Consider the following 143,130-nt stretch of genomic DNA (forward strand, 5'->3'; position numbering starts at 1 on the left):
GCAAAGGGCCCATTATGTCCATTGCAATGCGCTCAAAATGAGTGGAACTAATGGGCAGTGGGACCAAAGGGGCGGGGTGCACTCGACCCGGCGCTACTCGCTGGCAGTCTGGGCATGTGGCTACATATCTCGACACATCAGTATGAAGATCGAGCCAATATCTGTTCCCTTGTCTTCTCGGTTCCGAGGTGCCCTGCAAAAGGGATATCATGAGCCAGCCTCATGACCACGGTCTGACAAGATGGGGGAACCAATAATTGTGTTACAGGCTGTCCTGTGCCCGCGGCTAAGTTTACCCTATACAGTAATCGCCCCTTGATACTGAAATGTGGATATACTAGTGCCCCAGCACCATCAACATCCTTACCTTCAATGGGCCGGACCTGCCCCCAAGCTTGCACTAGTGACGGGTCATTATGTTGGCCCCACACTATGTCCGCGCTTGAGTACCACAGGTCCGGTACATTGAGAGGGGCTGGAATAGCCTCTGCCCTAGTCGGCCCAGTAACCTAGCTTTCCCGGTCACGCTGCGTTCCGACTCCCTTTGACTGGCGTTTGTTACCATTGCAGCACTTTCCCACCAGACCCCAGCCTTGTCTCAAAGACGCTCCCTCCCATTTCGCGGTCCGTCTGTCTTTATTTGTTTTTCTAGGATGGAAAAGAGGGGAAAACATTTCAGGATGAAAAGGGAACACATCACCAATTCGTTCCCTTTTTTTTTTCTGCCACGTTTACATGTGTGGCTGAGACTGCCATTATTTGCATCAGTTGTTTGAAGTTTGGCCAGTCTCGGCACAGAATAACTGGGTGTGGCAACCTTTTTGCCACCCCGACTATGAGGTGACGTTTTATCGGTCCTACCGATAAATATACTTTTAGTGTGGGGTATGTCGCCGTGTCTCCATGGATACAGGAGACGGCCACCTGACCTTGTGGCCTCCACGATACACCGCCCAAGAGAGCTGTCCTAATCAAGGTTTGCTCACACCCTGTGTCCACTAACGCGTGGGTTTTCACATTTCCCAAAACAACGTCAGTCAGACAGGGCCCCTCCCGACCTTTTTCCCCGTGCTTACCAGTTCCAGATGCCCACGTGCATGCAGCCACATCACACTCCATGGCAGAGGGGCATGACCTGGCCCAGTGTCCCGGCTGGTTGCATCTGAAACAGAGAGGGGGGACAGAGGGCGCATAGGTTACATATCTGTTCCGCTGCTGATAGGGCAAAGGGGCAGGGGCAACACCTCTACCCCAGCTGGGGGCCAACCTCGGTCTCCATGGGGGGGAGACAAGGGGGCCCAATGGGGTCGGCGGTCTGGGAGGTCTGGGTGCTGGGAACAAGGGTGATGGTGGTGGTGTTGGAGGAGAGGGAGGGAGGGGTTGGTGACTGTGAAGGGCAGGGACTGACAAGATCCCGACCCGGGCCGATGTCAAGAAGTCCTCAAAGTTTTCGGCCAGTTCGATTGCCTCCTCAAGAGTGTCGGGGTTGTGGCGCTGTATCCACGCCTGGGTTTCGGTGCCGACCACATGGCAGAATTGTTCTACCATAATGTCGGGGGTCAGCCAATGGACCATGTGGTAGCACAACCGCTCTGCGACCACCCTGGGGCGTGTCTCCGGGGCTCTCCGGAATTCCCGGAACAGCGTCTCCGCTGTAATGTTGAGGCGGCGGAGGATAGCCTGCTTGACCAGGTCATAATTGGTGGCGTACTGGTCTCTCAGGGCTTGGTAAGCTGCCTGAGCCTCCCCAGTCAGGCAGGGTCCCACCTGGCTCGCCCAGAACCCCCTCGGCCATCCCGCCGCAGTGGCCAGTCGCTCAAATGCCACCAAGAATGCCTTTGGGTCATCCTCCACTGTCATTTTCATCGCCCGAGCCTTCAGGGGCGACATTGGTGATTTTATGGTAGGGGTTGTTACTGCCATGGCTAGCCCTACCCGTTCAATGAGCGTCATGTAGCGCTCCTCCCTCCTTCTCTCCTCTGCGTCGCGTCTGCTCTCCAGCGCCTGCAGCAGCTCTGCCAGTGCGTTGCGATCCATGATCCCGGATCTGACACCACGTGTGGCAAAGTGGTTGGTAAGGGGAACAGGTGTAGCGGTGATGCGATGCAGGAGTGACAGGCAGACAACGGTAATTTAGTGAATAAGTGTTTATTGTGCCGTTTCCAGGTCCGGCGACCGTCAAATAATAAAGCCCCGGCAGTACACAACAATGTGTGAAGCGCGGGGAGCGTGAATAACACAACACAGTCCTGAACAGAAAACAAAGGCACGGCCCCAGTCCTGGGTGAATCCAAACGTGCAGGTGCTCTGTGCAGTGATGCTCTGGACAGTGCTTTCGTGGCGACAGCTCCGGAGGTGTGCTTTAATTGTCTAGTGGTACGATAAAGACAGACAATTACAGACAGACAGAAATAACACACAACACGTAACAAACACTTATTTCTCTTATATTCTCTGAGAGCTCCTCTCTCAGTCCTTCTCTCCTAGCGTTAACCCAAACGAAGGAAAAGATCAGCGTTACCCTGGCTCCTATATGTAATCCTGCATGATATCTAGGTAAACGTTTGCAGCTGCCTTATTACTTGCAGCTGCCTCTCGTTTACCTTTCAAATCAATACGGTCTTACAACAGAGTCTCGCTTCCATCCAGGCTGACCCACTTCCCTGTCCCGGAAACAAACTGTCAGGCCAGCCCTTCCAGATAGTTCTCCTCGCGTTCTTTAGCGCCCCCACAGGTCGGGAGGAAGATTTATCACCAGAACTCATATTTCTGTCACACAAACAAACAAAGAAATGTATATTTGACCATGGCTACTGTTTTGCTTAAAATTACACATGTATTTAGCTACCAAAACATAATTTATTTCCAACGCTTTTTTCCTTACATTAACAGGCTTATAAATATAAATGCATTTACTGTTAGTCACGTTGCTAGGTGCAGATTGCATTTGGTATGACTTGGATTGAAATCCAAAACATCACTTTAAAAAAAAATCTATTTAAATCCATTAATAGTAAAATAATGTTCAGTTTAAATAAGCTTTATGCACATAAGTAGTATTACAGAATATTCATTGCGTGGTTAAATTATATTATGCAGTGTTTGTATGAATGCAATGTTCACATCGTTAATTGGAGAAAGAAACTTATTTCCCATGACATTATAAGTATGAATGTAGCGACTGACTATTTCTATGTTGGACCTATAAGTTTAAATGGTTGAAGTGAAGCCCACGTGTATCGACCTAATTAGGTTGTGTAATGATTTTTAATTGTAACAGCTATTGTGTGACTACAGTTAAGGTTCTTACTTAAGCATAACAAACTCCCTCTTTTATTTCAGCTACATGTCACTGTGTTGAAGGCAGGAGAGCTGCCTACATTAAAACTCTAGTCACAATGTTGTCAGTTGTATCGTTGTCCTTTTTGTAAACTGTCTATATATAAGCCAAGGGACCAATATAACATAAGACGAGGTCCATGAAACAACTGGAACTACATTAATATTAATTACAAATAACTCATTCGACATTATTACAATTCAAACTGGTGTTGTAAACTCGAAGGTGTTCATTAGGAAGTACGTTCGGGAGTACCGTGCCCAGTTCCACACTATGGAGTGCAGATATTGCAGGATATGTGGGAAATGGACAGCGGAGAGTTTTGAGGGGTTTCTATAGTGAAGAGGATCACCCTGACTTCTGTCCAGAGGCTTGTGCCCTGTTTTCATGTAAAATAGTGTCCCCGTGAAATACTGTCCTAGGATTACGATTAGAGTTAGGGGCATGGTGGATAGACTGGTGGTGTGACGTCACAATACATTCCCATAAATCAGTGTGAGCTTATGACACTATTTCACACAGACACTATTTTTCATGACCCTGGGAGACAGTCCATCTTAAAAATGTCTGCCTTTCTATTTTCGATGAGAGGGTGTTTTTTTTTTATTATTATTATTTTGAAATGTATATAAAATGTTTAAGAAAGTTTTCCACTTTAAATTACCTTGTTTAATTTCACTGTTTGTTTATAGAATGTTTTAAACTGTTACAGATTTGTGCTCAACAACCTGACCTTCCAGTCCTTATCAACAAATGATGTGATGTGATAGGTGTTACAGAAACGTGGTTATCTGAGAGTGATGGGGACGAATATAATATTTGTGGGTATACACTGTATAGGAAAGACAGGCAGGACAGAAGAGGAGGAGGGGTAGCGCTATACATAAGAAACAGTCTTGAAGCCCAGGGGTTAAACCTGGACAAAGAAAATAAAACCGAATCAATATGGGTCAGAATAACAGACAAAAATTCAAAAGGCATAATAATAGGAGCATGCTATAGACCGCCAGATTCAGACGGTGAGCACAATAATCTGTTATACAATGACATTAGAAATGTGTGTAGCAAAGGAGAAGCCATACTAATGGGGGATTTCAACTTCCCCCAAATAAAATGGGAAAACCCGGTGGGTAGCGCGAAGGATGAAATAGAAATGGTGGAAATGACAAATGACTGCTTCCTAACACAATTTGTGAAGGCACCAACTAGAGGGGAGGCATGCCTTGATTTAGTCTTTTCAAATAACGAAGATAGAATAACTAAAACAGAGGTCAGAGAACCATTGGCAAACTCAGACCACAACATGGTCTCATTTGAAGTGTTTTTTAAATCCCCAAAAGTAAAGACTAAAGCTAAGGTTTACAATTTTAGAAAAGCAAACTATGAAGGTATGAAACAGAGACTAACAGAAGTAGATTGGAGTAAAATAGAGAAAACACCCACAGAAGAAGGATGGTTGTTCTTCAAAAATGTAGTACTAGAGGCGCAAAACAATTATATCCCTAAAGTAGACAAATCTAAATGTAAAACTAAATTGCCAAAATGGTTTAATAGATCAATTAAAAAAAATATTCAGCGAAAAAAAGGCACTTTACAGAGCATTAAAAAGGGACCAAAAAGAAAGTACGCAGAAAGAGAACACAGAACTGCAAACGCAAGTCAAAAAGGAAGTTAGAAAGGCCAAGAGAGAAATAGAAATAAACATTGCTAAGGGAGCTAAAACCAATTCCAAAATGTTTTTCCAATATTACAACAGCAAGAGAACATTCAAAGAGGAGATTAAATGTTTAAGAGATACAAATGGCAAAATCGTAGAGGAAGAAAAAAAAATAGCAAATATGTTAAATGATTACTTTTCACAAGTTTTTACAAAGGAGGATACTGACAACATGCCCCACATGTCATCCAGTTCCTATCCAGTTTTAAATAACTTTAGCATAACTGAGGCAGAAGTGTTAAAGGGACTAGGAGCTCTTAAAATAAACAAATCCCCTGGGCCGGATGAGATCCTCCCAGTAGTACTCAAAGAAATGAAAGAAGTAATTTACAAACCGCTAACCAAGATCATGCAGCAGTCTCTTGACACAGGGGTGGTACCGACAGACTGGAAAATTGCAAACGTAATACCGATCCACAAAAAGGGAAACAAAACTGAACCAGGTAACTACAGACCAGTAAGCCTGACTTCTATTATATGCAAACTTATGGAAACTATAATAAGATCCAAAATGGAAAATTACCTATATGGTAACAGGGTACTGGGAGACAGTCAACATGGTTTTAGGAAAGGGAGATCGTGTCTAACTAACCTGCTTGATTTTTTTGAGGATGCAACATCGATAATGGATAATTGCAAAGCATATGACATGGTTTATTTTTTTAGATTTCCAGAAAGCTTTTGACAAAGTCCCACATAAAAGATTAATTCTCAAACTGAACGCAGTAGGGATTCAAGGAAACACATGTACATGGATTAGGGAGTGGTTAACATGTAGAAAACAGAAAGTACTGATTAGAGAAAAAACCTCAGAATGGAGTGTGGTAACCAGTGGTGTACCACAGGGATCAGTATTAGGTCCTCTGCTATTCCTAATCTACATTAATGATTTAGATTCTGGTATAGTAAGCAAACTTGTTAAATTTGCAGACGACACAAAAGTAGGAGGAGTGGCAAACACTGTTGCAGCAGCAAAGGTCATTCAAAATGATCTAGACAAGATTCAGAACTGGGCAGACACATGGCAAATGACATTTAATAGAGAAAAGTGTAAGGTACTGCACGCAGGAAATAAAAATGTACATTATAAATATCATATGGGAGATATTGAAATTGAAGAAGGAATCTATGAAAAAGACCTAGGAGTTTTTGTTGACTCAGAAAATGTCTTCATCTAGACAATGTGGGGAAGCTATAAAAAAGGCTAACAAGATGCTCGGATACATTGTGAAAAGTGTTGAATTTAAATCAAGGGAAGTAATGTTAAAACTGTACAATGCACTAGTAAGACCTCATCTTGAATATTGTGTTCAGTTCTGGTCACCTCGCTATAAAAAAGATATTGCTGCTCTAGAAAGAGTGCAAAGAAGAGCGACCAGAATTATTCCGGGCTTAAAAGGCATGTCATATGCAGACAGGCTAAAAGAATTGAATCTGTTCAGTCTTGAACAAAGAAGACTACGTGGCGACCTAATTCAAGCATTCAAAATTCTAAAAGGTATTGACAGTGTCGACCCAAGGGACTTTTTCAGCCTGAAAAAAGAAACAAGGACCAGGGGTCACAAATGGAGTTTAGAAAAAGGGGCATTCAGAACAGAAAATAGGAGACACTTTTTTACACAGAGAATTGTGAGGGTCTGGAATCAACTCCCCAGTAATGTTGTTGAAGCTGACACCCTGGGATCCTTCAAGAAGCTGCTTGATGAGATTTTGGGATCAATAAGCTACTAACAACCAAACGAGCAAGATGGGCCGAATGGCCTCCTCTCGTTTGTAAACTTTCTTATGTTCTTATGTTCTTAACTCAAATACTGTTAAGTAATTAAGTAGCTTGCCATTACTCAAAGGAATCAATTGCAAGATCTGCTTCTGGGGAGCCCCTGATCTGGGGCATTGATGGAAGAGTCCTCAGGATCCTGTTCCTCAAAGGATCAATACAGTTTTATAATATTTTCTGCACCCACATATACCTGGGGTCTACTACTTCAATCCTCATTGGCCGAGTCATCTCATTTAATCTTTTTGTTTTTTTGTTTTGTTTTTCTACTAATGATTTAGTTGAGAAAATTTTATTATGGAAATAATTAATTTATTCTACTAAGCCTTCAGGAGTTGAAAATATAAAACTATCTGCAAGGATTGCATATTTCTGGCACTGTGTGTATACCACTTTGTCACAAAGACGGCCAAGTGGGCGGTGTCAGAACCAGGAAGGAATGAAATATACAAAGACGATGATGTGAAATGAAATGATGATGGCGCTTGCTTGCGCCGGTTTATTGTAAAATAAAAAAGTTGAACAAACAGAAAACAACAGGACACTGCACTCTGTGCCAAAATAAAAGAGACAAACAAAACGGACTAAACAAAACAAACAATGGACTAACAAACAAACACGGTGAGCTTATATTTAACGATAACTACTATTCTTATTATTACTTCTACCTCCGTCTCCTATCCCGTTCTCCGCTCACCGAACACCAACCGCCAGTATGTGACAACGTGCATCTATATATACTGTTGTGCTGGGATTCAATTACGAATTATTCACTTGAATCCCAGCACGTGAGTTAATAAAGTGCAATTCCCCATGCTCACATATTATTACATTTTACTTGCACGTGAAGTGTTGTGCAATCCTCGTGCCTAAATACAAATATACATTTTAAACACTCTTGTTACACAGACCCGTTTATATCCCGTGTACCAATGTCTATACACCAACATTTAAACACACCACACGCAACACATAACAGATAATATACACAGGGGTGGGCACTTTGTCACACACTTACATAGAAATATTCCTAATTTTATAATTTTGTTCAGTTACCGGGCAAAGTTCTTACTGGGGCATGTTCAGAAAGTGCTGATATTAAAAAAAAAAAGCATAAATACATACTGTGTTCTACATACTACCAAATAATCAAACCTTACCAGAGCAAGATCATGTACTAATGTCATCTTTATATATAGCACTATGAACATGCCCCAGTAAGAACTAGCCAGGGTCTCCCATAACAAAATGACTTAAAGAATTTTTTTAAAGTAAACAAGTTAAATATGATTTACTGACTCAACTAAATGTACAAATACCAAAAGTTCCAGTTCTTATTCTGTACCTGTAACTTTAGATTTGATAAAAATGACACTCCTTGGAAAATAATTAAGGGAGAAAAATGTTTATTCAACATTACATGTTAATTCGAAATTAGCCTACAAAAATATATTTGCGTTTGGGTGAATGAGAATAATACAGCATAAAAAAAAGTGTGAGTTTGAAATTATTAGTTTAATTATTTATTTGTTTTACTGTTTACTTCCTTGTTTATGAAATGATCGTGTGCACACACGACTACAGGGCTGGAGCTACCTGACTGGAGCCGCCGATCTGCAAAGACACTCTGTTGCCACAAAGTACCAAACGTTATTTGCATGATACATTAAGCACTAGTGGGATTATTTTGAGATATGAGCATACGTCAGAGGTTCAATGCATTTTGTCCCTGTGATTATTTACGTTATTATTATGTATTTTAAAATGCGAACTTTATGTATTATAAATGAGAAGTACTTTCAAAACATCAGAAATCAAAAAATAATGCAAAATTCAGCATGACACCATACTTAATACTTTTAGAGGTGTTGTGAGTTAGAATTTACATGCAGAACAGCTGAAGATTACTTCCTGAATGAACAACCCCAAAGTCTGTGCGCAGTGAAGCATAGAAATATTTTGGTTTTGAGGTGGCCGGTGATGGAACAGTAAAATAGTATAACAAGACCTAGTTTTTCTCCATGAATATTATGAAGCAAAGCACAACTAAGTTGAAGTAAGTTATTGCTTTTCATATGTAAATATCTGTTAATGTCTATATTGTATATATGTTTGATATTGCAATTGTGTTATATTTTTCTGTATGATATCGATACACAATTTTCATATTGTAACAGAAGGCTACTGGTTTCAGTTCCTTACCATGTTGCTGGAGAAGGATGCCTCCTATGCCATAGCTACTGGCATCTGCACTTACTATTGTTGGTTTGTTTGGATTAAAGAACTCTAGAACAGGTGCAGAAGATATCTTTAACTCTGTTGAAAGCTTTATCTTTAGGTGGACCCCATAACCATGCTATATCAGACCTGAGCAGCTCATTTACAGGGTGCAAAACGATGGAGAGGTTTGGTAAGTCTCCATAGTTCTGTCCCATTTTGTGGTGGATCTAAACTTATAATGGCTGCAATCCTCTCTGGAATAGGTGTGATGCCTTCTTTGCTGATCACCTGTTCCAGAAACTCCAGCTTAGGTTAGCACAGTTTACACTTCTTTGTTAAGCCTCAGCCCTGAAGCTCGAATGGTCTCCATGACTTTATGCAGTCTCCTGTCATGCTCCTGTGTTGTGCTTCCAAACACAAGGATGTCATCCATGTAGACAACTGTGCCTTCCTGGTCATATATATATATATATATATAGTCAACCTTCTTTATACAGCTAGGTAAGGGCCATGGGCAAAAACGGGCAATAAGCGAGGGAAAAAAAAAAACATACACAACCTTCAGGGGACAGTATAACACGGGACAACTGTGTGTGTGTGTGTGTGTGTGTGTGTGTGTGTGTCTATATATATATATATAGATAGATAGATAGATATATATTGGATCACTTAAGTGTAAACAGTATGTAATAGGTATTCAGGCACAACAGACCAGTTCCAAATCAGGACTGAACTTACTGCCCCTTAATGGCTTAACAACTGGTTATGTTTTCACGCTGTTCTCGAAATGCAGTTTCCATATGCTGGCTTTCATTCAGTTGTTTTTTTTTTTCTTTCCCAAGATTGTCTCACTCGTTTTCAAATATCCCATGAGCCTCTAGTTATAATCACCCTTATATAACCAATATTTATAACCAATATTTGAGGTCTCAAGTCATGACTAATTAAACACAATACCCCTAAGTATACATACATAAAACAATGACATTAATTAAGATTAATTGTTATATTCAATTAAATTGCCCTAACAAGTTATTAACCTTTAACCATGTTTTTGATCACACTGAATAACACTTGATTTATACTTTTTTTTTTTACACAGAGAATTCTCCCTGCATGAACTAAAACTACCCAGTGACAGAGATCCCTTTGTCACAAAGAGACAGTACCTACAGTATAAGAAATCTGTTTTTGTTTTAAACAGCAACCTGACTCAGTGTAACTTTTGACCTATATTATCCCAGTCATGACTTGACCTGAATATTCAGTTTGGAATAACAATGTCACACAATAAGAGATATCATGTGAGTTACCCCTTTACCATCAAACTAAAGACCTACCTTCTGCCCATTTGGGAAGCATGACCTTTGATATTATAGTTCCATATGATATGACCAGATTGTCAGATGATTGCTATGACAAGTTTCCATTAAGATAAGAACACAGTAGATTAAAAGATTCTTAATATATCATGGGAAAGTAAGGAAGGCTGTCATTTATTAGCATGAGATAAAGAAAAAAGGGAAGGGAGCTGAACATATTCAAAGAGCCAGTATCTTTTAATTTCTGCATTACTTACTGGAAACGCTTTGACTTACAATATATTCACTGGAAACATTTATGATGATAACTCCACTCTGAGGGTTGAATTTATTTATTTAGTTATTCACTTTTTATACAGTATATCCCTCTGAGCTAAAACATCAGATTCCTCAGGGAGCTCTCTTGACAATAATAAAAGGGTTATAATAAAATATAGACACGGCAACTGAACAGAGGCTTTCAAGGAGCCCTCAAATGAGATTAAAAACAGAATTGGAACTTAGTTAAAACAACAATAAAACCAGCCTATTTATAGTTACAAAGCATGAACACTGCTGAGGTATTGTATTCAGTAAAATCACTGAGATCTTCCATGCAGAATTATCTAGACACACAGTGCTATTGGAATGAATGGGGAAACACTAGTGTGAGTAAATGAATGTGAATAAGGGATCCCCAGTGGAAAAGAGCTAAACTCACTCGCTGATTTGAGTCCCAGTTGCCGATCTTGGCTGAGAAACTACATGGACTAGGTACAGTAATGAAAACACAATGTGGTTGTTTAGCTTCGTCACACCATAGCAACCCCTATTGTCAGATGCAGGCTAGTCAGAATGAACTGTGTCCTTTTTATTGGTAAGAACCTTTAAAAGTGTAAATGTTTGTCAAATATTTTGACTAGTTTATTAATAAAATGGTGTGGTCGATCATAGCTAGCCAGTGATTTGGCGTGTCTTACACTGACTTGTGCAAACCTGTTTGTTTCCAGCGTGAAGGAGCCTTTTACAAACTGAAAACCCATAAATAGTTTTAAATTATGTAATCAAAACATTCTGAGATAGAGGTTTACAATTTGCTGCCTTAGTTGTTCATTTACAATCATTTATATGGTGGACAGAAGGCACTAAAGAGATTTATTTTCTAAAGAAAACAGTAACTGCTTTTTTATGAGTACCTTTTTACTGATGTTTTGTATAAAAGCCACAACCTACCCTTGGATTAAATTTTATTTATGACACAGTTAGATTATTATGAAGTACTGTGTCAGGTAACATAAACTATGATAACTGTGTGCAATAATTCAGTGCCAGTACTGTATATGGAAAAACACATCTTTACTACAGTTGTTGTTTGCTTTAGCATTTGGTATGTTTTTTCACCTCCACATTATAAACTGAAAAGAGCGATCTTATTAAATGCATACTTTAAAAATGACCCAAAAGTAGCTACTGTGATCTACAGCACCCTTTTCATAAAGGCTTACAGTGCCATGCTGTCATAGGGCCAAACAAACACAAACTGAATAAAATGTGAACATTTCAGACTTAAATAAGTTATATAACTAAAACTAAAAAGCTGACAAAACAGTAGCAAGTACATTTTCCATTTAAAACCAAGACACTGCTGCAGTACACATGTATCAAAGCATTTGACTGTACTTTGTACCAACAATTTGTCCTTATTTCATAAAAAAAAGGGAAAAAATGAATTTTGGAGCACTATACTTTATATTTTAACATCTCAGTTAGACAGCTGATTACAGCATAGCGTTTATTTAAATAGTAAGTACCATATCATGTAATTTGTGTACCTTCCATGCCCCTTTGTATATTTGTACAATTATTCTGCCTGGTTCTGAGTTTGGTTGCTTCAGTACTTCACTGTAAAGTTTTTACTCAGTAACAGCATTATTTGGCATTATTCAAGCCTATAGAATCCTAGTTGAGGTATGTTCTTATGGTGAACCTAACCAAATTTATTTGTAAACAGACTTTAGTGTGGGAGGTGCATCTGGATTTGATTTATTTTCACATCTGCCTAAGCAAATTATTATGGTTCCTTTGCAAGTTAACTTGAGTTTGTTAACCTGGATATCTCCCATTTCTCCCAGACGCAATGCTGACATAACTCATAGTTACATTCTTGGTCTGTGTGTAACTGTAATGAATTGGTATCCCTGCCCACTGAATTGAATGGAAAGGCAAGGGCTGTATGTGAACCACAAACAATACGGTAGTCGAGAAGCAAATGTGTGTCTTATGTGGAAGTCAGTATTATTAGCTCATCAGCCACTAGGAGGAGATTCGTTATATAACATGTAGCTATGGTTTTCCCAACTGCAAGTGTCATTCTGCAGTTCCTTTTAGTGGAAACAAACCATTGTAGTTTATTTAAAGACATATCAACCCATGTATTTGTTTAGATGTGTTTTGTTGTTCTATAATTGGAAATTATAAAACAAAATGACACATTCATAATTGTCAATAGTACTGCAAGTGTACATGACAGCACTCTTTTCCAAGCTCTCCCCCTCCCCCATACTTCCTAATTTGGTTGTATTTGCAGGTACAATGCTTTTCAAGTACAATTAATTTCTCATTGCCGAAACATAACTGGGTAATCCTTACAGTGTGAGTCAATTTACTTTGGATGATTCACTGCAAATTAACCAAACTGCACTTCAATACACACCAAATGTGGATAAAAACACATGAAATGGTGTGTTGTTTAATCTCAGTACAATACTGGTGTCTATTTTTAACTTAACTAATTGTTTTTTTTTCATGAATAAAAATAAATAGATAATGCTATAATAGATAGCAGCATAGGTCAGATTCTGATTTAACTTCTGATACGATTTTACTAAAAGTAAGGCTGTTTATTTTACCTTTTACTTCTTTCTGGTGCCACTGAGATTAGAATAGACTCTGAGGCTGTGTTCTCCAATTGTTTCTAAACCTGTTCTTGTAAGGCTAGGCTATCCCCTAATAAAAACAGACAGAAGTTGGCAGCCTTGAAAATGATTTGTGAATTCATATAATGAAACTATAATGCCTGCATGGTCTGATGTTTCATTTATCATAAACACATTATTTAATCTACTGTGAGGGGTGTTGCTATAGAACTTCAACATATACATATTTACCAAACAGTTTATTTTAAAACTAAAGAACAGGATCACTATGAAGGCCTCAATTATCTTTTCACTGGATAAGGAGTTTTAGGAAAATACATTACATACATTTGCATTTTGATTAATCACACAAATGTACTACATTATTCAGTTTGTTACATGTATTGTTTTTGATTGCTAAAATAATACATTGGTGGTTAAACAGTTTACCTTACACCTATTAAGAAAGAACTGACTATTTAGGGTGAATGTTGATTATCTCATTTGGAATGCAAAGACTCTCAGATTTTAAATATTTAATTTAAAATTACCTAAAAATAATGCCAGACATTTATTTATAATGTTAGCTGCTAAATATCACAAACTTTATCTTGGTTAAATAGATAATCTTCCTGCATACAACATGAAATAATTTCCAAGCACACCTCAGATTCATTAGTACATTCACCAAAAACTTACAAAGCATGATATCCTATTATTAATTAAAAATGATCCTGGAATCATCTGATCTGAACATGCATTGGACATAATGTGAACACACTATCATCAGATTATTGTTTGTAAAAATATTAAACTAATTCAAAAGCAAAAATAAATATATTTCAATAAAATGTTTCTGCATTCTGTCTAATGAACATTTAGTTTGCTTTGAGATTAATTACAGAGCAACAGCATGCTCTAGCTGCCTTGAAAATGTGCCACCTCGCCTTTTAAAAACCCGCAAAAAACAGTCAATGTTTGCGTTTTGTTAGGTTTTCTGGCTGCAAAAACATGTAACATCTATGATTAGGTTTTTTTTTTTTTTTATCTCTTGGTTTGTTCCAGCTGTAGATGCTACATTGATAACTTTCAAGGACATTGGATTTTATTTTATTAAAGTGGGCAGTGTGTCTCTTATTCCAAACAGTCTTTTTTTAGAACTGTTTATTTTACTTGTAGTAAGTTAGAAAGAATGCTTCTATTGTAGGATATGGTTTTATTGGAAACTTGACAAAATACCCATACGAACTTGCAAACGTTAAAATTGCATCATGTGTCAGTATCCCACTATCTCAACAAAAGGAATGCCCCTTTAGAAGTTGCCCAGCACCCATGTATCCTAGTCCAAGCTGGTACTCTTGTTAAAGCTGGTAGCGATGTTTTTTAACTGGTCATGCTGCTTTAAGAACATTAGGCGGCGTACTGTTGATATGTTTAACGGTGAGAATTGTGGTAAGTGCGAACATTGTAGCACTATTATTGCATAAATACGGAGTAAATGGATATGCTATTAAAATATTCCGCTAGATTCTGAAGAGGGGATTTATCTGTTCATAGATATTTAGTCAACAATGGATCTGAGCAGAGATCATTGGTAGTTGTAATGTACTCTCGTGACACCATCTTTGCAATGGGCAACAGACTTGTTAGTCAGGGACTGCATGAACAAACGGCTCAGGGTTTAAAAAACTATACCAAACTGCATAGACCCTAATATATATATATATATATATATATATATATATATATATATATATATATATATCATATTGCACTTTAGCAATTTCACCTTTTGTAAATAAGATATATAATTCACTTTTTTTTGTTATGTTCTTTTGCCAAGAACGGTTTTACCAACATTTAATAAATCTTATACATATTCTGCTTTGTAATGGTGATTTCCCGCATTCATTACGTTAAACTATTCAAAATGTTTATTCACAAGCATGCAAATACATGTCCTTGTTTTAGAAACGTTGAAAGAAAAAAATAAATACTTGAGTTACAAACAAATGTTCGAATACTACATTTTTAAAACCTCTTATAATTTACCAAATATGAGAACTATGTGCACACCGTAGTACCCGCGTGATGAATTATTAACAAAGAGAAAAATGTTGTCTGTTGTTGAAGCTGACACCCTGGGATCCTTCAAGAAGCTGCTTGATGAGATTTTGGGATCAATAAGCTACTAACAACCAAACGAGCAAGATGGGCCGAATGGCCTCCTCTCGTTTGTAAACTTTCTTATGTTCTTATGAAAACCGTTTTATTTGTAATACTGAATAATACACGTTTTTTTTTTTTGTTTTTGTTTTTTATTTAAAGGATTAACTAACTAACAACAGCAGCACAAAGTAATCCACCAACTGCCAGATCATGTTACCCCCATAATATCGGCTGTAAATCAATCGTGCTGTTAATGTCCACAAACACCAGGGCTCATAATCGTTCACCGATCCTAACACTGTGATGGAATGATCACTCCACCAATTAAATAGCTGTAGTGATGTACCGTCAAAGGCGGGATCAACGTAATCAACGTGTTCATTGAACTTTGTCCTACTGACCTCACTAGTATGGCTGCTGTTTTTTACTTGTTAAGGCGGTGGCATTTGCAGAAATCAATTAGGTAAGTTAAACCGTGAATGTTTCTCTACAGTTATTTTTGTATGCATCTGGAAGCATTTCTGTCTGTAAATATAAAGTATAAGGTAAGAAGCCCTGATAGACTGTGGGTGTGTAGAGGTCGAGCTGTCAGTTTGTTTCACTATACGGCGAAACATGTTTTTTTTTTTTTTTTTTTTTTTTTTAAAGTACTTTAAACATTTTTTAATTTTAGGGAAGAAGTGCTTGCTGATTTATTAGTTTCCAAGAGCTGCAAAGTTTGTTTTGTAAACGCAAGGAGAGGATGTAATTTAACATGGTCCTATTTTTTTTTTTTTTTTTTTTTTTGTATATTGTCTCGTTACTTAAAAAAAAAAAAAAAAAAAAAAAAACACCCAGTAATCACAGTAAATAGTACAGTTAATACTTATTTATAATACAGACTTTAAGCTTACACAATACAGCGAATGCAACTGGGGGGAAGTTCAATGACATTCGCTGTATCACTTCAGACCATATCAATTGAGTGAGTATAAGACCTTGCAAAAAACAGGAGTCACATCAACCTCATGCCAGCCCGCAGGAAGAGGGCTCTTTCCGTGAATTTAGTCCAAATAAACGTTCTGAATGTACCACTGTATAACAAAAGACTCGTAGTTGATAGATGATCCAGTTTCCAGTTAAATTGTCATAAACGTGCTTTCAGCATTGTCAAGCAGAAAAGACACTGTACAATAATCCTAAACAAAAATAAAGGACTAAAATAAAGTAGCGGAGCTTGGCCATTCTGTTTAACTGGGGTTGGGTTGATAGCATACAGAACTGCCTCCTCTAAGAGTTACTTGCTTTATTAGAATAGGTCATGGTGTCGTTGTGTGGGAGTAGTGTATTTAACTGTATACAAACGGTTTGACAGTTTCATTCAGTGTCTGCTCTAACAAATCATAAATGTAAAAGTTTACAATATTTACCTTTTTTTTTTCACTTTGATTCTGGAAAAGTCTACACCCCCTTGAGCTTGTTTCACATTTTGTTGTGTTAGTGCCTCAGAGTTTCATGCATTTAAATGAGGATTTTTAACACTTATCTACACACAATACTCCACACTTTTAAAGGGGGGGGGGGGGAGTTTTTGAGAAAAGATTATATATTAAAAGTACAAAACTGAAAGATCATAATTGGATAAGTCTCCACCCGCTGAGTTAATACTTGGTGGAAGCACCTTTGGCAGCAATTACAGCTGTGAGTCTGTTGGGATAGGTCTCTACCAACTTTGCACACCTAGATTTAGCAATATTTGACCATTCTTCTTTACAAAACTGTTCAAGCTCTGTCAAGTTCCATAGAGCGTTGATGGACAGCAATCTTCAAGTAATTACACAAGTTTGATTGGATTTAGGTCGGGGCTCTGAGTGGGCCACTCAAGGACATTTACGTTTTTGTTCCTTCGCTACTCCGGTGTAGCTTTGGCTGTATGCTTTGGGTCATTGTCATGCTGAAAGGTGAACTTCTGTCCCAGTTTCAGCTTTCTTGAAGAGGGCAGCAGGTTGTCCTCAAGGACTTTTCTGTACTTTGCTCCATTCATTTTCCCTTCTATCCCGTCAAGTGCCCCAGTCCCTGCCGATGAGAAACATCCCCATAACATGATGCTGCCACCACTATGCTTCACAGTGGATGGTGTTCTTTGGATGATGCGCTGTGTTGGTTTTGCACCAAACATAACGCTTGGCATTTAGGCCAAAAAGTTCCATTTTAGTTTCATCAGACCACAACATTGTTTGCCACATGGCTACAGAATCTCCTGAGTGTTTTTGTACACTTCAGATGGGATTCAAGGTGGGCTTTCTTGGGTAAAGTACAGGCGAGATTTGTGGAGTGCTTGGGATATTGTTGTCACATGCACACTTTGACCAGTCTTGGCCATAAAAGCCTGTAGCTCTTGCAAAGTTGCCATTGGCCTCTTGGTAGCCTCTCTGATCAGTCTCCTTCTTGCTCTGTCATCCAGTTTGGAGGGACAGTCTCATCTAGGCAGGGTCTTGGTGGTGCCAGACACCTTCCGCTTCTTAATAATCATCTTGACCGTGCTCCAAGGGATATTCAAGGCCTTTTGACTTTTTTTTTTTTTACACCCATCCCCTAATCTGTGCCTTTCAACAACTTTGTCCTGGAGTTCTTTTTAAAGTGCCTTGGTGCTCATGGTTGAGTCTTTGCTTTGAAATGCACTACCTAACAAAGAGAAGCTACAGGAACTGCTGAATTTATCCTGAAATCATGTGAATCACTACAATTTAACAGCGGTGGAGGCCACTTAACTTGGTGTATGATTTTGAATGCGATTGGTTACACCTGAGCTAATTTAGGATTGCAATTACAAGGGGGTGGACACTTACCCAACCAAGCTATTTCAGTTTTTATTTTTAATTAATTTTCTACAAATTTGTAGGATATTTGTTTTCACTTGGAAGTTGTCAAGTAGGATATGTAGGTAAATGAAAAAAAAAAAAAAAAAAAAAAAACTATTAATGCATTTTAATTCCAGGATATAAGGCAACAAAAGGTGAACATTTTGAAAGTGGGTATAGACTTTCTATAGACACTGTATATTAATGTTATATTTTAAACATACGTTGGCAGTGTGTAGCAGTTTATTAGAATAAATTACAGTGGACTACTGTTTTCTTTTCTTGTTTGTTTGTTTCCGCTGGCTGGTGAAGAAAATGCATTTAACAGCTTTGAATTGGGACAAAACATTAAGATAGGGAAAGTGTTGTCAGTCAGAATAAAGAAGATTCTTATTCTTGTTCTGCTGGTGGTTTAAGGGGACCTCACGACCTCTTCTTTTTTTTCTGCCTTCCCATTTCTTTTGACCACCAGCTGCCACTGATATGGGTGTGTATACACTGTAGAGACACTGACAGTCTGTTTGTTATACTTAAATTTGTACATACATCAAGATAACCATTTGTAGGATTGAGATGCAACTCAATCTGTTGTCTGTGGCCTGAGTATTGACAGCGGTAATCAGGTCCACCATAATACCACATAATACGGTACAGTCCATTGCGTCTGCACTCAGGTACTCAAAAGAATAATGAAAACCAAAGGCGAAAGAAAAAAGGGAAAATAAAACAATAATGAAACTACAAACCAAAAGTGCTGCTTACACAGTGCCCCCACTGCCGCTATGCCAGTCAGCTTGGGTCTCGGTCCTATGCTTCGATGTGCAATGTACACTGGGGTGGCCATGGTTCCCCTGTCACTACACATGTCCTCTTGGGTACGTAATCCTATATTTTAATAGGCGGTTTATTTCAGGCTGGTTGTCTTTCTCAGCCGTGCTTGCTTGCTTGCTTGCTTTGGGTCACTTGTTCTCTGCCAGCGTGTCTGTGCATTCTCAATCGCGGCCACCCAAATGCACAACCAAGCGCAGTTCTTATGGGCTGAGTAATCCCCCAAGGCCCGCCTCTCAGCCACTCGGAGAGAGAGAAAGCCCACACACCCTCTTCCCCACCTCTCCGTGTCATCGCCATGATAGACAGGCATATCTTAAGAGGATGCCGCCCTCGTCCTGCAGTACCACGCATGCGCCAGACAGTCTGTACAAATCTCCCTGTTACAGGGGGTATATGGAGACATCTGTTTATCTGTCTGAATGTAAAGCATTTTTACATGTGCATACAGTTTACTTTGTATGTTACTCGATAGCTTTAATTGATCTGTGCTGGGTTATGCTTGTTTAATAGTTTGTTTGCATTACATCAATGGCTTATATAGGGGCATGCATTCACTTCATCAGAATCATTGTAGTTTCATGACTTTTTACAATAGGCTGGTTAGAATAACTCCTAAAAATATAGGCTTAACTTTACTTTTAACAGTGTACAGTATATGCAGCATTCCCATCCCCGTATATTGTCACAGTACATGGTGTTTTTAAAGTATTGATATTTAAGATATGTGATCACTTTAAATAACTTGTTGATCTTAAAAACATGGTCAAATGTCAAAGTTTATAGTTAATTTTTTGAAAGTTTATTATACATATTAACAGCATAAAAAAAAAAAAATTAATACATTTTGACCTCCAAATGTTACCAATACTATTTCCTATAAGAGCATTTGTTTCCCAAAAATATTTTTTGCCTGAAAGCGTCATACACTCCATTTATCATGTTAAGCATATTTTAACTTTGCATCTTTGTGAAACATCCAGTCTGACTTGTTTTAAAAAGATGAAACCTGCAGAGCCCTAGGACAATTAGGATCTGGGATATAACCATGTGGGGAAAAAAACCCCAAAAAACTACCAATTATATGGCAAAACATGCATTGCAGAATTGCACATAAATATAGTAACATATCAGAAGTTATAAAAAGTACTGCAGCTTTTCTATATAGGAATCTGTGCTTTTAGTCCCCTCTTATTTTCAGTGCTGCTTTTCCTCCCCTCAGACTGGTGCAAAGTTTGCGTTTGCCAGTGTTTCAGCTGCACACAACTGGAGCTGCAATGGGAGCAACACAGGAGGATTTCAATCAAGCAAAGGACCAATTAAAGACGTTAAAAAATGATCCTGGGAATCAAGCCAAACTACAGATCTACGCACTTTTTAAACAGGTAATGCTTTTTGTCTATGATGTGGTTTCTGTTTCAGGTTTCGTTAAAATATGTTTTCTGTGATACACTGTATTTACAGCGGAGAAATTAACTAGCATATGAACTAGGAGAACTGTTTGTTTAATAGTTGTGAAACTCACTATGACCTATCTTTAGCACAAGTTACTGGGTGAATCATTATGTGAGTTTATATAGAGGCTGTCTGTCTGTCTGATTTGTGTTTTATCTTGAACACATTTTTCCCATATATAAATAATCTATTATTATCTCTGCTGGGGATGAAATCCCCTGCGAAGGGAATGTACTGTAGTTGAGTCACACTTCACGTATGTATCTGGACAACCGCTTATCAAATCATAATGTAACTTTGTGTTACCTTTATTTTAGCACAACTAAAATTAAGTAAAGAGTATCAGATTCTGGATATAGGCCTATATAGAGCTGTCTGTCTGTCCTTTTATTCTTTAAGATCTTGAAATCCTGCTGATGTATGTCAGGATATCCAAACATGAGAAGATAATGCTTCTCCCAGCACTAGAGCTTTAAGACAATGCTTCTCCCAGCACTAAAGCTTACAGTTTGTGTTCATCATGCCTGGATTAACTTTTAAACTAACAAGGACACTTTGTAAATATGAATTCTGCAGTAATATATAAACAAATGTCATCAAGCCAGAAAAGGCTCAATTAAATGTAAAAAATAAATCCATGCTGCTCTGTAACACGAACAAAAAACAGCCTGCAGTTTGTTTTTGTCTCTTTACTGGTAGGCCCTGCTTGAATAATCCAGCTCAATAGTGAAGTTATTTTTTTATTAGAAGGAATTACACAATGGGCTGTAAAGGGGTTAATGAGCCTGTGGGGGACCATTCCCAGAGTTAAACTTTGTACCATGTCAGCAGCTTCAGGCCATGTGACATCACTGCCTGCCAAGAGCTCTTAACCTTATTTTTTAGGCTACATACGTAACTATCAAGAGCTGTCCATGACTTGCTGAACAAGTGCTTTTTATGCCTGCTAATGGGAGAACATTTCAAAAGTGGGTCTCACTGTTTCAGGGTTTTTTTTTTTTTCTGCGAAAGCCTACATTATTTTTTAGACACAAGTGTCCTTGAGAATGTAATCATTTTTGTTCCCATGCCTGTTTTGCTTTACTAATTCTAACACTATAAAAGGCTTATTTGCTTTTCAGTTATTTTACTGTAAGTATGAACGATTCATGAAATGTCCGATAATGATTCAGGTGTTAGCATAGTACAAACCTCAGAGCAATTGAGAGCCTAGTCATTGTTCTGAAACAAAGCTTTGATAAAAAAAATAAAATAAATGCCAAGGTCAATGGGAAATTGTGAATGCAGAACATGCAAGCCAAGTATGCCTTGGTTGAGAGATGTTATTTTGCGGGTATCTGTAATCCTTTTATAAGAACCTTATCTACTGCTGCTTTGTCGGCTGCTCAGTGACCTTTGTTCATGTATTTCAACAGGCTACACAGGGACCCTGTAATGCTCCAAAGCCAGGCATGCTCGACTTTGTTAACAAAGCTAAATGGGATGCCTGGAAATCCCTCGGTAGCTTGTCTCTGGTAAGTGAAGACAAACCCCAAATGGCCTGGCCATTTCCTACAGTACAATAGATGTAAAAAATAAATAAATAAATAATAACAATAATAAAATACTGGTTCTTAGAGTAAGTAGCAGGCTTTCATAACATTTAGAATTATACATCCCCACGTGTTGCTACAACTGTTTAAATAATGTACCTGTGATTTTTCTTTTCATTGTTAACATCCTGACAACTTTTTACACTTTGAGTTTTAAACTCTGTTTCAAAGCTCTTTTCAAAATGACCGCTCTAGTGCACTGGAGTTTGAGATCTGCTCTCTAAATCAGTGCAGGAAGAGCGATTGTTAAAATTAAAAAGACATAAGTTCCCTGACTTTTCTGCTCCGCACCACATCATGGATCATTCTTGCTGTGTTACCTGTTTGACAATGTGGGCAATAGTCCTTGCACAACCCATGCACTAGAGCGGCCATTTACTGCATATAAGCTGCAGGTTAAGTATAGTTAACAAAAGGCCTGCATGCACAAATTATATAGCCTATTTTTGATATTTAAAAAAAAAAAAAAAAAGGTACCGATAATGCACTAGTACCAATAAAGAAATGATAATATTGTATTTCTTATTGATCGCCTTTCTGTAACAATATAAAGCATCCTGACTCCAAACACAGAAATTGTATTTGTTATAATCTACCTTCCAAAAATGTGGTTGACAGAAAGGTAAATTGGTAAGTTTGCATGAGGTGGACTAAGAGGGCGCGGAAAAATCATGGATCGAGAATTCAGTCGGTTATTTACCAGTCACAAACATGCATTGCCAGTGAGTGGATTCAACTGTAGTTAGTTTGTTTGTTTTGTTTTATTTTAAATTTGAATGAAAACTTCGACCTATTGGTCACGTGTTTCTGTCAATTTCCAGGTCAAGTCCTTTAACCTTGTCTATCAAATACAAATTTAAGTTTACTGCATCACACATTTTTTTTTAAATTGTCTATGCAAGATCTGCATTGTAAATATTTAACAACTGTGCCTATTACAGGAGGATGCCAGGCAGCAATATGTGGACCTTGTAGCATCTTTGGTGTCAGCAGAGGCACCCCCCGAGGCTGCAGCGGCTTCTTCGGGTAGCAAGCCAGCTTTTGAGACGCTTGAACTAATTTCAGAGAACAACATTACCACCATTCGATTAAACAGACCCGACAAGAAGAACGCAATCACTGTTGCGGTAAGACAATGGAGTGGTGTCAGATCTCAATAGTAACCCTTTAAATGCATTAATAATACTGGAGACTTTTATATTAGAGTAAGTGTCTTTCAAATTACAGTTACTGTTTTTATGATGTTTTCAATAATTCTGATTTGTTCTTATTGCAGTTGTTTTAAAAAAATATATATATTTTTTTTTTAAAATTTTTTTATTTTTAGGAACTGCTTAGACATACGTAACCAAAGCCAGAGCTCTTTTTAGAAGCAAGAGCTGGTTCCAGCTAACGATCGCCTAGTTTGGATAAACTTTCCCAATGTATTGCTGGCAATATACTGCTAAGCACCAGAAGACACTGGTGCTTCCTAATATAAATACATTTCGGTTGATCTAGCTGATGTAACATATGACAGATGTCTATGACAGGCAGCTAGAGTTGAAGAACAGTGCATGGACTGAGGTTAAAATAAAGAATAAAAAAAAAAAAAACACTTAACAATACAGTCTGTAATACAGTAGCTATCGTTTTGTAGTTATTTCACACTTACTGAGGCCATATGGGTTATTTGGTTACCCTCATTGGTGTATTCTGTATTTGTGCTGCAGTTTTAATGATTCCCAAATATCTAGGAGAACCACTTCTCTGTTTGTGATGAAACTTAGTTATCATATTTTTTTTTTTTTGGTCACAATTTAAGGAGTATCAGAATCTGGGCATATAAGATAAATGTCAGTCTGTCTATGTACATAGTCAAATATTGTCATATCTACATCTATATGTTTTTGTTATTTTAATGCTGGACTAATGTTAAAAACATGTATTATCATTGAAGTTAGGTAATTAACTAAATGGTACATACAGACAGGTAAACAACAAAGACAAAGTAATGTCTGACTTGTTAACTGTATTGTATTTGCTTAGTTAGACTAACAATTTGGTTGCAGTTGTTTTAACAAGATAAACACCTGACAATGTATATTAAAGTTATTTTGAAGTCCAACTAGCTTGATGCTTGATGTGTCAAAAAAAACCACTGTGGTATCAGGAGAGTCTTCATTTGATTTTCTTTTCATCAATATAGATGTACAATGAGATTATTCAAGCGCTTGAACAAGCTGCAAAGGATGACTCTGTAATAACCGTGCTGACAGGTACCCTTCTGCTTCAGAATAAATATTTTTGCAGCTATTCATGTCTTGTGCCTGTGTTCAAACAGCCAACTTTGGAGAGATTCAGCATCGAATAACCTTTTGTAATCATTGCTGCTGCTTGATTCTTCTTTTTTTATTTTAATAGCTTTGTAAGATAAGTAATTATTCAAATGCAGCTGTAAAATATAAGTAGGGCTTGAACTTTTCTGTTTTTAATTTCCAGATCTCTACCTCCCCCTTTTTAAATGTTTGAATTAGTTGTTAAGCTGTCTCTGCATCCTAACAAACATTGCTAAAATCAAGGAGGTTTGAAATGATGGATTGGCTATCGGTGTACACTCCGAAATGAGTATTTTATGCTGAAAAGAAAATCTGTTGGGATAACTGTTAAACAAGTGAAAATAACAAAAACACAATTATTAACTCGCTGAGTGCAAGCATTAAATGCAATTAGGATCAGCAATAAGCAATTATCGTAATTTGTCACATCTGTTTGAAATAAAAATGAAACGGAACAGTCCGGCTCTGTCAATGTATAAAGGAAAGTGACGTTTTGTACTTGGCATCTTTTTCTGAGTTTAATTAGGAACAGAACAGGCTCAAAATAAGATGTCGTGATCAAAAATAAAACTGGAAAACTTCAAGCCCTAAATATAGGTTTAAACATACTTTCTTTGCCATACATTTATACATGTTACATAAGCAGAATATTGAACATATGATCATCAGAGGGCTGTGGTTATTTCACACACGAGGAATAACTACAGTGCTCTATGAACGTTTAAGGCATATCATCTACCTGTCCAAAAATACCTGGTATGTACAAAAGCAACCAACTAAGCATAAAGGTTCAAACATCCATTTATTATATGTTGTGCCACTTGAAAAACAACAAGATTTTTTCCACTCTTGATTGCCTGCCTCTCCTAAAATATCCTTGGGTATTAATGTGATTTTGTATATGATATTAGTGTTTAGAGCTGTCTATAAAACAACTGGGAAACCCCTGGCAGTACCCTTAGATTTCCCCAAAAGTGTGTTCCTGATCAGATTTCAATGTTTGGTGGGATGGTTAGTCTTAACTGGATTGTATTTAATAAATTTCTTTTTAAAACTTTAAAACAAAGTTTTTGAGTGCACCAGCATTTTGCTATATATGAATCTGGAGGGGGATATTTAAGTAAGATGTATGTGATCAGGTGGTGAAACTACCAATTTGCATGCAAGACTCAATTATTGACAGCTTTGTTATCATGCATGCTGTTCAATGGTTACCTCCAAGGAGCATGTTAACCTTTTTTTATTTTGCCTTTAGGCAACGGTGATTATTACTGCAGTGGGAACGACCTGAATAACTTCACAAATATTCCAGCTCAAGGTTTGGAACAGATGGCAAAGGATTCAGGAGAACTACTCAAGTAAGAATCGGAGGAAAGCAATGGCTATACTTCAGACCCTCAGACCACTTTCACTGTTCAGCCAGCAAGGCGGCACATTATTCTCCTAATGATTAAATGCCAAACCCCTCATTTTAGTAACGGAAAGGAATGTATTAGAGTAGAACAAACAGATTGCCTTTGTATAATCTTTATTTGATAATTGATTTAGTACTTGTTGATGAACACCTGTCACAATTCCAAATTTTTAGGCAACCACCCCAAGCAAATGTAAGTAAACAAAATTATTTTATATCTAATTACTTTTACAAAAGAGAATTGGAAAGAGATTGCGATTAAAAGGTGAAAGCTCAGTTAAGGTCAGCGGAGCCGGCAAAGAATTAAAAAAAAAAAAAAAAAGTCTGACTGTTGTGAGTAGCTATCTATAATCCTTAAGAGGTCAATATGCGTGTGATCACTGTGTCATCTCCATCGCTAAACAGTTACTTCAGAGCAATGGAAATGAAAGTGTGATAATCCAGAGATGCTGTTTACACTTGGTTGGTGAAAGTTGCTTAAATTACATTAACACTCCTAAAATGCACCAAAGTAAAGCGGGGTGTAATATACAAAATGAAGATACGATTCAACACCTAGAAAACATGAAAAGGCAAACTGAAAAGGTTCTAAGTAGATACCTTAAGGGGAGAGGGGGGAAGGGGGGGGTATTTTATTAAAGTATCAAAGCACTGTACAGTAGATGGCAGAAAAAAATAACAAACCACAATACATTTGTATAGCATGCCACACATAAAACTGCCAACCACTTAAATAAGTGTACACAATACAAAAGCAGCAATTTTAAAGTTACACTAAAGCCCACTAAGATAAGAAAGCCATTTTATAGAAGTGCGTTTTTAGTCTTTACTTGGAAACTGACGGTCCCAGATTCCCTGACAAACGAAGGCAGAGCATTCCATAATTTAGAAGCTCTACAAGAAAAAGCCCTACCGTGTTGCTTTTGTTGACCCTTGGAATAACCAGCAGCCACGCATCCTGTGATCTCAGAGTGTGGTTTGGAAGGTATGGGGTCAGTAACTCCTGCAAATAACTAAGTGCTAATCCATTCAGGACCTAGTAAGTTAATAACAAAATCTTAAAATCAATTTTGTACTGCACAGGGAGCCAGTATAAAAAGGACAAAACGGGTAATATGATCACTTTTCCTGGTTTTAGTCAGAATTAACAGCGGTATTCTGAACAAGCAGCAAGCGGGACACCACACGTTTTTGGGATACCAGAAAAAAGTGCATTACAATAATCAACTGTAGATGAAACAAAGGTATGCATTAGTCTCTTGGCATCAGATATGGAAATAATTGGTCTAAGTTTGGCTATATTTCTCAAATGGTAAAAAGATACTTTACTAAGTTCCCTATTCTAGTCTCAAATGATAGATCAGGATCAAAGATAACCCCCAAACTGAGGCAGATTTCCCCAAATTTCTAGTTTGTTAGGGTTAGGAGTGGGCTTTAAACCACATGGGCTGTTGTAGCTTCAGCTTCAGAATCTTTTATATATATATATATATATATATATATATATATATATATACACACACAGTATTGGTATCTCAAACTGGGCCATGTTCTTGCTAAACGTTGCTTAGAGATGTGTGTAGAGGATAAGTACTTGAGACCTTAGTAGCTCCTCTGCGATTTGAGATGTTTTCATGCTCTACTGGGCAATGTGGTCTGAGGGTTTTCATGTCCAGCTTTGCTACTGTATTACTGTGTGACTTCATGGTAAGCTGTTTGACAGTTGGCTGATATGTGACAGGTTCCACAAAATCTTTGTTTTTTGTATATAGGCTATTAAAAAAAAAAAAAAACAACAACAAAACAAACACACACACAGTGCCAATACTAACATATTTGCACCAATAATAATAGGACATGCAATACCATTTTTTTCTGCAGGGACTTTGTGAATGCTTTCATTGATTACCCTAAGCCACTGATTTCACTGGTTAATGGCCCAGCTGTTGGGATATCAGTCACTGTGTTGGGATTGTTTGACGTTGTCTACGCCACAGACAGGGTAAGTCTTGTGTCTCACAGCTTGGAGAAAGTGGGACTGTAGAACCTTAAAAGGAATGCAACGACAGTTTGGATACAGAGTAATGCATTCTTGGCAGAAAGGTGATTTTCCTACCTTTTCTAATCCGGTCATTACTTTGTGTTGCTGGAAACTGCAGTACTGCCTACAAGGCTGATGTTTTGACCAACATTTGTTCTTCATTTGGGATTGTTTTATTAAAATAAAATGAACCGATTAGAACCCATGGTGCTCTTTACTAAGACACTGGGCAAAGAGTACAAATAAAGAAAAGATTTAGAAGATTAGTTGGAAAGATTTAGTTGAGGAAATACTGAAATGGGACACGAGTCGAGTTACTTAATGAAAGCAAACCTTTAATCGCTGCAGTCGCTTTCAAAAGTAGCCCCAGCAGCTGCATTGTAAACAAGCAAGCGAGTTCAAGAAGACTCTGAATAGATGTAAATAAGGGATACAAAGTGCAGCTTACATGTAAATGGGCTATGATTAATTTAGTGTTTCTGCTAGTGCTGTTTAATATTTTTGAAACCCATTTATATAAATTTGAGTTTGACCTGATGCAGATAGACTTGCACTTGTTTATAAATACAAGTTGTAATATACTCCCCTCTGTGGCTATTCATTCTACTTCATAAAGATTGTCAAACATATTTCTGATGTGTGAAATGAATTGCATTCGAACCATCAATCTCAGACCTGTTGCAGTCAGACTAAGAAGAAGCAGTACCACTTTCGCTAGTTCAACTAATTTCCTCTATTGTGAACAGACTGGTAGGCAGAGCTCAGCTAGCAACCTAGCATGTTTGGCATGGCAACAAGAAAACATTGTAAACTGTTTTGTTCAGTTTAGTTTTTTTGAAATTTGAATTTGAAACAGTGCTGGATGATTTAGTAGGTGTATGCCTTGAGAGATTCACATTTTATAAAGTGTATTTTTTAGTTAGGTGGGGGAGGGTGTATCAACAGTGTTTTTTTAAATACTCTGATTGGTGAGTAGCAAACAACAATCCTTAAGGTAGAGGTTCCTAAACGTTTTTCCTTTGCAACCTCTTTTGAGACTTCATGTACGTGACCCCAGGAAGGAACCACAAAACATGGCGACCAGTGCATTAACCCTTTGAGGTGCGGACCAGTTCCGACATTACAATTTTCCCTTAACGGTACAATGTCGGACCCTGTCCCACATCAGAAAGACTTCAAGCACGGGTCTCTAGTCTTTTTTTTCTCAAGAAAAAAAGCTGAGAAAACCTTTCAATGGCTGAGTGAAACCGATAGGAGCCAAGAGAAGATGAAAAAAAGGGCAGATCTGAGCAATACACATAGCCCCTCCACTGAGATAAAGCGGACAATAAACAAACACGATAGCTGCTTCTGCATCCAGCGCTCCAAGAATCCGAGATTCGCAGAGCTTTTTGAGATGCTATAGTAATAAAATAATGACCTGGCTCACTTATCGAAGAGATTGGCGGTGAGTGATCAGGAGAGGATTTATCAGTATGCACGACTGTGAAGAGGTATGTGATAAATATAGAGAACAAGGGATGGGGCGGGGCTGGAGATGCAGTACTGAGGGTCCTGTCGATATACAGTGCCATTTACACCTGTTTTACTGTGAAAAAATAAATAAATAAACTCCGTGTGAAATAAACGGCGTGTGTGAAAATAAATTGGACCTGACAAACCTCGCAGGCATTGAATAAATGGACCCCAAAGGGTTAATACGTTATTTAATGTACTCGACAAGTCTAATGTGACACGCGGGCTTGCGACACAGCTTCTCAGAATCCAGCAGTGTTAAAACCGCACATCTAGTTTCTGACGTTACATCCACGGTGGTTTGATACAGAGACTTGATGCGCACAAGTGTGGCGAGTCCAGCATCACACAAATAAGTGCTGGCAATCAGTTTTAAGGTACGTGTTGAGAGACAGAATATTCACTGTTGACAGTGAACCAGAACTCTAGGAGAGAAAGTCGGACATATGTTTCTTGCAAGTGTCAATCACAGGAAATTTTAGTCAGCTGTTAGATTTCAGCTGTTGGCAAATCCATGGCATTGTGGTTTTGCACCCAATCTTATTTTGTCATGTCTAAGTTGGGGGTGGGGTGGGAAATGAGACAAGACGCAAACTGTGTCTCCAGTTGGCTGAGATGCTCAGCCACGACCTATGTGGGAGGCTGAATAATTTCATTGTCAGCCATGAAAACAAAGTTGTGGGAAGGATTCATGGTTTGATTTCAATACATATTGTTCCAGAAAGCAATTTTTTTCATGAATGCTGTGATTCGATCACAGCTGAAAGATGTCGGTGTTCTTTCCTTGCAAACCTGCATTCAGTTCTTTCAGTTTGGCAAATATCTGTGGCATGTGCAAGAAGGAACGTTTTATTTTGATCAAAGACGATTTTTTTTTTTTCAGTCCATCGCATAGGCAAGCAGCTGTTCTCAGTTAAAAAAAATCATTGTAGTACCCTTCCTTTTTGAGAGTCAACGAGCTTCAGTGTGGAACAACAACACGTTGTGATCGGACCCCATGTCTTCATACAGTTTTGCAAACAGACGCGCGTGAAGAGGGTGAGGCTTGAAGTCGTAGTTGCTTTCAGTGGATCATCCAAAATTGAGAATTGCACTCTCTCATACGTATGGCACAAAAGCTAAGAATTGTGCATCACGCCCTTCAGTGCTCAAATCAACTTGAAGTGCAAAAGCATCCTTGTTTTTCGGACGTTCCACCAGCATGTTTTCTTGATTTGTTGTTATCACCTCGATCCTTTGCTTCAGTGTTGTTGGAGAGAGGTATTGCTGTTTGTTTGCCTCAGTTTCTTCACATGTTGTTTTCACCATAACAACTGCAGCGGGCAAAATGATTTTGGTTTCCCCAATTATTCCTTGTGAAGGGTTTTCAAGTGTCGCTGCAGTTTATTTGGCTGCGTGTTTCGCTAGATAACACCTTGTGACATTGGGCGTTTTGGCTTTTTTTCATTTTTCACAAATGCACTGGTGAAGCCATACTCAAGGAAAGCCTCATTGTATTTGCGAGCAAGTTTCTTGCCCTCTTCTTGTTTTCTATTCATATTCAAATCCGTAGACTTACTGTTGGAAGTTGATGCTGTTCATTTAAAAAAAAAAAAAAATATCCATGGCAATCTTCTATCACAATTAGCAAATCAAAGAGAGGGTGGAATGGGGCGTCTTTCAATGATGTGCTTTTGAGACTAGCGAGTGGGAGGGCCGTATTTGGTAAGGGAGTGTCACACCAGACCAGTCAGACCAGAAGCAGGAAACAAGCAACAGAGAGGTGGAGTTTGGTGGAGCTGAGCGAATGCTTTCGCTCAGCATTTAATAAATAAACAGAACAGAAAATAAAAAGGTTGTAACAAACAAATACAGGACACTGCACTCGTCGCCAAAACAAAAAGACAAACAACGAACTATACAGACAAAACACGGTGAGCAGATTGAACTACTTATTACTTTTACAATGATTACCCCGTCTCCTATCCCGTTCTCCACTCACCGAACACACAGCCCAGAGTAGGTGAAAACATGCAGCTTTTATGTAGCTGTACCGAGACTCAATTGGTAATCGTTCAATTGGAGTCGCGGTACAACTGCACGTTAAATAAAGTGCAATTCCCCGTGCTCACATATTACTTTTTACTTGCACGTGAAGTGCTGTACAATCCCGTGCCTAAATACAATTATACATTTTTAAAAACACGTGAAACACAGACCCGTTTATATCTTGTGTACCAATGCATATACACCACCATTTAACAACCGGAGGCTTCAAGGGGCCCACAGGTCGTAAGGCTGTTGGCAGCAATGCTGACAGCGGGGTGGCATACTCCTGCCACTCTTCTGCTGCTGGTGGCAATGCCGGCAGCTTCCCAGCTGACAGCGGAAATGCCATCAGCAGAGACATTAATAGTCCCCAGTCTGGCTCCTCCAGCCGGGGTAGTCCTGGCAGCGGAAAAGGTTGCTTAGGGGGTGGTCTCCTGACCTCCCCCCTTCTTCGTAGCCGGCAGCTCCCCTTGGTGGGGCTCTGACCACAGTACTTCCTGCTGCGATGCGGCACAACAGGCAGCACCGGGCGAAACGAGACAGGCATCCTTGGGCGAAGCGAGGCAGGGAGTCAGGACAAGCTGGAGTGTGGGTGTTGGCCCTCTTCTCGGCCACTGCGGCCGGGCGGCTTTTCCCCGTGCTTCCCTCAGCAGCCTATGCAAAGGCTGCTGAGGACCTCCAGCATCTAGTCCTGGTCCCTCTGGTGAAGGGAGAGGCAGCTCCTGCTCCTCTCCCCCTGATGATGATGGAGGCAGAGGCAGCTCCAGCTCCTCTCCTCGTGATGGTGGGGGAAGTGATACCAGCAGGCATTCATCCTCTGCTGGTGGGGGAAGTGATACCAGCAGGCATTCATCCTCTGCTGGTGGGGGAAGTGATACCAGCAGGCATTCACCCTCTGCTGGTGGACAGGGACCCAGCAGGCATTCACCCTCTGCTGGTGGGGGAGTGCACCAGCAGCTCATGCACCCTCTGCTGGTGGACGATGGAGGTGGCAGGCATGTAATCCTCTGCTGGTGGCGGAGGCAGAGGCAGCTCCTGCTGCTCTGTTCCTGGCGATGGAGGTGGCGGAGACGTGTAATCTCTTGCCGTTGAAGGTGGCGGAGACAGGCAGCTCCTGCTGCTCTGCTTCTGCCGATGGAGGTGGCAGAGGTGTGTAGTCTCCTGGCGGTGGAGGTGGGAGCGGCGGGTAGTCTACCCTTATTACAGGGGACTGGTGCGGCTCTCCCTCATTTGCAGAGGACTGGTGCGGCTCTCCCTCACTTGCAGGGGATGACAGCAGAGGGGTCTCTCCCTCTGGCGCTGGAGACGGCACCAACGGCTCCTCTCCCTCTGGCTGTGGAAGCAAAACCAGCAGGCATTCTTCCTCTGCTGGTGGAGACTTGGGTGGTGGACGCTCTGCCTTCCTCCTCCTTTCACCTTCTCTGCCTCCTTCTCCCCTTCCTCTCCTGGGCCAGTTCCTCCTCTCCCTCTTGGTAGGGGCAGCGGAAGGGACAGTTGGCGAACAGATGGTCCTGGTCGCAGAGGAGGCACCCCGGCTATGGCTTGTTAAATCGCCATGGATGTCTGGCCATTAGGCGGCACTCCTCCCTGTCCTTCACCTCTTTATCCTCCTTCCATCACATTTTATTTATTTATTTTGTAATCATTTTTTTTCTTTTTCCCTCAAAAACTGTGGTTCCTGCTCTGGTCTGACACTTGGAGGCGCTGTTATCACACTTCTCACACCACGTGTCACAAAGACGGCCGGAATGGGTGACGTCAGACCAGAAGCAGGAAACAAGCAACAGAGAGGTGGCGTTTGGTGGAGCTGAGCGAATGCTTTCGCTCAGCATTTAATAAATAAACAGAACAGAAAATAAAAAGGTTGTAACAAACAAATACAGGACACTGCACTCGTCGCCAAAACAAAAAGACAAACAACGAACTATACAGACAAAACACGGTGAGCAGATTGAACTACTTATTACTTTTACAATTATTACCCCGTCTCCTATCCCGTTCTCCACTCACCGAACACACAGCCCAGAGTGGGTGAAAACATGCAGCTTTTATGTAGCTGTACCGAGACTCAATTGGTAATCGTTCAATTGGAGTCGCGGTACAACTGCACGTTAAATAAAGTGCAATTCCCCGTGCTCACATATTACTTTTTACTTGCACGTGAAGTGCTGTACAATCCCGTGACTAAATACAATTATACATTTTTAAAAACACGTGAAACACAGACCCGTTTATATCTTGTGTACCAATGCCTATACACCAACATTTAACACACCACCCGCAACATATACAGAAAATACACACAGGGGTGGGCACTTTGTCACAGGGAGTTACGTGATTGGCAGAGATCAGTACAGCATATGCAGACTTGTTTGCAGGATGGGTTATCACACTGCGCTGAGAGGCTGCTGCACCTTTTCAGCAGGAGAGATACCTAGGTGGCTTCTCGTGACCCAGTCTGTTGATGGGGCGTCCCCACTTGGTAACCACTGCCTTAAGGGCTAAATATGCATGTGATCACCGTGTCTGCTCCATTGCTGAAAAATGACATTCGAGTAATGGAAAGGAAAGTGTGATGATAATCCAGAGCTTGCGTTAACCCTTTGCAAGTGAGTTGCTTAAAATCTGTTTAATGCTGAAATTGCATTAACGCGCCTAAAATACATGAAAGTAAAGGGGGATATTACGCAAAATAAAGGTAAGCTTTTAAAAACATGAGGGGGCGGGGGCTTTAATATGTAAACCACTTAGGCTGCTTTAGCTTCAGAGTCTTTTCAAATTGATGTAGCCATGTATACAAAGTATTATATTGGTATCGCAACTTTTACCATGTTCTTGCTAAAAAAAATATATTGGTACTGTTCCCCACTGACCAAAGCACACGTCTCCTAATCCTTATAGCATGTTGTACAAGTGAAGTTCTTACAATGTCGCCACACTCCAACACAAATTGGTAATAATGTGTTTGTGTGAATGTGTGTCATTTTAAATATGAAAAGTCCAATTGTCTAATGAGACAACACCTTTCGTGGAAAACACATTTACGAAATGAAATTGAATGGTAGGTCTAGCATTAAAACTGTAATGTGTCTGTTGCCTTTTTTTTATGTTGTCTTGTAATGTATTTGATCATTTATAGAGGCTTGAGTCAAAAGTCAAAACAAACTAATGCGTCTTCTCCACACCCCATTACAGGCAACATTTCACACACCATTTAGTCAGCTTGGACAGAGTCCAGAAGGATGCTCCTCTTACATCTTTCCTAAGATAATGGGTACAGCAAAGGTAAGATAAGAGGTTTTCATGTGCTTCAATTTATAAATCGATGCAACGCTTATAAGCTTACTTAATAATCAATTCTATATTGTAAATATAAACAGTGATGGATCGTATTACTGCCACCATAAGTGTTTTGGCTTATTGAGTATTCTTAGCATGGCCAACACTCAGAAAGGACAAATTGCTGTACTGGTTATGTTCCTTAAAACACAAGCACTGTATTTAGAGGTGAAGTATTTACATTCTGTTGACATTCCTGTTTTTTTCTTTACATTTTACATGATATTACTGTGATAGACCTGGAAAAAAAATGAAAGTCACCCCCTGCAAATCTAGTCCTAATCTCAAAACACGTTTTCACATGACATGTTGTCTATATTTACAACATGAAACCAATCTGTAAATTCAATCAAACTTCCTTCCAGTGTCAAATTCAGGCTTTTCTTATAAAGGTCAATTTTTACCAGCAATAATTTCTTTTGTCTCCTTGCCAAAGTTTCTCATGTATCGTCCATTAATTATTTACCATAAATCACCTGATAGCAAGAAGTCTGAAAGTGCTTTTATCATTTTCACTCCATAAATAAATAATTTAACCCTACGAGTTAAGAAGGTGCAAAAGCAATGTAACTGTGCACTAGCGAGCAAATGTTAGATCTGCTTTCAGGACTGAATGCAACCATTCACTTTACATTTCACACAACTATGGGCACGATTTACAAACCATTCTAGTTGCTGTTAGTACCGTTTCTGACTTTGAGTAAGTAGTGGGATTAGAAAAGTAGAAAAATATAGCATTCTACGTCCCCACGTTTTCCTACAACTGTTTAATGTACCAGTATTTGTCATTTTTATTGTTAACATCCTGACAACTTTTTACACTTAAACTTTAGTCTGTTTCATGACTCCTTTCGAAACGTCCTGTTCTGCTCTTTAATAACCCACTAAGGTCAGTCTGTGTGCTTGAACTCGTGCTATTTACATGTTTTCTGACTGTTTTTATGAAGGCAATTGAGGCCTCACTATGTTAATTATGTTATCTATGCAATTCAAGGAAGCGTAAAACACTTGTTAGCAGCTTCTCAATGGAGTAGGGCTGTGTTCGAAGGTTCGCTCGCTAGCCAGGAACTCAAAGGTAGTTTTAAACCTTCGAAGGTTCGTCAAATTGCAGTCACACACTGTATAGATTTTTTTGTTGTGTTTTATCTGCAGATAAACGTAATTCCACTGTAGCAGCACATAATTTTAATGGAAGTGCCTGAAAGCCAGACCAAGGCAATACTAAACCGGACAGGGCACCAAGAATGCGAAACGTCTTAAACTTTAATACATGACTACTATAGTCTTTTATATAAAACATAATTACCATTATACAAGTCTTTTTAGTGCCCTGTCTGGGCAGTTTTGTTCTGGAAGCATTTGAATTTATTAAAATATGAAAATTCATATAATTATTTTTAATAGAGTAATAGTTTTATGGTATAGTTTAAGTCGGTTTGCATTAATACCCCATCCAAGCAGATTTGTCTTGATCCAGTTTTCACCCATTCGCTGTTTTAATATACAGTTAGTATGACTACAAATGTTTAATTGTAGTATGAAATTGTGTAACACCTCCCGGTACGGAAGCATACAAAACAGCACACATGCCTTCAGCTTCAAAATATCAGAATGTAGAGCGACTGCCAGTTCAGTGAGATGAGGCACAGAACAAATTATAGGATACTTTTAGGATCTTTTTACTTAAAAACAGATAAAATAACACAAACAAGGTTGCCAAGAAAATCACCCAAATACATTTTAAAAGACATTGGTTTATTGTAAAAATCCTAAAATAGCAACACATTGTTTACAAGGTACTTGTTTTAGACCATCATTCCATTCACCAGTAAATAGGTAGCGAGATATTGAATGGTTAGACAAGGTTCACATTAAAATGGGAATTATTTACTTTGTAAATGTAACAATGCTGCTACCCAACAAATAGAGGGGATATACGTTTTTACAGAACACAGTAAAATAGCAATAATAAAAACAAAATGCCGCTGTCTAAAAACACACACACACACAATGTCAGTACAGAGGAGGAAACAGAGAGAGATATATAGCCTATTCTGTTTCACTTCCTAAATTACAGCCGGTTACAGACAGCCTAAAAACACTTGTGTTCGTTATTCAAAACTAGAATACAATCAGCCCAATACTTAGTATGCTCCATTTACTGGTCTGTTTCACTGTCTCTTACTCATCATTACAAGCTCCAAATGCTGCGTTCCCACTCCTGCAAACAGACACAAACCCCAAGATGGCCATCCTGTTTGTAAAAACATAGGCTGTTTATATCCAGGTACGTAAATTGATCAATAATTCAATTAGTTGGTGCCCAATAAGGCAGATAAAGGGAAACCAGTGGAGAAGCCAACATAACATGATACAAATCAATTATAAAGTGTCAGACAACATAAAGCTTGCACTAATCAAATCAATAAATACAATTAGAAAAAAAAATACAAATTTATTCACTTTAACTAATTCAGGGATTATTTGAATGCCGATATCCCAAATGTACATTTTCTCTTTGCCTCAACACAAGGAAATACAACCTTGCTAAACTAATGATTAGCTTGTATGCCATTCATGAGTTACAGAGGAAGCAAGGATTAAAGTTTGGAGGAGTGATAATAACACACCACCAGTCTTCTTTTCAGTTTTATCACTGGTATGTGAATCAAGCCCTGTGTGCTTAATTATTAGGCATAAAGTGTTGGTGACTACATGCATCTAGTTGTCAAGTAAAAGGCATGTGAAATTCTCTCCTTTCAGTAGCTGGCTCTTCACCTATTTCAACTAATTGGAATTTCAAGTGTCTTCCTCAACCCCTCTGAGAATCTTCTTAATATTTAATTTAATGAGCTGCTGATAATGCCAGCAAATCCTGACAGTAAGCCATACTGTCAAGTAGTTACACTAATGGCTTGTGTCTTTAGATGCCTTCTGGATAAATATATACAATAAAATAAATGTGCAATAATGCATTTATACAGTGTTTCCGGTCATTACTTCCTTCTGACATGGAGGAATCTTTTTATGTCATGATGTATTTAACTGAATTTCAGTGAAGCTGTCACTGTTTGACTTGTTAAAAGGTGTCTTGGTCAAACGTTAATCAGCAGTTCTTGTATTTTGCTAGAATTGTTATAAAGCGAGGGAGGGAAAGTTGTTCTGTCATTTTATATCTCAAAGTGCTGGACACCATGTAGGCTGTAAAGAAGGATGTTTTTCGTGTTTTTCTTTATACTTCACCATTACTCTATTTTAATTGAATAGGCAAAGTGGATCAAGGCTCTTTGTTAAGCAGAAAATGCTATTTCTGGATTTGTGCTTTTTGAAGGGGGGAGGGGTTTAGTAAAAAAAAAAAAAAAAAAGGTAGCAAAAAATAAATCTGCACCACTGTGGATGTGTGACAAACTTGTCTCCCGTAGGCGAATGAAATGCTTCTGTTTAACAAGAAGCTGACAGCTCACGAAGCCTGCGACTTGGGGCTGGTCACCGAAGTTTTCCCTGATGGCACTTTTCAAAAGGAAGTGTGGACTCGGCTGAAAACGTATGCTCAGCTTCCCAAGAATGTAAGTGCTAGCACCTTTTAAGGAAGCCTTGAAGAACTTACAAGTTGTTTTCTCTTGGTATTAAAACAGATATGGTCTAATTTCATTTAAACGTGTTGTCAAAATCTATCCATCAGTATGATAGGAGACCATTTCCAACCAGACGCAAGGGTGGTTGAGTTTAAAAATAAATAAATAAACTCTTGCTCTGACTAGGTACCATAATACTACTTCAGGGAATTGGATCTTTTGTAACTTCGGTTCTCTGCTTAACATTTAAAAGTCTTAATTATGGCACAGAATTTCATCTTGTCGCTATTTACAAGTTCATCTTCTACTTTATATATTTCAGTCTCTGGCTTTCTCAAAACAACTGGTCCGAGGGATGGACAAGGAGAAGCTCCATGAGGTCAATAATCAAGAGTGTGAGAGGCTGGTGGAGAGGTGGCTCTCTGATGAATGCATGAATGCAATTATGAGCTTCTTCCAAAAGAAGTCAAAATTGTAATCTAATAAAGGCAGTTTCCTAATCGGATACCATCCAAGTGACACTTGTTGCACTACATTCAGTATTAGAAAATACAGTACATATTTTACGTGTTGCATTTTAATGGAGCTACTAACAAAGTAGGTGTTGGACTAAGTACTCTTAGTGTTTATTCTTTTACAGTGGATCAGATAATTGATTGTAATAATTTGCATTTATTTCTATCCAGTTTCATACCAGAAAGAGCATGAGCATTAATCAGATATTTCCTGGATAATGTCTGTTGAATTTAAATTGAAGTTATTTACTCAGGATAGCCTTTTTTTTAAATTGACGAGAAGACTTCTGTTGCAGGCCTTTTTATATTTCTCTATAAATTCTTACAAAGTTTCACCATACAATTCTAACATTCATGTACAAAATATTGACATGGCCTATGCAGCACACAATGCAATTGTCATGTCTATCAACTAAAAAAAAATCCAGGCAAAACATATCAAAAGCTGTCTAACAATATTGTTAATTGAAAAAGTGTGCCACTGATTTAATTGAGTCTTGGTGGGTTTACAATGTACAGCTGCATATATGAGCAGCTTTGTAACAACTGAACCATATGTGTACCATCTTGTAGAAAAGCATTTTTTTAAACCTCTAAATAATGAATCAGTTGCCTTATTGTGCCGCTCAAAGAATAAACCAAGAAATCTCATATTTCTTTAAAATAAATCCACAAAACTGCAATGGCTAATGTTTTTCTTTCTTTGGATACCAGTTTGCACTTGTAAAGGTAGTAACTTTGCCATGTTTGATTTATTAAAAAGACTTGTGGATTGCATCTGAGGAAGATGTAGGATCGCTGTTTTCCTTTCATTCAGGACCGATGGGACTGTGCATTTAAAGGATCTGTACTTCTTTCCAAGTCAGATTCCCATCCATGCTTATTTTCATCACATTAGGAGCTTTGTAAGTGTGGTTGTATGCAATTGCTGTTGCCGCTAGCTGACAATTGTGAAAGAGCATATCATGTATAACAAACTATTGCATCTGTATTACAGTATTCTTGAACAACTGTCTTTTGTATATAACAAAATACAAGTCGGTGATTTATTTGCATTGCAATTTTTTGACCAGGAGGTACAGGTGTGATGGAAGTTTTATAATTCAAACTCCATAAGACAGAGACTCAGTAGGACAAGCAAATTTGACCAAACAAGTGTAATGGTTTGCAAACCCGAGAACACTCTCTACACACGCAGGTGTTAGGAAACCGAGCAATGTTCTACTGACACAGAACAAACTAAGTACTTATACTATTTCTTCTTTAATGCGGAAATGTATCTTAGCCAATCGTACTCTCCAGCCTAGCATAACTCTGCTAGCAACATTAAAGTGGCCTATCAGATTATACTATAACAACACATATGACTAATATTATTACTACTTACAATTAACTTATTATGGCTTTAGCGAGCATGTTTTATTCCTCCTGGCACCATGACAATCTCTGTCTTGTCACGTAGGCTTCCTTGCAGTTACTTTAAAACATGACTATATATAGGCATTTTCAATCTACCTTAAACCCTCTTCACTTAGCAATAACATGATATGTGGTGAAGGCTGAAAGGAAGAGAAACATCTAGACTAGAAGTTTATTTACTAAATAAACTTCAAACTTCTTATTACATTGGTATTATCCCTTTTTAAGTCACACAGGCTAAACAAACACATGAACAAACAGCTGAGAGGTTAGTACAGAAATTGCATGAGATGTAATTTTCCCACCACACAGGCCATTTACACAAATCTGTGTTACACATGTCATATTAACGGAAAGTATAAGAACAAAACTAGATTCCTAGTAGCTGATTGAGTACTTAAACTGTTGTAAGTAGAGTTGTAATGTTAACCCTGTCAAACGCTATCATTGAAAACTTAATCGCAAAAACAAGAAAAGCTTTGAAAACAACAACTCTAACACTAATTATACTGAGCACCAATTGATTCAGAGAAAGTAATGGTACATCAGCGTAGATGTAAGCATAGCAAAGGTTATGTTTTGTATTCAGTTAGGTATGCTATTACCAGGTGATGCATGAGTTTGTAATTAACCACGTTATGATTAGACTGATATCAAACCCTTTGTTAATGTAATATACTTGCACTGCCCGAGAAGCTGTGGGGCAACTGTACTGATAGGTATTTATTTGAATTGAAATACATGTGCCACTGCAAGCCTTTGAGTCATTCCTGAGTGACTGCACCAAGGTATGTTTGACAGTCAGCTGATAGAAAAAACTAAGTTGGTAGAATGGTACACAATGGCAGCCGTCACATTCAGAATGGTGACCTAAGATGCAGACTCAATGTTTACTTTAGGTAGCGACATCCATGTCTGATAGGGTTTAATAAGAGAATTGATCCACCCGCTGTAAACCCCCTTTGTTGTTACACTGACAGACTTAATGAAGTTAAAATGCACAGTTGAAAAAAGAGGGAATACCACCATTGAGACCGACTAAATGCTGTGGTTATGACTGATTGTATTATTTATTATACAACTTTTAAAATGGTTTAATCCGTCTTATTTCACAAGGAAAGGTTCAATTTCAGTAATAAATACGTGTATTCTTACAAAACTAAAATAATGTCAGGGCCCTATTCACAAAAATATAGGGGGTTATAAATGATCCTTGGCTGAAAAGTTCTTTGAAAAATGAGGATAATCAAATAAACCCTCTCTAAACACTTGGAAAAGGTGTCATGATGGATTACATCAGACAACACCACCACCAGTACATGGATTCTTCAAAAATGTTCTAAGATGGTTAACATAAAAGTATCTGCCTTCAACCTGGAGGTCAGTTTTGAAGTTGTTTTTAGTTTTATAAATAGTATCATCAGTAAATGTTAACATGATACTGAAATGCAAATTTTAAAAACACTGGGAGGAATCTATTACAATACATTCATTCTAAATATGTGCAAGTGTTTCTCAGGATTATTCAAAGGAACTTTACACTTGATAGACTTCAGGTATATGATTAACTGGGTGTTAGGGTTTGCAGACTTTTTCAATTCTCCCTGGACAATGTTTGAGAAGCTGGTGGTCTATGTGAATAGTACAATATTTAATGAAATCTGAGAAAGATCTACTGTTTATTCCTAAAGTTGTGTTTTTCAGTGCTTTTCAAAACGGAATAACTTCCATTAGAAGAACAGTTGGGTGCCTGATCGAAACATAATAAATAATGGAAAAAGGGAAAAGATTACAAGGCCTTTCTTAATACAGCAAAGAAAGGACACATTGCAACACTGTTCTTCATTCAACTGGTATGACTGAGTTTTTTATACTGCACTGCAGTGGGTCTTGTCAACAGTTTCATCTGGATACAAGTAAGTCCTGTTTTTTTTTTTTTTTTTTTTTTTTTTTTTTTTTCTCAAACTCAATGAGTCACATCATTATCAGTGCTGTGAGCTGTTCTTTTCAATTTTGTTCCTGGGCGGATTTTTGAGGGGTACGTACTACTGACACTAATGGTACGCTAATAATAGAGCACATGTGTCATAGTAAGTCTATTGGGAGATTACAGTATGTGAAAGTAATTCTAGTGGTGTCAGCTTTTTTTTTATTTGAAAATGACTTTATATTTTATATATTTTTTTTACACTGGATGTAGCACAACTGTAATGGCAGCCACAGCCACCAAACAAATGAGTCTTTAAATTGTGTAGCTTGTTGCTACCTTTTTTAACAAATGTAAACGAACAAGGTTATATTATGTTTTTATTTATTGTTTTATTAATAGCCCTATGAAATTGTTGAATATTGTGGGATTAAATACCTCAGAACACTTAATATTGCTAAAAAAAAAAAAAAAAAAAAAAAAAAAAAAAAAACATATCTGCTATCTAAAAATGACTCCATTGCCCTTTGTTGGTTTCTCGTGGTTAGCTTCAACACATTTGGACTGCTAGCAGCTGGCACATTCAACATACAACTAGTCTAGTAAGCTTCATTATGACTAGTTTATGCTATATTAGTTAGCATAAATTAATTTAACCCGTTCCTCAGTCTGGCACAAACATTTTATATAAAACACCTACAGCAGGTAGTTCAATAGCAATGCCAAAACTGAAGTCCTATTTTCTGTGCTTCCAGGTTTGGTTGATAATGCATTAACCAGATGTATAAAATGTATTTATTTATTTTGATACAGGAATTGCCGTTCTCGAATTCAACGGTTTGTAACTGTCAACCGTGACCCTAGCACGTAAATTACAAACTAATGATGTTGTACACACACACACACACATAGTAAGCACGTTTTATTTTATGGTAGTACAGTTCTGAAAGAAAATCCAAGATAAACTACGTACAGAACAGCAGTCCTTCTGAAGTTCAGTAACGCTCACTACCCGTGTCTACAGGCAAGGTCGTTTGTGTTCGGGTAGCCGCTGCAACCACCTTTGTTGTCCAGTAAGGTCTAGATATTGGCAATAAAGGAACAGAGGAACTGTGGAGCTCAAATAATACCAATTTCACACAAGAAATAAAAAACAATAATATTTTATTTGATAGTCTTATTAAAATCGTATAGAATTAAATATCCTTCAGCAATTACAAACAGTAGCAGCAATACAAAGTGATACTGTGCAATCAAGACTTTAGTAGAATGGGGAGGTTAACACAAATGTGAGCACACCTAGGAGGGTTTAACAGATAAATTAAATAATGAAGGAAATCCAAACTAAAGTGCTTACTAAGAAACAAACACAAATACACAATACACAAATACAGAAAATCACACACACTTAAACATAATAGAACTCGATGTGTTTTTAACAACGGCCGCCCTCTTTTAATCGCCACAGTCATTTTGAAGTAGTACAGTGTGTGTGTGTGTATATATATATATATATATATATATATAATATTCATTCTGTCTTACTTTGTTGGGCTCACGCACTGCATCCCCCCTCCCCTCATAGGGGAAACAGTAAAAAAAGGTATGAATATATTGGTATTTACAAAGGTTGGCAGGCATGTTAATAGGTTGTTTTTTGTACTATACCATGTATATAATTAATACTGTTAAATATTAGTTTAACCTTTTTTTTAAATGTCAAATTATATGTAGGCTATATTTGTATTCCAGCAGCTATAAATTGGAATCGTGATATAACGTTTCGGTTAATTTAAGGTTGAATGTTAAATCAGCTTGTCTCTCCAGTCAAGGCCGTTGATTATCGTTGTCATGGATACTTCGTCCTGCACGCGGGCGAAGAGGAAGCAAATCGAATGGAGGTCTTCACTAGCTCTGTGTGATTCAAAGACGATTGTGTACTATGCTTAACAATATGCAAATGTTACAGAACCGCCGCAGATACAGTACTCGTGTCTTGTCAATAATATTTTGTCTCATTTTCGAACTGCAACAAAGGGTGATGAAAAGAGGTTCAATGCGACAGGAGTAATCTGAGAGGTTCCATTAACACAACGTGAAGCCATCTGTTACTTAGAGACAGAGAAGATAATAAGATTATATTTAACCAGTCTGTGTGATGACACAATAGACGCCTTACAGGTTTATTTCCACGTATTCTCTTCATTGAGGAAGCCTATCAGAGACAGGAGGATTTTTGTAATTTGAATTTTAAACTTTTAAATCATTGTCTGTGTTTGACAGAATGCAAAGGTGCAAGGACGCCTGTGTAACAGATCCCAGCAATTGGGTACAAGTCAAGAACCCCAGTAGAAAGGAAGCACATGTAAGTTTAGTGTATATATATATATATATATATATATATATATATATATATATATATATATATATATATATATATATATATATATAGTGTGTGTGTGTGTGTGTGTTTATTTACTTAATATGTGACGTAATGGTAACATTGTGTTATTCCATGTATAACTAAACACATTAATTGCTATTTTAGTGGAAACTGGAATCGAATAAATCGTGTGCCATCCCCGCGCATGAGACAGCTGAAATAGGTAACATAACAATTTGCCGTTTTATTTCTGTATTGCACAGTTGTCGATATATAAAGAAAATATGTGTATAATTGAATTACTTTGAATTCCCACAGGTGCGTCGGCGGGGGGAATTAGCACCGTAAGTAAAATAATGTATATGGTTGCAATGTTTTTTTTTTTTTTTTTTTATTAATTGTAAATTGCATTACACGTATAACTCAGAGCTTGCTTGTAGCTAAATGTGGTGTCCCTGACTGTTTGCTGTTATAATCTGCCTGCGCTTTACTTTGGGAGATGTTTGTTCAAATAACATTGCTCCCCCTGCCCCACCAGCACACCCACACACACGATTACTAGAAAGGCTCAGGCATCGTATAACCATAGAGCATTGATAGCCGCTATAAAGAGTGGCTGACAGTTTCTTGTTTATTAAACCCGATTTTAAGGGGTATGTTTTCTCGACTTTTTCAGAACCAATCGGACGCCATTTAGCACGCTTGGTGTCCGTGTAACGGATTTTTTTTTAGTCTAGATTGTGAAAATCTGGTAGTTCTAAAATTACAGAATAGAGTAAAATTATGTTTTTAAGTAAGACCATTTTTTGCTACTTAAATGAACACTCAATTCAACTAAGAATTTGCATAATAACGTTCTTAAACTATTCTTCACTGTATAACAAGTTGGAGATTTCAAGTTATATTCAATTTCATACATAACTTCAACACGTTTCATTAGGCCAATTATTAGTTTAATTGAGTGTTCAATACATAAATTGATTTGGGGGGAAAAAAAGCAGCAGCAGACACGGGAATCCCCAGGACCAGGATTGAGAACCACTTATCTAAGGCACATTAGGCTGTTTCAGAGAACTTTCTAATCCTCAGCAACCCACTGACCTTCCCGGTGGTGGTGACTACCTATGCTGTCTAAACTGAACCCACCTACTGTACCAGTTAAGCAGTGTGTGCTGGAAAGCCTTGTCAGAACATGAGTGAAGTAAGAGAGCAGTGGTGGTCTTACTTGACAATTTCCTGTCCTTTTCGGCTTTGTCAGATCTTACTGTCACTTAAAACGTAGTTTTTTTGTATTTAATAATAGTAGGTATGTACAAATATATATGGACAAAACGATAAGGCTTGAAACATTCAGATTATGTAGTATGTACAGGGGTTAAACTGTAAAATTAATAAACAGACCCTGAGGAATCATATTTTACTGTTTAAAAAAAACAAAAAAACAAACAAACATGATTAAGGGATACAGCAACATTTTTAGGCTCAAATATTTTGTCTATTTTCCCCACAGGAAACATGCGGAATGTTAGTTCGTCAGCTGGAAGAATTAAACATGACAAGAAAATGTACAAGGCGGCCAAAAGTATGACATTTATCCTATATGTAAGCCCCTTTCACACTGCCGCTCCTACCCGGGTGTAGTGTGAAACCACATACCCTGGTCGATCCAGCTCAGGACGTGGGTCGACCAGTGGCGTAACTTTGGTTTCAAAAGTGTGTGTGTGTGGGGAGGGGAATTAGGAAGCCATGGCTTTAGTCTTTGAAGCTCCTCTCAGATCAGGTCTCTTTAGTTCAACAGACCCGAGACAGCGTGAGCGCTATGCAAGTGCAGCATAATATAGATTTCATGAGAGGGATGAGAATTGCCCATAAGGTATTTTTCTAGAAACATTGAGGTTACCCCACAATTGATATACTTGAGATAAATAATTTGGGTATTAACGTTATGCTAGTACTATATTCTTAAAAAGGTGTTTTTAAAAAGTATTTTCAGCTCCCATCCACTTAAAATATGCAGATATAGCTTGAACATCAAACCACAGTATATCGACAACAATGTAAATAACACAAAGCTCCAGACAAGGAGTTGCAAACTTTAAACGTGTTCCTGTTTACAGGTAATAACTCAACTTTACTATGATGAATACGATAATGTTCGTTATGGTAATTGTTTATTAGTTAATTTATTTATTTTTTTTAAGTAAAATGTGACCATTTGGAACATTGATAAATAGAAATGCGAGTCTGCAATGTTTTTAAAACATGCAAAATTATTTAGAATCTGTAATATATCATGATTAATTTGTTATAATAATTGTGTAAAACATTGTTGGTAACGTATTTAGTTGTTATTGATGTACATATTTATTATTAAGGCACAAAGTATAGATGTATATATTTATTATTAATAGATATATACATATGTATATATTTATTATTTATTATTAAGGCACAAAGGTCATTTTGCTGTTTTAATTTACTGTTTCCAATGAAAAGTTAAACTGTAAGTAGACAAAAACCTCAGTGATAACATTAGTAAGTAACATGAGCTATGGTGAATATTTTCCTGCATTTTGGATACAGCAATGTAGTGCATCCTCCTCTGTCTTTGTCCACTCATTTGCCATTTTCCCCCAACATTACTGTGATCTCAAGCTGTATACAAATTTGTCAGCCAGGGTCTTTAAACTACGCGCCGTCTCATTGGTAAGTCTCATTTAAGTAATAGAACCCAAAGAGGGCTTGACCATCTGGTAAGGTGTAGTGGGAAAACTACATCTCCTGCGATTTCAGTATTAACCTCTGAGCTATTTGCTCATGTGTTTGTTTAGCCTGTGTGGCTTAAAAAGGGATACATGACAAGACAGAGAATGTCATGGTGCCAGGAGGAACAAAACTGCTTGCTGAAGCTATAAGTTAATTATAAGTAGTTATGATATTAGTTATATGATGTGCTGTTACTGTATAATTTGATAAGCCACTCTAGTGTTGCTACTGCTATGACTGTTTAGGATTTCCATGCTCAGGTTTATAAGATTGAGGTAATAATGTGTTATTATCCGTAGTTGTTTGTGAAGATACATCCTCTTTCCTTCTGAAAGACAGATGGCCCTTATAAGGAAGGGAAAAGTACTGACATATAGCTAGAGAGGAAGTTCTATTTCTTTAGCAACCGCAAGCTGCTTCCCTGGCATTTCACAGAAATATCACCGACTTTTATTTTAGGGGGCTTGCAATTTAAATAAGTTGCTATGATTGGTCTCATCTTAATCTTCCAAGTTGTTGCTATCCGCTAATACTGAGTTAAGCTTCTGTGATTGGCTCGCAATAACTGTAGGTTACAAGGTATATATTATGCTTAGTGGCTCTGCGTAGCTCAGAACATTGCTCGATTTCCTAACACCTGCATGTGTTGAGTGTTCTCAGGTTTGCAAACTTTAACTATTAAACTCAATCTTGTTTGTTCTACTGAGTCTTTGTCTTACAGGAGGCTAAAGTATAAACTTCCACCACATAAGGCCCACCTCGTCCTGTTAAATGTCCCGAGCCAAAGGCAGTAAAGCCCTTATGGCTTGGAATCCATAAAGTTAGTATGGTACTCTTACTTGGTTGTCATTGGGTAACAGGAGGTTGTTGACATTGTTTTATAAATGTCTTGATGGAAATTTCTCATTACCTTTCCAAGGCTTGACCGGGCTCTGCATTTTCATGAACTCCAGGTCACGCTTTTGATAGCTGTAGGCTTGTCAATGTATATTAGCCATCTACATTATCTAACAGAATCAAGTACACTGCCTGGTACTATTCAGCCTTTACTACATTTTTTCACTTTCTCTAAAAATGAAGCAAGACATTGGTGGTGTCAAGTTTCAAATAATTCAAGGGGTTAAGTACTTTATTGCTAGTTCTGTAACAGTTATTTCTTCTTTCCACAAAAAGTGATGCAAAAGTAGGGTTAAGGTAAATGGTTTGTGAATATGGTCCCTATTGTACAGTAATTGTGGTGCCCTTTTGATTCAATACAATGTGCTAGTGCAGTTTATTTTGTATTTCTATTTTCAGTATTATAGTGCACATCTTCTTACTTCACAAATTAATTGTTCATTTTACAGCTTTGCCCAAATAAACTGTATTCAAATGACCATCTGGGGCTTCAATCAAAGGACTGCTCTGTTAACCAAGATACCACTTTAAGGTAGGCCACTTTCCCATTTCTCAACATATCAAAGTGTTCTTAGGCGTATGCACCCCCTCCCCCTCAACAGATTCTTACACGTGTGACCGTGTCCGTAACATATATACCCACTACAGCTGTAAATTAAAAATTAGACCCATTAGCATGAAGAAAATGTTCAGGATGACAGCATATTAACAATATGTGCAGAAAACTATACATAAGAAATCAAAATAATGTGTAATCAACTTCATAAGCATTTCTCCAGATTTATGTCAAAATGCAACTGGGGGATAGTAATGAATTAATTCCCATTTATCTGGACAAGGCAGAACATAAAATAATGTATACCTGATTAACTAGCCTGAGTTGCTCTGTACCATGCATACCAAATGTGTTCAGCAGTATTCCATGTAATTTGTGGCAGTGTTCCCCTTTAACTTTGTTTTTGACCAGGGAAAATATTTTTGTGTTACTTTTGTATCTTTAGTTAAAAAAAAAAAAAAAAAAAAAAAAAAAAAAAAAAAAAAATAAAACACCACCACCTTTTTGGGCGTTTGTTAGATAATCTATTTTTTTTTTACTTCTTTAAATAGGTTTGTGAAGAAACAACACCGAACATTTCTTATTGAATTACTCCAATTACTTTTAACAAGGCAGGATAACAATTTCTCTGTTCTACATTTAAAACTAAACAAAAGAACAAACATGCATTATAAATAACAGAAGGCTTGTACTGTGTCATACATTATCCATGTATTCAAAAGCTTGGAGTTTCAGATGACTAAACTATTTACAGTCATTTACTAATGTGCAGTTATTTAATAGATAATTGTTTTTTTTTTTAAATTGCATTAATTGGCTTACTAAAACCTGTCCTTGTTGGAAGGTAACCAATTGGTCTGTATTTTAATCATGCAGTTATTTAAAACGTTCCTAGGCATTAAAAATTGGATCATAGGAAAGTATACGGATTAAGGCTAGTTAATGATATTTAAAAAAAATAAAATAAAAAAAAAACACTGTATAACTGTACCCAACACTTACATTTTTAGGTTAAGACAACTAGAAAGTCAACAAGATTCAGTACTCTTTGAAGATCCCGTGTCCCAGTTCTCCTTGCTTGGCAGTGGACATTTTTCATCTCGAAACTACAATCGAATAAACACAGATGGTTTCCTTCCAAACAAAAAAGTGCCTTTCCACAATGGCCATGTAATTGAAAGATGCAAATCAAGATTTAAACACAAGTTTCTTCTCAAAGGTGAGACTAATGAAATTACCATCAGCAACGTCTGGTCAAATAAGAGGAATTGGATACGTAAAGATACCAATACAAGCAAGGATTTTTCAAGAGACGAGAGCAACAAGACCAATATTGACTTCACATCGGAGGACAGTGACCTGTCAGATTATGAAAAAGGTGATCACTCTCTCTCAAACTTAAGTAAGCCACTTGAGCTCGGTTTAATACCCGAGGCATTTAATACATATGAGTCTGAAATCAGCGAATTTTCTTACCCTGAATTCCTTCCTTCACCCATGAGCAACTTGGACTTACAAAATATTTCCTTGTTGGAAGGTGATCAGAAAGACCTTGTACAGACACAGCAAGACTGTCCCATTGGGTCTATTCTGATTCGTCTTTTGCAAATGGAAAAAATGCAACAAGTGACCATACAGAAAGAGAAATCCAAGATGCCTTGTTCCTGTCCAGGCACTGCTACTAGTACAAGTTTGACCAAACTGACTCACAGACATAGTAAGTCACAACAAGTAAAATCACCATGCATCCAAACAGGATGCAAGGCTAATGGTATTGGCATATATTGTGCAAATCTGAAACATCAGCATTCAAGTTCCCAACCTCAGTTTTTCTTAAATGACTATGGACACTTGGGTAGCTCACTGATTAAAAGGAATAACTCAAAGAGACCAAAGACCACATGCGAGTCTCAGAAAAGTTGGAACAAAAGGCCTCCACTAAAGCAGTCTGCTTTAAACAGGCCTCAGTCAAGTTCTGCTAATTTCTGCAGATCACAAAGCCTATGTGCATTAAAACCTGTCAGGCCACCATCTAGGCCAGTATCTCTACCTCCCTGTTCTAGAAACAGGAAATTCAGAGCATCCAAAAAAATCTCTGGAAGTACCATTGTAGTACGTAGAAAGTCATTCCTTTGACAGAAGCACAGCACATCTGGTTCAGATGCAACAAAACACTGACTGTCAAAACGTAATCTATCAAAGGTGTTGTTTAAGAAATATGCATGAGATGACCACTGTCATTTTTTGTTGTTAATTAATGCTACTTCAAGCAGCTGTCATGTTCTGTATTTTGTAACTTTGGTTTAACCGTAGTTAAAAGTCAAGAATGGCAAACATTACATTAATTAATTTAGGTCTTATAAGAAAAATAAACAGAAAATGCTATAGATAATTCAACACCTGAAAAAATAATAACTACTAGTTTTACACAGACGACAGTTGTTAGCATCAACAGTGAATAGCAGGCAATATCAGCCTTGATATACCTATGAAACTGAATATTGATATACCCATAGAACAGAAATGCCATTTAAAATTAAAAACCAAAAGACAAAGGCCTTAGTCATTACTGATATGTGTAGTAACAACAATAAGGCTGGGGGGTCATGTTACAATACATTTTATTTCAGAAACAGGTTTATAAATGCAGTAAAAAAACATCACACTTGGAGTATGTTATAAATTCAAATAAAGCATTCCAAAAATTGTACCACATTTTGTAGGTTTTTAAAACAACAATTGATTTTTGGTCTCTGGATGTGCAAAGAGCCTTGCCTAAATCCGTAACTGGTTCATGAAGACTGCTACTGCTTTCACGTGCCACTTACCCTACATATGAGGTAGAAAAAAGAAAAAAAAATTAAGAAATACAATTCATTGCTGTTAAAAACAAACATTCAAAACATCTAGCAGAATGGCCTGCTTTTTAAAGGATCATTGGGAAATACAGCCATGGCTAAACTGCATCACCTAGAATTTTAGGCTTGAGAATTATGTATTTATTATTTTTCCATCTGTCAGTTTTTTGTGAAGTACATGGGAAAACTACAAAGTGATAAGTAATTCAACATGTGAACACAACACTATTCAGCACGTTTGTCAACTTCATGAAGCAAAATTAGTTAATGGGGTAGCTACTTTCCACCAAATGTTCAAAATTGCCGAATTAAAGCAACAGTGTACAATGTTGTGAAAGGGAGAAGTGCTTTAAATAAAAACAGAAAACCGCTCTTTTTAGGACAGAAACCTTTGTTCAGGTCTTGATTTTTTTCTTGTCGTCATCTGTTGGACTGCACCTACGATACAAAAAACACATGAACAAGCATCTTGATGCATCTTATGTCAAATATTTGGACTGAAACTGCCACGTTTACCCTGCGTTTTGTTACCAAACTATTCAGAGAACAACGTACTACTGATTGCATTGCAATGTACCACTACTTTTGTATAGACTAGCCAGTAACCCAATTACACTTAGTTTTATTTAAAATTATATTATATATATATTCACTTTTGTTATATATATATATATATATATATATATATATATATATATATATATATATATATAGTATGCGCTGTGTGTGTGTGTGTGTGTGTGTGTATGTGTGTATAAAATGGTGATCAAAATCGAGCTATCTATCTATGTGTAAGTATGCTTCTAAAATATGAAATTAACAAAAAATACTCCAATTCCCTCACTTTAACAACTGTTATGCCATTTAAAATCATCTAGAAGTTTAATAAATAGCATAATTTACATGTAAACAATTTAAACAGCACTGTATAACTGACATGGATTTCTGTGTTGCAACCAGGAATAAACCCTTTTGTTTCTACTGTACAACTAACCAGAAATTAATTTCCGTTCCAGCCACAAATAACGTTCCCCCCCATCTCCCCGTTCTTACTTAATTAATGTTCCTAAGGAGGGAAAGGATTAGATAAACAAAAGGTCCACTCTATACGAAATATCTTGGTGGTAAAATCTGACAGCAAAATAAATAACCAGTCCCCCCCCCCCCCCCCCCCCCCCCCCCCCCCCCCCGAACTCTTTGGCTTTTGCTGTAAAATCTCAGAAAGGAAAAAATTATTTGTATTTCTAGAATACACAAAACTTGTTGGGAGCCTCCTCCTCCGGGATCATATACCACTCTATAGGTAAAAGAAAAAGCTGAAGATATTGACTTTCACATTTGCCTACACAGATTTATCACGTTGATAATGTTAGTACTACTCATTTGCTGCCACATGTTTATCTACACATGCCATCAGAAATGACCTTGTTAAGTAGGTGAAGGTCTTGTCTCATTCAAAGCAGAGCCACGGAGTGGATGACGTAGACTGTGCCTCCAGACATAGTAGCATAACTTGATTTCAATCTCAGCACCATCCAAGGGAAAAGTGAGAAAACATCACAGATATGAGTTAGTTTACAAGAGAAAAAAACAAAAAAAACAATGGGATATGTCACCATTTATATGGTTGCTTACAACCTACCATTCATGAAAAATACAAAGCATCTACCACATTAAGAAACAGAACCGTCACTTTCTGCAACTCTAAATATTTAGTAGCTGGGACAAAAGGTGGCCTAAATACAGCTATTACATTAAGGTTCTAACCCTACCAAATACAAATATTTGCAAAGTCATTGGACAAGCGTCATCACAGCAAAAAAAAATATCTTAAATGTCTGCAACCATGTTTTTCCACAAAAAAGACTTTATTTTATGATGTTTAAATGATGCATATTGAAAAAGTACAGTAATCTGCATGGTCCACTTTACATGCAGGGAAAGCCTACTGAGTTTACAATAAGCAAAGACAAATTTGATTAGGCAACATTCTACAGGTGAGGTTCTTGTTCTAAAACCCAAAGAAGTTTAAATGTACAAAAAATAAAGAAGCAATTACCGCTTTAAAAAAGCAGCTGCTTTGCTCAAGCTTTGAAGGTTTACGCCTGTATTGAAAGACAACATGATCACAAATAACGAAAGCAATGTCAATTACAAAAATGAGGCTTTCTACAATAAAACAGTGCACAATTTAAATGAAATCAAAGTAGTTAAAGAAATTAAACCTCGGACACAAAGATATTCCCCGTTTCGCCCTAAACATGCAGTTACTAAAAGAAAACATTTAAGAACGGATTTTATATAAACTACATTGTTGTTTTTTTGAAAAATTTGAAGTTTTGGAAATATTTTAAACTTTATAAAGTAATAAGAAACAGTACACTGAAGGCGTTGCTGTCCATCAAGGTCTTCCCCACTTCCAAAAGCATTTTTTACTTACTCGTTTTATTAAACTCCAGATAACAAAACTTAAGGATGTTTCAATTAGAATCATGCATGGGGCAATCTGCCTTTATGCCAGACCTCTTTTTAGTATAAACTGCCAGTGTAATAATGTGTAAAACACCAGTGAAGTTGATGGTTTAAGCTTACCTTCAGTGTACTGAAAGTGGTACACAACCTGCTTTAAAAGAGGAGACCATCCCTGCTGGCAGGCTCAAGTAGAACAGACCCCCTTCGGCACAGAACTACACCAAGGGCATGCTGCTGTGGCCTGCACACATACACCTAGGAAGATGTGAATATAAACAGCATTTATGCTGGCCATTTTACAGAAAGCAAATGTTGCCAACTCTGCACATATATTTATATAAAAAAGAAAACCCAAACCAACAGCTTTTTGTATTGTATAAACAAATTTGCATGTAAAAGCTGGCTTGTACAACCATAGAAAGTTAATATTTCTGTGCAGCCTTGGCAACTACAATAAACTTTAATATAATCAAAATCTGAACAATCCACAAAACAAATGTACAGTAATTAAATCATTCATCTGCAACAGTATACCTGCAAGGATCCAAGATTAAGCTTTTTAAATTAGAATATTTTACAACTCTAGGTCAGCTTTTGGTGACATCAGCATAGATGAGTTGGAAAGGCCTAAAAAGATAAACTTTACCAGGAAATCGGATGGTACCCAACTGGCAATAGGTGTAGATACTGAATGTCTAGCAGGTCTCCTTAAATTCTTGGATCCCTACTTTAATTGTACTTCAGAAAAATAAAATATACTGTATTAAAATGTGGGTGAAAAAAAAATGTCACGACTTAAATAAGCTTTCTGTAAATCCTTCAGTCTTTGTACTTATTTGTTGATTTATTTTTTACTTAAACCAGTTACGTAAATGTGGTTAGATTTTCTCTTGGATAAAGGGGTGCTGCAGTGCCTGATTGATGCTTATCCTCTTGGCTGGGTCCAGCATCAGAATTTGGTCAAGCAAGTCCTTGACCTGAATGACTTTTTTGCGCTGATCTTCAGGCAGGCGTTGACATCCCACCAGGTCAGCTAACAGGTCCTTGGTAGGGTTAATGGTGCTCATCACTGTAACTTTCTCCTGCATGGCACAAATATATTAAACATTGAACACTTCTCAGTAGGCCTGATTAACATAACTGTCACATAAATCAATTAAGTGACTCATTAGGCCTAAGCATTGCTTCTTACACATTGCTCTATACATATTTCTCAATAAACCACTTGCAGTTAACTTTAAACAGACCCTTTTTACCCCACAACCCATGTACAGTCTAGGTGTAGTAAAGTGCCTGAAACATTTTGTATAAAACAAAAAAAAGACATGATTAACATTTAATACATACCCTTTCAGTAACTTTATCTACTTCGATATACAAGAAGTTCAAATTCTGATCAAAGTGCTGGTCCTTGAACAAGCCTTTTCTTATCATCTGCAAAGGTAAAACAATACATTGGTTTGAAGCAAATTAAAGTCTTATGTCTAGTGATGTTTGTGCTCCACCATGTTGATTGGAGTTATCACAGTATATAAAGTACACTACACAAACCTAGTCTCCAGTATGGCTACACACAGGATTTTAACAGGACTACATATAAGATTTTCAGTACAGGATACTGAAAATGGCATACATCTCATGGCTATAATTTGGTATAGTACATGTGGAAAGGGGTCAAATTACTAGAAATATTAGAAAGGTTTGCTACCCCAATTATTAAAAGACCAAGATCTGATTTCTGAGATTAATACTAAAACCATTTTTCTGATACACATGTAACACTCAAAAGTTTGTACTGTCAAAACTTGCAGTGTGGTGTTTTTTCCTTTCCTAAGATTGTTAAGACTGATACAAATATCTGTTGGATTTCAGTCTTCATAACGTAATTTTCCTTGGAAAGAGGTCTAAGATTGCTTAAGACTGATGCAAATATCTTTTGGATTTCAGTCTTCAAAAGTAGTTTATTTTCCTAACCACAGTGGAGTGAAGATGGTATTTTAAAGGCTGTATAAAAGTGTATAATAGTAATTAGGTTTGCACAAAATGTAAAACTGCCACACATGACCTAGGCTTTTATCACCTCAAATCCTTACCTTATTTGGCATTTTGCCCTTAAGGTCCATTGCAAGTTTCACCATGTGGTTGTTCGTTTTGCCAGGAAACAGGATCTTTCCTGTGTAGAGTTCATAAAGTGTGCAGCCCACTGACCACATGTCTAACGCATAGTCATAAGGCTTTCCAATGACTAAAAAAAAAAAAAAAAAAAAAATCAACCTTTAAACATTATGGTGTAGAACTAGATTCTCAAAGCTCTTTACTTCAAACGATCACGTGTTTTTTTGTTGTTTTTGTTTTTTTTTAGGACTGTCAAGCGATTAAATTAATTGCAATTAATCTTGATTAATAAAATCTCAGTTAACCTTGGTTTTAAATTGCACATTTAAATTGATACAATTTCTGTATCCATCTCATTTAAGTTTGTTGTATTAGTGATGCTACTGTAATGTTGGAATGTATTTTCTATTGTTTTGGCCAGGTTACAGTATTTGCAATGATCAGATTTTATTATTAATGCTATTAGTGTAGAATTAATACAGCAAAAATGATTAGTTGGAACTGTGTTTTGTATTGCGATGCTAATGCTACTGTATCTTTAACCGGAAGACCTTACACAGTGTAATGTGGGTGCAGATCTGTGGTGAATTTGGTGGGGTCTTGGGACGAGGGTGAGAGGTCAATACCATGGGGTACTTTCAGCAAGTTTCATTGAGCTCTATAATCTAATGCTGTTACTAAAAACAACAAACCTGTGCCAAGGAAATAAAGAATTTCGAACAGAAATCTCATAATACACTTAACATTCCCAGCCGGTTCCTCTAAAGAGTACACAAACTTTATTGGTCTACACTATTATTATCATCACCACTCAGCATAAAAACCCTCTTAACCTATTTCTGGATTCTCTATAGTTTTATACTTTAGTGCTGGGTCAAATATCCAAACAAATATTTTTTTGATATGTATTTGGATACAAAATTCAGGTATTCATATTCACTAGAAATTACAAAAAATACCTTGCACTTGTTTACCTTGCACAAACATGGCAAATGAAAAGAGCTGTGTGATATATATATATATATATATATATATATATATATATATATATATATATATATATATATGCTATTGTCATAAGAAAAATATGTTTTTAAATGGTACGTCCTAAATTCCAAGAAACACTAACCATTTTAGAAAAACTGTTGAAAAAAACTCAGCACTAGAAAGACGCAGATACAGTATTTGGAAAACAGAAAGAACTAGGTCTTGAAGTTTTAGGTTTTTATTTTTGTTCACGTGACCGTGTTTTGAGCCAATTCCATTTTATAAACTGCCAATTACTAACCAAAGTTGCTTCTTTTTACCTTGATGTCCTGAGTGACTTGCTGATTCTGTTTCACCTTCTTCATTATTCAAACACAAGAGCAAGCAATGACATTAAATCACTTCCCCCAGATGCTACTTGAACTTGCATTTCATTCTCGCACTTGCCTAGGAACTAGGTACCTTCCAATATGTCCATTTCACGTTGTTCTTTCCCGCTAATTTAACAGAATGTTCTCATAGTTGGGATGTGGCGGATTAAGACAAAGGCAGGCCGTTAAAAGGAAAGTAAACACTGAAAAATTCAAGCCATACTTCTAAGAGTATGAAAACAATGTGCAGGGTAATCGAAAAAGACCTTATGCTGGCGTTCTTTTCATGATGCAGTGAATCAACATCTACCTGAAAGGCAGACACAGGCTTTGAAATTTGCAAAGGATTTAAAACATTTTGTGTGACCTGAGATAGGCAAGCATTCTTTACTTTCACAAAATAATTTGTTTTGTAAATGCATTATCTAAATGAATGTTATTAAATGGCATACTTCCTTTTGTTCATATTACATCATAAGACATACACACTTACAGGAAAGCACACCAGAGATAAATAGAAAATTCATAAGTTAAGAGCCCTCTTAAGAGATCATCTGTGTTAAGAGGCCACTATTAGACTGTTCCTTGAGTGGTCTCAATACAGGTTAAGCTCTTAAGCCTCTATTTAAAAGTTTTAGATCTCTATGGAAGGCTATCTTTCACAGAGTAACAGTAATGTCCTCCATAATTGTAAATAACATTGTTTAAAAATAAATGTGGTTAATGAAATAAAACAATGCTAGAATGTTAACAGGTCTGCAGCTGGTAGCTATGGAACAGCACTGGCTATAGCAAAGGGCCTACTTAAATCGCGGTAAATTTAAGTATTTTTCACGGGTAGATTGCGGAATAAAATTAGGATTTTGCGGACATTTCGTAGACCTGTTTAATCATGAAATAAACTAAGTAGACAGTATTTCAGAACACTATAAAGCCTAAAAATAGTGGAACTTGCTTACAAAATGCTGTCATTTGTTAAAGGCAAGCATGCAGCACCCCCCTGCCGTTGACTTGCCCATACATTGAGACTGCACGTCTGCATCCACTCAATTGGTTGGAACTGTAGGGCAAAGCTTTGCCAAGTTAAAAAAAAGTTATACAGATGTAAAACTCGATTAGAAACAGCCCCAAAACTCGGTTACCGAAGGGCATCTGGCATACTTTAATAAAGGCAATGTATGCAGCACGTTCGTTGTCGTGTTACTTGTCCCATCCGATAATTTTTTATTAGTACCGAGTCAAAACGAAGAGAACGTGGCTATTCGGGTCTAAAATTCCAACTGCGAGAAAGCAAGCAGCAGGTTCAGGCGAGGTGGCAGTGCTAGATAGTTTTAATACTGATTTAACTTGCAAACAGGAATACTTTTTGTCTGCGCTGACTTTCCAGTTTTGTTTCTGAAAGCTGTTTATTTTACGTTCTGCTCAGTAGCCTCTGTAGTAGCCTTTTGTTTAATGTGCGATTCTGAAGCTAAATAGCGATAGATCATATTTTCTCCACACATTAAGATATGCAAAACAATTACCTCAATCTGCATGTACAGTTTCGGAACAGCCGAAATATACTTTGCTTTTTCTGTTGTCCATTTATTTTACCTCCAATGCTGAAAACTATATTTTAGCAACCTAGATGAAAACAATTCAGCACCAACTTTTATCCCACCCCTTACTGCACAGTACAGGTCACAGAAAAGCAGTAAAGACGCACTGATAGGCTGATTAAAACTTTGTTGTCATTTGAACAGTAAACAACAACGTTAACCGCTTTTTGTAAATGTTATTTGTGGATGTTTTTTTGTTTTTGCTTTTTGCTTAAGTGCAATGCACACAGAACGGTGAAGGAATAAAAAAGGGCTATCTCCAGAAGGAAGATACGTTTGCGTCTCTTGCACTGTGCATTAGTTCATTTAAACGAGGTTACATTCCGTACTTGTCCATATGCATCGCGATTTAGGTATACCCCTAGTTATAGTATGCTACTTCGCTTGATTGATTTTGCAGTGATCCTGAATTTTTTAAGAGAGTACTCTGTTGAAACTGACTAAGGTTTTATTTGCCGTTTTGTTGTCTGTAGCAGAAAGATTACTAGGAGTGTACTGCATATTAAATAGAAGTGTATTGTATGTGAAAGCATGTTTAGCACACAGGTGGTACAGCAGACTAGATACACTTCTGTGATACTTGAACTCACTTTGACAGTAGAAACAAGTAACTCCCTTTCTATCCAATGAACCATCAGAAAGTTTAAAAAATAAAAACGTCCCATTCACAAGTCCTTCAGCTACAGAATGCAGTTCTGTGACTAATTTTATATTCAAAACAATGACTACTCTCATTCAATCCTAGCATGCACTAACGGTATGCTAAGAGGGAGAAGACAGGAGTGTGATTAACACGCGTTAAACAAATTTATCTACCGAAAAATGGACACGTAAATCGCAGAAGTTAACTGCGATTGACAGCCCTAGTTTTTTGCTTTCTGAAAACAATTTTGGTAACTGGAACTTGAGGAACCCGGTCAATACTGTGCTTAAAATAATGTAATTACCTCAGAAACAAATTCAAAATAATTACTGACAAAACATGAAGCATCCTCTACAGCCTGAAGGCAAACACTCATGAAAAATGCTAAAAAAAATAAATAAAACAAACATTTGTAAAAGCTTCACTTACTAATTTCAGGTGCCCTGTAGAATCGACTCACAAGGTATGGGGTGATGTCATTGTCTGCAACATGTGAAGCTGAGCCAAAGTCACACAATTTAAGAATTGTTTTGGATTCATTCACCTGTATAAAAAGGGCTTGATTAACAACTTTGACAGTTACACTTTTATAGTTTAAATGAAACACTTCAGAAGGTCCTGCTATAAATGCCACGATCTTAAACTTACCAGGATGTTATCAGGTTTGATATCAGCATGCAGGATATTACACCTTTTCAGAAGTTTCAGAGCCAGGAAAAGCTGCTGGCTGTAGGATCGAACTGCTTTTATATGGAGACCCACATCTTTGCCATACTTCTTCAAAACCTCACGCAAATTCATGCTGAAAATACAAAAGGTATTTTACACATTAACACTACTTTAGTTATGTACCTTTTTCAGAATGGATATGCCCTTCAGGTCTTGGTGATAAATTACTCTGCACAGCTGAAAATACTAATACAAGATAAAATCGACTGTTTACAGCCAAACACAATCAGAAACATCTACAAGACGTTTTGTGCAAAATCAAGGCACTTGTGTTCACCACGAGTGTGACCAACAGACAGACGTTTAGTGCAGAACGGGCCCTATTTTAAATTCTATTACCTGAGTGGCTCGAACACCAAACAGAGATGTTGCTTGTGGTAGAAATGCCTGAAAAGCCGTAAGCAATGAAACTTGTCATCTGGATCAGCATCGTTGAGTTTCTTTAAGAACTCCAGTTCTTTTAGTCCCGTCTTCTGCCTGTAAAGTATGACAATGTCAATAGGGCAGTAAGCACAGCTATACATGCACACAATATACAAAATAGACAATACCAATATATAAAAAGCATTACCAGCATATAAAGAGAATCTGTCTAAAAAGACATTACTTTGTAGCCCCTACTCATCAACATTATGTTATTGTCATGTAGAAACCAAAAATGCTCAAGTAAATATGTAACGACAATTAATAGCATGTATGACCAGATGTGTTTATTTGAGAGAGAGAGGAGAGATCAAACTTTCAAAGACCTTTAAGATCGTGAATGTACCACTATTTGTGTAAATCCCATAGGATCATTAAGTAACTAGCTGTGCTTGTATTATGAGATAATCTCGTTAGACTCCACAGAGCTATTAATGAATTCTTATTCTGCAACCCAGTGTTTTACTGGCTAGAAGTGCCAAACAATCCAAATGTTAACTGTTCATGGAAAGCGTATCCTATGAACTTCAAGCAGCTTGTATTAAAAATGTGTATTCTAGTGACACACCTGGAGTTATTTTCTCAAATCCCTTCACACAAACTTTACAACACTTCAGTTTAATTCCAGCAAATGGAATTCTAAAAAACACCATCATTACTATGCTTTTTCATCTGAAACACTGCAGTAGTTTGTTTCACTTCTACTGACAATGTATGCCTGCATCCATTTTTAATTAGGACAATTTCTTTAACTTTTCTTGAAACATAAGGCTACATTCATTTTGAAGTCTTTTGACTTTAGTTTTCTCTTCCCTTTTTAAACACTTAAAGCCACTACCTATATCTGGCATGCAAAATTCAAAACATTCAATAAATTGCCAACGGTTAAGTGTTTAAACTATTAGCACCCCTGCCTAAAACACAGGCTTTTCGGTTTTCAAAATAAAACCACACAAGGCTAATGAAAATTACTCACATGAGCTCATTGTTTCTAATAATTTTCACGGCCACCTCCTGGCTGGCTCTTGCCATATCTCTGGCTCGCACCACGTTACTGAAGACGCCCTGACCTGTATAGCCATAGACGGTGTATCGCTTGTCCAAAACCTCTCCGATATTCACACCTGTCAAACAGTATGGTTAAACATTTTAAGTCTGTTGTAACCAGGTTTGTGGCAGGAAATACTTAAATATAAAACACATACTAGGTTAACTTCTAACTTACGATAGTAGCCCTCTGCGTCGGTCCAGTTATCCCGGAGGTTGGGGTTTTCCTTGAAATCCTTGCCAATGCCAGCAGCTCTAAATCTTGCGCTCTGGAAGCAAAATGTTTATTTCAATTAACATAAATTAGCTCTTTTGTTACAAGTAGATGCCATTATGATACAGGTTTTTAGGTCGATCTATAGACCACTATAGCGACCTAAAAAGGCAAGCACTGTAATTTAACCAAATGAGTGAAATAGGGGTCTGCCGATTTATCAATTTGTACAGTGAACCGTGACTTTTTCTTCATGATACGATTGTCGATAGTGATCCCTAGATCAGCAGTTATATGTGAGATTGCATGCCAAAAACACTGTAGTCTGCAAAAAGTGCTTAGATTTATTTTGTGTCTGTTGAAAATCTGAGAATAAAATGTATTATGTACTCATGCATCCTCTCCTCACATTTTAAATCACTGTGTGTAAAGGATGTTTTTGTCAAACCTGCCGGAAACAAACCAGAAAGCTAAGTGGAGGCGGGTTATTGTTGATTGTAATAAAAAAAAAGTGTGTTCTAGAAAGTTCTAGAAATGCGTTCGAGTTCATCTTTGCCCTTGCCCTATAATAACCCCGTATCTTATATAACTTGTTTCTGTCACATTTATATAACTTGTTTTGGTTAGAATGTTCTAGGGAAAGGAATGGTTTATTCAGAGGGCCGAGCCTCGAGGGAGTGATCTGGCCAATTACTCTCTCGCATGCAAAAGCCTAACTTGGTAAGTTATAAAGGACGGGGTTCTCCCCTGCTCTGATGAGTCAGCCGTGAGGATTAGCATGCAGTCCTGCTCGGTAATTTCTTGGAGACAGCTGCTTTCTCCTACCAGGGTCGAAAGGCTCTCCCGATCCGCTTGGAAGGGTAAGAATTAGTTCAGTTGCGTCTCATGGATTGTATTGATCTGTGATTAATATAATCTTTGTATGTAACCTTGTTGGGTTGTGTCCCGTTAGGGATATCGTTATTCGCAGTATAGCATCTGTGTATGTAACTGTGTGTGTGTGTGTGTGTGTGAAATAATAAAGGACCTTTTAAAATTACTCTGTGAAGTAATTGTCTTATTTACTTCCACATCAACTTCCTTTTAAATTTAAAGTAATTAAATTTCACACAACATTGATCATGACAGTTAATTTAATGATGGAAGGCAATATGGCAAAATTCAACCAGTGTGCCAGAATACTTAAAATCATCTGTGTGGCCTTAATGTTTATTTTTTCCTTTTGCATAACCTGCCCTATGTTCCAGAGTCACATTGCTTAAGACTAAACTATGAGGCACGAATCAAGTACAGATACTTACGGTACACAACAAATCTAATTTTAAAACGACACCATCAGACCGACAATACATTGGTATGAGATCATCTTTTTCATCGCCATCACTGCTGAAGGCGACAATGTCAGATCTGAGCCAATGCAGTTATGGCAACATCTACTACTCGATATGTATAACCTACACAGAAATCATTAAATCGTTCAAAACTATCTTAAACATCTGTGCGCTCTAAAAAAACGTACCAGTATCTAGTGGATTTCATTTACATCTACAATATTGTAGAAAACAAATGCATACTCTGGAGATAAGGTGCACACTTCTTACCAATTATATTACTGAATTATAACAGCATGTAAAAAAGATACAAAATACTTTTATTTTTATATTTGTTTCCAAAAATTGTAATTGTACATTTTATTACTTTTGTATTCTTTACAGTATTTGTAATAAGGTTTAAGTCATTTTATTTTAAAGATTAATCAGAAAACAAAAATAAAGCAGGTTATTTGGCCAAAACCTGTTGTATTACAAACACTTGCACTATCAAATCGGAAGGGACAATTATGGGAAGGGATAATTATTGAGTTAAAGTTTCACACTTAATTTACTTTATCATGATACATAGAGACCCTAGTATTGCAATACATATCATGAAGACACTGCCGACACTCACTACTTAACAAATCTAAAATAAAAGAAATATTCTGAATTTAAAAGTAATACAACTTAGGGGATATGATTAGTAAATTTGGGACTAAGAAACACATTACCAAAATTCTGCAGTGCAAATGCTAGCACTAGGAGTGTGCACTCGCTACTTTATTAAATATAGTGTCATAAATACTATACAATGTCTGGAGTTTATAGTACTTACATCAAAATATGCTGCAAACATGTCATCAGATTCTGTAAACATATCTGGAGCCAAGGGCTTTTTTGGATTCAAACCTGCAAAATTTAAAATGATAATGTAAAACAAATGTAATTTAATTTGTCTAGGAGCTAATGTATAAGTGTGTGTATGGGCTTTATAGAGAAATACATAGCGTTCAGCCTTCTATTAGATATAAAGCACTCCCACTTACCATAATCAATAACTTCATAGACCAGTAAAGTTAATGTATAGATATAGGTGCACACTTCTTATATTACTAAATATAATACAAGATGTAAAATCTAGAAATGTTTTATCAAGTGAATTACGAATAACTGAGAACTCCCACATTTTACTTGATGCGATTACAGTTCTAATGTTATCTAATACTTAATAGCTAACAACAAATATTTAGAGAAGTCTTCCACAATGCCTTCAATGAGGACTTAAGTTTATTTTATTGTTTCTTTATATCTCACATACCTAAAAAACATATATAGAACAATTTCAGTGTGTTCAAAATTGTAATTGTTGCAACTTCTTTTCAACTTCATTAGACTCTTTTCCCCCCCCTTTCTCTATGTGAATCAAATATTACTGGCACTTGAGGTAGCTATAGCCATACAATAACTTAACTGGTGTATGAAAATAGGTACTGGTTTATGAAAAAACCTCCATGCCAAGCTTATTTACCATCTTTTTCAACTGCAATCAGGTTGTGCTTGGCTTTCACATTATCTTCGAAGGTGTCCATATTTTCCCTCTCATACTCCTTCACGTCTGCAGCCACCCTTTCCAAAATATCATCAGGAGAGGGTGAGCGACTGCGGGAGCTGCTCTGAGGACTGCTGGGCTCAGACGGTACAGACATGTTGCTGTCTTCATTAACAGACTTGTATTTCTGAAAAAAAAAAAAGTTGTCAGTTGTTAAAACAATATTGCTAAAAGTTATTAAAAAAAAAAAAGTTGAAAACCTTTTTATACTGATATAATAAACATTTCAATCCCAGTACCATAAAACCAAGCAAGAGCTCTAGCTCTAGTTTGTGAAATAAAAACAAACTAAAATAAGACCACATACCTGCACAATAGCCAGTCGCTGCAATCTTCTTTGTTCAATAAGGGCTTCCTCATCCTCGTCATCTACATCATAATCTTCCAAGCTGTGATTAAATATACAAAACAAGGCTACTGATATTGTCGGGAACAAACAGGTCAAAACTACTACCATCAGATAATTTTTATCTTAAGAATGGTTTCTGTGTCTAAGAATAAAGAAAGATATTGGGGAAAAAGTGATATTACAGGTTTATATAAATTAAGGCTGGGGCGATGCCTAATTTTTCACTATCGATATATCATTCTCCAAAAAAGCCGACGCCTTGATTTAGAAGTTATGAAAGTGGTAAAAAAAAATTAAATAAATGGGGAGCTTTGGATTATTATGCAACATTACAAGTAGCGCTCCCTTGCTAGAACGCGGGTCTCGGGGGACACACAATATGAGCGTTATAAATGGGGGAGGGGGGTGGGGGGCACCGCTAGACACAACACACATCTGACTAAAATAGAGAGTAAAATAACTCCATCTCTATAATGCACATACATTGAAGCAAAAATTGAACTTTCCATGAATTAACCATGCATAAAGCACCAGAAGCAACAGTATTATTTTACAAAAGAACAACAAAAGGTAACTTTCCCACTCGTTGATCATTTTAATCAGCAGTTTTTAGACAATAAATAGCCTGGCTAAATGGCAGTCAGGAGTTCAGTTCAAAGAGACAGACAAGCAAACCAAGAGCGAGAAGGTGAGCGGGTCGGTAGAGGGGAAGAGGGAATGGGCTCATCCCAGGTATGGCTTCCAGAGCGGGGCTGAAGCGAAGCTTAAGCGTCTTGTCTCACGGAGAAAGCTGCAACTCCTCTCGCAGCAAAAAAGTAAATAAATTGAGAGATAACCAAGTAATAGACCTAATATTTATTTAGTTATAAAATTAATGCTGAATAAGATGTCTATTATAAAGTGAGTACAACTTTTCTACAGTTCAGAGACAGAAACAGAAGTTAGACAGAGAAGTTTTTTACAGTTTGAACACTGATACTGTATTTACTGTAGAAATATTACATGAATCACTAGCATAGGTAATTGGGGGACATGCTGTAGGAACGTTATATATGAGAGCCTTATAGCGAGGGAGCACTTCATTATGCATATTAAACTGATTACATCAGTTTATGAACACACAGTAGTAATTACATATTTCTTTATCTTATTAGTGTTGATTTGTACCTGTTGGGTGTCAAAGCGAAATCCCCCAAAAAGTTTAAGTCCATAACCACTCAAAGTAACAACCAATCAAAAGAAAAACTATGCAGGACATCAATAAAACACAAACAAGAACAGCAGTGCATTTCTAAAAACGCAGATTTAAGAGACAGCGTTTCTCCTTTTCATCACCATCACATAAATGTTTATATTACAAAGTAGTTTATGCAACAAAATGTGCAAAAATGGTTCCACTAATGTATCAGAGCATCTTACCTGTTCACCGTTAGCCAAGAATTTGGACAAGTAAAACATCTAAAAAATCCTGGTTTTAAGACCATGGATGAGGCCTGCAAGGTTTTTATTGAGAAGTATGCCGACATCTTTCCCGCTTTCGCAAAACATTGCATCAATTGCAATTATGATACCTGTATCTTGTGTACCAGCAGAACAGGGTTTAGACCAGCAAACGCTCTCATCAAAAACAACATGACAATGTCAATGGAAGCTCTTCAGAATTCTTAAGACTTTGATTTGGAAAGAGCACAAGTCGTTTTTTGACTTGGGTGCTAAAAGGAAAACTTAAACTTTTAAAACAACAAAACACTAAATAGTTATGATGTTGACAGCTACCTGCACAGACATTGGTACATATTCTACAACACTGATTTTTACGTCTTGAACAAGGGATTTTCAAAAGAACAAGTTTGTCGTGAAACATTTCTATGTCTATTTCTACTACCATTACTGTGTACTGTTTTGCATATTAACTTCATTAACCTGAAATTGTTGCACTGGACAACAATATAAACTACGTTGATGCAATATGTAAAAACGCAGATGTTATAGCTGAAAACGCAGATTTTGAGATGGTATGCTATTTACAAACGCACATTTTTAAAGGCTAGCGCCACCTCTATCTCCTTAAATGGTCATGCAGGTTAGTTGTGTTACCGGAGTATCCCAAACATTACTTTCTTTACTTTTCTTTATTGTCATCTTACTTTAGAAAATAATTGTCAAACAGAAGGCATTGTAGCTCAGTTGATCCAATCCCATTAGTAAACACTCACAGGGGATGGGGCAGGGGTAATAAGTAGACTCAATTGCATGCAGATTCAGCAAGTCAGACCTGAGGAGAGCAGAGAAGCTCTGCGCTTAATACCAAAAATAATTGCAGATTCCAAATATAATACAAATAAAACCTATTCTTTGCTAAACCCTTTACACAAAAACGATGCACAGGCTTGACTATCAATAGATGACAAACAATACGATGCATCGCCTCAGCCTTAAATTTATATATATATATATATATATATATATATATATATATATATATATATATATATATATATATATATATATATATAAAATTAGAAGTCTCCTCCAGTGAGAAATCCCATCGAAGGAGAAATAAAGACAGCAACTCCTGTTTCAATTAAGTCCACAGCCCAAAGGAATTCTCAATAAAAGCAATAGTCTTTATTTGAACATATTTGAGCTGTGGACTTAATTGAAACGGGAGTTGCTGTCTTTAAACTCCTTTGATGGGATTCGTCACTGGAGATTAGATTTATATCTATATTTAATATATATATATATATATATATATATATATATATATATATATATATATATATATATATATATATATATATAAAATTTAAGGCTGAGGCGATGCATCGTATTGTTTGTCATCTATTGTTTGTATACCAGGACGAGGAACCCCGGATTTTACAAACCGTTCCTGAACACTTGTAGAGCTGGCATCTGCATTTTCTACATTAATATATACTCACACACAGTAATCCGTTATGTATAAACCTGGCACATATCTGCCCTAACCGTTTATCCGCCATGATCAATCTCTTCAGCAATGTTAGTTTATTATTAATATAGAACAGAGAAGACAGATATTGTCGATCCTACCAAAGTTTTTGTACACTGTTGTATGTACTTCGTGCACTGCCACTGCTGGTAGTGTCAGGTGAGCTGTTCAGTGTGTTGATATGTAAATAAATCCTGTTCACCTGCGGGGCGTATCAACTTCAATCTCTGTCTCGATCTCCAGCCTGTCACACAGCAGCGAATGCACACACCCACATGGCTAATCTGATAAGCATAAATGCCCTGCATCTTTCTAAACAGATTTAGGGGAGCTCCCTAATAAAACTGAATATCAAAACAATAATTGTGTGAAAATAGTAATTGTTACAGCTGTGTATAATGGTATTTAACCCTTTGCGCGCCTGTGCCAGACAAAGTCCAATATTACAACTTTTCCTTTCCGGTCCGGTGAAAAAGCAGAGAAAAGTTTAATGGCAGAGGCGCAGAAAAAAGCCGAAAAATAAATAAATGGCAGCGGATCTAAGCAACACGCATAGTCCCTTCACCACAGACATAACATGGACACAAACAAACAAGATAGCTGCCTCCACATCCAGCACTCAAATCGGAAACATATGCCAAGCTTTTTGAGATGTTACAGTAACAAAATATTGACTTGGATAGCATTATTGAGGAGTTTGGTGATAAATCAAGTGATCAGGAGATGATTTATCAGTATGTACGACTATGAAGAGATGTGATAAATACAACAATGGGTGGGGCAGGGCTGGAGTTGCAGTACTGAGTGTCCTGTTGATATGCAGTGCCTTTTAAACCTGTTTTACTGTGAAAAAAAAAAACTTAACAGCGCATGTAAAATAAACAGCTCGTGTAAAAATAAATTTCGAAGTGCTTGACAGGTGCTGAATAAATGGACTGCAAAGGGTTAAAGTAGGACTCATTCATCCAACTTTTTACATATCCGCCCTTACTCTGGCGCGACCGCAGTCAGATATGGACAGAAAACACACACATAAAACAACATAACGCCACCATGAATTAAAAAAAAAAATAATAATAATTATATATCACACAACTAAATGGACAATTCTTACACTTCATCAGAGGAAGATTCCTGATCAATTTTCATCCCTTCAGAAAGGCTGCCTTTAAACTTGTCCTCATCTCTGCTGCGCCTCCGGCGTCTATCCCTGGACCTAGACCTCCGCCTCTGTCTGGATCGGCTTCTTCTCATCATTCTGTCTCGATCTAAAGATCTGAAGAAAACAAAAACATAACCAAGTGAGAATGTGTCACTGTCTGTCAGGAGAGACAAAGAAACTTAAACATTTTTAAATGCAGAGAAATTCTTGCAGAGAAAACTTAAGTCTACTTTTCAGTCCACATGTTTGGATTTTAGTAGCACTGAGACGGTTTAACAAATAAAGACCCTGAAACCTCAAACAACCCTTGTATAAAATTCCTTGATTTGACCTTTGAACCTGTAGTACAATTATACAATTTCCAGTTAATTCATTGGGATTCTCGGAGATAAATGATGGAAATCTAATACCGACGAGCATTTAAAAAAAAAAAAGTAAAACCAAAAATATAGCAAATTAGTAGGGATGGGAATGTTAAATGTTTAAACACTAAAGAAGTGGTCAAACATTTAATAATATGTGTAACACGGCCGTCACTTGCGGTTGTCCGTTTGCCCCTATGATTGAGACCAAGGACGCAGAAATTGATTTATTAGCACTTCCGCGCTATTTTTAATACATAAAAATTAAATAAACAAAATCCTATCTCTGTGTTGCCGCACTGACTACCAGACGGCTAAGCCATTTACCTGTCATCAAAACAAACAAACCACACAGGGTTAACACCACACTTACTTTTTATCATAGACTGCTCGGAAACAGAGTACACCTCTTCTGCTTCCTTCTACTCAGCAGCCTGGCTGCTTTCTTAATATACCCTGCACCTGGCTCTAATTTACAATAGCCAGTTGCAGGTGAAAATTAACTAACAAACAATTATCAAATACAATTAAACCATAAAGAAAACAATTAAATGAACGTGCATATGCACGTGTTTTTTGGCAGGGAGGATTTTAACCCTCTCGCATATGCTAGACGTATAACCGGTCACGTGACAAATTTCAAACTCATATTTTTTTTATTAATTTAATCAGACAGTAGTGCGTCGCGTATTACAGTGGTGCGCAAACTTTATATGCAGCCCCCCTTTTTTTAGCATACAATTTGTCGTGCCCCGTCGACACACATATTAAAACGGTAGAACTTACTGTTAAATTTATACTTTACAAAATTTTTGTGGGTTTCTAAATAAAATCAGTGAATTTTAACTTTTCTTTACACTTGGCAAGTCAACATTTAGTTAACATTTCTAACAAATAAAAGGCTAGTCACACTACAGCATTTATTCGCAATGTTTTGAAAAAAATCGAACCTATGGAGTTGAATGCTACCATTCACACTTGAGCGTAACCACAACGAAAAAAAACAATCGAAACAGGTTTGATTTCTGGACAGAAAATGCAGCGATTTTTTAAAATATATTTGAAGGCAATATGAAATCAGGTGCAGGATGCCGCATTGTTCCGATGGAGAAAAAAAAAAGCGATGAATGTGGGGTTCACTTTATAATAAAATACCACTGAACTGCGTATACACGCTGCAGACAAAAAACATACTGATGTGCAAGACAAATAACTAATAAAATAAAAAGAGAGGTAGCCAACATTAAGTAATAAGAGTCGACACAGAGGGCATTACCAGGGATTCACCGTTTGGGGTCTTATTACTTATAAACACCACTGTTGCAGCAAAATTAACTAAAGTTGGTATTTATTTTAACTTAATTTATTTTTCTTTTTTGTACGTGTCCTTCCACATAAGCACGCTAAAATGAACATTCTATAAATATAGTCCTCCATTCGTCCAAACATCATTTTTAAAACTGTATATTTTGATTTTTATTATGATTATTATTTACCTTAGTACTTGATTTGAATAATTGTAGATGCGTTTTTTAAAAACACTTTAATTCACTAGTGTGTGCATTAGCCTCCGAATTACAAAACATTGTTGGACATTGTTTGAGTTTAATAAATATATATCTTATTGAATAAAGATATCAATTTTTAAAAAATAAAACGTGTTATTTATTTGTTATTCTTTACAAAGTGTTACCCCTGGTCATAAGGTCAATTGTAACATCGACTCCTTGCATTTGAAGCAATATTGCTGTCTTTATATTAGCTCCACAAACATAAAAACGTTGGGAATTTGTAACAGACAGATGTAAGCTGTTTGTATCAAATGGTTAATGGAGTAATGATGCAAAACGTAAAAACTGTTACAACTGTCCCCGGTCTCCTCTATTGCTGTGTGTTGCAGTTATATAAAAGCATTACTTAAAAAAAAAAAAAAAAAAAAAAAAATATATATATATATATATATATATAAAAAACATATTAATATGTTTTATGTTTTTATTGATGATATGTCATACCTGCTATTTGTTTTTACCACTACGCAAACTGCACCTCTTTAACCATTGTTTGCATTTAATAATACAACTTATTTTCACAGGTAGTAAAGCAATTTATTTATTTTAAAATTCAACTTAGTGTTAACTGTAATTTTGATTTCCTCACATATTCTCACTTATTTTCTGTTTGTATTGCATATCTATTTAATCTCTGTACAGTGTCAGGTTTACAATTTGAAAAAACAGCACTGACTGCCACAGCAAGCGAAGGAGGCAGAGAAGGGAAAAGGGGAAGAGGAAGGCAGAGGTCCCACCGCTGTTCCATGGCCAACAGTTTTTAAAAAATGTTTCAAATTCTTTACACGCGCTACAGAGATTTCAGGTAAGAGAAAAGAGATTTCAGAGTAAATAAAATGTCTCTATTAGATGCTGTGCGCTTGCTAAAGCATGCTTGGAACTCTGTCAGTCAGCAAACAATGCAACGTTGCTTCAAAAAGCTGTGGACAATGTGGGAATGGCCCAGATTATGGACTGGGGAAGGGGATGGGAGTACTCTGTAAATAATGTGTTATTCTTGTTCAGATCTGTTGGCATTCTGGTGCTTTTGTGACTTAGAGCTGAAAGACTGCCTCTGTGTGAGGGCATCGCTGAGAGGGTTGGGAGCAGATCTGACATAACTAGTCAAGAGACAGGAAGTGTTGGACCGATGAGTGAGGAAGGGGGAGAAACTTGGGTGTGTGTGTGAAGATAAGTTTGAGAGAGAAGCAGGACCTGGCAGCGGGAGAATTGAGAGAGAGAGAGAGAGAGGAGGTTGAGTTTGCGAGTGAGAGGAGGAACGAGAGCCATTGTTCACTAAAAGCTAAAAAAAAAAATAATAAATGCAGCCGTTTCCTACTGCTTTGAACCGTAACTTGTCTGTCTCCGTCTCAATCTTCTTTCACTCAGCAGCGAATGCACGCATCCACATGGCAGACTGCTGCTCTGTCACAAGCATTAATACCCTGTATCTAAACAAGGGATTTCGGGGTGCTCCCTAATAAAAGCTGAATCTCAAATCAATAATACAGTACAGTAATTGTTACAGCTGTGTATAATGGTATTTAAAACAGGATTCTTTTATCCGCCTTTTTACATATCCACCCTTACTATGGTCCTATCACAGTCAGATATGCGATGTATCACTGTACTTTTTATTACATTATTAGGTCTTAATGCATCCTTTTTATTAGTGTAATGAGTGTCTTAAAGATTGTTAACCACATACACACTGGTTTGTTTCGAGTGCTGTACTGGTGATTGGGGGACAAATTGAATTTCCGGTTATTGTGTGGGTGTTTAAATCATCCATCGCTTACTGCGGGTTAATCACATGAACACAAATGCATCAGTTCTAAGCAGTGGTGACTGTACCTGACCATATACAATTAACTGCACAAAACATCATATTCATTACTTAATTTACTTGATCGTGTGTTAGACTGGCATTTAAAAATGGGACTTGTGGCAATGTCTGGGAGGTTTATTTACACTAGTATGTAGAGGAGAGTGGTGAGTACTCTGAAATTGTAATGTTTAAGTACTCGTGCAATGTATTTCTTGAAAACTCCACCCTTACTGTCAAAGACAACAAACTTTCTCATCTCCAAGGCAGACCTTTTAATATCAGTCACAGTGCCCTTTCCAATTCCAAAATCTTGTGCTATTTTATCCCTGGTAACTCTCTTTTCCATAAGTGAAAGTATTTAAGTTATTTATGATTATTTTATTTTCTGCTGCACATGGGAAACTAACTATACAAGGCGACCTGACCAGGAACTAAACATTCTGCGGTTTAGTTCATATCACTATGTAACACAATTTTTGTTCCTGGGTAGTAAGTGTTATTTCCTAACTGCTTATGCCTCAAAAGTATAGAAAATGGCTATTATTCCCCACAGACTTTGCTTTTGTGACCAGAACAGTGATATTTCAAAATATCACTATTTCCAATGTGAAAACGGGCAAATGTGTGTCTTTTCGTTCACATAAAGCCAGAAAAAAACATATGAATCCAAATTAACATGTATTTATACAAAAGTAATACAAAAATGACTACAAAAGATTTAGAAGAGAGTAGTTTTTCGAGATTTACGATTATACTGTATTTACAGTATAATCGTAAATCTCGAAAAACTACTCATTTCTAAATCTTTTGTGGTAGACACCAAAATCCAAGCTGAACTGGACAAAACTCACAAAAACAGTAAAATATTTTCTCAGACTACTTTGTTTAATGCTGACATTAGGAGAACCATGCAGAATTGTGTTCACTGCATTCTCCTACTGTAGGCATTCAAGAAATGTATTCATTAAAAATAGAAGTACTCCCCCGGTGCTTTCTTCCACAGCAATATGCAAAAACACACTTAAGGCAAAAGTTGCCTGTAAGCCCCTCCATCATTGCCACCAGTGTCCCAAGGCACCAGCACATGTAATCTACAACCCATTCACAACCTTGCTCAGCATCAGCTGGCCCGTTCTGTCGCAATTCTATTGAATTCGGTCTAATCTTGTGCTGCGAGAAAATGACTTATTATCATAATGTATTACTGTTGCCATTCTTTTTACTGTGCATCTCCCAGCACTAAACCACGAGAAAGACGTACTGTATTATTGGTTAATGACTGGCAAACAGAGGGAAAGAAGCTGTTAGACCGAGCTCAACATGGCCGTGCTTCCAGGAGTTTTCAATAACACATGTTCACTGGCAGTGTCACTGTGATTTTTCCATCTGTGAGCACCATGCCAACTCAAAAACGTTTAAAAAGAAAGAAGGAAGAAGTGCTGTCTAAAGCGGCAGCCAAGTATTCTATGTGACGAAGTACAAGGTAAGAAATTGAGTACACAACAATTTGTTCAATATTAATGTGAACTTACAGTTGTCAAGTACTGCAGAAAGGAAGACATTAGACTGAATGAAATTGAACTGTGACAGAATGGGCTTAAAATTGCAATACTTTAAAAAAACAATGGTGTAATACAAATTCCAACTCCTTTCATGTCTTCAGTGTATATACAGTGCTAATTTATAGACATTTCAATGACCGTTGCTATTTTGTAATTCGGTGTTATTCCCCAAAACGCTAAAAATGAACACACAATAAGTAGATAATTATTAGTTTTGCTAAAATTCTTACCAAAAAAAACAGACAAAAACTAAGCAAATAGCTATGACACGGTTCAAGTAGCAGATCCCTGTGCTATGAAACAAGTCGGACAGATAACATAATAGTGGACAAAACATAGCCTTACGTAGTTCTGCTTTAACAAGCAAAACGTGTGCTTTCACGAAAGGGGTTAGAATGTGTATGCTTAAAAATAGCATACCTTTTTTCCCCTGAACTGAGAGTCCAGTAATGCACCACAACAAAACTGTAAATCCTTTGTGACTGTAGATTTCAAAAACTCTCTCAAATTAAACATCTAACATTACGTCCGTCCAGCTGTTCATCATTGTGATGCAAAGCACTCTCCACTGCCTGACGAAGTTTCTATTTCAATTTTTTTTTTTTCTTCCCCCAAAGCTGAGTTGTTTGCATAGGTTTTGTAACAGTGGTTAGCAAACTACACTGCAGACCGAATAACTCATCTGACCACTACCGTTAAACTCCAGCCATGGTTAAATCTTCAGCCAGATTGCCTGAAAATCTATCTAACTTTCCCTTCACTACATGTCTTATTTGTGCTGTTGTATCAGTAAGGCTGTATCTAAGCCTCTAATATAATTATGTATTCAGTGGTGTGTGACCAGAGTTTAGTAAAAATACCCTGAATATTTATTAACTAGAAATTTTGTACTTAGCTTTTATTTTATGTCCATAATCTGTTAACCTGAAGTATGGTATAATACTTTTCTCTGCGACTGCATAAGACTTTGATGGAACCAATTGCTAACGCTGCTCGACCCATGAATGATCTGGACCAGGTAATACGGTCTCCCATTCTTCCATTTTTGTATAGCAAATGGCTATTATTCCCCACAGACTTTGCTATTGTGACCAGAACAGTGCTTTTCAATGACTTTCAAACAGAGGGAAATGAAGCTTTTAGACCAAAGCTCAACATGAAACCAGTGCTTCCAGGAGTTTTCAATAACACATGTTCACTGGCAGTGTCACTGTGATTTTTCCATCTGTGAGCACCATGCTGAACTCAAAAACGTTTAAAAAGAAAGAAGGAAGAAGTGCTGTCTAAAGCGGCAGCCAAGTATTCTATGTTGAATTAGAAGTACAAGGTAAGAAATTGAGTACACAACAATTTGTTCAATATTAATGTGAACTTACAGTTGTCAAGTACTGCAGAAAGGCTGGCCCGTTCTGTCAGAAAAGAATGAAATTGAATCTGTGACAGAAAAGGATTAAAATTGCAATACTTTGCAATAAAAATGCAATGGTGCAATACACATTCTAACTCCTTTCATGTCTTCAGTGTATATACAGTGCTAATTTATAGACATTTCAATGACCGTTGCTGTTTTGTAATTCGGTGTTATTCCCCAAAACGCTATTCTATGTGACGAAGTAATGCAGACTAGACTGAATGAAATTGAACTGGGACAGAATGGGGCTTTAAAATTGCAATACTTTTAAAAAAAACAATGGGGTACTACAAATCTCAATTCCTTTCATGTCTTCAGGTATTATACAGTGCTAATTCTCTAGACCATTCAAATGACATGCTATTTGTAATGCGGTGTTAGTCCCCAAAACGCTAAAAAATGATCAAAATAAGTAGATAATTATTAGTTGGCTAAAATCTATTCTTTACCAAAAAAAACAGCCAAAAAATAAGCAAATAGCTCTTATGACACGGAGTTCCAAGTAGCAGTATGAAACAAGTCGGACAGATAACATAATAGTGGACAAAACATAGCCTTACGTAGTTCTGCTTTAACAAGCAAAACGTGTGCTTTCACGAAAGGGGTTAGAATGTGTATGCTTAAAAACAGCATACCTTTTTTTTTCCTGAATCGAGTGTCCAGCAATGCACCACAACAAAACTGTAAATCCTTTGTGACTGTAGATTTCAAAAACTCTCTCAAATTAAACATCTAACATTACGTCCGTCCAGCTGTTCATCATTGTGATGCAAAGCACTCTCCACTGCCTGACGAAGTTTCTATTTCAATTTTTTTTTTTTCTTCCCCCAAAGCTGAGTTGTTTGCATAGGTTTTGTAACAGTGGTTAGCAAACTACACTGCAGACCGAATAACGGTTGTTGGGGTAATTGTCAGAATGATACAAGTGGCCACTCAGGTCTAGCCTAACCAGTCTGCAGTGTAGTAAAAGGGTCTCAACAAAGCAATGTTTGGTACCCAGATTGACGTTCCTCATGCCGCTAGTATTTTACTGATTAACTGAACAAAGCAGATACCCCAATAAAGACCTACCTCCTCCTGAAAGGAGATCTGCTCCTGCGGCGTGGGGACCTTCTCCTCAGTGGGGACCTACTGAGCCGTCTCCTGGGGGGCAGTGGGCTTGCATCCCGTGGTCTCATTCTGCAAAGCAAAAAAAATAAATTGTGTAGTAAGGAGGGAAAAAATTAAGTTAGAACATTATTGCAGTGTTTTCCTCTTGGTACAAAGACCAACAATACCTGACTGGTGAAGGTCTCTGTCGATCTAGTTCTCGCCGCCTCCGATCAGGTGATCTGCTCCTTGCCCTTTTAGAGGGAGATGTATTTCGGGAGGGAGACTTCTTATCTGTTACTGCAGCAGCAGAAGAAGTGGGTGACCTGCTGCGCTTGGATGGCCTCTCTCTCCCTTTTGGGGAGGAGCTGCGATGTGGAGGGCTGTGTCCACGTTTCCTGCTAGGGGACCGATTTTCCTTTCCTGAAGAGGCATCCTTTGAAGGAGACTTAGCAGGCTTCTTGTCTCTCTCAGTCTCTGACCTTCTAGACTTTCTCTCCTTGGACCTGGACTTCCGTTCCCGGGATTTGCTCCTCCTCTCTGCCGGGGGAGATTTGGACTTTCGGCTTCGCTCCCTGCTTTTGCTCTCTTTGACAGGAGGTGACTTCTTCCTTTCCTTTGCTCTACTCTTTTCTATTTCAGTGGTGGTTGGGGATGTTGATTTCTTAGCCCGCTCTAGTGAAGAACGCCTCTTGAATGTTGGGGACTTGGACTTTTTTGTCCGCTCTTTGGACCTGCTTCTTCTTGCAGGGCTCTTCGAGCGTTTCCTTTCTTTTGATCTGCTCCGTGCTTTTGTCTTTTCCTTCGTACCTCCTTCACTGGTGCTACCCTTATTTTTCTTTTTATCAGATTTATGCTTCGCCCTGTCTTTGGACTTACTCCTGCTCCTCCTCTTTGAGCCTGACTTGCTGTCTGCAGGCTCTTTTTTAGCTTTGGAATCCTTAACAAGCTGCGAGCCCTGGCCTTTGAGGGCCAAAGCACTGGAAGGACCTCGTGCACCATTTCTCATCCTGTCCTGAATCTCACCTTCCTCCTCTGAACCCGAGTTATAACCCTGTAATATTAAACCCATTCCTGACTTAACCTTCCCTTCCATCAGTTCATTATCTAGCTCTGCTTTTATCATTGCCCTCTGTTTCTCCAGATCTTCCAAGACTGCCATGTCATCAAACTTGGGTGGTTTGGAAGGGGCGCCATCTTGTTTGTTGGCATCAGATGTTTCCTTGCGCTTGTGTTTCTTATGTTTATGCTTGTGCTTATGCTTTCTGTCCTTCTCCTCTTCAGAGGAGTGTTTGTGTTTCTTGTGTTTACTCCTGTGTTTGTGTTTCTTCTTCTTGTGTTTGCTGGGTTTGGACTCAGCTTTTTCTTCTGGCATGTCTCCATTTTCTTCACTTCCGCTTTTCTCAGAGCTCTCTGCATCTTCTCCTCTGTATAAACAAACAGAATCAATCAACCAATATGAACAAAAACTATTTTTGAAAAAGACAACAGATTTAGGGGAGAAAACTTAAGGCCACCCAAATTTACCCACACATGTTCTCACCATCTGGCATTCGTTATAGTCGCACGCCACCACCAGCCGTGGAAACTTTTTCTCCAGCACCTGTGTTATCAACTAGGGGTGGGAATTTCGAGTAATTTAGTGTTCGAGTACTCGAACCTAATGCCAGACAATATTATTCAACATGCACTACAAAAATTACCATGTTAACACTAGAACTGCCGGCTGTCATTATGACACTATTTTAAACATCAATATTAAAAATTAAAGACAACTATCTGATACAACTCAAAAGTTTTATTCAATCACATCTTGTGAAACATCTGAACACCTGAAACACCGTTTTTAAATGACCAATTAAATATATAAAGGGTATATTTTCTAACTTAACCACTAATGTTCTGCATTTTTGGTTTTTATCTTTAAAAAAAATTGCGCAAATTTTTCAGAGTTTATTTTACATATATTAAATAGGGCTAAATTCAGTACAAAATTGTTTTTAATTGAAATATCGGGAGAGAAATCAAAAAAACACTTTAAATGTGGAATATGACGAGTAGCAGTTCCGGTTTCTGATTAGTAACGTCCCTGGCATGTATGATGAAGCAGCATCTGTGCAAGTTGAAGCCATATTTCAGTTAGCTGGTATTTTGCGATCGTTTGGGCAATCACTGTGCCGACGGAAATAATATATACAGGCGGTACGAACATGTCATCAGGACAAAACAAGCGAGGTTTATTCACCTTAAATCATAAAAAACTAAAACTGACAACTAAAGTAAATATTTACAAATAAGATTCACTGCGTTAGGCAGTGTTTTACTACAGACAGTACTGTTGCACAAAGTCCCCAATACATACCTCTCTGCAATAAACAGTGGCTGTCCAGCAAAGCACAGCGCTCTGACAAACTCATTAACTAGCATTCTGCGCTTTCTTTTTATACTTTGAAACATTTGTTTTCTATTGAAAATTCATAAACTGACTTAGGTTTTTCTCTCCATCCCTCATACACTAAAAATAAAAAGTATTTCAATTCAGTTTTTGATAAAGACAGTACTACGCCCAGCAATTGCCACAATAATCAGACTTTGATTGGCCAACATAATCAGGTGATAGTGTTTGTGAAGTGACAGAGAACCGCTTTTCAATGTTATTTGATCCTCTGACGTCTAAACATCTCCTGTATCCTAAGATATACAGTGTAGAGCTGTTTACTACAATGTCAGAGTCAATAAATAGCATTTTAATGAAAATATTATCTATTTCCTAGAAACCAGTATTGGTAAAATATTGAGACAAAAAATTGGGTATAAATCAGTAAAAACCAACGTCCACTTAAAAAAAAAAAAAATCTGAATTTTACCAAAAAATTACAGGAAAACCGGAAACGTGGAACACTACTTACCACACAAAGCACTACTTCAAAAAATGAAAAATATAATGAAATACACATTTTAAAATAAACTAGTGTGTAAATAGGTATATGCACATACAAGACTGTAAAAACAAAAGTACTTTTTAATTTAAAACAAAAGCAACATGTGTTAGCTCTTGTGCGGGTAATTTGGTGCAGCACAGAATCCAGCTTGAGCTGCTTTGTAATTTTCTGATTGAAATGTATCTGCTGAAGCATGGCTAGCTTCAAGATGAAATCTCTCCTACTGATATTTTCCCTGGTGCATTCCTTGTACACAACAAAGGAACTGTTGGCTGCTGGGTCCAGTAGAGATAACAAGATTGTGTGTGTGTGTGCATGTGAAATATATATATATATATATATATATATATATATATATATATATATATATATATATATACATATACACACATAATATATATATATATATACACACACACACACACACACATACATACATATATATACACAGTATTGTGCAAAAGTTTTAGGCAGGCGTGAAAAAATGCTGTCAAGTAAGAATGCTTTCAAAAATAGACATGTTAATAGTTTATATTTATCAATTAACAAAATGCAAAGTGAGGGAACAGAAGAAACATGTACATCAAATCCATATTTGGTGTGACCACCCTTTGCCTTCAAAACAGCATCAATTCTTCTAGGTACACTTGCACACAGTTTTTGAAGGAACTCGGCAGGTAGGTTGGCCCAAACATCTTGGAGAACTAACCACAGTTCTTCTGTGGATTTAGGCAGCCTCAGTTGCTTCTCTCTCTTCATGTAATCTGAGACAGACTCAATGATGTTGAGATCAGGGCTCTGTGGGGGCCATACCATCACTTCCAGGACTCCTTGTTCTTCTTTACGCTGAAGATAGTTCTTAATGACTTGCTGTATGTTTGGGGTCGTTGTCATGCTGCAGAATAAATTTGGGGCCAATCAGATGCCTCCCTGATGGTGTTGCATGATGGATAAGTATCTGCCTGTACTTCTCAGCATTGAGGAGACCATTAATTCTGACCAAATCCCCAACTCCATTTGCAGAAATGCAGCCCCAAATTTGCAAGGAACCTCCACCATGCTTCACTGTTGCCTGCAGACACTTATTCGTGTACCGCTCTCCAGCCCTTCAGCAAACAAACTGCCTTCTCCTACAGCCAAATATTTCAAATTTTGACTCATCAGTCCAGAGCACCTGCTGCCATTTTTCTGTACCCCAGTTCCTGTGTTTTCGTGCATAGTTGAGTCGCTCGGCCTTGTTTCCACGTCGGAGGTATGGCTTTTTGGCCGCAGGTCTTCCATGAAGACCACTTCTGACCAGACTTCTCCGGACAGTAGATGGGTGTACCAGGGTCCCACTGTTTTCTGCCAATTCTGAGCTGATGGCATTGCTGGACATATTCCGATTGCAAAAGGAAGTAAGCATGATGTGTCTCATCTGCTGCAGTATGTTTCCTTGGCCGACCACTGCGTCTACGGTCCTCAACGTTGCCCGTTTCTTTGTGCTTCTTCAAAAGAGCTTGGACAGCACATCTGGAAACCCCTGTCTGCCGGGGAGAGACCTTGCTGATGCAGTATAACTACCTTGTATCTTGTTGCTGTGCTCAGTCTTGCCATGGTGTATGACTTTTGAAAGTAAAGTCTGTCTTCGGCAACCTCACCTTGTTAGCTGAGTTTGGCTGTTCCTCACCCAGCTTTATTCTTCCTACAAAGCTGTTTCTGTTTCAGATGATTGTGTTTCAACCTACATATTGAATTGATGATCATTAGCACCTGTTTGGTATAATTGTTTAATCATACACCTGACTATATGCCTACAAAATCCCTGACTTTGTGCAAGTGTACCTAGAAGAGCTGATGCTGTTTTGAAGGCAAAGGGTGGTCACACCAAATATTGATTTGATGTAGATTTTTCTTCTGTTCACTCACTTTGCATTTAGTTAATTGATAAATATAATTAACATGTCTATTTTTGAAAGCATTCTTGACAGCATTTTTTCACACCTGCCTAAAACTTCTGCACAGTACTGTATGTGTGTGTATATATATATATATACATATACATACATATATATATATATATATATATATATATATATATATATATATATATATATATATATATATAAAATATCTATAATATTATATATATATATATATATATATATATATATAATATATATATAATATTGTAGGTTTGTAGGTTATACTCAAAATAAAAACATTTATTAAAGTCAGCCAATTACAGCTTTGTTGCTAGGTGTGCTGACTTATAACTTCCTTATTTTCGTGATCCTGCCTCTCAAACGCTGTACGGGTAATTAATACACATATTTAGGAAAAGTCATAAACGGACAACCACATAAATTCCAGACATGCTCGAATTTAATTTAAAATTCGAAAACCTCAACCCGGCAAAATGACTTCTGCGGCTAGTGTTAAGGTGGTATATGTGAATAAAATATTGTAACGACCCCTGGTCTTCAGGCTCAAAGCAGGAGACAGAGACGGGATTCAGGCGCCAACAAAACTACTTTATTAAATAGGGTCCGTGTTTGGATCAAGACCACACCACAAAAACAAAAAATCCTTCCTCCTGACTATCCTAAAAACTAGCTCACTTTCTCGCTCGCTCTATTCCACACACACACAGAGGCTCCAGATCCATCAGTCCCCTCACACACAGAGAAGAGAGCGAAACTCACTACCCTTTTTTGGGGGGGGGGGGGGGGGGGGGGGGGGGGGGGGGCAAGGGCGTCTAGATGACATGATCCGCACTAGGCGTGGGTTGTCACCGGGGTGTGTGTGGTGTGAGGCTACCGAACACCATGGTGGTCTGACTGAGGCCTTGTCATGTCTACCATGAACACACAGGACCAGATGAAACAAAAGTCTGCCAACCTGAACTGATCGGGTCACTACAATATATATATCTTACATTCATGAAGAGATATTTTTTACATTTTTTCGAGTACTCGAGTAATAAATTTGTGCTCGAGTAATTATAATTATTTTGGGTACTCTAACTCACCCCTATTATCAACCACAATATGGAGTTTAAACCTCCCCAGAATTTTGTCTTCTTGCTACGAGAATAAAATCATCACAAGATTCACGGCTTCATTTTGCAATAAGCTTGAATACCTCAGCCCATAAATTCAAATTTAACAAAGAGTATTCTAAGTGTTTTTAATAAGCATCAGTGTTCCTAACAAAGAGGCAATTTATTTATTTAAAAAAAAAAAAAAAAAAAAAAAAGCAGCAATCAATAAAACACTAAGACAACATTATGCAGAATCTTGAGGACCCATGGGCATTAGGTCTAGAATACCAATACAGTCTCTTTTGAATCATCAAAGAGAATGATTTAAATCAACACCTAATGAATATGTAATTTACAGCATTCTGCTGTTAAATGTGAACCTAATTAAAGTTGGGTTATACAATACTGACAATTATCAGATATAGTTCAAGCAGACTGAAGACATCTGCATATGTACTAGAAAAACACACTTTTAAAAATAAGCCCCCCCTAACACAGTCAGCACTTACATATCCAACCCTATAAAATTTTGACTTCAGTGACTGTTAACCCTTTGCCTCCCTATGTCGGACCAGGTCCGACATTACAATTTTCCCTTTCCTGTCCGACATCAAAAAGATCACAAAGCAGAGTAAAGCACAAGTCTCTAGTCGCTTTTTCTCTGGAAAAAGCCAAAAAAAACTTTCAATGGCCGAATGAAACCGAAAAAAAAGGGCGTATCTCATAGCCCCATCCACTACTGAAATAACACGGACTTAACAAAGGAGGTATCTGCTTCTGCATAAAGCATTATTAAAATAATGACATGGATCGGTGATAAAAACGAGTTTTCAGGAGAGAATGTATCAATATACACATTTATAAAGAGGCATGTGAAAAATACTGCAAACAAGGGGTGGGGCTTGGCTGTAACTACAGTACTGAGTGTCCTTTTGCGATTAAATGCTTTTAAAACCGGTTTTACTCTGAAAAAATAAAAGCGCATGTAAAATACAGCGTGTATGAAAATAAATTGGACCTGATGCACCTGACAAGTGCTGAATAAATGTCAGTACCGATTTGCATGACAAAGTGGATTCACACCAGAGTTTATCTAATAAGGTAAATATTGTTGTTTTCCTGTAGACCTTATAGTTCTATAATTATGATAACTGATATCATTGCAGGGCGCTACATTTAGATTTTTAACAACTGGCCCCTAGGCTCACTGAGCTAGTGTTTTTACTGGCCCGGATGCAATTTTATCTGGCCCAATATATTTATATATTTTTTCATGATGGTTTTTCTTCAGTATGTTTCTAACTGTGGTAATCAAAGAGAGCTCATGTCTCAGAAGAAAGTGGCCTTTCAATATATGTTACTTTGGCCACTTAATGTACAGTGGCTCTCAAAAGTATTCACCCCCCCCTTGGACCTTTCCACATTTTAATGTGTTACAACATGGAATCAAAATGGATTTAATTAGGAGTTTTTGCCACTGATCCATACAAAAAAAAAGTCCATAATGTCAAAGTGAAAATAAAATCTACAAATTGTTCTAAATTAATTACAAATATAAAACAGAAAATAATTGGATTGCACAAGTATTCACCCCCTTGAGTCAATATTTGGTAGAGGCACCTTTGGCAGCAATTACAGCCATGAGTCTATTTGGATAAGTCTCTACCAGCTTTGCACATCTGGACACTGCAATTTTTGCCCATTCTTCTTTGCAAAATTGCTCAAGCTCCGTCAAGTTGGATGGGGACCTTTGGTGAACAGCAATCTTCAACTCTTTCCACATATTCTCAATTGGATTGAGGTCCGGGCTTTGAAAGAAGATTAATCTTCTCCCAAGTCCCAAGTCTCTTGCAGACTTGGGCAGGTTTTCACTTTGTGAACCCGGCTAAACTTTACCGGCTTACACTGTTATGCTGTCTGCTTGTGCACATGCATTTGCCTTTTACTTTTGGTAGCATAAGCGACCAGAATTCGGGTAATCGAATACATAAAAATGTTGCACCATGTGTATTCAACTAGGAAATGATTTGAAATTCCCATCCCTAATCCTAATAATAAACACTGTTAAAACAGTCTTCATAATACAAAATAATACCTATCACATATAGAGCGTTGTCGTTAGTGTACCCGCTACCAAGTCAGCACCAATCTTGCTGAGCGATACCAACGAGTCCTGGAAATATTCTGAACGGCATTTCTGACCTGAACACATCAGATCCCATATCAAAAAGTTAGACAATTTGATTGCGTATTTGGGTATCCATCGGGACATCTTACTGTGAGACTGGATATGATGTAAACAAAATGTTTAATTCACAACAAATAAAGCTGATGTTTTCTGCAAGTGAGAAACATAAGCCAAACAAGGCAAAACGTTACTTTTTTTTCTCTGTCATAATGAAGCCTCCACTCTAAATGTTCGCCTTGATTTTTTTTCATAATTACATTCTTTATGATTTATTGATTTTCTTCTGGCTTATAGGTTGTTTAATTGTAGAAAACCCGATTTGTAAAAGATTTGCCGCGAGAACGAGTACCAACACAGCAATTCTGACTGTACAACAAATAAGACACATGGTGTGAAAGTTAGGGTTTGTTCGTAGTTATGTTTTTAAAAAATGGTTTTCTAATTTTCAGCTTTTTGACACACTGGCCCGTTTTCCTGGATTTGTGAAATGGAAGCCATATGCACTAATTTACATATATATATATATATATATATATATATATATATATATATATATATATATATATATATATATATACACACACACACCACACACACACACATTATATATATATATATATATATATATATAATGTCGTCGAACCCTGGGACATTGTAACACTGTTCTTTACTGATTATTCAAGTCTAAACCAAGCTGGACTTACAATTAAAATGTACAAGGGTTTGCATGACCACATTTGTTTTACCGTGAACAAGCCTGCTTTAATCTGTTTATAAGTGTGTGCAGTTCTGTATAAAATTAAACTTTGCACTTTTTTCAAAATAACCTACTTTAGTAAGCTATATAAAAAGTTTTTAGATGTTTATTTCTGTCCTCTACTTCCTTTAATACTGTAATTAGCATTGTTAAACCACCTACTTTCTTAATTACATCATGGATATCTGGCAAATGAGCAAATACATTTTTCTAACTATACATTCAAAAATATATATATGGTTTACTGTGTTTGCAGAGTATTGATTGGAAATGAAATTGGTTATCAACAGATGTCAAATAATACTGTTAGTGTTTTTGTATTATTTGAAAAAGACGATCACACGTGAAAGTGAAAGAAATACATGCACACAATGCAGCATTCACTGAAGATTGCAGCAGGCTTGTGTTTGTTTCTCCTTACTGTTTTAGTTTTAGAAATATGACTATTTCAACACAAACTTTGAGTGCAAATATTTTAAGTGTGCAACACATTTGCCGGAGTAAAAAGAAAGGTGCATAAAAAAGTCAGTCTGACTGTGAATAGATTTTTTATGTTGGCACAAGTGCCATTTTTAGGGCAAGTCGTTTGGGCAAGTTCATGCAGTTTGGGCAGCATAGTACATATATATCATAGATATATAATATATATAATATTATTATATAATATATATCAATATATATTATATAGGACGTCTATAATAAGATATTATTAAAGTTTAAATGAAGAGCATTCACAGTATGGGCAATTTTAAATACAACTTCTTACAGATCCTGTCATGCTTGACCAGCAGAAGAACAGCAATAGAAAACATTCACTGTTCTTGCCGAGTGCTTTTAAACCTTTGTCTGTTTGCTCAGCCAGGTGGTTGAGAAAATTGCCAGGTTTTAATTGCTTTATTTGGCAAAAAATGTGTTTCTTCTCAAGTTTTGTTCTATATCTATATACATAGCTATAATAAATAGCTATATTAAATTAAAATCAGTGATTTTAATAAAATAAATCAGTGACTTAAAATCAGCCAACCCTGTTAATGATTAACTGTTACATTACCCTTGCTGGAGGAAGTGCCGTGTAACTGCACAACATAACACAATTTGGAATTAGAGAGAATGTTTATTTATTTATTTTTTAAGCCAGCTGTGATAGATATTCAGCTAAATTGTAACATTCAAGAGATGGGCTTTGTATCAGAAAACTGGTGACCGAGTCAGAAATCTCATTTGAAGGTTTAGTGCATTACTTTGTTACAAACACACACACACACATATAAAATCAGGGCTCGCAAAATCGCTAATTCAATTAATAGGATATAGCCAGAATACTGGATGCAGCATGCCATATACTAGGTACTGTGCTTGTAATTCTACTTTTATTCACAATCTCATTGCTATTATTATTATTAGTGCTAGTAGTGATAAATACTGTAATAAAGAAAATCAAAGAATAAAAGCAGCTTAGACTATTCATTTTGGATTGTCCTTTTACTACAGCGAACAAAAAGCTTTGGACCCACTCAGAGTTGTTATAGCAAGTGTGTACTGCATTTTACTTAACTTATATGCTTAATACACAACACTTGCACATTTTAACATATAATTTGTGCACATTTCTTATTTCATTTTTGTTAATTTTCACCTCCCACAGTATTCAACATGTTTTAAGAGTGTATAAAAAAATTTGGATCAGAATCAATTATCATCTCTTACAAAAAAAAGTAATATATTGCAAGTATACTTGTGCCAAAATTGTCTGGTTTTAGTATGCTAATGGAACCATTGCAGTATACAACTTTGTATATTCGTTTTGTAACTAATGCAACATAGTCTCAAATATTGGACATTTCTTAGATTGTATCTTACTTCTCTTTTGCATACCTAGATTGTCTCTTGCTAGATGTGCACCTCCAGATTCTGACAAACACTTTTAGAACACCAGGAGCAACTTCTGCTCTGGATCAAAAAAAAGCTATATATGTGGATAACTATCAAAACACTAGCAGAAACTAACTAAAACACAAGTCTGGAAAAAACAAATAGCTATTTGGAAAAAGTATGGAATTTTGATGTTGAAAAAGTGTATGAACCCTGACATACTGTACCTATATTGAGTACAGTGTACTTTGTACAAATCACAGTCCATAGGTCAATTATGGGCAACATAACATTTCTGGACAACCAAATGTTTACAATGGACTGCCTGAAGGGCAAGTACCATTACCAAAATTTTGCGAGCCCTGTATATATATATATATATATATATATATATATATATATATATATATATATATATATATATATTTCTTTATGCGGAAACTACAATGCGGAAAAACGCGATTGATGTGTATCTGGGGAACGGATATCTGAGTGCCTACTGCAGTCAAATTTGCTCTGTTGACCATAATGCAATTTCCCTGTCATTTACTCTCAAAGCTTGAAATCCTAACATTTAATTATTACTATTATTTGGTTTACAAAACCGTCTCTTCTGAATTGTTTTTAGAAGTGTTAACTGAAAAAGCTACTTTTTTATTTTGTTTTGCATGGTATTCTCTCGCAGATGTTATACAGATTTGAAAACACAACATTGCAAACATACTGCACAGTTCAATGGTGGCTCATTTTATCAATCAGAAAGTTACAAGCGTGTCCAAAAAATACTTTTATATAACTGCAAATCCCTTTCAATTGTATACAGTGGATGCGCAATACTAATTATATAGTACATTATGGTACAGAACGAGGCTACCAGGTCATACAAGCACTGCATGCAAGTACCTGAATGATTATTATTATTTTGTTTTAATGTTAGGTGTTATGAATAGGATTTGTGTTTATTAAAATAAGTTATGTTGTTGACAAACAATTTAAGGCCACAGTCACAACAGATTTTCTCTCAAACACTGAATATTTCTTATTTACTAAAAGGTATAGGAGTAGCAAAATTATGATTTATAGTTAGAATGAACAGGACATTCCACAAAAGCACAAATCGTCAAACTTGATAGTTTTGCCACAGAAGTGGATTGGACATTAAGCAAAGGCCAATTTCCGATATTTTTCTTTACAAAGAAAACATATCCATTTACAGTTAATATTCACCACTGTCACCTGTATTTTGTATGTTTTCTTTCAGTCGATGTCAGATGGGCCATTATATACTGCTGTGGAGCTGCAGTGCGGCGCAGTAACGGAACAAGCCTCTGCCCTTGTCTGGCCTGCCACTTTAGATTAACTAACTCGGCACTGGTCGTTATTATTCTAGCTATACCATCAATAACTTTATAAATACATATCCTCGGTTTGACATGTAAGCAAACAGACCTCTTATAAATGAAAATATAAACTTGTGTTTTAAAAAAAGCATAAATTTTAGTAATCGCTTAGAGCCTTTAACAACGTCCCATCCACGTTTTACATAGTTTGGCTTTACACAGGAAACAATAACACAGCGTTTCACAGATGGATTTTTTTTTTTTTTTTACCATGTAAATCGGCTGAAACGCTTTCACATTACTTTAGTCTACCGCATGGAAAATATGATATAACTGAATGTAATCCCTTACTCCTGCTCTTTGCCGCTGTCCACGCTTTTTCCGTCTACCTCCATTTCCACGTCCGCCATTTTCACCCTGCAAACACAAGCTTCGCTCCTCCACAGCGCCTGCGCAACGTGAGTGAAAAGGGACGAATAACAAGAGCGAGTAAGTGACCTCGGTTCCCAGGGAGGGACCGTCCAACAGTACATAAGATAACATAAACAAAATAGAATGGTGTAATGGTAATGTCACTGTAGTTGAGCCCCTGTTGAAAAACAATACTGTATTATATACTGTTTGATGTTCATGAATTTAAATTTGGATGTAATTTATAGACAAGGTGAGGAAGAGATACCTTTTAATAAGTATTATTTAGTTAGTCCAATAAAAGGTACCACTTCTCCTTATCTTTGTCTATCATCTCTGGACTGATACGGCTACCATTTCATCTATCTACGATGTAATTTATATAATTCACTAAAATACAATGACCGCAATTTCTCACAAGCATCCCTTGGCGCAACCTTTAAATACAGTCTATATGTGTCAGAAAGTAATACTAACCTGTATGGTGAAACGTGAAAAAGTAATTTGAAATTGGTTGTAAAATCAATGTAAAAAATTAATGTAAAAATCAGGTGAATTTACGTTGCGTTTAGCTTTAGTCATGTAATTTATAAATGACCCCTTACAAGGGAGAATGATTCTGAATGAGTCGGTACGTTTTACTGCAACCACTACTTCCTGGTGGAAATGATGAACAAAAACAGTATTGTACTTGTATGATGTTTTGGATTTGAAAATAAAACTCTATTGTTAAATGGTAAGTGCTGAATTATAATACTGTGGAAACAATGAGTGCAAGTTTTGATGTATACACAGTACATAATTCGATTTATAATCTCTCAGGTACTCGTTAGGTTACTCGTCAGAGTTAATGTAATTGTTTTGGAATTATGTAATTTATTTTTGTAATATATTATCATGGTCATTTATTGGTTTACTTTGCTACTGTAATACATTAGAGCACCTAGGGAACACAGTACGACTACTAGTTGCAAACACCGCATGTGTAGACCGCAAGTTTTAAATAAATTCAGCATCTTTGTTCAGTGACTAATACAAACAAGTGGTGTATTGAACGCAATAACTTTAAATGAAGTAATCTGCAAAGTAGGGCCTATATAATTTTACTTCTATTAGGGACGTTGATAAGGATAGTCCTACACAGTTACTTCAGGGTAGAATTCGACTATTGCCTAAATGCTTGTTGTAATACATTTCTGTGTTTTTAAACATATTTACATTTAGGAGTTTGAGCACTGAACAGTTGGTTGTAAGTGTAAACTTTATAACAGTAGACTTTTACAATACAATTGATATATACTTTTTCAGTTTGGGTATAATAATATAACGTGCAGTTACCACTACTATATACATTTAAAAAAAGGCAAAAATGCTTTCCAACCAAGGATTACAATAAAACTGTGCTTGCCAACAGTAGTGTCTGCGGTGTGGTTTTTAGGGAATTCTGAGCAGATTTCAGAATACTGTTGACAAAGAACCCATTTTAAAGGGTGTTTTCATTTTGTTTTATTTTTCTTCATACACAGCCCCTCGACCTCCCTATGCTGTGACAATGAACCAGTTGAAATACATGTATCAAGACATCCAGCCTGTAGAGTTGCATGTTCCTGAAGAGAACACCACTTCCAGACTGTACTCCAGCACAGTGGAAGGTATTGAAGGCCAGGTCTCTAGCTTGGTAGAGATGTTTCTGGTGGAGATTTACAGGTGTAGAGTCTGCCAGTTCACCACCAGCTTGAAGAATAAGATCAGTGCCCATGTGTCCAACATCCACCAGTTAGGGGGGACCTGCCATCCTCTGAACGGCTCTGAGAAGGATAGGTGTCAGGAGGAGGATGCCCCCTATGGCGTGGAGGATGAAATGAGCACAGAGAACAAGGAGAACGAGGAGAATCTGGAACGAATGTCCTTCCTTCTCCCCATGTATAGGATGCTGCAAAACATAAGCCCCCAGTCATGTGACATGGGCCTCAGCACCAACAGTGACAGTCTGCACGTTGCCCATACCTGCGAGGTAACCACAAATTAGTACTTTTAAAACTGCATTAACAACAGACTTGAAGGATCTCTTGTATAGTGACTTAATACGCATATTTCCCATTATTATTTGCCTGTTTAAAAAGTCTCTGAAGGCCACTTATAGAAGTACTTTAAGCAATTATTAGTCAAGTCAAGCAGACAAAGCCGGTTTGTCCAATGCAGTCAGTCATATCAGTGGAAAAGTGGTAGAAACTTGATTTCATCCTCAATAATGGGCCTGGAATCTCATTTTTACATGTATGTATCTTTGCAGGTGAGCACATTGTTTGAAGAGGAGTCCAGTCAATTCCACTTGGAGGATCAGGCTTCTATAGCGTCTAGCTCTTTGTCATGCCCCACTGGATCAACTGGCGAGGACCAAGGTGACAAGATGGCTCAGTCAGCTCACCTCATGTCTTTGGGTCTCTGCAGAATCTCAAGCATCAAAACCCAGTCTTTGATTTCAGAACCCAGCAGAACAGTTCAACAAGCTGACGAGGGCTCTGAAGGACGTCCCAAGAAGAAAAGACTGACTGCTGCACATCCAGGCCACCATAAAGGTTCAGATGATCGGGATGGTGGGGTGAGAGGCAGAACTTTTTCCTGCCGACTGTGCAACCTGTATCTGCCATCCAAGCCACTGCTGGAGGTGCATCTGAAATGCCATGATGGGGAGCAGGGGTTCAAGTGCATGCATTGTGGTTCCTTCACGGCCGAGTGGACGTGGATGGAGATGCATTTACAGGACCACAGCAAGAAGCGACGTCCCCACCAGTGCTCTTTCTGCGAGAAGGCCTTCAAGACTCAAAATGCACGGAACGTACATGAAAACAGACACAGGCGGAAGCCTGGCTTGATTCAGTGTGCCACCTGTCTCACTGTCTATTCTTCAGAACATGAGAGAAATCAGCATCAAGCCTGTCATTACCAAGACACTTTTAAATGCGTACACTGCACCTACTCGGGTACCTTTTCTAAACATTTTATTCATTGGTTAGTCCACAACGTTTGTGACTCTGGAGAACAGTGTACCAATGTACCATTCAAAATTAAGTTTACTAAAAGTGTCTTGAAGTGTCTGTTCTTGTAGGGCTCAGCTTTTAGTATGCTTTGGGTACAGCAGTACACTGTTGCAAAAAAATACTTTAAAAAAATATTTGTGTCGCAAACAAAATAATACTAAAATAACACTGATAAATGTTCTTTCTTTATCTATACAGTACCTATAGAAAGTCTACACCCCCTTGAACTTTTTTCACATTTTGTTGTGTCAGTGCCTCAGTGTTTCATGTATTTAAGTGAGGATTGTTTTCCACTTATCTACACACTGTACTCCACACTGTTAAGAGGAAAAAAGTTTTCATTGAGAAAAAAAAATTATATATTAAAAATACAAAACTGAAAGATCATAATTGGATATGTCTCCAACCCCCTGAGTTAATATTTGGTGGAAGCACCTTTGGCAGCAATTACAGCTGTGAGTCTGTTGGGATATACATACCCAGATTTGGCAATATTTGACCATTCTTCTTTACAAAACTGTTCAAGCTCTGTCAAGTTCCTTGGGGAGCGTTGATGGACAGCAATCTTCAAGTCATTCCACAAAGTTTCGATTGGATTTAGGTCGGGGCTCTGAATGTGCCACTCAAGGACATTTACTTTTTTGTTCCTGAGCCACTCCAGTGTAGCTTTGGCTGTGTGCTTTGGGCCGTTGACATGCTGAAAGGTGAACTTCCGTCCCAGTTTTCCTCAAGGACTTCTTTGTACTTTGCTCCATTCATTTTCCCTTCTATCCTGACAAGTGCCCCAGTCCCTGCCGATGAGAAACATCCCCATAACATGATGCTGCCACAACCATGCTTCACGGTAGGGATGGTGTTTTTTGGGTGATGCGCTGTGTTGGGATTGCACCAAACATAACACTTTGCAATTTAGGCCAAAAAATCTCCGGCGTGTTTTTTGACATACTTCAAACGGGATTCAAAGTGGGCTTTCTTGAGTAATGTCTTCCTTCTTGCCACCCTACCATACAGGCCAGATTTGTGGAGTGCTTGGGGTATTGTTGTCACATGCACACTTTGACCAGTCTTGGCCATAAAAGCCTGTAGCTCTTGCAAAGTTGCTACCAGCCTCTTGGTAGCCTCTCTGATCAGTCTCCTTCTTGCTCTGTTATCCAGTTTGGAGGGATGGGCTGATCTAGGCAGGGTCTTGGTGGTGCCATACACCTTCCACTTCTTAATCATCTTGACCGTGCTCCAAGGGATATTCAAGGCCTTTGATATTTTTTTATACCCATCCCCTGATCTGTGCCTTTCAACAACTTTGTCCCGGAGTTCATTTGAAAGTGCCTTGCTTTGAAATGCACTACCCAGCAGAGGGAACCTACAGGTTTATCCCGACATCATGTGAATCACTACAATTTCACACAGGTGGAGGCCACTTAACTTGGTGTGTGATTTTGAAGGTGATTGGTTACACCTGAGCTAGTTTAGGATCGCTATTACAAGGGGGGTGGACACTTATCCAACCAAGCTATTTCAGTTTTTATTTTTAATTAATTTTCTACAAATTTCTATAATATTTTTTTTCACTTGGAAGTTGTGGGGTAGGATGTGTAGATAAATGAAAACAATTTGAATGCATTTTAGTTCCAGGCTATAAGGCAACAAAAGGTGAACATTTTGAAAGGGGGTGTAGACTTTCTAAAGGCACTGTGTGTGTGTGTGTCAATAATATATATATATATATATATATATATATATATATATATATATATATATATATATATATATAGTGGTCATATTTTACACCCTACAGTATATATGCAGCACTAATGTTTAGTGTTCTGATATCATTTACTGTTGTCTTGATAATTTAAATTGTGCTGTTGAATTGATACTTTTTTTTTTTTTCTAATATGGATGCTGTAGATAAATCTTGGAACAAAGTCTACAAGCATCTGTGCACGCAGCATGACCACGGAGGAGAGACACATGTATGCACTGAATGTGACGAGCGGTTCAACAGAAAGTGGGTAAATTCGGGACTTTAAAGTGTACACGGTTGCATAACAACTTTGTGTCATCTCTGAATCATCTGAATCCGTAGCTTTTGTATAAAACAAGGCCTGCTCTACTATGTAGTACCTTCACTGACTTTTCAAAGTGAAAAATATAAGTCAAAAGTTCAGCTGTACAATAATAAGAGTGTAACAAGGGTAGGAACAAACCTTAGGGACTGCACCTTTAAAATTATGATCATGACACTGATATTGTTCATGTATAAAAAAGTAACCTGCTACAGTAACATTATGTAAAACTGTATAGGAGTAGTTTTTCATTGCTGGCCTTTCAAAGATGGGCTAACAAGTTCTGCTGTAGCTTGTTTCCCAATGTTGAATTACTTTTCTTGGGATTCTTGTTTTGAGGGCATTTGTAATAGGGGAGCTGCAGACTGTGCTGTTAGTCTTGTTTGTGTGGCAAGATGTCACATGTTCTGTCAAAGCCTCGATTGTATTGGTGTATATTGGCTGTATGTTCATTAGTGTTCGGTGGCTACCTCACATCAAGTTGAGTGTGTTTCTCACAGACACTATGTGTCTGTCGTACAAAAGAGTTCAAGAGAAAATACACTCTCAGTTTATTAAAGGTAGCCACCAAATAGTTGTAAAACTATAATAGTCATTAAATCTAAATAAAAAAAAAAACAGACAAAAAGCCGATATTAACATATGTAATCAGTTCATGTTGATTATGTTGTGGTTTAAACTTCTATTAACTGCATTGGTCTCAAATCTGCCGTTTTAAAATAAACACATGTTATAGCAAATATGTATTTTAGGTTAAAGGACACTCTCAGTTTCTATGCCTTATTCTTGGATTATCTATTTGCACTTTCACTCCCTGGGCCATTTCATCTCAGCAGTGTCTTCAGGGTCAAAGCATGTTACTGGCTTAAAGCATGTCAGTCAACAGGGGAAGCAACTGTTTGTTTATTGACAGCAAAGAAGCCAGTGAAGGGGCGGGGACAATTTCACTCTGCAGGTGAAATGGTACAAGACAGTTTAAGAGCATAGCTTCCTGTGACAGAGTGGCAGGGTGAAAGCGCTGCCTGTGCACGTGTGTATGTGTTGGTGTGGGGAGTAATGTGTTGACAAGGAGGGGATAAATTTCTCCCTATCAAAACACATGGGAATGTGGCTGCAGCTGTGAATTGAGTAAGTGAGTAAATGATTAATTAAGGTGCCAGCCACAGGTGTATAAATAGGGTGATCACGGATGTTAGTGAGAATGGTTAGAGTTAATGTTGGTGTTGGAGGGTATGTTTTCATGTGTTCCGTGCTGTTCTGTCTGTTTGTTTGTGTAGACCTTTTGTTTTGTTCTGTTTAGTGTTTTGTTTATTTGTTTATATAAATGTGCGCATTAGCGCTTGAAACAGCAACTTCTGTGTCTGAGTCTCCCTTTCTGGTCGCAACAGCATTGCCAGTGACGCTGTCCTGTCACACTTCCAAACAGAGTTTTCTTTAACTTATTGCAGTGTAGTAATTGAGTTTCTCAATTAAAATATGTATTTGTGTGCCTTTCAAAACTGCACATTTGAGACCTATAAAATGAATAGATGTGCATGGTGAAGACATTTTATGGAGCTATTTTGTTAGCTACAATTACATTTAATACCTCTTTTTTTGCATCCTGGCTCTTTCAACTAGATTTGTAATGAGCCCTAATAAAACCCCTTGGCACCACATAACCTAGAAATGTGAATAGCTCCTCTCAGTTCTGTGCTAATGATTATTTTTGAATGATCTGTTTTACATTAATGTTCTTTTTCTTTTGCGGAACCCTAAAACCACAGTGTAAACTTTCGCATGTAATGCCCTGCCAAAACGCATCAGTTCTGCCCTGGAAAGACAAGCTTTTTAAAGTGTGAGGCTATGAATTTACAGCATGTTAATATGAATGAATGTGCCTCATAGTCTTATGGTTTTGGAGACTAGATGCTGAAATCATGGAGACTAAAATCATGCTAGACTACCTTTTAAAAGTAAGTTTGTGGGTCAAGATCATTTTGTAGAAATTGTCACTGTTGAGGTTTACATTTGTAAATGTGATCTTCCTTTTTTTGCATCAACAGACTAGATCTCAAAGAGCACCTGACAAAACACAGCAGCTCCAGACAGTTTGAGTGTCAGCTATGTGGAGAGGGCTTTCAACGCAGGCGTGAAATGGACCATCATCACAAACAAGCCCATGCCAAGAAGAAGAAGAAGAGATGCCATCCAAAGGCATGTGAGATTAGTACAGTGCGGACAGACAAGGATATATTGGCCAACAGAGGAAAAACTGAAAAAGGGGTTTCCTGCAACTTATGCAACAGGTATTGTGTGTATTTTAGAAGCTTGGGATACAGTGTCTTTTTTGTTTAGCAATTGCAACACATAATTCTATATATTTATTTTAAAAGTGTTGTATGTATTTATTTAATTTAACAATTTTATATAAACTTTTTTTTTATTATTATATTTGAAGTTTCACTGAGCCCCATTATCAAATCAGAAATGGAGGTTACTACATTACATCTTTTGTTCTGTGCTGCGAATGAGAATTGACAAAGGTGTGGACGACCGCATCAACTAAAATTACTGTATAATAAGCAAGAGAGCATCCTGGATAACATGTATTTGTGCCACTTATTATAATCTGGTTTTCTTAAAATTAATTATGATTGCTTTGTTTATCTGAAGGCTATTGTTTATTACTTTGCGGTATTTCTCTGCTAATTCCAGTTTCTAGTTTATAATCTTTGAGTGCTGAAGGTAGTTGGCACCATGTATTTCCCAGATAAGCAGCAGTAGTAGTAGTAGTAGTAGATGCTATCTGGAAAAAGGCTTGGTTTGTAGTGGGTTATGATTCCCACAAAAGATGAGGTTTGGGGGGTTTATCAGTGATACAACAGAGTTCCATTAAAACTACTAAAACAGTTGAAAAGAGGTAGGGAAGTTAGGAGCTACATTTAACAATGATGTCACTATTTAATTACACTCCCCATCTCCTAGTTGTGTTGGGGTTTCTATTGTCTGTCTTTTGCTCTGTTCCACTAGATGGCAGAAAAGGACCAATATTGACAGGTTTCCACTGCACAGACCTTTTTTTTTTTTTTTTTTTTTTTATCAAACAATTTACTACTGTGTGGTGGCAGTTTTAGATAGCTGTTTGTTTAGCCTATTTCCCTAAAGAAACATAAAGCTTGAGGAATTTAAGTTAGGTCCTTCGCAGGTATAAAAGATGAAACTGCAGATTGGATAAACATGTCTGCCAAATAAAAATAATACAAGTACTCCCAAGCCATATTGTACCAACCAACTGGAAATAGTGCCACCTTGGTAATAAGCGTACTTGAATATCCACTATATTCTATACAAATATATTCAGATTAGCGTGTTAGCCACAGACATTATTCATGTGAACATTACTTTCTGCAAAGGCAGTGCTATTTCCTTTACCCACATGGGGAACATCTAACAGGTCTTAACTGTCAATTATGTTTAACTGTCTTAACTTTTTCAAGTCTGTGGCAAAGTGGTGAGTAGATATAGATGCGTGCAGTGCAGAGTGGATAGAAGACAGACAGACAATGATTTCCAGGTGCAAGGGTGTTTATTGATTTGATTAACAATGTCCAGAGCCTTATGGCAAACGCCTGTGAATAATAATGATGGAGTGATACAGCGGTGTGTATCACTCTGTATTTGTAAATCCCCGGGTTTGACCCATAACCCAAAAGTCCAGTTTTTACACACCAACACTAAACACAAAACACAAACACAGTTCCTAGTGACAGTGAATAAGTGCTAGTGGTGTATTACAGTTCTCTGTGAAATGCTTTCACTCCAGCTCCAGATCGTGTTACTGGTAGTCTATTAACAAACAGACAACAGTTAACAAAACACTAACACACACAAGACATAACGCACGGTTTCACAATACGGCAACACAGACTCCTTGTAGGTTAAAACACTAACCATTTACCAAGGAACAGATCACTTCCACTACACCCCTCTATTAATACCCTCGCTCATGACCCCTAGGTTAACGAGAGCATCCACTCCTCCAATCCTCGGATGCCACACCGTCTCCCGTCTGAGTCATTGAGCTTGGGTGCCGTAGCTCAGCCCCCTTCCTAAACGACGACTTCCACCTACCCTAAGGAATAAATTGTCATGCCGTTTTATTAAGGGAACTCTGTTCCTTTTACATAGTGCCCTCACAGGTCGGGAGGGAGACCTAACACCAAGAATCATTCGATCTCTGTCACAGTCTGGCATCAGTGTAAGCTGATCAGAGAAGAGTAGCAAAGAGCTTTGTCAGATGCCTTCCCTGTTATTTATATTGCTCTTAAGCTAAAATCTAATTTAAACAAGAAAAAGAACCAAGTTCTTGCAAGAGCACTTGAAAGCAAGTAGCACTATATCATGATACTGTGTGAAGCTGTAATTACAACCACCGCACTGCACAGGGGTTAGAAAGGATCAGCTCATGCCAAATTCAACAGTTTTCATAATCCTCAGTATGCAGGGTTTCAGTGAGCTGTTTCCTCCTTGCAGGATGGAGCACATCAAGAGAATTTCTAAATTAATCATTCAAGGGTGAAACAATGACAGGATTAAACATGCATATTCAATGTTAATTGAAGGCACTAAATTAAGTCCTAGCTAGCAGATCAATGCGTTACATCGAAGTGGTTGGAGCCTGGGAACTAGGAATAAATAAACAAAATATCTCAGCCATTGAATATCAGTGTTACCCCTCAACATGACACTTCACCTCTGAGTGGCTTTGTGAATGCATGTCCATTTGAAACAAACTATTTGAGGATCTATCCTGGACGCATCCCGTTTTGGATCACTTGAAAGACCAGACGTGACTCATAGTTGGTAACAGCCTGTGTCTGATTTTGAACTTTGCTTTATGGGAATGATACCTGCCTACGTTGATCAACACTGTAGAAACCCCATAAGGGTTCTAATTACTGAAGAAGTTAAAACACATACTAGATTGTTATTTAACTATAGCTGGATTTAATCATGTAAATGTCTACATGATTTATATTGTATTAGTAAACTTATAGCTAGCAAACTATGTTCAGACATTTACAGCTAAAGCTTAAATGAAGCAAAAATAATTCACAAAATGTCACAACATTATATAGAGAAGTTTTATTGTCAAAAATCCCAATGTTCCAGGTTTGTGCTTTGCACTTTATCAGCTGTTTTTTCATCAGGTAAATCTTTTATGTTCAAACATGTAAATGTTTACTTTGGGTGCTTTTCCCTGAATAATGAGATGATAAATCTTGGCTATTGATAGACAGAAGTTTTGCAATTTTAATTGCTGCGTTACCTGTTTAACAATGTAGGCAATAATCCTTACACTGCCGGTGCGCTAAGAGGACATTTTGTCAGGATGTTGACAATGAAAAGAAAAAGTACAGGTATGTTATATAAACAGTTGTAGCAACACTTGGGGACGTGGAACCCTATATTTTTCTGTACCCCACTACTTACTCTTTAATAACAGGTTTTTAAAAAAATATTAGTAATGTCAATAATCACATAAAGCTCATTGTTAATTTTAATAATTTGAGAGACTATTGGAAGTTACCATGAATGTAAACCTCACGTATGAGTTTCTGAGTAGAGCGGGTGTTTTTGTAAAGTACAGTGATGCCCTCTATAATATCCACCACAGTAATTAGCAGTAGTTAATTGACAGTCTTTCAGTAAGTTCCCCTGCCTTTGGCTTGGGGCACATAACCGTTGCTGCTTTGAGATGGTAATCCCTTATAAAAGTTTACCATAATTAAAAGCATAGCAACATGTAATAAAGCACAGTAAAAGCATGGTAAAGCATACTGTATGTAAGCACTGTAAAGACCTTTGAGTATGGGAAAGCATTTTGATAAACACAGCAAACAGGTAAACTATGGTAAAGCTGTGAAAACGCAGTGCAAAAACACCATGGGAAACTTTAATAACAGATGACTCAGGCCAGCAGCTAACACTGACAAACTTAAATGCTAGAATGTTTCTGATTTCGGCTGCTGTTTGACCAACATGAATAAGGTTCGATGAAAAATTTAAATAGACAAAAAAAAATAAAGGGCAATGTAATAAAGCAGAAATAAAGTTCACATTCCAGATCTTCAATGTCACATCTGGGTTTACTATATTATATTAAAGACTGGTGTCTTCTGCTGAGGCTCATTACTGTAAAAAAAAAAAAATAAATCAAAAAATATATCCATATTCTCTGGTAATTCCCTTTGTGTCGGGCATTATAAGGGTGTAGCAGGTGCTGACCAATGTGAAAATGGTTAATGTAACCCTAACTGTAAGGTGTCTGTTCATTAGCAGTGTGTCACCAGCATTAACTCACCTGAAGGTCGGGGGTTATTCTCCACTAGGTCCATTTACAGAGCAAAGTCTGGGCAAACAATGTAACATGAGCTACAAATGAGCATGACTGAGTCATGTGGACGGGCTCTGCTTACTGTTAACCTCCTGCTTGTTTCTAAATAGCAGCCCTGACTCAAGAAATACATAACAAGAGTCAGCTGCTAAATTTACACCAAATTAATGCCAACACAGGTTTTTTTTTTTTTTTTTTTTATCAAGTTCTATAAGACCCTAGCAGTGGCATCTTTAGAAAGCTCTAATTGAAATTTATGAGGACGAAATGATGGTTGTGAATTCCATGTTAATTACAGGAGTATCCTTTGAAGCTATAGATATGGCATGCAAGACATAGGGGTAGGTGTACTAAGATGGGCCAGTCACAGCGCAAACATACCGCAGTTTGCATTTTCGTTGTGACGCTTAACAAAGCGAAAATTTTGTCCTATGTTAAGAAAAAATATGTTAATGAAGACAGCCGCAATATACTAATTTAAATATTTGTTGCATCTTCTTAGCAAGATCCCCTAGCATTATACATTGCGAGAGTCGTGTGACATTGTTCAAATAAATAGTGGGAGCTGAGTTGTGGTTTGCTGCAGCAGAGTGTCCTGGAAGGATAACGTCTATACATGCAAGGGTGCAAGAATCAAAATAACATTGTTTTATAATAAGGTTTTCACTGGACTGTTTCTTTTTAAATTTTCTTACAGAAATTTCTCCTCTAAATTGGCTTTGCAAAGGCACATGGGAATCCACAGTGGGGTGAAACAGTTTGAGTGCCAAGACTGTGAGTACAAGACCAGGCTGAAGGCCTCCCTCATTCAGCACCGACGCATTCATACAGGTAGGGGGCGCAGCTCAGAATGCCATCGCATCAGAATGAGCTACAGTTTGTCACAGAATCAAAACATTTCAAACAGCACTAGAAAATGGAAGCCACACTGTAATTGTATACAGAAAAGAGAAGCAGTTAACAGATGCAGATGTATCATCTTTCCAAATCTGTAAGAAAATGTAAAATAATTGCTGCTTCTGGATATACTGTACAGTGTTTAAATGTAGACATATGTAATGCATAAAATGATAAAGATGCATTTGTCAAAACATTTCTTTACTTTTGAAGAGAATTTGGGAATCTTCCTATACTACAGCTATGGCATTTGCATCACCTAGGATTTTAGGATTGAGACATAATTAAAAAATACATATATTTATCTATTTATTAAATCTATAGGCTATACTTTTGTATAAGATCTCATATAATTTAATATATAATTTAAAAGTGTGAAGAAAGTTCATTGATATTAGAATTTGTTCCTGTATGGCTACTTTTTGAGCTGTAAGCCCTTCTGAGCTGTTTATCTCTGGTTTGGTAACTATTGGGTGAGGTTTTCCATTCTGAAAAAAAAAAGTGCTAATGACAATATTTAGTAAAGAGCTTTGAGAATCTACACCAGTTAGAGGTTAAACCGTATTGATCTAAGAAATTACATAAGAGTTCATGAAGATAATTTATCTGCTTGAAGTACTGCATTAATTCAATTTACTGTAGAATCAGGCTATACCCAGTCAGAAAAGTGGGGATTAGGGAAGATTAGGCTTAGGTCCTTTTTATTAAGGTATTACATCTCGGTTTTGAAGAAATACATAGAGAAGTCCTATTTCCAAGCCAGCTTAGACCACCATTCAGGCATAAAGATACACACTCAATAAGAGCTCTGGAAATTATTCAGCATTGGTGTTCTTTGGGGATACTTTGTTATGTGCTCCATTTCATATCCAACATATGGCAAATATTTAATTATTTTGAAAGCTCAGGATATCCTATGCGGTTAAAAGATGGTTATTTGTATAAACAAACGAGAAACATGCTGGGGGTTTTAATGGCTGCTCTATGTCTAGTCTGTTCTTTGTGGTGTTTTGAGAAACGTTCTCTGATTAGCAGTCAATTAGTACAAGCTCCAGAAGTTATTTACTTTGTTGATGAAAATAATAAGATGTGGGAATTGTAGCTGGCGGTTACTCCAGTGTAGTCCTATATCCGTGAAAAAATAAGTTAGTGCATTGGTATATTCATAGAAAACTGATGTCATTTTCTTCTGCTATGTTAATTGTGGTCAAACTTGATGATTCAGACTTTAGTCAAAACAGATGTCTACTTGACTTATGCAAAACTAAAATAAATAGCGGGCCTCATTTTCAAAGTATTACACCAAGTCTTTAATTAACTCCTATTTCTTGAAAGGAGAAAAAAAACATGGAAATGTTACCAGGTGACAAACAAACACCTGGAGAGTTTTGAAGAGAACTATATAACTTAGACGTTTAACCTCTTAAAAAAAAAAAAAAAGGAGTTAAAGACTGGAGTAAATATGGCCCAGTGTGTGTTTTAAAATTATGGATATTGGTTTTATTTGAATTGATTTACTATCAAGCTTCCACAATGTGGCACCCTCTTAAAATATAAACTCTTTCCAGATACATAATCACATTTGCAGTGATCGCTCATTCATTGCAGATTCATGTTTACACAGTTTTTCTTGGTAATGTATTGAGTGATATTATTAAAACTTGGAGTTACTTGGAGTTCAAAAAGTCATGACCCAAATTCTGTTGCATTATCTGTGCACAAGCTAGGATGAAGGAAATGGTTTTGTCTCAGGAAATGACAAATAACAAAGTCCTATTCTTGTTTATGCAACAGCAACATTGACAAGCTTTCCTCTGTGTTTTTCACACAGTTGGTCTAATGGAAACATTTATTTTGCAATTTTAACAGGAGAGAAACCGTTCAAATGTAATCAGTGCCCGTATGCCTCCATAGACGGCAGCTCCTTGCGAAGACATTCCAGGACACACACGAATGAGAAGCCCTACCAGTGTGAGCATTGCTCATACAGCTGGTAAGCCTGGAGATTTCAATAAAAAACACTGTTCTGCAATTTTTCTATCTAATGCGCATTTGCACCCTTTTGGTGTATCTTGGTGTGATTTATCAATATATATGTTCCTCCAAAATGGCAAACTGAGTTACCCGTATTTGAGTTTACAAGAATATCATTGAAAAAAAAAAAACAGGTTGAATATTAGTAATTGTGATTTTTTTTCAATCAACTGAACACACATTACACCACTACTGTTGCCCCATGCTCCCTAAGCCTTAAAACATTTTATTAAAGACAGATTAATTTTTTTTTTTTTTTTTTGCAGTAGCATATAAGAAAGTGAGATCAACAGTCTCCAAAGAAGGTGCACTTAAGTTTAACTCTCGTGTAGCTTTGGTGTGCAATTGTTTTTCAAACAGGTGTCATGGACATTTAAAAGGCGCCCCTTTAAACAGTGGAACAGGTTATAAGGCTGTATGGTTGTGCCCCCATTTGCCCCATAATGCCATTCCGCTAGCACTTTCTTTGTTGTTATAAGGTGGAACACTAATAGCATGGACTCGTAATGATGGCTCCCGACTACAGTATTTTATAGGGAGAGCACTGTATCTGTTACAGTGGCATGGTTTTCGAGGATCTGAGCTGCCTCCTAGGCAATAGCTAGATACAGGAATACAGTAATATCTGATTTGAAATTCAGAATGTTCATCCATGATTTCCAGCAGGAGGTAAAAACTGTACTTTTGAAGTGATATAAAAGGTAAAAAGAAGTTGATACTGATGCATTTTATAGTATAGGTTTTGCAAGCTACAGAAGTTTTGACATTAATTGATCGATATCTCTTGTTTCATATGCAGTGAGTTATTTATAATGAAATCTCCACTCTTTTCTACCAGCAGTCTTTTTAATAAAACATAGGAGACACCTGCACAGTTTGGAGAGAAATATTTACTTTTTTTTTTGTCTGTAGAGGTTATTTTTATTTACTTTGTCAGCAAATTCCTCTGACAAGCATAGTAGGCCTCTGTCACGTCAAGTCTAATGAATACTTTAGCTATTTTTTCCCTTTCATTATAAAGATTTGAAAAACTCTGACATTCTTTTTTTTCCTGTGATTTTGAGAAGTAAAACAGAATGCCATTTTTGTCTGACACCAGTTTTAATTAGGTGCTACTTTAATTAGCATTTATTTTATTCAGATTGTCCCTTTTCATTTAAGTCCAAAGTAGTGGTATGTATATCTGTAGGCATGTCTGTACAACCATGCATAGTATACCTAGAGAACTGCTTAACAAATTGTGATAAAATGTGGTTACTCAGAATCTGGAATTATCGTTTCTTTACTTGTAGACCATGGTTATCTACTTTTTTTAAAGATATTAATAGCTTTAATATTTGATCAACAGCTAGGGTGGGGAATGATTATTACCAATATGCTTGTTTATTCATTAATTTCTTTCCATGTTCTCTTCTTTATCATCATGGCTCTGGTAAAGACACGGAACAATTGTACATTTTACCCACGGTTGTTTCATGGAATTTTCTGCTACTGGTTTTTTTTTTTTTTTTTTTTAGCAGTTACAGATTCAAGCCGTGGTGCTGTCAGATGTGTTCTATCATTATTAAATTACAGGAATCACATTCTTGCAATTTTTTGAATACATCTCCTGGCTGTAGTATTTCATACAAAAAAATGCACTGCTGCAAAGATGGGTGAATGCATACAAGAGTGTTAGGCAGAATTTCAGGGGATTTATGCCTTTAGAGTTTATAGCAAAACACATGACTTACTTACCCTTGCTGCCTGCTGTGTTGTATGCATCCCTACAAGATCTCTTTCAGCATATATGAAATCGGGTCCTTAAATAACACTGTCTGTCTAAATTTCACTGAATCTGCTGGGTCACCCAAATCTTAATCAGAAGTATTTGTAGGGGTAAGCAAGTTCAGTGTTTTGATTGAGAGGCTTCACCTGGTACAGGAATATGCATGCCAACATGCATAGCTTAGCTGTGTGGCAAAATCAGCAATAGTTCTTGCCTATGATATGGTTAGTCCTGGTTCGTAGCTCAGCAATATATATCATAGCTTTTACTTTATTTGATTTTTTTCTTGTGTTTGTCTCATCTAAGTAACAGTCGCTGTGAAAGGGGGTGGGTATCCATTTGGAAAAATAAGAGTGATAACACAGGAGGTTGATGTTTATTTACAGTTTACACAAATTTTACTTGTGGTGTAGTGTGCCCGCCACTAAGGTAACAAATGGCAAAATGTTATAAAACAGAACTAAGAAAATAGTTTGCCCAAAACAATGGCTGAATACCATTCCTAATAAAGAGGAGGTTCTGCTCTAGCAACCTTCTGCACTAACACACATTCTTATACTGATGTGGGATCAAGTCCCCTAAGCTAATTTCCTGTACACTAAACACCAAGATCCTGGTGTAGACACAGTGCTCTCCAGTAGTTGGTTTCTTTGTTTTTCTTACCCTGGTTACACACTCAGCCGTGAGGATTTGCAGCCCATTCACCTCCAGGCTTGCAGAGAACCCATTTCCAGCTCCTTTTTATAGCATGTGGCCAGGGCTAATCGATAATCAATAAATAAATTAGCAACTGGCCACGTTCCAGTGGCTTTTTGTCATTCTCAATTTGTTCTTATGTTGTAGCAGGGAGGAGATTCTAACCCCTGCCCTGCCATATTTATATATATATATATATATATATATATATATATATATATATATATATATATATATATATATATATATATATATATATATATACACACACATTTCAACAAAGTTGTATACAAAAACGTTTTTGCTTCCAAAATTCAAAAACACTGTTTCATTGCCACATTCACTCATGTAATTATTCCTTTGAATGGTATTTTTTCTAAAATAATGTTTGTACATATACATTATTTGTATCTATACAAAGTGTGTGTAATTGGTGTTATCAGTGAAACAGTATTAGTTGTCATTCATATTCATAAACCTGACCAGCAAGCAAAGCCATGAGGAGCAAATCAGCTTGATTCTAAAGAAATCACATGTTTGTGAATAAAGTTTGAATAAAGTATACAAAAAGGGAAATAAATAAGGTGGTGAGGTTTGACCAAGGATTTGTGAATAATAATCTGCATTATGTTGAAAAAGATATTATAGTAATACATACAGCGGGCAGCAATGGTAAATATTGTGTTTTGTTATATTGTATGTACAATGACAATTCCACAACAAATACTGTGTATACCTAATTATAATCTTGAATCATTTTGAACAAATGTGAGGGATTTTATTTAAGAAATGTAGGTCATAAGGTTGGTGAATAATCTTTGCCATACAAACAGGTTTGAATAACTTGTGAACCTGCTTATCATCTCTTATAGCATTCAGAAGAAAAGCCTGGATCTGCATGTCCGCCGACATCACACTGGTGAGGTGTTCGCCTGTCATTACTGCTGCTACTCCTCACCTGACAAGCAGCTCCTTCACAGGCACCTGAAGAAGCATCACCCAGACATGAGGGGCTCATTAAGCAGCTCCGAGGCAACACCCGGACTCTCAGCAGATCATTTCACTGATAACTCCTGACCCTTGCCGACAGCTAGACTCTGGCCGTTTACTGATGGCACATCCCGGTGTGAAAATGTAAACTAGGTCAACTGGGCTGCACGCAACTAGCAGAATGCACTGAATGCACTAGCAACTGTGCACAGTAATAGAGGCTGTCTTTTGAGGGCCTTCCAATGTGTTTTGCATTCACACAATTATCATTGCCTACCCTTGTGACAGGTACATGTTCTTCCACCAGTTAAGCCCTTAACCCCTTCCCCTTCGGTTTGAAATTGACATAGCATAAAGAAGCTCCATTTGAAAATACAAGCTGCTTTTGGTTGCGTAAAACTTTCCTTAGAAGCTGTCTCTGCAGGCTGTTCTGCAGAGGTGTGAAGAAGTGGCAGTTAAGAGTAGGACTGTATTTTTTTACTGTAAAAATGGCATATGTCACGATCTAAAAAGAGGTATTTCTTTTTTTTTTTTGTCATTTATATTTTTATTAAGTTTTCAATGACTGAATTTTCATCTCCTACAATTAGATTTAAATACAATTGTATAATTCATTAACCATCTGGCCCTCATTAATACATAAATAATAGGATACATGTAGTATCTCTAATCCATTGATAATAAATAAACAGTTACTTCATGTCAGAGATTGGTAAGAATTTATCCAAATATTTTTTTTCAAGAGTAAGGACTTCTAATGCCAAATTGTGCTGTAATAACATAGGTATAGGTTCAGTATCCTTCTGAATACAAAGAATAGATTTTCTAGCAAGAGTGAACAGACCAAGAAGTAGTTTGCATTCTGGAAAAGAAAGATGTAAATCAGAGGTATCTCCAAGTATTGCTAGATTCTGAGACATTTTTATATTAGCATTAAATATGTTATTTACATGAAAAAATATATCTTTCCAAAATACTGAAACCTTAGAACAATACCAAAATAAATGTAGTGAATCAGAGTTGTTTTTGCCACATCTCCAGCATGAAGAGTTATCTGCCAGCTTACAATTATATAACTTGGAGAGGGTAAAGTAAACGTTATGTATTATTTTATATTGAATTGAACACAATTTAGCATTATGTGAGGATAATTTGACCTTTCTGTTGATTTAATCTCCACATATTATTACTAAATTCTGTTTTCAAAATACTTTCCCAGTAAGTTTTTAAAGAACCATCATAGGCATTTTGACCAACCTGAAACAATTTATATACTTTTGAAACAAATCTATGTGAGTTTTTAGAATCAGATAAAAATTTCTCTAATTTGGTAATTTGTGGATGACAAGTTTTCTTTTATATAGTTTACAGAGTAGATTTAATATGATTATGTACAAATGAATTACTTACATTATATTTTGCTTTGAGTGCTCTTAGAGAGGGAAGGATGTATTAGTAAAAATGTCACTAATTGTATTTATACCAGCTTTAATCCAGGAGTTGTCCCTTAAACATTTTTTCTTAAGTCAGTATGGGGTTATTCTTTATACTTGAGGTTAAATACATTATTCTGATATCACTGAGTTCAAACATTGCTTTCCTGAAAATGTAATTTGGAAGTTTAAAACATACGTAATTTGGTAAAGATGATGGGGGGCCATGAAGTACAATTTCTTTAAGGTGAAAGGGTTTTAGCAGCTTGTTGTAAAACATCAAACCATAGTGAGGACTCAGAATCAGAGACTGAAAAACTTTTGACAGTTGAAAGTTGTTGGGATAAACAATCTTGTTTACGATCAAGTATTTTGATATTAAATTTATTAATTAAAATAAGAACTCCTCTTGAGGCAGAAGTGTATGAAGAGTGTAGTGCTGTACCCACCCACCTTTTCTGTAATTTGATTTCTTCTGATTCGACCAAATGAGACTCCTGAATTAAAGCTATATCACATTTTATTGTTGACAGATAACTCAGGATTCTGTAGCGTTTTATGGGGTTGTTAAAGCCCTTAACATCCCAAGAGATCACGTTCAGTTTTTTAGACCAAGATGAACTACTCATTGAGAAATAGTACAGTACAGAAATTAATATTAAGATAAAATCTTGAGAAGGCCAAATAAGATGTGTTATTATTAAATCGTACAATTGCAGAATTGTAATAATTTAAACAAGCATTTAATAATCTAATCTGGAGAAAAGACTGTATATTTGTTAACTTTGTATCACTCAAAAGGATATCGATTGTGTAAGTAGGAGATGCCAAAAAAATAAACAGGACAGAATAAAACAGACAAAACACAACTAAACGAGACAGTACATGTGAACAAGTAATGTAAAAGAATACAATAATATACAGAAAAAAACCGAACATCACTGACTGGTCGTGACATCTTACTCAAAACGAGTCCCAACAGAGTCGATAGGATTAAAGTAAAAAAAAAAACCTATCTCAGGAAATTATCTTTAGCTTTCATTCCGAAAGATAAAAGCTGCCAAAGTGAATTGCAGTGTACACCTGTATATAGGTATACTCATTCACACATATTTGCATCTGTATAAATTAACGATAACTACCGAATTTAAATTAGGATGAAAAAAAAAAAGAAAAAGTGTGTGCTAGCATATACATATTATGTAATATGTATATTGAGCTACTGTATATTTGTAAATGTAAAATTTCACTATAATATAATAGACAATTTTCCCAAGATAAATAAATACTGATAAATGGGTAATATAGTATAGACCATTTACTTTACGGAGATACTTTACGGGATATGTCCTAAGCATATGCATAAAAATAAGATCAAATGTATGCATCGCACAATATGAGGGGAATGGCCGACAATATGCGTGATCCTGGTATATTCGAAGGTATGCGACAAGTACAAAACCAGGTTTGTGATGCGCAGTATAAGGATTGTAAAATGACTGCATTAAATCTGAGCACATTACCATTCCAGCACTGTCTACAAACAGGCAACAATGGGAAGTGTGGGTAGCATGCAGCGTGTCCATCGACATGTGGATGTGAATGATGCAAGACACTCAGCAACAGCAACCCCGACATAGGTGAAGATATGCTGAAAGGGGTACCAGCCTCGGCACACATATGAGGAGCTCAGCAATGAGCAAGTCGTGTCCAGGTATCGTCTTGATCGAGACATGCTTCATGATGACCTGGCCAGAACAAACCATGTGCAGTCATGCCTTGTCCGAGCAATTGGTAGTGTCTGTATGTGTTTCCTGGCTACCGGGACCTTCCAGAAGGTAGCAGGTGATACAGTGGGGATCACCCAGTCAGCCGTGTCCTGCCACCTCGACAGGTTCATAACCGCGTTGTTGCGACATGCTGAGGAACATATTAAATTCCCCAGTACCAGAGCAAACAGGGAGGAGATAATGCAGGGTTTTTATGAGGTCGCGCACCTGCCGCGCGTGGTAGGTGCAATTGCACCGATATTACCATCCGGGCACCTGTTCCAGTTGTCCTGTTCTATCAGGATTCCAGTTATATTCGGAATAGTGGGAAATTTGAACAGCTATTCCATGCCATGTAAACACGGTATTCGAAATGAATCAGTCCATATTCTGGATACCAGTATTTCGAAAACGTGATGCTGAATACTCACTTAGTATTAGGATACTATCGGAATACTAGCCCTTCTAAAAACCAGTTTTTTTTCTAGACACACGAGTCGTCGTTTTATAACCTATAATATATAAAACGATGGCTTGTGTGCCCAACAAAGCCTTTGCAAAAACTGTGCACAAATATATTAGTAGGCTACTTGTATGACCCCATACTGGTTGCCGACTACTCAAGATCTTCGTATTTTGTTTTTTTAGTTTTTTAGTAGATCAACAGTCAATACCAGTATATATATATATATATATATATATATATATATATATATATATATATATATATATATATATATAAAGCAAAAAAAAAAAAAAAAAAAATTGCAGTCAAAATTGCATTCAAAATTGGTCATTTTCTCTAGTCATTATATAACAAATGTTCCTAAATGTGTAAATGCTTGCCTGAAAACCCGTAAATGCTAAATGTTAATATATTTTGTTTTTTATGCTTTCACCATCAGAGAATTATCATACAAAATAAAAACATAAATAAATGTAAAAGATAACAACAGACACGTGAAAGGCCCCCTTCTTGTACAGGACAGAGTGATCTTTAGCAGAAAGATTTCTGATCTTTGATGCAGCTGGTGTCTTTTTTGTTCAAGATATTTTAAAGAAATTGTGCCGTTTATTTAATCAGTTACCGGAAGCAACACTAAACTGGCTGCCAGGTTCCTAAATGCAACGTAGCAGGTAGTGTGCTGATAAGGCAGACATTTTCTATATTTATTTTTAAGTGATACAAACATATATATTCTGTATTTTACATATTCTTTCAAAAATGGAAATTTTAACTGGGAATACATATCACATGGCAGGAAATCGTAAAATGTGTGTTAACTGTGAAAAAAATATAGCCTAAATTATGAGGTGCATACAAGGCAGCTAAAAGCTTTTCACAAAGCTTTATTCTGTGAGACATTTTTTTATTTTATTTTTTATAAAAAAAAAAAAAAAAAAAGTGTAATATTGTATAAAAACAGACTTTGAAACAAAAAAAGATCCTCTCCGTTCTGCTTCCATAAGGAATGAAGGTTTCCATCACCTGTTGCTGATCATGTCCCAAAATATTCTTCCTCTATCACCTGTATGCATAGTCTGTCTATTTATAAAGAGAATTATATGCCCTTGCTTTTGTGATTCCATATTTCCATGTAATTCCATTATTCAGTACTGCAGTTTTGCTTTTAAAATGATCAATAAATACCAGTTAACCCAATTTAAAGCACCACAATGAGTTAATTCATATTTTGAATGTGTGATTTCTCTCTTTTTTCTTTTAGATACAGTAAGATTAATTTCTTAAAGTTAGGAGTAATAACTCTTTGTGGCAAAGTGGCTGCAGTGTACAGGTACAGGAGTGATGCGGTGCGTAATCAGGAGACAGACAATTGTAATCCACAATGAACAGGTTTTTAATTATAATCCGAGTCTGGGGACCAAACAATAATTCCAGGCAAACAGAGTAATGTGTAATGCACTGGAATAAATAAACGGGTTGTTGTCCCAAATAATAAACACAGTCAATAGTACACACACAATACACAAACCCGGTCACCAGTCCTGGGTGAGTGCTGGAGTGCTCATGGTGCAAATACAGTAATTATAGTGACACAGGTGTAGTGTTGTCCAGGTTCATGCTGGCCTCTAGCGTCAGCTCCGGAACGTTTTAGCCATCTACTAATAACAATAATCAACAATTAGAGACGAGACAAAACAAAACACTCATGTACGATATCACAACTAGGGGTGTCACGATATGAAGATTTTCTCATACGATTGTTGTGTGTGTTATTATCACGATAATTGCAATAAACACCATAATTTGCAAAGAACTACAAAAAAAAAAAAAAAAAAAACACCCTTACAAATTTATAAGGTTTACGATTTATTAAGTTATAATAGGTAAACTTTAACAAAAAAATATGGTGCTTACTTATAATACAATAGATATTTATACTGTACTCAATATTTGAAATGCAGAACATTTCCAAAGTAAAATAAAATAAGCCTTAAAGAAAGATCTCGGTCATCATCCCCATTGTTTTTTTTTTGTTGTTTTTTTCAGTAATTGTCCAGGCTTTTTCAGTGGTGGTGATCTGTTAAATGCATGAACATATTTGTTGTGTTGCTGCTGTTGCAGAGAAAACTAACTCTGTATGCTTTACAAATTGGACCCCCTCTTCAACAGTCTGACCGTCATAATTTTTTTAAAACCAAAATTATCCCATGTTATTGATTTATTTTGTTTTTTGGGGGGTACAGTTGGTTTCCCTCTTCACTCTCTGTCATCTTGTAGTGCAGTGTGCGCAGTAAACACGTGATTCAAACGTGATTGATCTTACACAGTGGGCCACGTAAGATAATCAATCACAGCATTATAAAAGAGTATGCAGGACGAAGTATACAGTATGGTAATGGCAGATCACTTTAAAAATTCCATCAAATTATCAGAAGTTTTACCACGATTATTTTTTATCATCATATTGCAACACCCCTAATCACAACAGTGGTCCTTCTGGATCATTTCCGTAACCATAAACGAAGGAACAGATTGCGTCTCTCAGTTCCCTGTTATGCCGTCACACATGATCCCTTCATAAACGGGTGCAGCCACCCCTCCAATCCACAACTGCCACATCATTTCCCTTCATGGTCTATGAGTTAATCCAATGTAGTTCTGCCCCCTTTCTAGCTAGCTGACTTCCCTTGAACCCTGGGAAAGAACTGTCAGGCCAACCTATCCAAGGTACTCTATTCTCGCTACTTAGCGCCCTCACAGGTCGGGAGGGAGATTTACCACCACTGAATCACTGTATTTGTGTCACACTCTTTTAAGTTGATGAGCATAAAAGCTTGTATTATTATATTAAAGCTTGTACTAAAAAACACCTTTTGCAGAGGAATTATCATCAATATGTGATTAGAACATATTCACTAATATATTAAAGCTTGTACTAAAAAAACACCTTTGCAGAGGAATTATCATCAATATGTGATTAGAACATATTCACTAATAGTATTTGTCACCATATATATATATATATATATATATATATATATATTATATAGATATATATTACAAAGATCTTGGTCTAGTACATTTCTATCACATATAATTAATAACTTATTGTAACAGCTTTACAATACACTTTGCAACAATCAATATAAAACAAACAGTTCAGGTTTGTAAATATCGCCAGAAGTTTGCTTTATCTATCCAAGTAGTATGGTTTAAAATCTCTCAGCTCATAAAAAGGGATGGAAATAAGACACCCATTACATTGAAGTTAGATTTTATTCCACATTTTACAGTGAGCCACAGTGTAACAGTAACAAGCTCAAACAAGTTAACCCAGCAATCAAAACCTGCAATGTCTCAAACTGCTGTACAATGGGAGCTGTCTTTAGAGATTTTGAAATTATGAATTTGTGAATATAGCTCATTAAGCAGACATTTTAGATTCCTTTCTAGTCCTACTTACTGGCAACATTACATATTGTAATGCATTATGTCCCTTGACATGGTTACTTATAAAATAGGTCATTTCAACAGTAAGCAACTTCACTTCACAAAGTTATGTAGCTCATCTCATCACTTGACAAATTATATATGCTTACACTTCTTGCAATATGTATATAATTCATAAAATTGTGTACTTCAGTGGGGTCTGAGGGATTGTTTTGTCAGCTGTTTAAGCTTCCAAGCCAGAATGGCTGGGAAGCCTGTTGTTATTGCTAGGATTATTATCAGACTTCCAAGCCAGAATGGCTGGGAAGCCTGTTGTTATTGCTAGGATTATTATCAGACTTCCAAGACGGAATGGCTGGGATTTTATTTTATTATTATTTTTTTTTAATCTTCTACCAAGAAAACGTTGCATAAAAGTAATTCATTTGCATGAAGTCACAAAACTTGGTATGGTGATAGAGGCCTATGGGAAGTTGTGTCAGAGTGAAAACATAGGTCATAGGTCACTTGGTTTGGCAGCCATATTGGATTATTTAAAGAATTTTGGCTCATTTAAAAAAATCTCAGAAACAGTTTACAGCAGAGATCTGAAACTTGGTGCACATTCTCCCCTCATGGCCTAGATTTACGGTTGTTCAAGAGAAGTCGATCCATCACATCGTTCGGCGGTCAATATGCTCTATTCAGAAATTGACTTGACCCTGACCTTTCACCTCTCCTTAAGGTCAAATGCAAAACTAGCTTATAACTGCTTACAGAGTGCAGATAAGGTAATAGTTACTATGGAACACATATAGGAACCCATATATGTTATTTTCAACAATTGCCTAGACTGTGACCTTTGACGTCTCCTTAAGGTCAAATGCAAAACTAGCTTATAACCGACTGATTACAGAGGTCATGGTTACTATGGAACACAGATAGGAACAAGAATGCCTTGGAAGCTGTCAAGTTGCTTGTAACTTCTAGTTAGGCTTCCAAGCCAAAGGCTGGGAAGCCTATTGTTATTATTAAAGTTTTTTTTTGTTTTGTTTTGTTTTTTTGTTTTGTTTTTTTGTTTTTATTTTCTTTGCAAAACTTTAAACGGCTGCTGCTTTGAAGCTATGTGACTGATCAATTTTCGATTTGGCAGGTAACAAGCTGGATAAATTTGCTGTCAGATGCTGAAAAAGGTTTGCTGCTGCATCCTTGCAACCGGTGAAGCGATCGATCTGAAACTTGACATATATCATCAGCATCCAAACCCCCACAAGTTTGTGAAGCAGACGTTGCTGGGAACATTGTTTATGTCAAAATGGCTGCCAAAAATCTTATCGAAACGCGCCCCTAACAACAAACTGCTACTGTTTGAAAACCGTTTGTCCAACAAACTCCAAACTTGGCAGTTATCATCCCAGTAACAATGGGATACAAATATATGAAAATAGTGATGTTTTATCCAACAAAATGGCCGCCACTTATATGTTTACATTTGAAATTTAAACCTGCGTCAGTTGACAAATGATTTACTTGACTAACTCCAAACTTCACAAACATCTTCCCTGATACTGTATCAATACAACTGATTTTTAAAAAACTGTGTTGACCAGAAACAAAAATGGCCGTTAGACGCATTTTTTTAGAAACCTTTCGAAATCTTCTTCTTGGGAACCGGTGAAGCAATTGATCTGACACTTGGCACATATCATCAGCATCCAAACCCGCATCAAGTTTGCGAAGCAGAAGTTTCTGTGATAAATTTGAATGTCAAAATGGCTGCCACAAATCTTATCGAAACGCGCCCTTAACAGTAAACTGCTGCTATTTGAACACCATTTGACCAACAAACTCCAAACATAGTAGTTATTGTCCCAGTAACAATGGAATACAAATATGTCAAAATGGTTATGTTTTATAAAACAAAATGGTTTCCAGGTTTATGTTTACATCTGAAATTTAAAACTGCCTCGGTTGACAAATGATTTACTTGACTAACTCAAAACTTCACAAGCATCATCCCTGACACTGTAGCAATACAACTGACTCTTAAGAAACTCGCGTTAAACAAGATGGCTGCCTGATGCATTTTTTAAAAAAAACTTTCATATTCTTCTTCTGTGGAACAGCTGAAGTTGCTGATTTTAAATTTGTAACATTGAGAACTAAACACACTTAGATGGGTACTGATACTGTGGCTTGGGAGCTGTACAACTGCCTGGCAGTTCTAGTTATTTATTTATTTTTCTTCCCAAAACTTTAAACTGCTGCTGTTGCAAAGCTGTGTGACTGATCAGGTTCTGACTTGGCAGGTAATGAACTGGATACATTGGCTGTCAGATGCTCAACATCTTTTGCTGCCGTGTCCCTGCAGTAGGCACCGTTACACATTTTTCGATAAAACCTTCCGAAATCATCTTCTTGGGAATCAGTGAAGCGATTGATCTGAAACTTGGCATATATCATCAGCATCCAAACCCGCATCAAGTTTGTGAATCTTATCGAAACGCGCCCCTAACAACAAACCTCTGCTGTTTGAAAACTGTTTGTCCAACAAACTCCAAACTTGGTATTTATTGTCCCAGTAACAATGGGATACAAATATGTGAAAATGGTGATATTTTATAAGACAAGATGGCCACCAGGTGTACGTTTATATCCGAAATTTAAAACTGCCTCAGTACAATTTCCCATATGATATTTATAATGCACATTTTTATTTCCTTCGTGCAGTACCTTACACTTTTCTCTATTAAATGTCATTTGCCATGTGTCTTCCCAGTTCTGAATCTTGTCTAGATCAATTTGAATGACCTTTGCTGCTGCAACAGTGTTTACCACTCCTCCTATTTTTGTGTCGTCTGCAAATTTAACAAGTGTGCTTACTAAACCAGAATCTAAATCATTAATGTAGATTAGGAATAGCAGAGGATCTAATACTGATCCCTGTGATAGTCCATGGTTACCTCGCTCCATTCTGAGGTTTCTCCTCTAATCAATACTTTCTGTTTTCTACATGTTAACCACTCCCTAATCCATGTACATGTGTTTCCTTGAATCCCAACTGCATGAAGTTTGAGAATTAATCTTTTATCCAGGACTTTGTCAAAAGTTTTCTGGAAATGTAAATCAGCCATGTCATATGCTTTGCAATTATCCATTATCGATACTATCAGCATAAAAACTTGCTTGCAAAGCAGAAGCTGCTGTGATACAATAGTAAAATGGCTGTTGCAAATTTCACTGACTTCACTGTCTTTGCGGCCAATCATAGTAAGAATAAGAACTTGGAAGCGAGTTAGGTTGTAGCGTAAACACACCCCCACACAGATCTAACTATAACCATCGTGGACCAGGTTTTTTTTTTCTCTTTTGCATTTTTATACAGAATAAATAATGTCAGCATGGTAAACAAGCAAGTAACAATTTGGCTTTTAACGAGCCTTTCTCTTTACTACTTTAAACCGTGTTCTAAGTTTTTTAAGTACTGTAACAGGGTTTTCAAAATAAATCAGCAACCGACGCAATCCACCGTCTAAAATGATATTTATTTAAAAATATTACAGTTATTTTCTGCTATTATCATTCAGTATTTTTTTTTTGTTCTATTACCGCACTGTAAGATATAATACATGAAAGCTATACATAGTACATAATAGAAATACCAATGCAACAAAAAAGCATATTTTTTTATTATCATATTATAAAATATGTACCCCATAGGTGCTTGTCATTACTGTGGTAAAGTTGGTTTGACGTTCGATATTTATTTGATATTCGAAACTGCATCGCTTTCCAAACCAGCTTTAATGTAGAGCTGGACAGTTGTGAATATATACATAGCCTTTGCTTCCACTGTGAATCCTATAAACAATTTGTGAAAATTAATACAATATTCAATATATGCGCATATGCACCTAGAGCAAACAGGGTTCATTAAATATGCTTAAATCAGCAACTGCTTAGGGTTTCCAAACCAACTTTAATTTAAAGAAGACCAATTGTGAATGGTTTTATAGGATTTGTGGCTAATTTATTCATTTTACTAAGGTAATAGGGTCGAAATGCCACGCTATCATATCTCGTTTTTTATTTAGCAGTTTATTTATTATCTGGATGTCTTGCTTTGCTTTGTGTACGTTTATTTCCTATTTGAAAATACAGTCTTTAACTTATTTTATTGTTGTTTTGATAAAATAAAACAATGAAGCACTCTCCTAAAGTAGAAGTATTATTAGGTACATGCTGCGATTATATTTTCATGCCAATGTAAAGGAAGGTAGGTAAGAAAGCAATGCCAATGTAAAGGAAGGTAAGTAAGAAAGCAATGCCAGTGTAAAGGAAGGTAAGAAAGCTGGTCTTAGCTGAGTGGGGGGTGATGCTGGGATGCTAGAATCACTGTCGAGCCCTTTTGAGGTGTCATGGGCTAGTCAATGAAACACCAAGGATGGAAGGTGCCCACTTGAAGACCCCAAAGAAGTACCCTACTCAGCTCAGTCCAGACAGATGTCATGCTGATGCACTAGGAAGGCCACACTGTGATTGATCCTTGGAGCAGCATTGTAGCCGTTGTGTGTGCTGATGCGCCAGGGAGGCAAAATAGGCCGATCCCTGGAGCTAGCATTATCCTCTAGGCCGCAGGATATCTACATCGCCAGATGGAAGGAAACGCAGATGGATCTCATTAGTTTACAGTAAAGCTATGTCTACTCTCATGTACTGGAAATCACCCCTCTCTATATAAATGCCAAAACTATGTAACAAACCTATACAAAAACAATTCACAATTGGTCTTCTTTAGATAAACAGTGGTTGAGGATATCTGTCCTATTTTGTTTATGCCGGGTAGGTATATACGTCTATAGGCTAGTGCGTTGCTTTTCATAAATTATTGGTACGATTCACAGATGCACAAAAGGCTGTGAAACAATTCACGATTGGTCTTCTTTAAATTAAAGGTGGTTTGGAAAGCCTAGTTGATACGGTTGCTGATTTACAGCATATTTAATGAACATCTTCTGCGATAGACACATATATATTGTATTGATTTTGCAAATTGTTTATAGAATTCACACAGTCAAAGCAGCGGTTGTGTATATATTCACAACTGTCCAGCATTACATTAAAGTTGGTTTGGAAACCCTAAGCAGTTGCTGATTTACAGCGTATTTAATGAACCCTGTTTGCTCCAGGTGCATATACGCATATATGGAATAGTGTATTGATTTTCACAAATTGTTTATAGAATTCACAGTCGAAGCAAAGGTTGTGTATATATTCACAACTGTCTTATATTAAAATTGTTATAGTTACTGTGTCGAGCTAAAAAAAAGTTTTCAATAAATAAACCAACGTTATCTTTCGCCAGTCAAGTTGTAGCGTGCCTAAATAAAGTTTTGACTCAACACAAACAGATTTATTGCATCTTCTTAGCAGCCACAACTTTTCCAGGTAAAATAGATTGGGTTACTTTGTTTACCGGCTGGAGTTTAAGGATGATGTAATTGTACAGCAGATTCCCTAGTTAGATAATAAGCTGTTAATATCTCAGCCAAAGAAGCATGCATGGTAATTTAAGACTGCTGAGAAAAAGAAAAAAAAAAAAAAAAAAAAAAAACAACATTTAGGGAATTAAAAATTAAGTACACTGCAGCTCACTAAATTTTGCTCTCAGATTGTGCTAATGAAGATATCTCAAATGCATTGAAATGTGCTTGCTGTGGTGAATTTAATATCGTAAATAGTAGAACAAACTCAATGCAATTTAAATTAGTTTTTACTGAAAAATAAACAGTAACATGTAACCATAAGAGCTGTCTGTGTTACATGCTCTCAGATGAGGACCTCACTTGGCATGGGAGCTGCAGCATGCTGTTTCCCATATTGCAAGTGGGCAAAATTAAAGGTGCGGTCACCAATTCGTGACACATTTTCAGCCAGTCTTGTGTTGCAGGGGCCTTGATGCTCAAAGTTTGTTTTTCTTCTTGCCCTGCCTTGACCAGTGCTGAAATAAAGCTCCTTCATTGCACTACTGGAGTACTTTGTCAGACACTACAAGCAGACCACTACTAGAAGAGAACATGCTTAAACCATGCAAACATGTGTCAGAATGCACCACAAAAACATCCACTGGAAAACACCCCTCCCACACTCAATCTATGCTTCTCGATGAGATGGGTGCCCCCTTTTATCTTAGAAGTGCCATGTACTTTAAAACTAATTGAAAACCCTGACTATAGAAATATATTTCTAAAACTGCATTCTTGAAAAATACATAATTTGATTTTGTAACTTAATACCACTTCATTTACCAAAATGAAATTAATTTATTATGGAGGCTGGAAAAACACATTAACAATACGTTGTGCAGCATCAACCTAGAAATCTGACTGTGAACTTCTTTTTTTTTAAATTTCATTATGAACCTGTACAAAGGAGAAATACATAACATGTTATTATGTAATACATAATACGTAATATGTTTTTGTGTAAAAGAGAAAAGATAAGTACATTATCTGAAATCAAATGAACAGAAGTTTAATCTTGTAAATGCACCATTGTATTACAGACTTAATAAAAGTGCAAATGCAATGAAAGTGAGACATAATGATTCAGTTTTGCAAAACAAATAAACAAATTAACAACCCATTATTAACAACCCATTAGCAAAATTAGCAACCCATTTTCTGGTGCATTTCCTTTTCATTTTCTATTCAACATGGAGGTACGTATTTTTAGCAAGCAACACTGATGAAGGCATTAGCTAAATATTTGCCTACCAGAGAATCCCTCCCACTTTATCAACCACCTATTTTATGGCTAATCCTCTAAAAACAGGTTATCATCATAGCCCTTGTTCCCTGAAATAGAAACGTAACCATTACTGAATGGGTATTTACCTCCTAAAGACCCAAATCCTGAATATTGCATTCCAAAGCTGCTGTTTGATGCAGTTGTGGCCCTGCCCTTGAGGGAACAAAAGAACTGTGCTCACAGATTTCAGTGCCATTTTTCCTTCAAGCCTGCTACAATAATGGACGCAGTGACCTTGAAGGTTAATGGTTACATTTCTATTTCAGGGAACCAGGGTTATGATGTAAGAACAACTGCCTTGAATTAATAACTATTTTTGATATAAAAGTATATCTGGACTAATCTCGTGTAACAGGAAGGAGTGCTGAAATTTTGACTGAAACATTTCCGCGCACACAGCACAAAAGAGAGAGTAGTGAGTGAATAGTGGACTTTAACTGAACCAGGCACAAAGGGGCCCCCACGGTATCACAAATAGATCTAAGCAATCCGATAAGGATTTATGGAGAAAAGGAAGCTGGAGACAGCAGAAAGAAGGATAATTATACAATGTATTCATTCTAGGCAGGATGAGGCAATCCATTGTCCAACACAATGGAAGACAGTTATAGAGTAATGGATAGGGCTTTCTTAGAAAGTCCTATATAAACTGGTAACGTGCAATCATAAATTGAATTGGTTCAAGCCTAAGGGGCTCCATAAGGGTATGCCTGAAGCTTTATACCTCTGGACTGCCAGAATATTCTGTACCCTGCAATAAATTAACGTCAGAGATAGTTCCTGGTTAGGACTCCTGCTGATAGGAAAAACAGAAAAGTCTGCAAGTCAATTTATCTACGTGTCAATAGAAGAACCATTCCCGGCTTTGAAACAAGCTTCTGTTTCCAATCATAAAATCACAGCAAACTGAGAAACACACGACAAGTGTGCTAAAACACCACTTGGGTATGAAGATTTGTTGCAACATAGTGAATAACTGAACAACAATGGAAGATTTATTCTGCAGACTTTTGCGTCTCCACTTCTTCAAGGAACAATTGAGTATATTTTCAGTACCTTCCCCTTGTGGAACTAAAATAATGAACTGTATTTGCAAACACATAAAGTTGATGAAATAGTTAAGTTAATTTGCATTTATAATGCGCGTATGAAAAAACTATTTTTTTTAATATAAAGTTTGAACTTTGTTAAAAGTAAATGTAAGCTGCTTAACTCATATACTATTATGTGAAGTGCTTCTTTTGAAAGTATACTTAAGAAAGGTTACAAATGAGAGGAGGCCATTCAACCCATCTTGCTCGTTTGGTTGTTAGTAGAATATTGATCCCAGAATCTCATCAAGCAGCTTCTTGAAGGATCCCAGGGTGTCAGCTTCAACAGTATTACTGGGTTGTTGGTTCCAGACTCCCACAATTCTTTGTAAAAAAGTGCCTCGTACTTTCTGTTCTGAATGCCCCTTTATCTAATCTCCATTTCTGACTCCTGGTCCTTGTTTCTTTTTTTTCAGGTCGAAAAAGTCCCCTGGGTCAACATTCTCAATACCTTTTAGAATTTTGAATGCTTGAATCAGATCATTACGTAGTCTTCCTTGTTCAAGACTAAATAAATAAAATTATTTTATGACTTGCCATTTAAACTTAAAATAATTCTGGTCGCTCTTCTTTGCACTCTTTCAAGAGCAGCAATATCCTTTTTGTATCGAGGTGACCAGAACTGAACACAATATTTTAGATGAAGTCTTACTAATGCATTGTAAAGTTTTAACATTACTTCCCTTGATTTAAATTCAACACTTTTCACTATATATCCAATCATTTTGTTGGCTTTTTTATAGCTTCCCCACATTGTCTAGATGAAGACATTTCTGAGTCAACAAACTCCAAATCTTTTTCATAGATTCCTTCTTCAATTTCAGTATCCCATATAGTATTTACAATGCACATTTGTTTTATTGCCTGTGTGCAGTACCTTACACTTTTCTATATTAAATGTCATTAGCCATGTGTCTGCCCAGTTCTGAATGCTGTCATTTTGAATTACCTTTGCTGCTGATGCGATGTTTGCAACTCCTCCTATTTGCAAAATTGAACAAGCTTGCTTACTATACCAGAATCTAAGTCTTGTTTATTTGTTATTGAACAATTGTAGTAGCTGTCGCAAGGGCAAGATTGAGGAACAACCAGACTGCTACAGGCTGAGCCGAAGGGTGTCTTGTGTGTTACCATTAACTCCAGTAACAAGTAGCTAGGGTGCAAAAGGGTTGACTGGGAAGCTGTCTTTAACACTCTAGTTCCAAAACCAGGGTTTTGAGGATACGACATTTAGCCTGTGGCACCTAGTAAAGGTATGGGGAGTAGCCCACAACGCCGCATTGCAGATGCACCCTGGAATAAAGCCCACGAAGTTGCAAGGCCACTGGAGGAATGGGCTGTGAGATTTTCTGGAGGGGGAAAGGTGGCCAGCTCATCGGTAGTCTTGACTGTGTTTGTTATCCGCTTGGACATCTGCTGCTTAGACAAAGCTTAAACCTGGGACTTTGGCCGATAGTAGATAAAAACTGTTCACAATGCCTCCATTTTGTCCTGTCAACATAATACACCAGGGCCCAAACTGTGCAGAATATATGGAGCTGTCTCCCCCTGTCAGACTGGAAAGAAGGTGGATGGAAGCCTCCAATTCCACAGACTGGTTAACATGGAAAGCCAAAATAGTCTTTGGTAGGAAGGCAGGATTAGTATGGAACGTGACCTTTGCTCTGGCCTCTGAAAAAAATAAGCAGACTTTTGCAATAGAGAATGCCTGGATCTCACTCACCCGCTTTGCGGAGGTGATAACCAGAAAGAAGCAGCTTTAAAATATATCAATTTCAGCTCAGCTGAATGCAGGGGTGTGGCAAAGTGCCCCGCCCCTGTGTGCATTTTGTGTTGTATGTTGTGTGTTAATGTTGGTGTATAGTCATTGGTACACAGGATATAAACGGGTATGTGTAACACGAGTGTTTAATATATATATTTGTATTTAGGCACGAGGATTACAGCTCACCGTGTATGTCTGTAGTCTGTTTTATTTTGTCTATTTTGGCGAAAGTTCTATGTCCTGTGTTTTGTTTGTCTTTACAACCTTTTATTTTCTGTCTGTTCATTATTAAATGCTGAGCAAAACCAATTGTTCAGCTCCACCCAACTCCACCTCTCTGTTATTTATTTCCTGGTTCCTGTTTCTGGTCTGACGTCACACACTACAGCCGTCTTTGTAACAAGGGGTTAAAATGGAGGCTTCATGAGTGCATAAAGCACCATTTTAGCCTCCAGCGAGGAACAAACCTTCATAGGCAGACAAAGCCTCCAAGCCCCTTTAAAAAATCCCCCCACCAGGAAGCAAGCTCCTGGGGAGAAAGAGCCAATCTTGACACGGCAAGCTAAAATAGCTGCCAGATAGACCTTTAACATGGAGGGGGACTTCCCCTGGTCCAAGTCGTTGGGTCGAACCCACGAGGCAGAAACCACATCTGAAATAAGTCCCACTTTTTTTGCATACTGGGAACCACTAGTACTTTGCTGAGGTAATAATTCAGGTGGGTTTCCCAGGGCTGTAAAATTCAGGTAAGAACCAGTTGCAGTTAATCATGGCACCTCAGAATTGGATTGTAGGTTTGAATTTACTGATCACTAACATTACAGCATTGTACAATAACCTGAATAGTTCATGCTGATGTGATGTTCATCCCAGAAAAAAAAAAAAAAACATAAAGACAACGGTTAAAATGAATGCTGCCAGACTCCCCCCCCCCCCCCCCCGTCAATGGTTAGTTTCTCCATTATATCTCTTCAGACGAGTTATACTTCAGTCTGAGGGCTAATTCATTAAAGTGCAATCAGCAGGAGATGAAAAGCAGTTTCTTTAAATAAAACCTACTTGAATCAAACAATACATTACAGCTTTAAAAAGTATCCACTGGGTGAGAGCTACTTTTGAAGTGATCAGCTGAGTAAAGAGTTAAGAAAGAGTGAATGTCACCAGGTGTTTTAATCTGCAGTAAATTGTTTCAGAAGAAATGGTCTCTGGCTTTCACAGTAAACAGTGGGAAGCAGGAAGGGGCTGCCAAATTACACAGCCAGTATGTGTGCAGTGTGGTACTTGTGATTTGGCAGCGGGACAAGCTCCCTCTATATTGTCTGTGGGCCTCTGAAAAAAAAACAAAAAAAAACCCGGCAGATTTCCTAAAAAAGAGCTTTCTTGCAAATCCGGTCCAGCGGCTGCTGCTCTATAATGATGCAATGATGGGAGAAGTTCAGCTGGGGCCTCCTTGCTTGTACAGGACACTTGGTGTGGCATGGGGACAGAATGTTTCCCTTCATAAAGACACACAGACACATACAAATGATACTCAGTAGATGCACCCCTTGAGGTCTGGGGCCCAACTCAACCTAAGCAGTTCACACTGTCTTACAATTTCTAGTTTATTGTCACTACTCATATCTGACAGAGCCACAGTGTTTTTTGTTTTTGCTTTTTTTTAATGCCAGTACATATTTATACTTTCATATTTATACTTTCATATATATATTGAGTTCAGCTCCTTGAAAGTCTTCCAAATAATTTTTCTGAACCTGTCTTGTGTTTAACATATTTTAGTGCTAATGACACAAGGTGCGTGACTTACCGGTTATTTTTTGCTGCTATCTGTGATGAGTGCCTTGCACGCTACAAGAAGAAATTTAAATAAACACTGCTGAATATTTTAAAAAAAGTTTATTCAACAGAGTTTGGAAAATATGTTTCTGTATGTATTATAAACTGGGCTTCACTTCTCTGTGGTTTGTTGCCCCTTTAAAAGCAGGACCCAGGACACAAATGGAATTTCAAAGAGCTTGTGCGTTATTTTTAATATGTACACACAAATCAAAACACCTAGCTTTATTCGAGCAATAACTAAAACACACAGGAACCTAACTAACGACAGGACAGCTAAGCTGTTTCCCTGTGAACACAAAAACACACCGGTTGAACACAAATTGAAAAGGTTTTTACACGACCGTTCTTTTTACGCTTGAGCACACCATCAAGCGGGTTTCTACACACACCAGCAGCCCTGAACAGACTGGCTGATTTTCTTAAAAGGTGCAGGGGATAATTAATTAACAAAACAATTGACAAATCATTAAACAATTAACAAATACACGTTTTATGTAGGGAATATTTTCATCCCCTCCCTGTTGTGTTACAGTATTTATTTATTTGCATTGTGCTGGTATCATGTACTGTGGTGTCTACCTCAGGTTTCTTGTAAGAAGGCAGAATTAGGTGATCCTTTGACAACAAACATAACATGAGCTCATTAAAAAAATATTATAAGCAGAATTCAAAAGAGAATTGGACTTATGCAACTTTTTTTTTTTTTTTTTTTTTTAAACATTCAAAATACTTAGTGGATACAAATCACCAGAAAGGTATCCACCACAATTATGTATTTTTTAATTGTTAACCACTAAATTAATATTCTGAAGCAAAATACTGGTAACAAATACGGCATCAGTTCTCTATGGAGTTGAAATCGCTCATTGGTTGATGGCTGTTATGTATATATATTAGTCATAGGAAAAGCATGGCTAGATTATAGGGTGGGACAGGGAGTGTCAGAGGGTTCCAACAGCTGGAAAGGTTGTGCCTATTGTAAACTATCATGGTCCACTCATCAACATTACTGCTGACACCACATTTGGGATAAATTACTATGTGCGAAAAATACAGCAGATGCATCCAGTTTTCTATTCTATGGTGGTTAATACTTGGGAAGGAAACCAAAGGTTTTCAGATGTTTCAACATTTTGCTTGATGCTAGTTAGCAGTTTATTGAGTCTTTGCTTTAATGTATTACAAGAAGACATTTGCAATCATATATATATATATATATATATATATATATATATATATATATATATATATATATATATATATATATATATACACTTGAAACTTTCATTGTTTTCATTCTTTGCAAAAAACTGACTTAATGTATGTTGATCTTAAAACAACAAAACTTGAGTTTTTAACCCTAACTCTGCATTCCCTCCCACCCCCTTACAAGCAGAGGAAGGGGCAAGGAAACACAATCAACCATCAGTTAAGACAAACAACATATAACTCTGAAGATAACACAAGAGACATCCATCTGCACTGCATAAAGATTACAGAAGATTACAGAACATAGTGGTATTACAGCACAACTGTGATGGTGAGGCCATCCCTCCCATTAAACTATATTGTGCTGCTCAACCAGTATGACACTGAAAAACACTTGGTTGATCCGTATTGTTGGTGCTGCCCTCTCAACCTGACATGACACAGCACATACCATGTAAACAGTTTCATAACAGCTGCTGGGAAACAAAGCCCACTTTCTGCTTTCTACTACTCAGCAGCCCTGAAGAGACTGACTGTCTCTCTTTTAAACCCTGCACCTGGCTCTAATGTTCAATATGAACCAAGTGTAGATGATAATTAACAATAAAGAAAACAATTAAATTAAACAAATGTGAATTCGCACATGTTTTTTTTCTTCAGCAGGGAGAAATTTAACCCTCTCCCTGCTCACACTCATACACTTCCACTTTTCCAGGTGACAATATGTTTGTGTCATGCATGTGTTGCATGGGTGTCCTGTTCTTAAAGTGCTCCCATTCGTCCTATCCATGTTACTATGAATGCTGATGCCAGCCCAACACCCCTTCCTAACTTGCAAAAGACTGTATTATGCCATTGAACATCTGTAATTCCATACAACATAAAGTTATGCTAGGACATAGATTTATATTACAGCATTATTGGTAGTCCTTTTGACCAATGTGTCATGATTGACCATACATATACACTTCCCCTCATGTTGCCCTGCATGCAGTTCCCCACCCTTGTTAAAAACCCTAACATCACATTCCCCTACTTTTGTCATTTTAATATCAATCCTAACTGCTGCATTAACTAAGGTTTTTGCAAATAATTTCCTTCCTTTTTGAGAATATATTTATAGCTAGAAAGCCTGCATATTCTATTACAGAGCCACAAAAATAAAACTGATTATATTTGCAAACTTATAGAAAGGGAGGTACCTCACGCTGCTGCCCCGAGAAATACTGTCTGTCTCGGGCAAACCTCTCCCGAGGACTTGGTGTTGGCTGTCCACATTCTTTTTTCACCAGAGTACTTATTTTTTCGTGAGAAAGAAAGAACCTCACGAAAGAAGATCCCCTCACGCCAAAAGAAATTACATAGTGAATTAGTATAAAACCAAGTGGGTTTTATATTGTGTATTTCTGTGTTGCTGTTTCTTTTAGTTTTAGAATGTAATATTATTCAGGCTTTTCTTTTTTTAATTAATAAATCGATGTATTGCCTCTGCCTAAATTTCTTATATATTTTGTGCAATGTGAATGGTACATTATCAAGAAATTATTATTATTATTGTCTCTTTCCTGTTCCTGCTCTAATCTTACGTTGCACGTTGAAGCTTTGTCTGTGACTGGTAATTGCAATTTACATTGCTCTGTCCACATGTAGCCTATGAGTCTGCTCCTGTACTGGTCAGCTGGTGGTAAACAATCGAATATACTTACACTGATAGAAGCACGTGGTACGCACAGGGCAGTCCAGAGTAGTAAAAACAATATTCCTTGGACAAGAACATAGTTCCGTTAGCCCCGCCAGCACACAGGACAAAAATGTGAAACCGGGACAAAAATCATGCTTTTCGCTTTGGGCAACGGGACAGCCTTTTTGAAACTGGGACTGCCCAGGCCAACCCAGGACGTTTAGTAACGTTACTTAAAGTATCTGTAGTAAATTAGGAGCCACTACCTGTACATATGGGCTCTGCATAAGGAGATCTAGTAGAAGACATGCATAATGGTAGGGGTGGCTCTAACAAAATACTCTACCTGTATGAATTTCACTGCCATGGTCAGTGTCTTGTGTGGCATCCACATGGTTGACGTGCTGTCAGTTTGTTAGGTGGGGGTGGGGAGCTGCATCCAAGGCAACATCAGTGGTAGTGAATATGTACAGTCAATCGTGAGACACAGGGGCATGACATGAGAACTACCAACTGTGCTGAAATATTAATTTATAGCAGTCTGTTGTGTGGAATTCCAGATGTTCAATAGCATAACACAGACTTGGAGTGTTCATTTATTGTTTTCACTATGATAGAAACCTATATAGGAACAATATCATAGACACCTATACCCAACAATAAGAATACACTGAAATATCAATACTAACTCACACCATACCTCCACCATTGGGATTTATACTTTCTATTTATAAAGACACATCCTGCACCTCTCTTACAAGATTATAGTACAGCCACGTTGATATTAAATTCCTTGTTTGAAGAGAAGCATAATGTATAATAAATTGAACACATTACAGTCTACCAGATAATTGCACTTGCATTTGCACAGTATAAAAGTCATATGACCTTCAAATTTGAGTAATACAGACATTTACAATCTCAGCTCGTATGCTAGACCTGGAACATTTTATAAGCCCATTAAGAACAACTTTTATTGGCACGCAATAAACTTAACTAGGATGCAAATAATCTTGCTGTAATAGTATTTCTTTGAGATTAGTGTTGTTGTGAATATGCCTCTTTAGAGAGATTGGTTCCTTGAAGTTTAACCTTGACATTTTAAATTGAACATGGTTAGTCTTCATTCTAGGATTCATGCATGGAATGAATAAATGCTTACCTTTTTGCATGGTTATTTCAAATCTTTATACTAAAAACAGGGTGATTGTTATGATACCTAAAATTGTTGAAAACTGGACCAAACAGTATTATTAAACTGTGTAACAATTTTTTTTTTTTGGTTCCTGGGTAGTAAGTGTTATTTCCTAATTGCTTATGCCTCAAAAGTATAGAAAATGGCCATTATTCCCCAAAATCTTTGCTTTTGTGACCAGGACAGTGATATTTTGAAATTTACCTATTTTCCAGAACATTCCAGATAGATTCAGTGCTGAGTAAACTTGGAGTAACTTCTAGAACTTTCCAGTAATATAAATAGTAATATAAACACAGGGGCCTTAAGCCCACCAGTTCAGGTTAGTTCCAGTTGCCTAAGTGGATACATGTCTGCATTTTTCTGAGGTGGCATTAAGAGGCTCCAATGGTGGCATTCCTGATGGGTCTCCAAGGTGGTTTTACCAAGTTTCCCTGCTATCTTTGCCTTTGGGACAGCAGGGACACCAAGGCGCACTACCACAGGCGGGGCTGGCCACAGCGGACTGAGTTCTCTGTGGGGAGGAACAACATCAAATGGGAGCCACTGGTGGACCCCTGGAAGGTGCTGATGCCACCACTGCACATCAAATTGGGCCTTATGAAACAATTTGTCAGCGCTCTAGATAAGGAGTCGGCAGCCTTCAAGTACCTTCAAGACTTCTTCCCTAAGCTGTCTGAGACAAAGGTCAAAGCCGCTTCGTCGGACCACAGATAAAGAAGATCCTGGAGTGCAAAGAATTCCCCAAGAAGCTCATTAATAAGGAGAAAGCGGCTTGGAACAGCTTTGTCGCAGTGGTTCGGGGCTTCCTGGGCAATCACAAGGCCGAAAACTATGTGGAGCTGGTTGAGACTCTGGTGAAGAACTACGGCACAATGGGCTGTAGGATGTCCCTCAAAGTCCATATCCTTGATGCTCATCTTGATAAATTCAAGAAGAACATGGGAGCGTACTCGGAGGAGCAAGGCAAGCGCTTCCACCAGGATATACTGGACTTTGAACGTCGCTACCAAGGACAGTATAACGAGAACATGATGGGAGACTACATTTGGGGGCTGATTTGTGAAAGTGATTTACGGTATAATCATAAATCTTGAAAAACTACTCACTTCTAAATCTTTTATAGTCATTTTTGTATTACTTTAGTATAAAAACATGTTAATTTGGATTCATATGTTGTTTTTTTCTGACTTTATGTGAATGAAAAGACACAAAAGCGCCCGTTTTCTCATTGGAAATAGGTATATTTCAAACTATCACTGTCCTGGTCTTATTCTGTTTGTCTGTTTACTTTTGTTTCTAGTACTTGATGCTTGCACGATTTGTTTTAAAAGCATTGTTTTATATATAACTGCAGTGTACAAAATTGAAGGCATATGAAACAAAAGGTTGTTAAAAAACACAAAAACTTTAAAAGATTAAAATAAAATAAAAGATTTTTTAATCTTTTAAACTTTTTGTGTACATTATTTATAAATCGTTTCTTTCATATGCCTTCAATTTTGTACACTGCAGTTATATATATATATATATATATATATATATATATATATATATATATATATATATATATATATATATATATATATACATACGTTTAGCACAGAATCTCCTTGTATTGTTTAATCATCTGTATTATACATTTACATTCATCTGTTTCATTAAATGAGGCTTTAGTTAGTCGGTATTCCCAGTGCTGGGTGGTTGTTTCATAGTGTTAGTGGCAACCTCTAGTAGGAAGGGTTATTTTCATTCTTTTTGTAAAAAAAGGAACTGGAGGTGATTTTTCAAGGACAAGACATTAGCACTACCATCAATAAACCAGACGGTAGTGTGACAGAAAGATGAGTTCTGGTGATGAATCTTCCTCCCGACCTGTGAGGGCGCTAAAGAACGGGAGGAGAAGTATCTGGAAGGGCTGGCCTGACAGTTCGTTTCCGGGTCAGGGAAGTGGGTCAGCCTGAAGGGAAGCGCGACTCTGTTGTAAGACCATATTGATTTGAAAGGTAAACGAGAGGCAGCTGCAAGTAATAAGGCAGCTGCAACCGTTTATCTCGATATCATGCGGGATTACATATAGGGGCCAGGGTAACGCTGATCTTCTCCTTCGTTTTGGGTTAACGTTAGGAGAGAAGGACTGAGAGAGGAGCTCTCAGAGTATTTGTGAAGAGTGTTTTACGTGCTGTGTGTTATTTTCTGTCTGTCTGTAATTTTCTGTCTTTGTCGCACTAATAGACAGTTAACGCACATCTCCGGAGCTGTCGAAAGGAGAGCACTATCCGGAGCACCACTGCACTGAGCACCTGCACGTTTTCGATCACCCAGGACTGGTGACCGTACCGTTGTTGTTGTTGTGTATTGCCGGGGATTTATTATTTTTGACGGTCGCCATACCTGGAAAAGAGCAATAAAGCACTTATTCACTGAATCACTGTTGTCTGTTCATCACTCCTGCACCGCATCACCGCGACATCTGTTCCCCTTACCAACCGCTTTGCCACACGTGGTGTCAGATCCGGGATGGACCGCAACGCACTGGCGGAGCTGCTGCAGGCACTGGAGATCAGACGGGATGCAGAGGAGAGACGGAGGGAGGAGCGCTATACGGCGCTCATTGAACGGGTAGGGCTGATCGTTGCTGCAGGAGCGACCCCTACCGGAACATCATTGATGTCGGCCCCGAAGGCACGGGCCATGAAAATGATGACGGAGGATGATCCGGAGGCATTTTTGGTGGCGTTCGAGCGGCTGGCAACCGCGGCTGGGATGGCCTGGTTGGGAAGCGGCTGGCCAAGCCCGGAGGGACCAGTACCGCCTCGGAGTTCTGGGCAAGCCAGCTGGGACCTTGCCTGGTTGGGGAAGCGCAGGCAGCAAACCAAGCCCTGAGCGACCAGTACGCCACTGACTATGACCTAGTCAAGCAGGCTATCCTCCGTCGTTTCAACATCACCGCGGAGACCCACCGGACGCGGTTCCGCGAGTACCGGAGAGCCCCGGAGACACGCCCCAGGGTGGTGGCACAGCGGTTGTGCGACCACATGGTCCATTGGCTGACCCCAGAGAAGAAGACCGCTCAACAAATGGGGGAAGCCATTGTGGTGGAACAATTCTGCCATGTGGTCGGCGCCGAAACTCAGGCGTGGGTACGGCGCCACAACCCTGACACCCTGGAGGAGGCGGTCAAATTGGCCGAAGATTTTGAAGACTCTTTGATGTCAGCCCGGTCGGGATCCTGTCAGCCCCTGCCCTGCTCAGGAACCAACCTCTCCCTCCCTCTCCTCCAACACCACCACCATCACCCTCGTTCCCGGCACCCAGACCTCCCAGACCGCCGACCCCGTTGGGCCCCCTTGCCTCCCCCCCATGGAGACCGAGGATGGCCCCCAGCTGGGGTAGAGGTGTTGCCCCTGCCCCGTTGCCCTACCAGCAGCGGGACAGATATTTAACCTATGCCCCCTCTGTCCCTCCACTCTGTTTTAGGTGTAACCAGCCAGGACATAGGGCCAGGTCATGCCCCGCTGCTATGGAGTGTGACGTGGCTGCATGCAACTGGACACCTGGAACGGGTAAGCAGGGGGAAAACGGTTGGGAGGGGCCCTGTCTGATTGACGTGGTTTTAGGGAATGTGAAAACCCACGCGTTAGTGGACACAGGGTGTGAGCAAACCTTGATCAGGACAGCTCTCTTGGGCGGTATGTCGTGGCGGCCACAAGGTCAGGTGGCCATCTCCTGTATCCATGGAGACACGGCGGCATACCCCACCCTAAAAGTATATTTATCGGTAGGACCGATAAAACGTCACCTTGTAGTCGGGGTGGCGGAAAGGTTGCCGCACCCAGTTATTCTGGGCCGAGACTGGCCAAAATTCAAAGAATTGGTGCAAATAATGGCAGTCTCAGCCACACACGTAAACGTGGCAGAAAAAGGGAAAAAGGAACGGATTGGTGATGTGTTTCCTTTTCATCCTGAAATGTTTTCCCCTCTTTTCCGTCCTAGAAAAACAAATAAGGAGAGACGGACCGCGAAATGGGAGGGAGCGTCTTTGAGACAAGGCTGGGGTCTGGTGGGAGAGTGCTGTAATGGTAACAAACGCCAGTCGAAGGGAGTGGGAACGCAGTGTGACCGAGAGAGCGAGGTTACTGGGCCGACTAGGGCAGAGGTTATTCCAGCCCCTCTCAATATACCGGACCCGTGGTACTCAAGCGCGGACCTAGTGTGGGGCCAAAAGAACGACCCGTCACTGGTGCACGCTTGGGGGCAGGTCCGGTCCATTGAAGGTAAGGATGTTGATGGCGCTGGGCCGCTAGTATATCCACATTTCAGTATAAAGGGGCAATTACTATATAGGGTAAACCTAGCCGCGGGCACAGGACAGCCTGTAACACAATTATTGGTTCCCCCGTCTTGTCGGACCGAGGTCATGAGGCTGGCGCATGATATCCCTTTTGCGGGGCACCTCGGAGCCGAGAAGACGAGGGAGCGAATATTGGCTCGATTCTATTGGCTCGGTCTTCATACTGATGTGTCGAAATATGTAGCCACATGCCCAGACTGCCAGCGAGTAGCGCCAGGTCGAGTGCGCCCCGCTCCTTTGATCCCACTGCCGATTATTTCCACTCCGTTCGAGCGCATTGCAATGGACATAATGGGCCCGTTGCTACCTTCTGACTCTGGGTATACGCATATATTAGTAGTGGTGGATTATGCAACGCGATACCCAGAGGCAGTTCCATTGAGGTCCACTAGTGCAGCTGCAATAGCCACCGAGTTAGCGCAGATTATGGCTAGAGTAGGGATCCCCAAGGAGATTTTGACTGATCACGGAACCAATTTTTTGTCCAATACGTTACAGCAGGTGTACAAAATATTAAAAATACGTCCCATCAGGACGTCCGTTTATCATCCACAATCGGACGGTTTGGTTGAACGTTTTAATCAGACCTTAAAGTCGATGCTGAGGCGATTTGTAACACAGGAGCAGAAACATTGGGCATCGCTTCTTCCCTACCTCCTTTTTGCGGTGAGAGAAGTGCCGCAGAGTTCAACGGGGTTCTCCCCCTTTGAGCTCCTGTACGGCCGGCAGCCTCGCGGCATTCTCGACCTGCTGAGGGAGGGGTGGGAGGAGCACAAAGGCTCGTCTAAAAATGTAGTGAAGTATGTGCTCCTACTACGAGATCGGCTGGATTTGGTCGGTCGTTTGGCCCAAGACAACCTCAGATCGGCTCAGCACCGACAACAGCAGCATTACAACAAAAATGCACGGATTCGAACCTTTCGACCAGGGGACAAGGTAATGCTGCTACTTCCCTCATCTGAATCGAAACTGTGTGCTAAATGGCAGGGGCCGTATGAGGTGATTCGGGCTATAGGGAAAGTAAATTATGAAATTAGACAGCCCGATCGCCGAAATGAACGTGAAATTTATCATGTCAATTTGTTAAAGCCCTGGCAGGCAAGGGAGGTCTTATTTATAGCCCCAGGCAATATGGAGGATGATTTAGGTCCCTGTCCAGAGACCCCGAGCACAAGAGCGATTTCTATGGGGGAACAATTGGTTCCGGATCAGCAAAGAGAGCTGCGTAAGCTTATTGAGGAGTTCAGCGATGTTTTTTCTGACGTGCCCGGCAGGACAAACTTAGTTGAATATGACATTATCTCTCCACCAGGTGTCACAGTGCGAGAGAGACCGTACCGGATCCCGGAAAGTCGACGAAGTGGCGTTCGCAAAGAGGTATGGGATATGCTCGAGCTTGGGGTGATTGAGCCTTCCAGGAGCGAGTGGTGCAGTCCGATCGTCATAGTGGCTAAGAAAGACGGCACCAACCGCTTCTGCGTGGATTTCAGAAAGGTGAACGCTATTGCTAAGTTCGATGCATACCCCATGCCTCGGGTCGACGAACTTTTAGACAGACTGGGAAAAGCGAGGTTTATTTCCACTCTGGACCTGACGAAGGGATACTGGCAAATCCCTTTAACCCGCAGCTCCAGAGAGAAAACCACATTTTCAACACCAGAAGGGCTGTTCCACTTTAAAACCATGCCGTTTGGGCTACATGGTGCGCCCGCTGCCTTTCAGAGACTGATGGACCAGGTTTTACGCCCACATCATGAATATGCAGCAGCGTATATTGATGACGTGGTGATTTACAGCTCCACCTGGCGAGAGCATTTGGCTAGGGTTGCAGCCGTTCTTCAGTCTCTAAGGGCAGCCCGGCTGACAGCTAACTTGAGGAAATGTGCGTTTGCCAAAACAGAGACTCAATATTTGGGATTTTTAATGGGGAATGGAAGGGTGAGACCTGTAGTCACCAAAATCCAGGCTTTGGTTGATGCAGCGATCCCCAAAACCAAGACTCAGGTGAGGTCACTACTGGGCTTAGCCGGTTATTACCGCCGCTTCATCCCCGAGTACGCCACAGTGGTTAACCCGTTAGTCGACCTCACCAAAAAGAGTGCTCCAAATTTAATTAAATGGTCAGCTGAGTGTCAGGGAGCGTTTGATACTATTAAGCGTACACTTTGCCAGGCCCCCACTCTTATCACACCGGATTTCACCAAGAGATTCATCCTCCACACCGACGCATCGGATGTAGGTTTGGGTGCAGTCTTGTCCCAAAAAGTAGCTGGAGTAGAACACCCGATATTATACCTCAGTAAAAAAATGTTACCTCGGGAACGCAACTACTCCGTAGTCGAAAAAGAGTGTTTGGCCATTAAATGGGCTACTCACTCTTTACGATACTACCTGCTGGGACACTCATTCGATCTGGTCACAGACCACGCCCCACTCAAGTGGTTAAGCACAATGAAGGACAGCAATGCCCGGATAACTCGGTGGTATCTGGCATTGCAGCCCTTCATGTACCACATGGTACACCGTGCGGGGAAAGACCACCAAAATGCGGATTATTTTTCCCGGGAGGGGGGAGTAATGGGGAAGGTAGATTTAGCCGAGTGTTCCTTCGGCTCCACTCTGAGCGGTGGGATATGTGACGGAAAGATGAGTTCTGGTGATGAATCTTCCTCCCGACCTGTGAGGGCGCTAAAGAACGGGAGGAGAAGTATCTGGAAGGGCTGGCCTGACAGTTCGTTTCCGGGTCAGGGAAGTGGGTCAGCCTGGAAAGAAGCGCGACTCTGTTGTAAGACCGTATTGATTTGAAAGGTAAACGAGAGGCAGCTGCAAGTAATAAGGCAGCTGCAACCGTTTACCTAGATATCATGCGGGATTACATATAGGGGCCAGGGTAACGCTGATCTTCTCCTTCGTTTTGGGTTAACGTTAGGAGAGAAGGACTGAGAGAGGAGCTCTCAGAGTATTTGTGAAGAGTGTTTTACGTGCTGTGTGTTATTTTCTGTCTGTCTGTAATTTTCTGTCTTTGTCGCACTAATATACAGTTAACGCACATCTCCGGAGCTGTCGAAAGGAGAGCACTATCCGGAGCACCACTGCACTGAGCACCTGCACGTTTTCGATCACCCAGGACTGGTGACCGTACCGTTGTTTTTGTTCGGGACTGTGCCCTTGTTTTCATTATCCCCGTGCTTTACACATTGTTGTGTATTGCCGGGGATTTATTATTTTTGACGGTCGCCATACCTGGAAAAGAGCAATAAAGCACTTATTCACTGAATCACTGTTGTCTGTTCATCACTCCTGCACCGCATCACCGCGACATCTGTTCCCCTTACCAACCACTTTGCCCCAGGTAGTTAGTTAGCATTCCTGTTATGGCCTCAGTAATAATAGTATATATATATAAATATATATAATATATATATATATATATATATATATATATATATATATATATATATATATATACACACATATACACATGTATACACATTTTTGAGAATTTTAAATTCTTTTTAACTTAATAAACCCTGGAATTGGAATTTCAGTGTCTTGTGTGATTCTTCCTGTCACAGATCCAGAATGTTTCTCCTGCAAATAAAATGCAGAGTTTTCTCGGCCACAGTACAATTACAATCAATATAATAAAACTAAGAAATTTCTTCTGGTGCAATCTCCTATGTGGCATAGTTGCTACAAAAAAAAAAAAAAAAAAAAAAAGTTTGGTCAGCACCCGCCACAATTTACCAATGATTGTAAAATCAAATGCCTTTTCTGCACTACTTTGCATGAGTTATTGATGCTAATATTGTCATAGCTATATTTCTGGTAGAAAATGAAATGTAGTTTTCTGTTTAACTAAATTAATTGAAACTGTGCTTGTGCATTTAATAATTAGTATGTTTAAAGCAGTATTTCAGCAAAGAATTTACATTGCCTTGTGCATAATTTCCTCCTGTGTACTGCTGATAAATTGGCTCAAGGATTGGCTGCCATGCAGCATGGCTCAGCTCATTTATGAGAAAGAAACTGGAGCCAGATAGTAACCCAAAACCATAATGCTTCTGGTCCAGGAGCCAAATGTGGTACTGATGACTATTTATTTTATTTTTTTTTTACATTTTAGAATCTGCAATTATTTTGCCCCTAATTTTCTCCCAGTTTGGAATGTCCAATCACTATGTAACACAATTTTTGTTCCTGGGTAGTAAGTGTTATTTCCTAATTGCTTATGCCTCAAAAGTATAGAAAATGGCTATTATAAATACAGTATAATCGTAAATCTCGAAAAACTACTCACTTCTAAATCTTTTGTAGTCATTTTTGTATTACTTTAGTATAAATACATGTTAATTTGGATTCATATGTTGTTTTTTTCTGACTTTATGTGAACGAAAAGACACAAATTCGCCTGTTTTCCCTTTGGAAAGAGCGATATTTTGAAATATCACTGTCCTGGCAACAAAAGCAAAGTTTGTGGGGAATAATAGCCATTTTCTATACTTTTGAGGCATAAGCAATTAGGAAATAACACTTACTACCCAGGAACAAAAAAGAAAACAATTTGTTACAGAGTGTTTATTCAACCCCCACACTAACTCAGGAGAGACGAAGACGAGCACTCGCATCCTCTGAAATGTGTGCCGTCAGCTATCAGCTTTTTTTTAGCACTGCAAACCCACTATGAATCCACTATAGAACTACAGCGTCGGAAGACAACGCAGTTCTGAATTGCACACTGGTAGGCCTGCAGGGCCCAGCTAGTCACAGGGGTCGCTGGTGCATGGTGAGGCAAAGACTCTCCAGCCGACCTAAACCCTCCCTGCCCAGGCAGTGCTTGGCCAATTGTGTGCCACCCCCTGGGAACTCCCAGCCATGGTCAGCAAGCTGGTGATCTCCAAGCTTTAGGGTGCATCCTGAACTCCGGGTGAAGTGCCTTTACTGATGTGCCACTCAAGAGTCCCCGTGTTGATGACTATTTAACAGCCAGACTAAAACATTTAAACAGAGAAAGCTACAAAACCCTCCTTGTGCACTGGAGAATGGCAAGCCATTTGATGCCAACGAATGGGAATTGTTGTCTTTTTAAAATGTCAATGAAAATGCCATTTTCTCTGGGAGAAAATCAAACAATAAAGGGGTACAGCAAACCTGTGGCATGCGTACACAACCAGTGTACATTCTTTGTATCTTGGCTCCAGTCTGAACATTTCCTGTTCCTGACCTGAGCCAAAACCAGACCAAGGAGAACCCAGAGGGGGAATTAAAGACTAATCTCACCTCACATTGGGAGGAAACCTCAATGTGAATCAGCACAGAATGAGGCTGAAACGGTTTTCAAAACATGGAATCAGTTAAAATTGCTATGGGTAAATAAAGGAAAGGTACAGTTTTAAATACAGTAAGCTTGTTTATGGTGACGTGCTCTAAATTGTAGCCTTCATGCCCTGATTAGTGCGTGTTTGCTTCCTAATTAATCTATTAGATTTGACGATACAGGCATTACTACACATTGGGGAAGTTAAGTGTCCAGAGGTAAAGATGACAGCGCTTATGGAAGACCATTTCTTACTGCCAATGGCCGAATTTGATTGCTATTGTATAATTTCCTGTTCTCGTTTTCTTTGTTTTGGTTGCTACTGGTTTTGTAAGTGGTTTGTTTTGATAATGTGATTATTGTAGCAGGCAGTATCATCTTGTTTGTTGATATATGTGTTTGAAATATGCGCTGTATCTAGCCTCAGACTAGACTATAATTAGAGACTGTATATAGATGCTAAAATTAAAAGGCAGATGGATTTAAAATCATCTAAACATATAAATCCTTCGCCTTTTTCCATACACCACATGCAAGCACTATATTAGAAGCAAGCTGTTGCTTTTAGCAGTATATTGCACCACAGTAACTGAATTGCTAATAGCAGCACGTTAACCTTAATGCATAATCCAACCAATGTTAGCGTAGTATGAAATGCTTAATGCAAGTTTCAGTAAACCAAAAGGTAAGCAAGAATTATACAATATAGCAAAGAATGGTTTAGCATAATATATAGTAATGAAAAGCTCTTCTACTGTGTAGAAAGAAATGTATGCGTGTATATGTATGCAATAAGGCCCAGCTGGGCATCTGTATAAGTCGAATATACAGACACCTGAGAACCCCTTAGAAGTCCATATATTCAATGTATACGGACGCCCTAAAGGGCCTTATTGCATTTATAATCCAGGTAAACAAGGAAGTTGAAAAAAAAAAAAGCATAAATCATGTTTAAGGCAAAAAAGTATTAGTGTTTTTTTTTTTTTTTTTTATTAAATATACTTACACCAAATAAAGTAGCCCCATGTATAACTTTGAACTACACACTAAGTTAAGATGAGTAAAGGAATTCAATTAAAACATGTAAAAGAAAGTAAATCATTTTTTTGATAGTGTGCACATCACCATTGAAAAAGTGCACCATGGGGCGGAGTTGAGACGTTATTTTTGTTCTTCCTGTCAGTGCCGACACACTGAGCAGAACAGACATGAGGAATACAAATAAATTCAACGAGGTCTCAGATTTCAGTCATTTGTTCAAGATCTGTGTCAGAGAGGGGTGGATAACACAAGTGTCTCTGGGTTTTTCTTTAGCGTTTACAAACCGCTAAAAATACATTATTTGAAATGACAGTCTGGGTGACTTTTTCTTTTTTTTGTTGTATTTTTCTGTTTTGTTGTCTTCCAGTTCATTTAATTGTTCTTCATCCAAACTTGGCATGTCGACTTACCACTGCAGACATGAAAGATTATAGTCTTGTGCTGCACACTGAGACTGCAAACTTACAGTTTGTATGCATGCATCGACCACAAACACTATATTTTTTTTACTTTTGACATACGTGACCAGGAACTAAAACAGCCAAAAATACGTGCTAAAAGTGAAATTGAAAATGACGGCCTGCATGGACACGTCCAAATCCAATAGTTTTAAGTAGAACAGCCAACCCAGATTGCGATTACAGCTGTCCTTCCTGTTTGTATGCCCTGCATGCCAGTGCTGCTATATAAAATAGATTCCTGTCATGACACTCGGGTTTGAAACATGATCAGGAATTTCCTGTTAGCACACTTTCTCAAGTAGAATTGTGCCAACTATATTTTCTAATTTGGGATTGTGTTGCCGGATTTAATCATAGTGTGCCCAAAGTGCTGTGTTTCAGTTTTTTGGCAAGCAGTAATTCATAATATAATATAATAGAATTTTTTGCATGAGGAATATAGAGTTTTCTAGGACCTATTAGTACCCCAAGGGGAAACATAATAATAAAGGTAACTTTGTGATATTAAGTTATGATTTAATGACAACAACATCTCATGTTATAATATCTGCTTTATTCAGTGTATTGCTATATAATGTCTGTTGCCAAAAAATAAAAATAAAACTCAGACACAATCCACATTAATTAAGGACCCTATTTAGTCGCAGCTCAGAATGAGTAGTCCAATACCACAAGGCAACACTTATAAAATGAGGTCAAAACATGTGGGATTGTCATTACTATCAACACTGCCAAGCTCTGTGCATCTTTACAAACGTCTTTTAAATAGCGCAAAAGATTTACATACGCAAAAAAAGCATTTCAGCTTTACTTTTTTAAATGTGTTGATTATATATCTCTTTTTGGCAGTTAAGATGTAAACATTTGATTTTGTTTTATTTCATTTTATTATCCTAACTACTAAATACTAACAGTTATTGCTAGAGAAAAAAAGATACACTGAGAAAGACTTTTAGTTGAAACATTTATGTGAAAGGGGTGTGGGAGTTTGCTGTGAGAGAGGAAGAGTGTGACACAGGAATTGTGTTTGCAAACGTCACTCAGGCTCCCTGGTTTTATTTACTCGCAATAAAACAAACAGGTGCAATACCACGAACCAGCACCAAACTACCAGCAGAGGTATGTCACATCTAAACTACCGGCAGAGGTATGTCACATCTAAACTACCAGCAGAGGTATGTCACATCTAAACTACCGGCAGAGGTATGTCACATCTAAACTACCAGCAGAGGTATGTCACATCTAAACTACCGGCAGAGGTATGTCACATCTAAACTACCGGCAGAGGTATGTCACATCTAAACTACCAGCAGAGGTATGTCACATCTAAACTACCAGCAGAGGTATGTCA

At 37.7% G+C, this 143,130-nt stretch overlaps 4 protein-coding genes across 10 annotated transcripts; 3 read left to right on the forward strand and 1 right to left on the reverse strand.

Moving 5' to 3' along the window:
* Positions 1-14,637: 14,637 nt before the first annotated feature.
* eci2 (enoyl-CoA delta isomerase 2) lies at positions 14,638-39,582 on the forward strand. 3 transcript variants are annotated; one of them, XM_041245161.1, is made up of 10 exons: positions 14,638-14,722; positions 20,330-20,492; positions 21,978-22,076; positions 23,096-23,281; positions 24,343-24,412; positions 25,728-25,830; positions 27,768-27,888; positions 34,666-34,755; positions 38,232-38,375; positions 38,707-39,582. In XM_041245161.1, exons 2-10 carry the CDS (start codon positions 20,385-20,387, stop codon positions 38,860-38,862), a joined length of 1,077 nt encoding a protein of 358 aa, XP_041101095.1. In that variant the 5' UTR covers positions 14,638-14,722; positions 20,330-20,384; the 3' UTR covers positions 38,863-39,582. The 3 variants fall into 3 exon arrangements, with proteins under 3 accessions (XP_041101095.1, XP_041101094.1, XP_041101096.1); XM_041245160.1 differs by lacking the exon at positions 14,638-14,722 and adding an exon at positions 15,806-15,902; XM_041245162.1 differs by lacking the exon at positions 14,638-14,722 and adding an exon at positions 15,907-15,984.
* A 9,146-nt stretch (positions 39,583-48,728) lies between these two features.
* LOC121308955 (protein FAM217A-like) lies at positions 48,729-51,354 on the forward strand (the record flags this gene model as incomplete). The annotated part of the gene is made up of 2 exons (XM_041241710.1): positions 48,729-48,823; positions 49,858-51,354. Coding segments are annotated over 2 exons (1,221 nt in total), but the record flags the coding sequence as incomplete, so codon positions are not given.
* A 97-nt stretch (positions 51,355-51,451) lies between these two features.
* LOC121313041 (serine/threonine-protein kinase PRP4 homolog) lies at positions 51,452-90,084 on the reverse strand. Of its 5 annotated transcripts, none has more exons than XR_005949941.1 (17): positions 89,989-90,084; positions 77,705-78,943; positions 77,499-77,606; positions 69,667-69,828; positions 65,537-65,618; positions 65,149-65,356; positions 64,456-64,529; positions 62,269-62,359; positions 62,020-62,167; positions 60,960-61,097; positions 60,540-60,693; positions 60,321-60,435; positions 56,271-56,422; positions 55,525-55,611; positions 54,298-55,259; positions 53,130-53,229; positions 51,452-52,143 (listed from the first exon to the last, which is right to left on the reverse strand). XR_005949941.1 is itself a non-coding variant. In XM_041245164.1 (15 exons), exons 1-15 carry the CDS (start codon positions 90,045-90,047, stop codon positions 55,056-55,058), a joined length of 3,021 nt encoding a protein of 1,006 aa, XP_041101098.1. In that variant the 5' UTR covers positions 90,048-90,084; the 3' UTR covers positions 52,996-55,055. The 5 variants fall into 5 exon arrangements, 1 of the variants encoding a protein (XP_041101098.1); XR_005949940.1 differs by having other exon boundaries at positions 53,130-53,810; XR_005949939.1 differs by having other exon boundaries at positions 51,452-51,676; positions 52,095-52,143; positions 53,130-55,259.
* Positions 90,085-90,673: 589 nt separating this feature from the next.
* On the forward strand, positions 90,674-110,962 carry si:dkey-154p10.3 (zinc finger protein 260). Its single transcript, XM_041245165.1, has 8 exons — positions 90,674-90,784; positions 91,575-92,062; positions 92,342-93,032; positions 94,998-95,097; positions 97,201-97,443; positions 102,232-102,365; positions 104,301-104,424; positions 107,802-110,962. The coding sequence occupies exons 2-8, from the start codon at positions 91,601-91,603 to the stop codon at positions 108,004-108,006; spliced, it is 1,959 nt and encodes a 652-aa protein (XP_041101099.1). The 5' UTR covers positions 90,674-90,784; positions 91,575-91,600; the 3' UTR covers positions 108,007-110,962.
* Positions 110,963-143,130: the final 32,168 nt, after the last annotated feature.

The sequence above is a fragment of the Polyodon spathula genome, chromosome 3 (genome assembly GCF_017654505.1).
Source record: "Polyodon spathula isolate WHYD16114869_AA chromosome 3, ASM1765450v1, whole genome shotgun sequence".
Lineage (NCBI taxonomy): Eukaryota > Metazoa > Chordata > Actinopteri > Acipenseriformes > Polyodontidae > Polyodon > Polyodon spathula.

Coding starts and splice junctions, on each gene's coding strand:
- LOC121313041 (XM_041245164.1), bottom strand. CDS start 90,047: ATGGCGGACGTGGAAATGGAGGTAGACGGAAAAAGCGTGGACAGCGGC. Junction 62,360..64,455: donor TGTTTGCAGCATATTTTGAT/GTAAGTACTATA, acceptor TTTTGCTTCCAG/AGCGCAAGATTTAGAGCTGC. Junction 55,612..56,270: donor AGGGCAAAATGCCAAATAAG/GTAAGGATTTGA, acceptor TTACCTTTGCAG/ATGATAAGAAAAGGCTTGTT.
- eci2 (XM_041245160.1), top strand. CDS start 15,850: ATGGCTGCTGTTTTTTACTTGTTAAGGCGGTGGCATTTGCAGAAATCA. Junction 20,493..21,977: donor TCTACGCACTTTTTAAACAG/GTAATGCTTTTT, acceptor GTATTTCAACAG/GCTACACAGGGACCCTGTAA. Junction 38,376..38,706: donor ATGCTCAGCTTCCCAAGAAT/GTAAGTGCTAGC, acceptor TATATATTTCAG/TCTCTGGCTTTCTCAAAACA.
- si:dkey-154p10.3 (XM_041245165.1), top strand. CDS start 91,601: ATGAACCAGTTGAAATACATGTATCAAGACATCCAGCCTGTAGAGTTG. Junction 92,063..92,341: donor ACGTTGCCCATACCTGCGAG/GTAACCACAAAT, acceptor GTATCTTTGCAG/GTGAGCACATTGTTTGAAGA. Junction 95,098..97,200: donor GACGAGCGGTTCAACAGAAA/GTGGGTAAATTC, acceptor TTGCATCAACAG/ACTAGATCTCAAAGAGCACC.